This window comes from Centropristis striata, chromosome 11 (genome assembly GCF_030273125.1).
Source record: "Centropristis striata isolate RG_2023a ecotype Rhode Island chromosome 11, C.striata_1.0, whole genome shotgun sequence".
Taxonomy (NCBI): Eukaryota; Metazoa; Chordata; class Actinopteri; order Perciformes; family Serranidae; genus Centropristis; species Centropristis striata.
The window spans coordinates 24,923,009-25,067,187 of NC_081527.1; the positions used below are offsets into that span (position 1 = coordinate 24,923,009).

At 38.3% G+C, this 144,179-nt stretch overlaps 3 protein-coding genes across 4 annotated transcripts; all 3 read right to left on the reverse strand.

Moving 5' to 3' along the window:
- Window positions 1-7,915: 7,915 nt before the first annotated feature.
- Window positions 7,916-28,144, reverse strand: fam151a (family with sequence similarity 151 member A). Its single transcript, XM_059343934.1, has 12 exons — window positions 28,102-28,144; window positions 25,455-25,604; window positions 24,735-24,884; window positions 24,472-24,634; window positions 24,196-24,253; window positions 21,821-21,910; window positions 19,033-19,109; window positions 16,912-17,048; window positions 14,603-14,776; window positions 13,572-13,678; window positions 11,772-11,951; window positions 7,916-9,677 (listed from the first exon to the last, which is right to left on the reverse strand). Exons 1-12 carry the CDS (start codon window positions 28,109-28,111, stop codon window positions 9,372-9,374), a joined length of 1,602 nt encoding a protein of 533 aa, XP_059199917.1. The 5' UTR covers window positions 28,112-28,144; the 3' UTR covers window positions 7,916-9,371.
- An 8,632-nt stretch (window positions 28,145-36,776) lies between these two features.
- On the reverse strand, window positions 36,777-47,788 carry atg10 (ATG10 autophagy related 10 homolog (S. cerevisiae)). 2 transcript variants are annotated; one of them, XM_059343942.1, is made up of 7 exons: window positions 47,739-47,788; window positions 45,417-45,571; window positions 44,547-44,687; window positions 42,568-42,739; window positions 41,278-41,375; window positions 41,049-41,146; window positions 36,777-37,101 (listed from the first exon to the last, which is right to left on the reverse strand). In XM_059343942.1, exons 2-7 carry the CDS (start codon window positions 45,519-45,521, stop codon window positions 36,978-36,980), a joined length of 738 nt encoding a protein of 245 aa, XP_059199925.1. In that variant the 5' UTR covers window positions 45,522-45,571; window positions 47,739-47,788; the 3' UTR covers window positions 36,777-36,977. The 2 variants fall into 2 exon arrangements, with proteins under 2 accessions (XP_059199925.1, XP_059199923.1); XM_059343940.1 differs by lacking the exon at window positions 47,739-47,788 and adding an exon at window positions 47,617-47,722.
- Window positions 47,789-62,202: 14,414 nt separating this feature from the next.
- fam110b (family with sequence similarity 110 member B) lies at window positions 62,203-113,120 on the reverse strand. Its single transcript, XM_059343935.1, has 5 exons — window positions 113,065-113,120; window positions 80,393-80,505; window positions 71,246-71,899; window positions 69,106-69,518; window positions 62,203-67,107 (listed from the first exon to the last, which is right to left on the reverse strand). Exons 3-5 carry the CDS (start codon window positions 71,366-71,368, stop codon window positions 66,225-66,227), a joined length of 1,419 nt encoding a protein of 472 aa, XP_059199918.1. The 5' UTR covers window positions 71,369-71,899; window positions 80,393-80,505; window positions 113,065-113,120; the 3' UTR covers window positions 62,203-66,224.
- Between the last annotated feature and the right edge of the window lie 31,059 nt (window positions 113,121-144,179).

A 144,179-nucleotide genomic window follows, 5' to 3' on the forward strand; every position in this document is an offset into this window, starting at 1 on the left:
TGTTTCAGGTCGCTTGGATCGGGCTGTACAATGATGATGTGAACAGCTGGAGGTGGTCGCTGTCAGACACAAGTTTCTACAAACACAGAGAGGAGGAGTTCAGACGATGGGGTGATAAACAACCAAACAATTACCGCAATGCAGAACACTGCACAGTGATGAATAAGAAGGGAAAATGGCACGATGTCAGCTGCACAGACACCTTTCAGGCCGTCTGCTGTGATGTGAGAGGTGAGAATATTGAGCAGTGAAGGTAAAACAGACCAGTTGAGCTTGTTGACCTCTCCCCTTCTCTGCTGCTCTCTGCCTCTCTGTCTTCATTTACATGAAGGTCATTTAAAGCAGATGGACGTGAGTCCTGCCATCATTTCACTGTGAGAAGCTGCAGGTTTATATAAAGAGCTGCATCATTAACCGCTTTATCCCACGTCACTGTCTCAGTCAACAGGGCTGCAAGAAAAGGAGTTGATATGCACACAGCTCCACGGTGACTTCAGCTTCATGCTGACATTCATTAAGAAACATCAGACTGCTGAGAAAAATATTCAGACGGAGAGAAACTCAAATATAAAGTATGCATCAGTGTTGTGTGTTATGTTGCCTCTGCACAGCTCTTCTCTGTATCTATTTTCAGGGCTGAATGTGACATTTGTCCTCACTGACGACTCCATGACCTGGACTGAGGCCCAGAGCTACTGCAGAGAACACCACACAGACCTGGCCAGTGTGAGAAACCAGGCAGAGAACCAGAAGGTCCAGAAGCTGGTTCCAGCAGGAGGAGAAGGAGAAAAAAGAGTCTGGATCGGCCTTTTTAGAGACTCCTGGAAGTGGTCTGATGGAAGTACCTCCTCGCTCAAGAACTGGAAGTCAGGGGAACCTAATAACCGCGGGGGAAATGAGAATTGTGCAGCAGCAGATTTCAGCTCCTCTGGAGAATGGGTGGACGTGAACTGTAACCAGATGCATCCATTCATCTGCTCCAGTCCATCTCAGTGGTAACCCCTGATTCAGACAGTATTTATATTAGATTTAGGTTTACTTTAGCATCAAATGAGAAAATAAAAAAACATTTCTTGACAATAAATGTGAACACTAAGAATGCTGATGTTAGCGTGCAGTGTGACCAACTGCAGATAATCAGTTTGTGTTGACTTAAATGTGAGAATATCAACAGATGGAGGAAGTAACTGCTTCTAACTGACTGATAAACCCCGCCCCCTGGTGGTGGGCTGCAGTATAGCTCTAAACTGACCACAGGCAGGACAAAACTAACTGATGACACTTTTATATATTATATGTCATATATATCAACAGGATGCTGATTATTATCAGAGCAGAAATCTCTCAACTGATCATGTTTGACTGTTTTTTAAAGCTTCTTTGATGAAAATGAAGACAGTGAGGATGAGTGTGACTGTATCTGCTGTGATTGAGGGAATGCTGACACAGGTAAATCTTCTTTTTATTCTTTTTATTCAACTTTTATGCAAAACTGAGCAGCAAATGACTGTTAGAAGAAAATTCAAAATAAGATGAGACAAAATTTTTAAGAGATATTTAAAATAATAAATAGAACAAAATCATTCACATACTATACGTTATAAAATTTATAATGCTTTGGACAGTAACATGACATGAGAAGTAGAAACAGGGAAAGTCACAAACTATCATGGGAGGGAAAAAAAGTCTGAAAAGAGTTTCCAGAGGATGAAATGTAAAGAAGAAAGCAGAATGTAATCTCTCTGTGTGAGTAATAATGTTTGTCAGCTCCAACAGAAGCTGAAGGACCAGGGGCTGAATGACGACGTCACACTGAGCTGGAGGAAGCAGGCAGATGGAAAAGTCTTCCACAAGGAGAAGAAGAAGACAAGCTTTCATTGAGATTTGCTGTTAATCAGAGAAAAGTGTGTTTCTTTCCTCAGAGTCCTCGTGTGATGTGTGAGAATAGAGCTGCAACAATTAGCAGATTAATCGACTCGTTGCAGCTGTTTTTATAATCAAATCATCATTTAAGTCATTTTACAAGCTCAAATGTCAAATATCTGCTGGTTCCAGCCTCTCCATATTTAATGTTTTTATTGGTCACATATGCTTATACACTTATATTTACTCATATTTAAACATATACAGACTGTTGGTTTATTAAGTTTGAATTGATGTGTTTGGGCTGTGGGAAATTATAACAGGCAATGTTTTATTATTTTTCCCATTTTATAGGTAATATAATATAATATAATAATATTACATTATATTTGAGTGGAATAAACTCTAGTGAAAATCCACCTTTAAACTTTAATGTTTTGTGGAATCATTCAAATCTACTTTAATGATTAAAAACATCTTTCTTCATTCGAGTGTAATATATCGCATCAAAACATGCCAAACAGGTCTGGCTTTTCAAATATGAAAATGTAATGTTTTTTTTGTCATATATGGTCATAATCTTATATTTACTCAGATTTAAAGGTGTTGGTTTATTAAAACAAGACATTTGAATTCATGTGTTTGTACTGTGGGGATTTATAACAGAGGTTTTTCACTATTTTCTGACATTTCATTGATAAGATTAATAAGATTAGATTACACATATTCTTTATGATGAGATCAGATATTGGGTAACTTCATCTTCATATGTTTTTGTTTAGAAATTGAAGTGTCACTGGGAACAATGTCATTATGACATTGTTTATTTAAATATAGTTTATAATGAAATAAAATTATATCCAACAAAGTAATGTTGTGAAAATGTATGATGGAATAACATAATGTCTGCAATAAATTTAATAAATTTCTTTAAATATTTCCCAAATTATTGGTTGATTTATTTATTTAATTTATGATTTTAAGAATAAATGGCCTCTGTGATCTATAATCTTTTTATAAAGTTTCATCATCTCTGAGATGTTTTTTAGGCTTCATTAAGGGTTATAATACTTCACTGACTGTGCCTTCTGTTTATGAATGATTTTAGATACATTTTATCATCACTTAAGAAAATGCATGCTAGTTATAAAGCAAGAAAGATTTGTGTGGTGATGTCTCGCTTCCTGCTCTTTTCATTTATTCCCATTTATTTGAGTCTTACCTCCTTTATTTAAAAATATAAAATAATAAAAATTATCATTATAGACTGTATAAAATAGGTTGAACCTTCACACTAATGTGGCCGTTCACTTCTTCTCAGAGATAATTATAATTATTTTATTTTTTAATTATTAACACAAATTTACAGGTAAGTGAAAAGACAAAATTATAAAATAAGATTCAGGGGTTATTAAATAAAAACAATCATATTCAAATCATAAGGCATCTATGATGTCAAACAACAAAAAGAGAAAAAAACAAAACCTAAAGGAGCTCAGACTCAGATAAAGTGGAATAAATGAAAACAGCAGGAAGTGAGACATCTCCACACAAATCTTTCTTACTATATGACAAGAATGCATTATATTTAAGTGGTGAGAACATTTTAAAAAATGATTCATAAACAGAAGGCACAGTCATTAAACTATTATAACCCTGAATGAAGCCTAAAAAACATATCAGAGACAATGAAACTTTATAAAAAGGTTATAGATCAAAGGGCCAATTATTGTGATAAATCAGCAGTATTATGAAGAGTCTTCTCTGTTATCTCTATTATAAAATACCAAATAAATCATCACACAAGTCAATTGTGACAAATATAAATAAACCAACAATTTGTGAAATAGTTAAAGGAATGTATTAAATTTGTTGCACACATTATGTTATTTCATCATAGATTTTCACATTATTTTGTCTTATTATAAACTTGTTTATTTTTGAAAATGTCATAACAGTGACACTTTAATTTCTACACCAAAACATATGAAGATGAAGGAACCAAATATCTGATCTCATCATAAAGAATATGTGTAATCTAATCTTATTAATCTTATCAATGAAATGTCAGAAAATAGTGAAAAACCTCTGTTATAAATCCCCACAGCACAAACACATGAATTCAAATGTCTTATTTCAATAAACCAACACCTTTAAATATGAGTTAATATAAGATTATGACCATATATGACACAAAAAAGCATTAAATATTCATATTTGAATATTTTTGTTTGTTTGGCATGTTTTGATGTGATATATTACATTCGAATGAAAAAAGATGTTTTTAATCATTAAAGTAGATTTGAATGATTCCACACAACATTAAAGTTTGAAGGTGTATTTTCACTGGAGTTGATTCTAGTCAAATTTAATTTATATTATTATATATTAACTTACCTAAAAAAATTGAAAAATAATAAAACATTGCCTGTTATAATTTCCCACAGCCCAAACACATCAATTCAAACTTAATAAACCAACAGTCTGTATATGTTTAAATATAAGTAAATATAAGTGTATAAGCATATATGACCAATAAAAGCATTACATCTTTAAACTGGAGAAGCTGGAACCAGCAGATATTTGACATTTGAGCTTGTAAAATGACTAAAATGATTATTTGATTATAAAAACAGATTAATCTGCTAATTGTTGCAGCTCTATTCTCACACAACACACACGCTTTTAACTTTTTATCAAAGGGCGCGGCCGTGCCGGGGACTCACATTTCACTCTGTCGCCATAAAAGAGGAAGTAGTTTTAAACATGAGTGAACATTGTCCAATCTTGTCCAAACCTCTCACGTATGATCACAGACCCGGCCTGAAGACATCTTTGTGACAATAATGAGTTATAGTCACATAGTTCAAACTTTGTCAGATCAGCCTTAAGGAGTGTATGATGCTTCACTGTGACATTTATAACTTTTGACTGGGGGGCGTGGCCTTGGTGGCACAGCCAAATTCAATGTTAAGTATTTTAGATCCGATTCCCACTGCCTTTTTAAAAACAGTTTTGGGTATTTTAGAAGAACAGTTGTTCACAATTGTCAATTATTCTCTTCAGATGGGTACCTACTAGCCTAAAGACCGCCATAGTAAACCTCTGCTGAAGAGAAACAATCTAGACTCCTCAGTTATTACAGACCAGTATTGAACTTGCCATTTTTAAGCAAAATTTTTGAGAAACTTTTTTTAATCAGTTAAATTATTTTATTAACTCAAATCACATTTTGACATCACACTTTGAAAAGTTTCAATCTGGTTTTGGGGCCAATCACAGCACTGAGACAGCTCTAGTAAAGGTGGTAAATGATCTGAGATGCAATATGGACTTGAAAAAAACCAGCATCTTAGTGTTACTTGATTTAACTGCAGCTTTTGATACAGTTGATCATACAGTTGGACTGCTATTATTTTGAACACTACTGTATATGAAATATATATATGAATGTAATAAATAAATGTATAAATAAATGACATTGGATGTGCTTCACTTTTCAGGCAGCGCATCAAATTCATGTTCTACCACGCCTACAACTGTTACCTTGACAACGCAACACACACACCGAACACCTGTACTGGTACATGTTCTTCTGTGTATTTCCAAATCAAATTCAATGCAAATTTAATCTAATTCTAACAGCTATCAGGTGCAGTTTCTGTACACAGACAAACCTTTTGTGGACTGAAGTGTGACGGTGAGTCAGCGAGGTGAAGTGAGGACGGCTCAACACACTGAGCACACATTCATTTTGTCAAGAGATGAAATGTTTGTAAATGGGTTGAGAGAAAAGTGTAAAATTCACCAACAACAGTCAGTTTACATCTGGAAACACAAGTTGTGTTTGATTCCACTCATAATCATTTTAACAACAAGGCTGAAAGAAAATAGATTTTTTTATTCATCATCATATTGTGACGATATCGTGATACGTGAAAATGATCCAGCAGCGCTGTTCTCCTGTTCTGGAATTGCTTTCAGAAAGTGTAAACCCTTCTACTCCCCCCATGAGTTCACATTCATTCTGGTCAGTGTTTACATCACTGCAGGCCAACATGCTCCAGACCAGTGGCGGAATCAGACTGTTAGAAGGGCAGGTGCGAAAAAATAAAAAGGGCACATTCTGCACAACATGGGGCCCCACCAGCATGCAAAAAGCTATGATGCATCATGTATGATGAAATATTAGCATTAAGTTAAAAGGAGATCCACATCAAAGTAATTAATGATATGGTACTAACAATTAAAAGTATCGAACCAAACCATGTAGGGACATTATTCACAGTTGGGTGATACCGTATTATAGAATCACTAGAGGGCACATCATCATATTTTATTGTATAAAGGGGCACCCTAGAGGGCAATCAGTAAGTTTTTTCACCTCTAGAGGGCACTTTGGCGTGCTTTTTCAACCACAGAGGCACCAAACAGGAAAAAGGCCACTAGAAGGGCACTAGAAGGGCTCTCATTGAGGCACGTTATTGAATTTTCTTGCACTAGAGGGCACATCATAATTTCTTGTATGGAGGGGCACCCTACAGGGCACCAAAACATTTTTTGCACGTGTAAAGGGCAGCAAATAAGGCACTTCCTCTCGTTTTCACCACTCGAGAGGGCACTTGAGCGCCCTCATACTGCGACAACATACTCAATCAAAGCTGCCTTTTCGGCCTTGGCTTGAATGTGTGCAGATACTGCAGAGGAGGTCCGCGACAGCTGGAAGTGTGTCTTTACAGAACTCACTTTACACTTAACACGTTTGAAGCACTGTCTTCAGGGTGGATTTCCTCTGCGTCGCTTTGGGTCTTTTGGTTTGGAGTCTTTATTTGGCTGCACATATGGATGACCTCTCTAAGAGGTCTTTCACCCTTTCAGTGAAATCACAGAACTTGGAGTACTTACTGTGCCTTCTCGCTTCATCTTGTGGCAGAGGTAGCTTCATTAAAGATTCATGCATGGCATTTGCATCTTCATAACAATGAATACACTTGGCAAGCTCAGAATTGACTGAAATTACATTTTCATTTGATTCCATTGGCGCACTGAACTTTTTCACACACCTTTTAGTTTCTTTACAATTTACACTTTCCCGGCACTTTTGTGTATAGAAGCACAAGCCTTTAGAAGTGAATTTAAAGCTTCTTTTTGCTGACAGCGTTTCAACATCATCAAATGTTTCCATGTTTCTTCTAAACGGCTTGTTGTGCAGCAATCAGGATTCACGATCAGACAAAAATGCAGGTAAAAGTAAAAAAAGCAAGACTTGATTAGTGACACTGCAGTGGGGTTTTCCTTTTCTTTTTGTTAGCAATCGAAGTCTCCAACATAGGTGCATAAAATATTGCGCAATGATTTCATGCAGTGATTCAGCGCTAACTTCTCAAATTCATAAACTTGAATATGAAAAACTTACCTAAGTTAACTTGGTGATACACTCACACACAGACACTGTAAGTTAAAATGAAATCATGGAGACATTAGTTAGTTCCTCCACAACGCTGCGAGAGGCAAAATCAGAGCGAAATTTAAACTAGCCTTACGACCGTTAACATTAGCATCTTAGCTAACATTAAGGCTAACTAGCATTGGCAACCTCCAGGCGATAGTAAAAAGCATGCCAAGAAGGCCACAACAATTTGAAATATGATGAGGCGTATTTTAAATTTTGTATTTTTAGAGTTGAATTAAGAATTTCTAACAAACCAGACTGACCTGGAGGATATCTTGCTAATGTTAAGTAAAATGTTCAAGCTGAAACTAACTTAACTGGGATGTACAAAAAACCAACCATCCCTCATAAAAAACGTTGCCAAATTTACCAACTGCCGAATAATAATTTATTTCCACTGACATGAAACGCAATTTGAGACTGAGTTAACCCAACTGTTGACAAATGATAGTACCGTCATGGTTAAGCTGTTGTATCTGTAGTGTTCTTGAACTGACCGTTAGCCCGAGCATTCAGAGGATGTGGCCTTATAGCCAAAGTATAACTTGACAATAGTGGCACCTAGTAAAGGTTTTGCTCCAGTGTTGCTTAGGAAGGATTTTTGAGGAAACAGGTTAAGTTTGGTTCCTTAAATGGAAAGAAAAATGCTTTCTGCCAATCACAGCAAATCTCTAAATCCACAGTGAAGTACATGATGACATGTTAAAGGCACAGTGAGGAAGATGTGTATTTATTAAAACAATGTATAGATTCACACCAAAATAATAATCCCTTACCCTCTATTAATAATCCCTCTCAGTCATCACATGTGACCCATAGAAGAGTGTGGCCTGTGTTTTCTCTGTTATTTTCTTTTTCCAGTGTTCGGAACGTTTCTGGCCGTGGCTTGTTTGGCATGTATTGATGTTCAAATCACACTCGATAGAATCATGAGTGTCTTTACAATGGCAATCAACTCTGTAGGGGAGAGATATCACTTTGAAATAAAAATGTCAGCCTCCTGGTGGCACTTTAGGAAAAGGTGAAGCAATCATCAAAGTCATTAACATGTAACATGTCTAACAAGTTGTATGCCAATCATTGATCGTCAAGACATTATATTCTAGACCAGGGATTCCCAAAGTGTGGTGCGTGGACCCCCAGGGGTGCACAAGCTGCCTCTAGGGGGTGCACGAGATGAAAAATGTAATGGTGGTCTGATAATTACACAATTACATTTTTTCCCCCACACAATAAAGAAAATGTAAAAATGTAAAAATAGGAGAAAAATGTAAATAAAAATTTCCTTTGTAAAATCAAAAACTGTAATATTAATTAATAAATAAATGCAGGCTATTCAAAAAGCACTTCATCTTAAAATTAAGCGTAGAAGCAGTTATTTTTGTCCAGTGCAGCTCAAAATATTATAACATTTTCCCAACTTATGTGCTTTCTGCCTCTGATCCTGAGTCTGTCATCATCCTCTTTGCTCTTAAAAGTGGAAGCTTGCGCATAACTTTGTTGCATTATTTTGAAACTGAGCTCATTGTTGTGATGTTTTTTTTAAATTATATGTGTGTTCTGGTCATTTGAGCATGATTAAACTTGCTCCTTTAATATGGCTATAAAAAAGCTATTTGCATTAGGGTTTTTTTGAAGGTGTGGGGGATCGGGGGTGGGTCAACCCGGTTGGGACACAGAAGGGGGTGCGTGGCTAAAAAAGTTTGGGAACCGCTGCTCTAGACCAAAGTGCTGGACTGACCACCTGACTGAAACTGCCATACTTAAAGTCTGGCAACAAGCTTCAACAGTGCATAAACTTACATATTAAGCAAGGTAGTCTCTGATTTGCAATATGCATTGCATTATGTACAATATTTTTCCCACATACACCATTGTATACACTGATAGATCAGTATGAACCAGTAGCAGCTGATACATTAGCCCTCTAATTAATACAAAGGACAGGTTTGATGAACAATGTTGCAGTGTATGTCTATCACACTGAAGAGGCAAACATATGACACAAATATCATTTTTAGTGCAGTAATCGTGGGTTGGTCATATCTATCCTCAGTTAGGACTGATCAGATATCACATACAGATTTGTGTTTGCTCTCCCTCTACACTGGCTCTTAAGTCCTGTGAGGACTGTGGAATCTCCAGCACTGCTGTGTGTGTCCTCCTCCACTATAAGGTCATAGCTATCCATCATTCTCACTAGAGAGTTTAGCTCCTCTTGTCCTTTTGGCAGTGATGCTGTGTTCAGATGTAGAGCCACCCTCTGAGACAAGCCTGTCTCTGGGATCATTGGAGGCCACTTCTGCCGTCTCAGGACCAGAGTTACGTACGGGAACAGTCTCTCTACTGTGGATACAAACTCCTGAAAGAGAGAGGAGGAGGTTACAACAGAGGACTAACACACTAGACTACATATTACACTGTATGTATTGGAACAGAAATACATTCCATTAACCCTCTGGAGTCACCAAAAGCTCCAAATCATGACTTCTTCATGACATCCAGACTAGAAAACAAAGCAGCGTGGAGCCCTACTGTAAATTGACCTCTAAAGTTCTGGCTGTAAACTCCATGAGGCCAGTTTCAGTTTGATGATGATATACCAAGTAAAACTGGAGACAAGCTCAAATATATTTTGTATAAAATTATAGAACTGGATAGCCTGGCTAACACCAGACTAATCACAAATGAGATTAGTCTGGAAACCAGCCATTCATTTCTCCGTAGAGGAGGCGTGGTTTACGATCCTCCAGAGCCGTTTATTGGGCGCTAATAATGTCTATCAAAGCGTCTGTAGGTAGCTCTTAGCCAATCGTATCAGTTATACCAGATGACGTATGTTGATGTTTGTTGTGTGTGTGTCTGTGAGAGAGTGTTGCTTGTTGTTTTGATTCTCCAGTTCTCGCTTTCTGCAAGATTATTTATTTTCACGCTTTATTCCCCCTCATGTCATTCAGCCACACACATCCACTGATTTTATGGGCAATAAACAAGCTGCTGCGGGTCTCTCGGCGGCTCCGCTGTCCCCCGGCTCGTAGCCAGATCACCGGCGTTACGGTAGCGGGGTTAGTAGCGGGGTTAGTAGCGGGGCTAGCAGCGCCGCTAGTACAGCGCTAGTTGGTAGATTAGTAGATTAGACTTTTCCCAAATCCTGTCGGAAGCAAGGCTAAAACATCCTTTTTCGTGGTGAAACAGGAGTGTAAAGTCAAACGTTGTTCTTCTTTTAAAATCAACTTTCGCTCTAAACTATTTAAAACACCATCTAGAGCTAAAGAGAGTTTTGCGTCTGCTGCAGCCATGTTGGATCCGGAAGAAAACTACAAAACTACAAGCTTCCGTCATCGTCATCGTCTGGCTAAGAAACGGCCCTGATTGCCAGACTGCCTGGAGGTTCGAAATTAAATTTGAGCGCGCAAGGCAGCATGGGTATACCCAGGCTAAGAACTGGATGGAACCCTGTTAACCTTTGTTCATATTTGCAACATTTAAAATTCTTAATTGAGCATGATAGTGTTTTGAAAGTAAAAAAAAGATTCAAGATAAATTATTGAACACTTCTAAATTTAAAGATTCGGGCCAGTTCATCGCTGCTTTCAGCTTTAATTTATCTTGTTTTAAGAGTTAATTTCTTATTTTAAGCGTTCAACATGCTTATTTCTAGATTTAATAATCTTAATTTAAGAAATCTCATTAAGTGAAATTATCTGTCCATGCAGCAAGATCATTTCCCTCAGAGTGTTTTTATCTTGTTTTTAGACACACCTTTCTTACAGTGGACATAGTAAGCATGTTGACAGTGTTGGTGTAATTACTCTCACTGCCAGAAGGGGGAGACAAAAGATCTCATGCAGGTTTAAGATGCAGCTAAAACACATTATCATTATTTAATTTTTTTCTATCTTTTAATTTGTATTTTTTAAAATTGTATTATCTTTTTTATTTATTTACTTATTTATTTATTTTGTTTGTTTTACTTTATTTATTTTATCTTTTTCTTTCCTCTTCCCTCTCTTCTCGCGTTAGTACTCCTTGCTTTGTTTGCCTATTTATTTTCATTGTGTTATATATATATATATGTGAGCCAGGTTATATATATTTATATATATGTTATATCATCTGCCTCTCATCCACATACACACACTCATACACACACACGCACATACACCTGTGGTGCCTCTGTGCACATTGTTGTACATTTGTGTTTTTCTTTGTTGTTGTCTGCGCTGTATGTCTGCTGTCTCTACTTGTGGTCCACATGGTGTAGTGTATTTGTCCCTCATGTCACCTTGTTTGTTACGTCATTTCACCAATAAAATATAATCTAAAAAATGTTTTTTTAAACAAATAAAGAAAAAAAAAATCAATTTTGGGTATGCAGCGGTAGAAATTGAAGCACAGCTATTATGTTTTAGAAACCCATGTTGGTAGAAAACCTATCAGGCAGGAAGCTCCATACCTTGGTGCTGTCAGTGCTCTGTAAATCCTCCGTGCTGATCCAGACGGGCCTGTAGAGCTTCTCCCTGCTGTAGGCCGACTGCAGCAATTCAAGAGAAGCTTCCAGAAGCTGCTGAGTGTGGATCTGCAGGTAAACACCCCAGGGGAGGTCAGCTCTCTGCTCAAGCAGGTGCAGGAAGTCCTGTAAAAAAAACCCAACACACATTTTTAATCAACATGCATATTTATTCTGTTAAAGTCAGTCATTCAAATCAGTCGGCCCTTAACCCTCTGGAGTCCATCTATTTATTGAAAATACACGTTTTATTTACAGTAATGACTTTATTTATATATGATCTGTAGACAAGCTGAGAAAGCCAGTTAAAATTGCAATCATAGGGGCTTTCAATCAAATCAAAAATCAAAATTACTTTATTCATCCCCAAGGGGAAATTCAGTTAGTTTTTTAGACCGTTTTTAAAATATACATTTTCTTTCTACAATGAAAACTATTACTATTTTTAATTTATATGCAAATAGACTGTTTTGTAGTTTTATTATTTATTTTTTTCTGCTGTTTTTGTGTGTATAAAAGTTTTTTGTTTTTTTTAAATGGTACATTTCCATAGACACCTGTGTCTTTTGTTTGTATTTTGGGTTCCTGGCAGCTTTATACTTTGTTAATTAAAATAAAATGAAAAATCTGACTGATAGCCAAGTTTGTGTGGAGAAAAAGGAGCCATGCATGTGATGTTAGGACAGACTGAAAGATGCTAAACACAGACAGAATGCATAAGAAGTTGACAAATTTGAACCAAAATATTCTGGACTTCAGAGGTTTAATTATATAGCATTTTTCACACGTAAAATGTAAAATTATTTTGTGATGAATAAAAACTCAACAATAACAGTAATAAATACAAATAAAAACAGAAATAACAGAAACAGAGGAAACACTAAAAAGGTATAATACAATAAATAATTACTCAGACTAATAAAAAAAAGCTCAATTCAAAGCCATACTTTTTTGCTAGGTCTTTTTTTTTTTTTTTTTCTGCTGAAAAAAAGTTGAGAAGTTTTATAGGGTAAAAGCAAATTTGATAATACATCAGATCAACACCATTTAGAGCTTTAGAAACCAATTAAAGCCCCTTTAAATAAATGCTTCAACCTGATGGTCTTAGCTATGTTTTCATTTGATTTTTACTTGAAATTCTCTGCAAACCATAACTTAATATCTAAAATGAATAAAAAGGCATCTATAGGCCCTGAGACATCAGGAGTCGATAAATGTATGTCATAAGCATGTTTATGGACATGTATGTTGTGTCTCCTGATAATGTTTCCAAGTGGCAGCATGTAAAGGTTAAAACGTGCACTTTACAGCTCAGATAAACAATCTATTTATTAAACATGGAAACCATCTAGCATGAGTCACCAGCCTTTAATATCTCATGAAGACATTTTTCAACAGGAAGTTGTAGATATAGATCATTATTTTTATTAGCTTTGTGGCTCTTGTTTTGGATGGATTCAGAAACAGATTTAGGTAGACATTATTTAGAGCAAATCGGCATTTAGAGAGTAGCCACCATGGTTTTCTATGTTCTATATGTCTAAAGCGAAGACTTGTGAGAGCCGACAGTGGTGTTTGTAGAATAAACTGTAAGATGAGTTCATACTGTTGTCTGAGTGGATGCAGGAAATGTTATTCATTTATTGTACAGTCCAACTAAATTGTGTCAAGCTCAATTAAAAAAGAAAGAAAGAAAGAGAAAAGAGTTTCCTCTGCCACAAAAAAAAAGTTTTTTCAGTGATATACCTGCAGTGTGAAGGCCTCTGAGCTCTCTCCTGAAACCGCTACCAGAGGGACTCCAGGCTGGTTAGGGTCAGAGGTCACCTGGACCACCAGCATACCACCATCACCAGCTGCACACACACACACACACTCACACACACACACACACACACACACACACACACACACACACACACACACACACACACACACACACACACGGGGTATGTGAGATTTTTACACAGATCTTTACTATGATCCCAAAAGAGGACACTTTATGTTGGTAATTATTTTTATGTGCACAAATCTTTATTTATAATTAAGTTATTTATTTCTTTCTTTTCTGTTTTTTCTAAATAGTTGAAGAGAGACCACTACAAATGAGCAGTGTTTTGCACATTTATGGAGTTTTAAATGGTTCACTTTATAGTTTTAAATGGTTTTATGCTCACTGTTTTTACTACATTTGTTTGAATCGCTACATTTTAGTGATGAGGAATATTTGCAATAAATTTAGTCATGGATTGTTAACATTTAAAATAGCTTTTCTTTTCAAATGTTTCAATTTTGTATGTGTTTATCAGTTCCATAGTTTAATAAATCAGACACTGATGGCACAGCGCTCTGTTTTTAAGGCTTTTTTTTCCCCAACCAAAAATGCTTTGCCCTGGTTAGGGGGTACTTGGGTGAAAAAATATTTCACAGGGGGTACATCACTGAAGAACTTGAGAACCACTGATTTGGAGGAGAGTAAAAGGTGACCCGGATTAGTGCTCCATTACTGTCACAGTGACTTTATGATTCAAAATAAAGAAAGATGTGAAAGCTGTGATGACATTTTAACTGATGGTTTGTTTTATTTGAAAATATAAGGACATTTTAGACATCATGTCTAAAATGGACAACACATACCCCAATGCCCCCCCAATGCCTATTCAATTTTGGAAGTTACTTAACTAGCTTTTTAAAACCACAATGTATAGAATTATTTTGTTTCTGACTTCAAATGATGCTATTGTGATGGTAAGTGTTTGTGCATCAGTGCTTGTACCAACCTGAAAGCTGAGTCAACAGTGAGGTGTGGTCAGAGACTCTCAACCAATGGACTGCCAGGCTGTTGCCTTGTTTGTAGGCGGTGGATGGGGAATCCCTGTCTGACTTGTGAACTGGATAGAGGAAATCCATCAGGTCTCCTCCAGGATAAAATCTTCTCATAAGGCCCTGCTGCCCTATGAACACAAATTATACATCAACAGGTAAACTGAAACAGCCACAACAGTCATTTGTAACTTTTATCATCTTATGAAACAGTTTTTTTTGGACTCATGACTCATGTATCCAGAACCATGGCATGGGGTTCAGGGTCTCTTGGGACCTGTTGATTGCCTGAGATGGTGCTGTTTTTGTGTTTAATATATCTTTATATCCTTTTTTATAACTGACCCTAAATGCTTCTAAAATTAAATTCCTGTATCCATCAATGAAGCATCGCCGAGGAAAAAGCAGCGCTGTCTTTCACCATTTTTTTCGACATCTTATTGGCTGCTCCCGGCTGTTCCACGATCCTTTAATACAGGCTGCTTATATACTCTGCGATGGCGCACAATGCCGGCTTGTCTAGTCTGGGTTGAGTTAGCGCTGACTAGACACGGGTGAGCTGCGTTAGTGCAACGGCTTTAGCCTCAAGTGGAAGTTGGTGTTAATTCTAACCAGGCTTTTTCAATCAAGCCACGGTTTGTTTAGCCACGTTGATAGAACACCCCCAGGCTGCTGCAGGATAACAACACAGGCTTCAACACAAATCTGAGTAATCTGTTTGAACTCAATAAACAGCTGTTTTGTATGAAGGAGTCCTGTTACAGGGCTCATAGCCTTTTTTTTCCAACTCTCTTTTTACCAAAAGTAGCATCTCAGTCTTTATTGACAAAACATAGTGCAGAGCAAATTTTGTTGGATAGTATTTAAAAAAGTCTTTGTGGCCATGTATGAGGTGAGACACTGAGCATACACAAAATTCAGATAATTGCAGCATTTCTTCCATAAGAACTTGTGTGAAGGCCTTTGACTAGCTTCTAAGATTATTATTAGGGGCGGAGCACCAATGGTGCGAGGACCCTATTGAAATTGGTCCATCTATTATTATTATTATTATTATTATGTTGATGGTGATGATAATGATGATGATGATGAGTCTGATATTGATGATGATGATGTTGTTGATGTTGGGTACCTATGTGGTTGACACTTCACCTGGAATTGCCTTCTGTTGCACTATTGATTTTGTTTTGTTTTATATATGTATATACAGTACAGGCCAAAAGTTTGGACACACCCATCTCATTCAATGCGTTTTTCTTTATTTTCATGACTATTTACATTGTAGATTCTCACTGAAGGCATCAAAACTATGAATGAACACATATGGAATTATGTACATAACAAAAAAGTGTGAAATAACTGAAAACATGTCTTGTATTTTAGATTCCTCAAAGTAACCACCCTTTGCTTACTAGAATATAAGACATGTTTTCAGTTATTTCACACTTTTTTGTTAAGTACATAATTCCACATGTGTTCATTAATAGTTTTGATGAATTTACAATGTCAATAGTCATGAAAATAAAGGAAACGCATTGAATGAGAAGGTGTGTCCAAACTTTTGGCCTGTACTGTGTATATATATATATATATATATATATATATATATATATATATATATATATATATATATATACATATATATATATATATATGTATATATATATATATTGGTTGTATGTGTGTTGGAATGTATTGTTTTTATAATTTTTTGTCTTTTATACACCTAGACTGCAACCAAATTGCCCAAGTTGGGACAAATAAACCATACTTGACTTGACTTGACTTGACTTATTATTATGGGAAATGAATTGCTAATTTGGTAACTTTATCGTATTCCAAAATAAATATATACGTCAATCTCCGTGTTGTTTTCTTTAATTTGTGAACTTGAACTACCTGCTCTGGTCTGTGCAGCATTTTGCTTAACTTCTGTTGTTTTATATGTACTTTACATGAACATAAATTTGAAGTGCCCAGCAACAAACGTGTATAATAGATTTTTCACACGAATAGGCGAATCGTTCTGGAGATATGTAAAAGACACACTCACACATACACACAGATTCCTTACTTTATAGTTTGATTTTTCAAAGGTCGTCAGCTATGTCTTCTATTTTTTCTAGTAAAGTTTAGTTAAGGGTCAAATTTACGGTTTTTGCAACAGGTATTCAGCAAGACAGTGCTAAACTGTAAATTCTTTTCCACATTTTGTACCCAGACTCCACTTGTAAACATTGTTGATAAGAAACAGCTCCTTACTTACTTGCAGCCTCTTTGAATTCAGACAGCGTTGGTTCATAGATATCGTAGTAAACTCTGGAGGGGTAGCTGTTCTCACGAATAAACAGCAGGTCACTCATGTTTGGATGAACTGAACCCTGCCACAGTGTCAGACTGAACCTGAAAAACGAAATCAGATATCACAGCAATGTTAATGATATTTAATGTTCTTCATTCTGTGTTCTTTTGTTAAGGTCCAGCTGACACTCTTTTAAGAGAGCGCCAGCATCTTACAAAACAGAACTATCTGCAAGCCTGATCACTTTATTTGGAAAAGAAACATTAAATGTGAAAGCTTTCATGAACTGAGGGGTGTTCCATCAACGTGGATTAAGGAAAAGTCTGGCTTAATATGATAAGTCTCGCTCATTTAAGTGAGAGATGCGTTCCATTAAAGTGGCTTATGTGACTCCCCGCTCAGTAACCATGGTAACTTATACCGCTGAACTAGCCTGCTCCGGGGCAGGCTAACAGATGAGCTAACTTTAGCTGTGTGTCAATTTATTTCTGACGGGCGGAAACAAAATCCCAAAATACAGTTCCGTCCCGATTATTTTTGCGCAAGCGTCACTTTTGTCATGTCTGTGTGGAAAGTTTAGACTTTGTTTTTTATGTATACTGTCTGGTTTAGACGTTTTTTTCTCACGATGTGACGAGGCATGAATTTACACACTTATTTCAGTCAGCCCGTTTTTTAATCCATGCAACTTTTGTTTTGGAGTGAACCATTTATTTGACAGCTAAACATGTAATTGTGCAAACGTTTGACCAAACCAGGACCTTCTGCTGCTGCTGTGGTAAAATGTATACTTACATCATTCTCTAGTTTCTTTATCTCCAGTTTAATTTATTACATTTTTAACTTTTTGTCTCCATATGGAGTTTTTGGTTTTCAGTTTCTATAAGCATATGAAGCTTGCAGATCGAGCCGACATCCTGTGAAAGAAAATGTGTCAAAGAGTAGCTGATTATGTAGTTGCCAATTATTATTTAATTTCTCATATTCATCATTGCTTGCTGCTGTAGTTGTTCCAGCTGTGTCCTGCAGCAAGGTGCATGATTATACACAATCTGTAGAATGAAGATACAGCCCAAACATTATTATGTTTTCACTTGTCCAAGTCCTTTTGGCTGTTCAGATTCCTACTGTTGAGATGTAACAGAATAATTCATATAGGGCACGGTTACTTCACCCAGTTAGGCCAATCAACAGTAAATTCATTGTAGTTGTGAGTTCTCCAAAATTAGCCTACACCATAATTGTGAACATATAGATGTTATTATCCAGCCTGCTGATAATATAACCAGTCTTATTGTATCTAGTGATCTAATTGTTAATTTATTAAGTACAAATATCACAAACAGTAGGCTTTAATTACTCGTGCTTTGTATCAGTCTGCAGTGTTTCACCATGCCATCTCCCTGGCTCTGTTAATAGAGCAGTAATGTCTGTTTCTGTGACCGTCTCTTTATATTCTTCATAAAGCTCCTTCCGCGCTGCTTTTCACCACTTTTTGTGACATCTTATTGGCTGCTCCAGGCTGTTCCGTGATCGATTAATAACGACTACTTATATACTCCGTGGTGGCGTACAATGCCGGCTTGTCTAGCCTGGGTTGAGTTAACGTTGACTAGACAAGGCTAAGCTGCGTTAGTGGAACGGCTTTAGCCTCAAGTGAAAGTTGGTGTTGATTCTAACCAGGCTTTTTCAATGAAGCCGCGGCTTGTTTATCTGCATGATGGAGCACCCCTCTGGTCTGTTATAAGTAGTAACAACGAAGCTTCATGAACCATTTGCTTTATTTTTTGACCCCACTAGATGGTGGTTTTGACTTTAAAAAAGGCTCTATCAATGGTAATTGAGTGTGTTTTCAGCCCTTTGTTGAACAAAGAGCGCCATCTAGTGGACTCAGAAAATAAAGAAAAAGGTTCACGAAGCTTCACTTCACTAATTATAGCAAGCAGAGAGAGAAATTAATCTCTGTGTAAAAATTCTGTGTATAATTACTTGAATGCCTGTTCTGACAGACAGGATTGGGTCATTATCAATAAATGATTGCTTCTTCCTCATTAGAATAATACAGATGGAAACTGTCTGTGTTACCGTGGTGACTGGCTGAGGAGCCAGCTGATGTGCTGCCAGGCTCTGCGAACCAACAGGGCATGGACTGGGAATGTCACCTAAAGACACAAATGAATGATGATTGATTATTGATGTTTTACTGCACATTTTGAATCTCAAATTGACTTCCAGCTGCCACAGAGGTTAATGTCATCCATCAGAATATCACGTTGAAAGCCAAAGTAATACCTTTATTTGATGACTGACAACATATGAAACCATGGTGATTATGCTACTTGTCTTCCCCAATTTTTACATCTACAATTGAAGGAAGCACTCATCGAAGCTTTTTCCATGTCTGCATTGAAAAATACAGAATGTTACACAAAGAGATGTGTTGCTTGCTTACTAGAATTAATATTGACATCAGCGTGATTTCATTACTGTCAGCAGTAGCAGCTTAATGAATAGTGTTCAGATGTTACAGCAGACTTTTTATGTGGATATACTGTATTACTCCTATAGTCCCCCTGGATGGATGTCACTTTTTAGAGTGTACTTTCTTCATATAAAATTCATATCAATACATTCAAATGTTAAATATGTTTTAAATATGTAATATGTTATATCTTCTGTAAACCGCTTGGCTGGCACACACACACACACACACACACACACACATAAATATATGGTTAAATAAAGATTTTCTCATGCAGGTTGCTTTACAGGTGGAAGTCTCAACCCCCCCAATGTTCAACTCAAAGTTAGGCCCTTGCCCTTAATCTGTTCAGAGCCCAGAGGTGGGTTTGGTTTGTTCCCATCTTGCCTCTGGCTCTAGAGACGGACGAGTCCATTCAAACCCAGAGGAGAACACAATATGCAGTTTTACTGCGTTTTATATCACAACCTCAGATTCAAGCTTTTTACTAAAGTATCTGCTGAAGTCCATACTGTTTACAGAAAAAGTGTTTTATCTAGCTTAGTTTGTTTTCAATGCATACAAACAGCGTAAGATGGCTCTTTCTGTCTGATGTGCTAAAGGGCCCATTCTGCAAAACATGGGGCCCCACCAACGCGTAAAAAGCTCTGATACATCATGTATGATGAAATATTCCTCATCCTTGATTACGATTAGCAATAAGTTAAAAGGAGATCCAGATCAAAGCAATTATTGCTATGGTATTGACAATTAAAACCATCGAACCAAATCATCTAGGGGGGTTCGGGGGCATGCCACCCAGGGAGAAAATTTTTACATTTTTAAGTAAAATGCTAGCCTGGCTAACACCAGACCAAATCTCATTGGAGATTAGGTCTGGACACCTTCAATGCATTTCTCCGTAGAGGAGGTGTGGTTTACGATCCTCCGGAGCCGTTTATTGGACGCTTAGAATGTCTATCAAAGCGTCTGTAGGTAGCTCTTAGCCAATCAGATCAGTTATACCAGATGACGTAGTAGAGCAACAGAGATGGATGTTTGTTGTGTGTGTGTCTGTGAGAGAGTGTTGCTGCTGCTTTGCTTCTCCAGTTCTCGCTTTCTGCAAGATTATTTATTGTCACGCTTTATTCCCCCTCATGTCATTCAGCCACACACATCCACTGATTTTATGGGCAATAAACAAGCTGCTGCGGGTCTCTGGGGGCTCCGCTGTCCCCCGGCTCGGAGCCAGATCACCGGCGGTGACCGGCGGTCTCGCCGGCTCGGCGCAACGAGCCTCAGAAACCGCCCGTGCGGCGCTAATAGCCCCGCTACCGGTGATCTGGCTACCAGCCGGGGGACAGCGGAGCCCCCAGAGACCTTTCGCCTTTCAACTTTCGCTCTAAACTATTTAAAACACCGTCTACAGCTAAAGAGAGTTTCGCTTCTGCAGCAGCCATGTTGGATCCGGAAAGCTTCCAAGTGCCGAGTAGTACGCGTCATCGTCTCACCGTCCCTCCCCGCTCTGTGATTGGATCCCTAAAACAGGGCTAGCAAAATCGCCTAGTTTCCAGACTGGCTGGAGGTTCGAAATCAAATTCGAGCGCGCAAGGCAGTCTGGGTATACCCAGGCTAGTAAAATGCAATCTTGTGTACTTTGAGAGCTAAATGAGAACAAAAAGCTCACATGACATTTCTCACAGTTGGGTGATACTGTATTATAGAATCTTTATTGATTTCCTACTGTGACATTTTTGTATCACTGCAGATCATTTTCTTCACTGGGATTCTTTTTCTCTCCATTCAAAGGGCTCTTTATCCTGTTTCCTAACTTGGCATCTAATTGCGCTTTTCTACTACAGGTACAGGCAGACTATTAATCTGCTTTTTGCTTCGTTATCCATTGTGGATTTTAGTACCACTTGATGTAGCTGTTCATCATAGCGACGCCACATGAAAGCAACGCCTCTTTCACATTCCCTGTTCGTCGCTACCAAAGACAGGCACCATGGCACCAGAAGAACACTAGAAGGGAACTCATTAAGGCACATTATCAAGCTTTTTTGCACTAGAGGGCACATCATCATCATTTATTATATGAAGGGGCACCCTAGAGGGCACCCAATCATTTTTTTGCAGGTGTAAAGGGCCAATAAGGCACTTCCTCTCTCTTTCATTTGTATTGTCTGCAGTGTCTTGTAAGCCCATGCACGCTGGGCAACTTTTGGTGTAAGACACTGAAATAAATAAATAAATAAATACTACTACTTCCATAAAGTGGGTATGTATATAAAGGGGAGACTTGTGGGTACATATAGAACAGTCTATTTAGTTTCATATGTTATCATTATCTTTACTGTAGCCTTAAGGCTGAGCTTGCTACAGCCTCTGGAAGACACAGGTCAGGCTTACCTTTTGAGGAACATCTTTGATCATGTTATACATGTCCTCCACCATGGCCCTGCTGTAGGTTTCAATGAAAAGTGGAGGACCATAGGCTACCTGTCAGAAACAATCCAGTGTTAGCTGGGAGTCACAATTATTTTGAAAATTGAGCGACAATCTTCCTTTCCTTTGATAATATCACTAGTGGGGCTAAAGACTTAAAGACTAGCTCTGGGTGATAGAATCCTACATGGAAACAATGGTCCCCTGCATCAGTCGTTCAATAAACAGATATATCCTAAATTGTGTCTTTGAGCAATTGAAGAACTTTAGCGGCATTCATCAATATTTTCATTCTTCATGATTGTTCTTAGGTAAGATGAACCACACATTATGGGTGATTCTCATGAAGCCAGTCTAAGCTATGTCTGTGAAGATTATAAGGACATACTTATTAAACTAAATATATTTCACTTTTATATGAATGGACAATATAACCAAAATGAGGCACGAGTCATTGTTTTGTGTTAAAATAATATTTTCTATACTTTTAAACATATTTGTGATTCACAAATTCATTACCGTAATGCGTCCAGATAAAAATGTCATGGTTTCCCCCACACTTATATATAATAAATATTTAATAAGCTTTATAAAAATAAATATACATTTGTTTGAAATGTAAAATTTAACGGAATATAATCAAACATAATGGTTTTTGACAATGTATAAAGAACAAAATCTGAATGAAAATTGATGAGAAAAATGGTTAGATGTTACGGTAATGATAGAATTGTTTGCATTAAAAATGTGTATATTTTAATAAAATACTTTTTGGTGATACCAGCTAACCTTGAGCATATTTAAGGGCTTGCCAAGGGAAAAAAAAACTTTCGTTGTTTGTTTTTTTAAGAATGTGTTACGGTAATGAATTTAGCTCACAGTGTCTCTAAAATGTCAGAAAATACCTTAAAATTCTTTAAATATATTATAAATTCATATTAAACAGTGACTTTAGATTTTATACGTTATAAAGGGTCAAAGAAAATATGTATTCAATGCTCTTGGATTATTGCTATGAGCTGCACCATGTTCATGAGAATCACCCATATGCACAAAAGCCAACTCGCATTTTGTGCTGTGAAATATTAATAATATTGATGCAAAAGCAATTTTCTTTAAAGACAGAAGAACAATGCTAAAATTATTTAGGAACATTTCATATAGTTTAGTCAGACAACTTAAAAATGTAAATGTGTTTTGCAAAAGAAGAAGATGGTTACATTTCAACATCTAAACTCCAACCTTTGCACTCCTCACAGGCAATTTACATTAGGTGTTGAGGAGTGATGGATATGTGTATTCCCCCTGTCCAAGTGCAGATCTGCACTTGGACAGGGGGAATACACATATACATATACATATACATACACTGCTGCAGCAGCAGCACTCACTGGTAGAGGGAGAGCTGGGGGATTTTCACAGCTTAAATACATCATCAAATTAGGAGGGTGTGTTTTGTTAGAGGGTGTATGAGGAGTGAAGCACGACATGTATATGTGGCAGAGCAGTTGCCTGAGTTGCCTGTCTGAACTAACTCACAGGCGTCGATCCATTCATTTTAAATGTTTAAACTAGGGCCGGGACTCGATTAAGTAAATTAATCTAATTAATTAGAGGCTTTGTAATTAATTAATCGAAATTAATCGCATTTTAATCACATATAAATATTTAACCTGAGAACAGTGAGAAGTATTTTTTTTCACATGGATTTTTAGTATACCATTGAATAATGACTGAATACATAAGCTTAAGCAACAAAAATATTGTTTATTTTTGTTCAAGTCCAACAGACCAGTGCAATTTTAAGTGTAGCAATAGCATATTTAGAAATATAGTACATTTCAGAAATTCAGGTAGCCTATAGGTAGGTGGACCTTCTGTAAACTAGAATACTTTGGTTTTTTAAGTAAAACACAATCCATGCTAGCTATCACACTAGCCGCTAGCTGCTATATGTTTAGCATTGAGGTGATACTTGAGGCTGGATGTGCTGCGGTGATATGTGAATTCCTTGTTGCATAGCAACACAACCATGCTCTTATCGACGCTTCCATCCGTTGTTTTTTTGTAACAAAATGTCCCATCATCCACGGGGCCAACCAAAGCGTCTCATCAGCTTCTTCATTCATGTTCACTGTGGTTTGTTGTTGTCTGAACTCATGAAGCTACAGTATAATCGGTCCGCCTGAAACTCATCCAGTGAGAAATGTTCCGCGGTGCAAAAATAAGTGCAATTAAAATGTGTCAATTTTAATTTTTGTGTAATTAATTAATCTTAATTAACGCATTAAAGTCCCGGCCCTAGTTTAAACTTAATCAAGCTATGAAACATGTTATACCATCCATCCAGGAGACAAAGTTGCATCCGGAAACTTCTCCTCAATCAACTGCAGAAATCTGGTAAAGTAGAGAGGAAGAAATGAAGAGAGAAATATACTGCATTATATGATGGGGCAGTAACATAAAAAGATGAGATACTCAGTTTATGTTGTTTACCGTGTATATATACAATTCCCTAACATCCTGTCTCTTCATAATATTTTGTTGATACAATATAAGCTTGTGAATAGCAAAAAAGGAATGGACAAAATACATAAAAATCTGTCTTTTTTCACCTGGTTCCATTGACTGGAGGCAGGAAATCTGGTACGTTGGGACCTCGGAGGATGTCTGCATTAAGCCAGACAGGCCTGTTTATTGCTCTGCTGCTGTTCTTTTCACGAAGAAGGTCCAATGACAAACCCACTGATTTCAAAGACTTAAAATCCAACTTTATGCCTGCAGGAAGACACAGTGAACTAAAATGTGTTCTTTGATTCTGAAGAATATGGGATGGTCACAGTTCAGCAGAAGAAACACCTGTTGTGCTCTAGCATACCTTTTTTAGATGCCAGCACAGCATCCAGCCATTGGTCCAGAGTGTTGTCACTATAGATGTCAGGAGGGTGGGCCATGATAGGGATGGGCTTCTCACTGGGTGTTCCATAACCCTCCACCGTGATATCAGCCTCCAGGATCATTGCATCACCTGAGCAGATGTCAAATCAGCTATTTAATGGAATGTAATAATGGCACTATGCAGCAAGGTTATTATAATTAACGAAAACTAACGAAATAATGAAAACTAGAATTTAATTTTTTTTCTATGTGGTTATATGTTTTATGTGGTTGCAAAACTAACTAAAATCATAGTTAAATTGTCCTTCGTTTTCATCTTTGCCAACTTTTTTTATACGTAAACCTTTTTGGTTGATGTGAAATCTATTTCATCTATCTGGTTTTATGACTTAATAAACTTATTGGGGCTGAGATGGAAAAGACAAAGGAAATAAAGGAAACATTTATTGTGACTTTTTTGAATTTGGCACCCAACAAATACCCCATTACAAAAAAATAAAACTAACACTAAAACTAATAAAAACTAAACTAAAACTAAGAATTTTCCAAAAAATAAAAACTAATTAAAACTAGAAAACACACCCTCAAAATAATGAAAAAATCAAAACTGTGTGCAGTACAGCATATAAACCTCAGGGAGAAACAACACCATCAAAAGCGATTTAATGTTGTACGTGTGTGTAAATGTCAGAGGTTTTACTTGTGAGAGCTTTGTTCATTTCCTCCTTGCTGTTAGCTCTGTGAAACCAGGTAGCCAGCAGCCCGTCAGGTTTGCTGATATCACCCGACTGAACCAGAAAGTCCAGCATGTCTCCACCAGTAGAAAACGAGGGAAGAGGATCTGAGGAACCTGATTGGATATCAAGACAAACACATGCTACATATATGCAACTGTAGTACAAACATGTAAAAACATGGGACTGCATCACGGAAATATTGATGTATCATTAATTCAATTCAATTCAACTTTATTTATAGAGCGTATTTCATGCACAAGGCAGACTCAATGTGCTTCAGACTGGATATACATAATTACAGTTAAAAAACAAAACAAACAAAGAAAAACAAACAAACAATTTTAAAAAATCAATTACGAATTAACTGAAGAGTGCAGGTAGACAAGCTATGCCATATTCACCACATACACACTTACTTACTCACACATGCGCACCCACTCCCACAACCACACATGCACATACACATTCACACAGTTCAACCGAATTAATCTGTTTTTAAAAATGGCTACTGATGTGATCGTCTGTTATTAATATATAGTAATAGGGCTGCATGATTATGGCCAAAATAATAATCACGAATATTTTGATCAATATTGTAATCACGATTATTTTGATCAATATTGTAATCACGATTATTTTGATCAATATTGTAATCACGATTATTCATCACGATTATTCATCATGTTAGGGAAAACATCTGTATTTTTATAGCACTACTTTTAAACAAACAATAGGAACAGTTTTTAGTGTGTGCTTGTTGTAAACAAACAGAGATCGCTAAGTAAACACCTCCTGCTACAGAGCTAACTGTTATAACTGCCTATTAGCAATCAGCAGACTGGACGCTAAGGGGTTAACATCCCCTCCGGCTCTGCAGCTGGGAGAGACTGCTGCTGGAGGACTGTGCCGATTAGCAAGAACGTGTCTCCAAAAGTCTCCAGTAACACCAGTAAAAGTCGCTGGATTTGTTGCCAGTCGCTTTTTAAAAAAATAGTCACAAAGGGGTCTGAAAAGTCGCTAAATATAGCAACAAAGTTGCTAAGTTAACACCGCCTCGCTGGCTTTTACAAATGCCGCGTGTTGTTGTCGTGTAGAGTACTACGTCACATCCTGCTTAGCACTCTATCCAATCAGTAAACAGGCTTTTTCCAGGGGAGAAAAACAGCCCCGCCCCCTGGTGGTTGGTGGACTACTGGTGTAGAAAGTGCTTGATTAGATATGCAGGAGAGCCGCATTTTAAAATGGAAATATCGCTGACGATCAGGTTAATTTAATCGTGGCGGCCAAAATCGTGATCACGATTAAAATTTGATTAATTGTGCAGCCCTATAGAGTAATGTATTGATATTGTCAGTCAAGTTTGTAAAGTATCTTCTAACTCCTTCCGCATTTGTTATCATTGTGGTGGCTGTTCAGTTATTATTGTATGTTCTGTCATACTCTTTTTGGAAAAAACCCAACTCAACTAACTACAACGTTTTTGGTTAAAAAAAGAATGGCTTCAAAACTTGTTAAATGGGATTATTATTTAGTCATGTCCCAATTATTCTGGCTATTTCAGATTGCACATGGCTGTGCAAATTTGTAAAGCTTTATTTTATGTGTGAAAATGCAATAAAGGCAGATTTCACTGCTTTTACACAAGTAGACCACTTATAGACCAGGCCCAGATAGAAAACCACTGTACCTAAACTACTCAAATTTTGACTAGACCAGTGGTCGGCAACCTGAGGCTCCGGCTGCAGTAGCTCCCTGTGGCTGTGAGAAAATAATTATACAAAATTAATTACTGATTCCTTTACATTTTTGTTTTTATTTATCATTGGCATCGGCCCATTGGAATTTGTATTCTTCAATAGTAAAAGCTAATACATGGCATTAAAAAGTCAACTAAACTATGCATCGTAGCTTACAAAACTTACGAAAGTCTACAGCCCGGCGCCTTAACCTCAAAATTTTGCAAATAAAATCTGATTTTATATTGGGGTTTTTTTTGTTTCTTTTGGGCTCAAAATGTTGATCCAGTAAGTAAAAGTGAAAAAATAACTATCAGGTCAAGTTGAGGTTGTGCTGAAAAAATTATACCAACACCACAGCATGGTAAACATTTTTAAGTGGCAGAATTAAAAGTATTCAATAACCGACAAAATATCCCAAGACTCCAAAGGGTTAATAACAACAGACTGACGCGGTGCATCAATTCAGAGCAGTAGGCTTAGTGCGCCGGTCTGTTCTCCAGGAACAACTGGAGCTGAGAGAGTCAGAATGTGTTGCTAGCTGCTAACGTTAGCCCACAGAGACCTCATACTGGATCCTTGACATTGGGACACAGCTACTGTCTCGACCGTCTCGACCCTATGGTCTCGACCATAGATATCTATGGTCTCAACTGTCTCTGTTTACGCTCTAAAGCCACCATGTTTACCGTTGCTAAGAAACACCGTGCGCTGTTCCGGCTTGCCTCTCTCATTGGTTCCGCTCGGAACGCACGGACGTATCGCCCATAATTTAAATAGTAAATATCAAACATATTTGATAAATATCGAGGCAGCCCCAATAATGCTGTGAACAGTTCGTGGTTTGCATTAGCTGGTACTATCTGGTACTTACGGAGGGTCATGATGCAGGCTCAAGTATGGATGGATAAGCTACGTGCAACGCCTGTGTTGTGTTCGGCATGAAACACGCTCCATACAATAGTTCCGACTACTCTTTACTTTACGAACGTAAACTGGTCAAACTCACTTGAACCCTTTGTCAATAATAATATCAATTATTATTATTATTATTATTATTATTGAATAGTCCAAGTATTCTTTGAATATCTTTTTTATAACAACAGATCATTATATCCATTTTTCCTTTCATACTTTATGAAGAAAATTTGTTTTTGTATTATTACATTAATTTTACACACACGGCTCATATATTAAATATATTTACCATGTTTATCTATCATTTTGTCACACATACAGTGTATCTGGAAGGTATTCACAACGCTTCACTTTTTTTTGCCTTAAAATTAAACACACAATACCCCATAATGACATTTTTGACGCATGTTGTGCATTAGAAGCATAGTAATACAAAAATGTATCAAGTTGATTGAGAAAAACCTGGAATACTGAATGATGAAATTAATTTATAGCAAAGATATTAAAAATAAAAATTCAGTCAGGTCACTTGTAGACCCATGTTGTGGATCAAAGGGTTAATATAGGCTCACTGAATGTACAAGAGTGTCAGCTTTCCAGTGATAACCAGCGACACGGTGTTAGCATAGAGTGGGCATGTATGTGAAGCAGAGAGTCGTGATCACCCACTTTCATAAAAAAACACACCCACCCATTTTTATAAAATAGCTTGAGATTAGAGGTAAAGGGACCGCTATAAAACCAATATGAATAGTACAGATATTTGTCAATCGTCAATGGTCTCTCTCTCTCTCTCTCTCTCTCTCTCTCTCTCTCTCTCTCTCTCTCAGACTTGTTGGAATAAACATACAGAGCATTATCCCCTTAAAATTAACAATGTGTTATCAGAATAACTTTGACCGTCCTGATCAAACAATGCCATAAATAAAGGCATTATAAATGTCTTATTTGATACTGTGCACACAGCTGCTGTATTCGGTTCCTGTTTCACTGAGATCAGCGCTGATAAAGTGGCCAGAACAACAAGTGTGCCTCCACAGAGGAATACAGCTAAAACTCACTCCCAGAGCTTATGTCACTCCGTCTGACTCAAAAAGAGACACAAGCTGCTCTGACCTCTGACCTCTGAGCTGCTTTGATCTAGCCAACCTTGTAATTCAGTCTCCTCATACTACTTGTAATCTAGACACTGTTGTGTTTCCCAGCATTCGAATCCTTCTTGACAAAGGTGCCTAACCCTTCAACCATTCTATACACAAATCTCTGTTAGTCCTGTTGTGGGCTTGCTGGAGTTCAGTTCTGCACTGAACTGTGCAAACCTCAAGTTAAAATACTCAGTTTTAATTCTCCAATTTGGTTGAATGTTGATTGCAAGGCATATTTGTTTTTCAAAAGATACTTCATGACTTTTTAAATTTCCTTGGCAAGGTCACATACGCGACAATAATTACAGTTACTAATAGTACTTCAGTTTCAAATAATTAACAACATTCAGTCACACTTTACTTGGATACTCAGCAACATACAGTGGTGGAAAAATATTCAGATCCCTTACTTAAGTAAAAGTACTAATACCATACTTTGAAATTACTCCACAAGTAAAAATCCTGTGTTCAAAACTTACTTAGGTAAAAGTACAAAAGTATCAGCATCAAAATGTACTTAAAGTATCACAAGTAAAAACACTAAGGTTTAATTTAAAAAAAAGTTTTATATTTATGTTTTTCATGTTAAATATCAACCTGAAAATAACTAAAGCTGTCAGCTCAATGTAGTGGAGTAAAATTACAATATTTGCCTCAAAATTTGGAGAGTAGAAGTATAAAGTTACATAAAAAGGAACAAGTACTTGAATATTGTACTTAAGTGCAGTACTTGAACAAATGTACTTAGTTACATTCCACCACTGGCAACAGATAGTTCATAGAATATTTTCAACTTCTCAAAAGCTTATTACCTGAGATTTGAAAATAAGTTTATTGAACCATCTCATTTCATGAGTGGACTATTGGCTTGTAGTGAATTACTGCAACTCAGCGTTTAACCCAGAACTTCAACCACATATATGAAAACATTAAGTTGCTTATCACTAGCATAATCAATTAGTATGAGATAAGATCAGTCACTCATTCAATGTCATAAATGAAGATTAGTATTACCCTCAGTGGTAATATATATTAAGTGTGAGAGGACTGAGATGGTTTGGAGCCTCTTTTTACAAACTGTGATCTGGGTCAGATGAGACTGGAGTCCCTCAAACCGACAATATAGGGTGTTTGTACAGGCAGCAAAATATAATTCATATATATGTTAATTGATTGATGGCGATGGGGAGTTTAAAAGTTCGTCTCCCATGTGAAAACCATAGAGTGTATATGAATAATGGGCATAGTCACCGTGACATCACTCTTTGGTATGTGGACTGCCTGTTGGAAGCATCGAGTTCAACGTAACGGCTGTCGCCATCTTTGTTTTTTTGAAACCGAGAGAGAAAATATTTGGACTGGGGAGGCGCGAGGAAGAGTGTATCTAAAAATAAAACTGTTAACGCTAAAAAAAAGTACATTAAATACTTTAGGTGTGCTTATTGCTCAGACTGGGAGGTTGCCAACTGGTGAAGATGTTTTACTGTCTTTTATAACGCCTAACCAGGAAGTTGTTTTCCCTAAACCTAGCTCAGCGGTTTTGTAGCCTAAAATCAGCAAAACAAACCATGTGGGTATGTACAATGACTTGTGTGCTATTTTTAGAACGCTCCGCTCTGTTCCGCAAGATGCGAAATGATCATATGGGTCATTTTTACCAACGCTCATGTGTTGCTATGGGTGGTATTGACAAACTGCCTATTCTGTTGTTTAGGTTGGAGACAAGCGGCAACCTCTGGGTCTGAGCAAGAAGGCAAACCAGGAAGTGCCTTAAGCTGCATTCTACTGAAAATTCCAGCAGGGGGCGCTAAGTTTGGCTGCAAAAACAATCTGTTCATTAATTTCAGTGCAAAATGAGAAAACTTCTCACTTGACTTATTACCTCAGAATTTTTTTTTAGGACAACACTATGGTCTCAATCACTAGTAAAACATCTTCTTCAAGACAATTTGATGTTAAAATAATGGCCCATGTAGAAAAAAATAGAAGATAAAGAATCATATGATTTGGGGCGTGGCTACCTTTGATTGACAGGTCACTAACAAGGCGAGCCGTCATCAGGAGAGAAGCAGAACAATGCGTATCCACGGCAACTTGTCAATAAAGTTATATATATCGTTATATAGATATAAAAAAGGACGTTTAGCGGTTTGGTCTCATATCTTTGACCCTTTCACTGTATTTTCACTTAATGACAGTTTATTTGAACGTTTTGTTCATTAAATGTCTTGTTCAGTGTTTGGTTGGACTAACAGACACTCCAAGGAGTCGCTGCTCAGTTTTCTGAGGTCAGTAACGTACATTTTGTTTACATTTACAGTTACATTTTTTGCTAGCCAAAACTAACATCCCAGTTAATGCTCCAGTTAATGCTAACATGAATTAGCAGCAGCTTCTCTCAGTCAGGTTGAGGTGTAGAGAGGCTGTAGTCAGTGATCAGATCCCTCTCCTCCTCCACAGTCCAGATATGGTCTGCTCCCCGTATCAGAAACAAGATGGTGACAAGTGTAACGCTGAACTCGATGCTTCCAACGGGCCACAAACCAATGGGTGATGTCACAATCACTACATCCATTATTTATATACAGTCTATGGTTGGAGATCTTGTTGGTCAGACAGACCACATTATTGGTTGTTCTCAGTGTTACTATTATGTGTCAATTAACCACATTTAGCAAATATCTTGTATTTACCTGACTTTGTCAAGAGCACGGCTGGGACAGTTATGATAATCACCAGGAGAACAAGTCCAACAGCCACAGATATCATTATCAAGTGTTGTTTTGTCAAAAAGCCAAGATAAAGGTCTTCCTTTGGTCCTGAGTCCTGGCGGTAAGACGGCTGCCTCATCCTGGAGGAACAGAGCAAAAATAACAACTGATCATATCTTTGTAAGGGAAGGTAAATCATATGAAAAACATTCAGCATGTAAGACAAAATATGATGTGGTATCCTCAGCTGCATGAACAGCTTGATGAAAAACACAGCAATTATATGGAAGTATCTGCTCTGACCTGTCTTGCCTTTCTTCTGTGCCCTCTATCTGATTGTCTCCCATCCTCTCCTGCTTGGTCTCTGCTGTGATAGAATCCAAATATGCAGCTTTGCAAAGAGCTACAAAACACAGTGCAGATGGGCAATATATCTGTGCTATTTATATGAGCCTTATCTACAGAGCAGAGGTCAGTAATCACTGATAAGGTGTACAGGCTCTCCACTGTGTCCATTCTACTCAGTCAGCTCTAATCAGTCCTGACAGATCTTGGAACAACTCAAGAATGAAACACACGTGTGCCCTTTTGCCTCGAATGTCCCTTCAACAAAAACACTTATCTGATATCTCATTTCAGTTAGCTTGAAATTCAATCATAATATAAGGTTTTCCCTTCCCTTCAGGTTCACAGATGTTCACTTGAGACCGCCATGTAAAAAATATTTTTTGTATACCATGGTATACCTGCAAAAAAATAAAAAAAGAAGAAAAGAAAAAGGATAATATCTCTGAGAAGGAGATGAAAAGGGCTGGAAGCTCTTTCTCACTCATTGATAAATTCTGGATCTCGTGCTAGGCTGACTGGAAGACTGCTGCAGTAGTTTTGGCATCTTGTCAGTTTTCTCTGTTGTGCACTAGTTAGCTGTGGTTGTACAATGTAAAAAATATATGTAGATTTTACGGTGAAATACTGCTAAACCATGATAGTAAAACACCGTAAAATGATAAATGGATTAATTCAGTTTCAGTAACAATGAAACACTGTAAATGTATATATCAGCCAAAACTGTATTTTTTACCTTTGTTTTTTTTAATTGTATTTTTTTGAAATACATTACTCTACTGTAAATTACTCTGGCACTGTGTTTGTAATAACAATATAATGTAATATATATAGAAGCATCACTGTTATTTTTGAATTATTTGTAAAAATACTTTTTCTCACTGTTAAATGTACTAAATACCATATCTCTAACAACAATATACCATAAAAAACAATTATTTATATGGTAAATATGGAATAAAATGTCAATCTTAAACGTGAAATCAACGGTGCTAATATCATTTGACCGTAATATTAGAAAAAGTTGCACTGTATTTATTAGGGTAAAGTTCTGGCAACCACAGCTGCTGTTTTTTTTACCTTAAAAACAACAGTTAATTTTTTACAGTGTAGTTAGCATCTTTTAGCTTGTTTCTTATCTTATAGTGGCTGACAGTGTTCGTGGTTGTGAAACACACAAAAATATCAGCTCTGATTTTAAAAGTGTATGTATGTGTGGTGAAGTGAATTGCCTTCACATTGGTTCTCGAAGAAAAAGAAAAAAAAACTTGAAGAAAAGATATCAGGGACAAAATGAGAAGATGAGAAAAATGATGGAGATGATAGAGGAAGAGAAGCTACTGTCTACGGTGCCGAGGACACATGGTCCCTGTGTTATTCAACAAAAACTGTACTGATCCAATTCAAACAGTAGCACAGAGATATGTCTTTACAGTTGAACAAAACAAACACATTACACTGCATAAAGCCAGCTCTTAAAAACAAGAAAAAAGTACAAAAATTATTGTATTTTGTAGCCTGGGTATACCCATACTGCCTTGCACGCTCGAATTTCATTTCGAACCTCCATCCAGTCTGGCAACCAGAGAGGTTTCTTAGCCCTGTTTTAGGGATCCAATCACAGATCGGGGAGGGACCGCAAGACGATGACGCGTACTACTCGGCAGACGGAAGCTTGTAGTTTTCTTACTGATCCAACATGGCTGCTGCAGACGCAGGCTAATAGCAGTAGCGATACGCTACCGTTAAGGCGTTACGGTAGCGGGGTTATTAGCTATTAGCCCCGCTACTGTAACGCCAGTGATCTCGCTACGAGCCGGGGGACAGCGGAGCCGCCCAGAGACCCGCAGCAGCTTGTTTATTGCCCATAAAATCAGTGGATGTGTGTGGCTGAATGACATGAGGGGGAATAAAGCGTGAAAATAAATAATCTTGCAGAAAGCGAGAACTGGAGAAGCAAAGCAGCAAGCAACACTCTCTCACAGACACACACACACAACACACATCAATTTCTGTTGCTCTACTACGTCATCTGGTATAACCGATATGATTGGCTAAGAGCTACCTAACGCTTTTGATAGACATTCTAATCGCCCAATAAAAGGCTCCAGAGGATCGTAAACCACACCTCCTCTACGGAGAAATTAATGGCTGGTTTCTAATCTCATTTGTGATTAGTCTGGTGTTAGCCAGGCTATGTATTTTGCTTAAAAATAGCAAAATTATCTGCCAATGGAACAAGACAATTTGGCTTGTCAAGACTTTCCAAAACAAGTCAAAATATCTAATCTCAATGAACCCACAAATACCTTAGAATTAGTGTATTCTAACTAATAACAAGTGCATTTTTCTTGATTCTAATGAAATACAAGTGACCTATTTTCTCAATATGTTGAAAAATATTTTTGAAATAATAAGTAAATGCTAGAGCCATCATCTTGACATAATGATATGCATAGGCATTATATTTCTTGAAACCAGCAAAGTCAGAGTAAAAACTAGTGAACTTTTCTTGATACAGCTACAAAGATTTTTATCTGTACGTAGAATATTTTTCTTAAAATTATTGAAATAATGCAAAAGCAGTGGAATCTTTATATCATACAAGTGAAACAGTCTAAAATAAAATAAATAAAAATAAAATGCTTACTAAGAAGAACTATCTTATCAGACAAAAAATAAGCATTGGTCTAAGATATTTCATCTTACTTAGATTTCAATTTTTGCAGTGTACAGTGCAACCTTTATGGACCAAAAAAACAGCAGTGGACGGCTCCTCTCTCTCTGTTGCAGGACGGAGAGATTCAAAAGATCCTTTTCTCCTACAGCCATCAGACTGTCTCAGGCCGCGTTCACACGAGGACGCTCGCGGGTAAAAACGACAAAAAATTTTATCGGAAGTGCCTTTCGTTTAGACGGTGACGGCGTTTTGGGGGCTTAAAGATGCAAAAATCTGAAACCACCCTCCAAAGTGGAAAAGTTAAATACGCTCCGCCATAGCGTGTCCGTCTACACTGCCAAGACGCAAAACTCTGCTCAGATCTGCTCACGTCACGTACGTCTTTACGTCACATACATGCTCCAGTACAGGAAAATAAACAAACATGTGGGATTATTTCCATGCGTCGGACCTTCAAGCTGCTCTGACAGCTCTAATAAACTTACAGGAGTCTTTCCACCAAATGTACAGGATATGTACAGATAGTATTAGTGAACAGAGAAGGATCTGTAATTACCTCTATCACATTTTGGATGCAGCAATTCGTCGGAGGCGAGCCAGACGGCTGTGAACGAGACCTGGGAGATCTAGTGATGGTGGAGAACTTTGTGGAAGGAGTAGCTGATGAAAATGTGTGGCGTGAAAACTTCTGCATACCCAAAGATGCTCTTATCGCTTTAAGTGATGCCGCCTGGCATGCATACAATCGAATTTCACACACTTTTGCGTCGCACGCAGATTCCTCGCACGCACGCACGCACGCACGCACGCACGCACGCAGATTTCCTCCCGAAAATGCTCGTCTAAATGAGGAATAAGAAGTTAAGACGCGACGCCACTTTAGCGTCTTCTGTTCAGACGGTCCTCGTGTGAACGGGGCCTCATTCTAACAGAGATTCTACCAGACTAACTGAATTTACCCTCGGGGATATATATAATGTAACTTTTATTTTTTTTAATTTGATATACTATTTTATAAATATATAATCGCAAAACACACATTTTGCTTATATTTACGTTCTGTTTGAGACACATTTCTATAATTCAGATCTGACATGATGCAAACCAAAACACAAAGATAAAATAAAATGAATATATAACTTGTGACTTTAATGTCAGGAGATGTGAGAGAAGTAATGAACAAGCTGAAACATCTATGGCTTTCCTTAATTGAGGACTTAAATTAAACATTGTCAGCATTCATATTCAGATGTATCATGAGGTTTAGCCTCTTCTGCATTTACAGATTGTATTGTGGCTAATTCAGCACAATATTTACCCTGATTCTCATATAGAACTGCTTGAAAAAACCTTTACGTTTTGCCCACTGATATAATTTCAAGCCTTTATTATCCAATTTTAGACATCTTAAAAAACGCACAGAATCAAAAAAGTTTTCAGGTGAGTATGCTCTTAGTAAGCTCAGTTTTTGGTCATGGTGAAACACATTCTTAAATGCAGGGGGACTTTAAAAAAAGTTTCTGTGTGTTAAAAGACCAGCCCTTTTCCAAGAAGGACATACATGCTTTGACTTTCACTGAGCTGGGGAAGGGGCCAAGTTTGAATGTGTTGAATGTAAACAACAAATCCTGCACAGTATGCCTTTAAGAATATGCACCATATGCGCAGGTTACTGTGTATTAAAACCACAGATTAAAACTAGGTTGTTAAACAGGGGCCCTCTACAAAACACAGCCACAGGATCAACATAGCCCTTCAATGTCTGTTGTTTATGTGTTACAGTATATTGCCAAGAAATGCATTTAAATTAATACAAGGTAACTGCCACATGGACAATCTTGTCTCTTCAGTAGCTCTAAGGATCTGGGCTGTCCGGGTAGTTCCCCGGCTGATGATCCAGCCTCCGTACAGACACTCCAGAGTGATGCTGACAGATTCTGAAGCACCAGTGTCAGTCTGGCTTGGTCCTGCTGAGTGAGGAGTCTGGACAGAGCTGGGTGGAGTATTTCAGAGGGACGTCGAGACCCACAACAGGACCCACAACACTGAGCCACGACAGCACATAGTTCACTGGCCTGCCAAAATACACAGAGACATGCAATAGATAAGTAATATGTTATTTTCGGGGCGACTGTGGCTCAGTTGGTATATCGGTCACCAGCCTACATGTCGAAGTATCCTTGAGCAAGATACTGAACCCCAAATGTCTCCCGACGCTGTGTTCATCGGTGTGTGAATGAATTCCCAATGGTGGCAGATGGGACTGTTGCAGGGTAGCCTCTGCCAACAGTATGAATGTGTGTGTGAATGAGTGCAGTCTGTAGTGTAAAGTAGGGCTGCACAATTAATCAAATTTTAATCCTGATCACGATTTTGGCCGGATGTGACGTAGTACTTGCCGCCATAACAACACACGCCATTTGTAAAAGCCGGCGAAGCAGTGTTGCCAACTTAGCATCTTTGTTGCTAAATTTAGCGACTTTTAAGACGCCCTTTGTGACTATTTTTCAAAAAAGCGACTGGAGACAAATCCAGCGACTTTTTCTGGTGTTATTGGAGACTCGTTCTTATTCTTCTTATCGAGCCACTGGGGCTTGTTAAGAAGGAGTCGAAGCGGCTCGGGGATGTTAACCCCTTAGCGTCCAGTCTTCAAATTGCTAATAGGCTAACAGCTAGCTGTGTAGCAGTACAGTGTGTATGTGCTGCTGCTGCAGGAGGTGTTCACTTAGCGATCTCTGTTTGTTTACAACAAGCACCAGACACTCTGTGCACACACTAAAAACTGTTTCTATTGTTTGTTTAAAAGTAGTGCAATACAAATACAGATGTTTTCCCCAACATGATGAATAATCGTGATTAATAATCGTGATTACAATATTGATCAAAATAACCGTGATTATCATTTTGGCCATAATCATGCAGCCCTAGTGTAAATCGCTTTGGATAAAAATCACTATTCAAGTGCAGTACATTTACATATTTTCTGCCTCAAACTGGTCTCACAATCAATAACAAAACACAGAGTAATGCTGTCATGGCAGTAAGTCTTCCGCTTAGAATTCCTTCAGTTTTCATTGTTGGCAAGGTTTTTAACAGGAGCCAAGTTATCTGTAGGGTCACCTGAAAACAAATGAACCCAGTGATTTTTACAGTGAAAACACTGAATAAAGGCTGCTAGCTGCAGCTAACATTCACTCTGCTCAGCTTCAAACTGGATAAAAAGTCAATTTATGACACCTTCTGGTGGACAACCACACCACTGACTCATTCACAAAGGGGATATGACATCATTGACAGACAACAGACATGGGTGTGACTTAAATAAAATTTCAGATTTCTCCAGGTTGGAAAATTTTAAGAAACATTTTGGATAATGTAAGTACACAGATCTTGAATATATAAATATTTAACATATATGTCTATACTTTTGAGATATTTTAGTTTGTAAATTGATTTGACTCTTAAAGCCACACATTTTTATGTCAGCATATTGGTGCTGATACACACGTGGACAAAATTGTTGGTACCCCTCGGTTAATAAAAGAAAAACCCACAATGGTCCCAGAAATAACTTGATTCTGACAAAAGTAATAATAAATAAAAATTCTATGAAAATTAACCAATGAAAGTCAGACATTGCATTTCAATCATGCTTCAACAGAATTATAAAAAAAAATAAAATCATGAAACAGGCTTGGACAAAAATGATGGTACCCTTAACTTAATATTTTGTTGCACAACCTTTTGAGGCAATCACTGCAATCAAATGATTCCTGTAACTGTCAATGAGACTTCTGCACCTCTCGGCAGGTATTTTGGCCCATTCCTCATGAGCAAACTGCTCCAGTTGTCTCAGGTTTGAAGGGTGCCTTTTCCAGATGGCATGTTTCAGCTCCTTCCAAAGATGCTCAATAGGATTTAGGTCGGGGCTCATAGAAGGCCACTTTAGAATGGTCCAATGTTTTCCTCTTAGCCATTCTTGGGTGTTTTTAGCTGTGTTTTGGGTCATTATCCTGTTGCAAGACCAATGACCTGCGACTGAGACCAAGCTTTCTGACACTGGCCAGCACATTTCTCTCTAGAATCCCTTGATTGTCTTGAGATTTCATTGTACCCTGTGCAGATTCAAGACACCCTATGCCAGATGCAGCAAAGCAGCCCCAGAACATAACAGAGCCTCCTCCATGTTTCACAGTAGGGACAGTGTTCTTTTCTCAACATGCTTCATCTTTTCGTCTGTGAACATAGAGCTGATGTGCCTTGGCAAAAATTGCCATTTTTGTCTCATCTGTCCATAGAACATTCTCCCAGAAGCTTTGTGGCTTGTCAACAAATTCCAGTCTGGCTTTTTTATGATTTGTTTTCAACAATGGTGTCCTCCAAGGTCGTCTCTCATTAAGTCCACTTTGGCTCAAACAACGACGGATGGTGCGATCTAAAACTGATGTTCCTTGAGCTTGAAGTTCACCTTTAATCCCTTTATAAGTTGTTCTGGGCTCTTTTGTTACCATTCATATTAACCGTCTCTTTGATTTGTCATCAATTTTCCCCCTGCGGCCACGTCCAGGGAGGTTGGCTACAGTCCCATGGATCTTAAATTTCTGAATATTATGTGCAACTGTAGTCACATGATCATCAAGCTGCTTGGAGATGGTCTTATAGCCTTTACCTTTAACATGCTTATCTATATATTTTTTTTAATCTCCTGAGACAACTCTTTCCTTCGCTTCCTCTGGTCCATGTTGAGTGTGGTACACACCATGTCACCAAACAGCACAGTGACTACCTGTAGTCCTATATATAGGCCCACTGATTGATTACAATAATGTAGACACGTGTGATGCTAATTAGTGGACACACCTTGATTTAACATGTCCCTTTGGTCACATTATTTCCAGTCTTTTCTAGGGGTACCATCATTTTTGTCCAAGCCTGTTTCATGAGTTTAGTTTTTTAAATAATTCTGTTGAACCACGGTTCAAAATCAATGTCGGATTTTCATTTGTTCATTTTCATAGAATTTTTATTTATTATTACTTTTGTCAGATTCAAGTTATTTCTGTGAGCATTGTGGGTTTTTCTTTCAATAACCGAGGGGTACCAACAATTTTGTCCACGTGTGTATATTACAGCTGTTGCATGAACCTAGTGGTAAATCTAGCTTCAACTTAATGCTAATACTTAACCCATAAGAACCTATGGTGACACCCGTGTAACAAACACTTTAAATCTTCTAGAATCTCCCATATTCAGCTTTATGCTTCACATTAACTCATTAAATCCCTAAGTGACACATACTCAACACCCTGGTGTGGTGGTCATGTGATTGTGACAAGAAGTGACTTCTCCAAAATATGGGTGTGACTGGAAACAGAAATATGAAAAAGAAGTTAATTTCAAAAAGCGTATATTTTGTTACTCGGCTAAGTTAAAACCAATTTAACAATTCTAATCCGTTAATAGGGTGTCCTGTATTGCATTTAACTTGTTCTGACCATATTTTCCTGAACAAATTACACAATTTTGATACATGTTATGGAGATGCAAACAAAAAGGCAAATGGTTATTTGTTTTTATTTATTATTAATGTATTATTATTTTGTTACTTAAAAACAAATCTGAACAATAATTTCTTGTTAAACAGCACTATTAAAGTCACAGTTTTTATATATGTTGTGGAGATGCAAAGAAAAAGGCAAATTTGTGTTTCTGTAAGCAGAAAATATGTCTAGTTTATTCAGTTTAAAATAAGAAATACTATGAACATAAATACCATAAATGCCCATTGTAACGTATATGTCACATCACAGACCTTTGACATTTAGGGGTAGTATTTTTGAAAAAACATCAGAAATGTGGCCTATGTGGTCCACTTGTTCTGTTGTATATCCCCCATTTTTTTCCTTCGAGGATAACTGGGTCTGGGTTCTTATGGGTTAATGTTGCATGCAACTTCAGTGACTTTAAGGGCCTGATGCACAGCAAAGTACTTCCATCTGTTTTTGGATTGATGAGATTATACCTGTGCTGGTCCTGAGCCGCCTGCAGCACAGGTCTCATGAACTCTTCTGTCCTACAGGGGTGGAGCATGAAGAAGGGCTGACCCAGCAGGGGATGTTCCTGACACACACACACACACACACACACACACACACACACACACACACACACACGGAGCGGAAATCACATTGGAGCTTCATGGCAAAAGATGACGATAATAAAACTGATGAGTAGATCTTTCCTGGTTTTACCTGCAGAGTGATTGTATTCAAAGGACTGTTCTGAAGTCGCTGCCTGAAGTTTGGATGAACAGAGCTCCACACCTCCTCTAATGACAGGCTCCTCCCCTCTGACACGGTGACACATGAGGAAGAAGACATGAGGACATCCTTATTAATACACACACATGTGAACAGACTCTGTCCCACTGCAACAATGGATAGCTCACAATAAACCTCTTAAAAGTTTGGTCTGGTATTCTGCCCTACAAAGTCTAACAGCAGCAACTACGCAAAAGATAAAACTGAGAAAAAAAATCAAAAGCTGGACAGTGAAAGTGCGACTGAGTATGTGATTCGCGCAGAGACCGCGATCACAGCGCTGAGGAATGCTGGCGAGGCGCTAAGTGATGGACTACTGGCCGCTGTGGTTCTGAAGGGGCTGCCCGATTCCGTGTCCGTGTCCACTCTTGAGGGCAGCGAAATATGTTATACATAAGTTCATCTGTATAAATACTTAGGAGTTTTAATTGACGACTCACTCACCTTCAAGCCACATATAGAAAATCTTGTGAAGGAGCTGAGGCTAAAATTGGGTTTTTATTTTCAAAATAAGTTGTGTTTTTCTTTTAATGTAAAAAAGCTTCTTGTCACTGCAACATTTTTATCTGTGTTGGATTACGGAGGTCTTTTGTACATGAATGCTGCTGCTCAATGTCTTAGAATGATTGATAGTGTTTATCAGCTTTGAGCTTCATTACTAACGGTAAAATTGTGAATGATCCTCTGGGGTAGGATGGCCTGCTGTGGCCACTCCAAGGGCTAGTCATTAGTATACTTTACTTTATAAGGCAATATTGGGACTGCTGCCTTCATACATTTGCACCTTAATTACTGTGAGAAATGCTGGATCTTATTCTCTTTGTTCACAAGATCAGTTGTTGCTTTCTGTCCCTTCTGCTCTACAGAGTTGGGTCAAAGTTGTTTACTCTGCACCTTATGCTGGAATATACTACAGAAAGACTGGAAACTAACTGACTTCATTTCTTTGAGCACTTTTAAATCCAAACAGAGTTATTGAGGCCAATTCCACAATATGCACTTGTTTCTCATAACACGTTTAAGGTCTGTAGGTTATGTAAATATGGAACTGTATTTAGTGTTTGCTGCCTCTTGGCCAGGGCTCCCTTGAAAAAAAAGAGGTTCTTAATCTCAATGGGATATTTCCTGGTTAAATAAAGGTTAAATTAAAAAATAAAGTACCATATATACCACACAGTTAGAGGAGCGGTGTGTGTATGCTGTGTCTGACATGTAACTAACCCAGAGTGGAGGCTCTGAAATAGAGAACAGGAGTACTGTAGCTGCAGGAGTGCAGGATGTGGTACTCATAGTGAAGCAGCTGGCTGCTGCCTGGAGACACCACACAGACCCCGTCATCTTCATCTATGTCGCATCTGATGCTGTCAGTGTCACCTGAGGCAGCTAGAAGAGGCTGGAGGAAGAGAGAGAGAGTGGAGAAAGAGGTCAATGAACAGAGTTCACTATGTACAGCCTCTCGCTGCATTCAGTCTGTGTTTTGTGGCTGCTTCTAATCTGAAGCCTGGAATGATCCTTCATTTGGGAAATTAAACTCCTGAGTAATTCTAATATTTTATTTTTAATTTTACTGACAGTACTGACAAATTACTGACCAAGGTTATAATAGTTTTGGATTTTTCATTAGTTTTAGTTTTAATTTCTTTGTCAATTTTGGTTTTTTAAATTCAGTTAGTTTTAGTTAGTTTTTAGAGTGAGTTTGCTAGTTTTAATTAGTTGTTATTTTTTGGAAAATGCTTAGTTTTAGTTTAGTTTTTTATTAGTTTTAGTGTTAGTTTTAATTTTTTTGTAATGGGCTATGTGTTTGTTGTGAGGTTAAAAGAGGTCATAATAAATGTTTCCTTTATTTCCTTTGTCTGATCCATATCAGCCCCAATAAGTTAAGTCATAAAACCAGATAGATGAAATAGATTTCATATCAACCAAAAAGGTTTACGTATGAAAAAAGTTGACTAAGACGGAAAATAAAGACATTTTCACTATAATTTTAGTTAGTTTTAATTAGTTTTGTAACCACACCATACAGTTTCAGTTAGTTATCGTTTTTTGTTTTTATTTTTATTTCAGCTAACAAAAATGTGTTTTCAATTCTAATTTTTGTTATTTTGTTATTTTACGTTAACTATAATAACCTTGTTACTGACATTCAGAAACATTTAGATAGATGGAAAACAAAGCCTATGCTACAAGCTGAATGCTGGCATGTTTATGCTGTCGAAAATCTTAATAGACGACAAGCATTTCAATAGTATCAAAAAACAGATACAATACTCAAGATACACAAACAGGTCCTCGTTCCAAACAGCAACTGCACAGTTTTCAATTTCTGTTACGATATACCTAATGTTCGTGTGTGAGGTCTCATGATTTCCTGTTTTGTTCCAACTACTGCACTGAGATTTCCTAACTCAGAGCTGCTCTGATCTTAATCAAGCAAGAGTTTCCTGTAAAGAGACTGTCACTGTTGGTCAAAGTCTGTGTGTTTGTCAACTCATATTTACATATTACAATTATGTGTGTGATCTCGCACATCTTGTTATTGTGTAAGATGTTGTTCTATATCGCATCAAACTTTATTGTGTGGTGATGTCTCCCATCCCCCTGGGTTATTATATTATATATTGTTTATTTATTTATTTTTTGTATGTATGTATGTATGTGTGTATTATATAATAATAATTATAATTTTTTTATTTATTTATTTAATTAGTTATTTTATTTATTCTTGTTTATTTGTTTTCTCTCGTTAGCACTTCTTGCTTTGTTTGCCTATTTATTTTCACTGTGTTATACATATAAGTGAGCCATGTTATATATATTTATATATATGTCGTAGCATCTGCCCCTCATCCACACACACACACACACACACACACACACACACACACACACACACACACACACACACACACACGCACACGCACACAAACACCTGTGATGCGTCTGTGCAAATCGTTTATCATTTATGTTTTTCTTTGTTGTTGTCTGCGCTGTATGTCTACTGTCACTACTTGTGGTCCACATGGTGTAGTGTATTTGTCTCTCATGTCACCTTGTTTGTTACGTCATTTCACCAATAAAAAAAAAAAAAAGAAATAAAGAAAAACTCATATGTGATGCATTTTTGAACTGCTATATATGTGATATTTTAATACATCTTCAAATTAATTCACAACATTTAGTACAAAACTCAAAAGCTTCACCTGTTCCTTCTCCTGTCCCTGCTGATCAGGCCAGGAGAGACACGAAGGGTCTGAAGCGGATCCTTCCTGGTCCCACACTGGGTTAGAGTCAACTACAACTGACCTGAGAGCAGTCTTCCTCAGGTAGCCCTCCTCTGAACCCTGAGCCAGGCAGAAACCACCATTATTACAATTCATGGATCACAGCAGGCTTCTGTCTACAGTATTGACAGTGAGAGTACAGACTAGAGGTCGACAGATATATCAGCCGGCCGATATATCGGGCCGATATTTGCGTTTTTTGCTTGTATCGGCATTGGCCGATACGTGCGTGCGTTCACCGATCAATTAGCCCATTTCACTGAGCCAACAGCAGGCAAGGCTCGGTGCAACATCTGTCATTCTCTGGTGTTAATATGTTGTGCTTGTTTTGTTTGCTGTTGCGTGTGTTTTGTGGTCCTGTGTCTTTTATTTCTTTTACTATGTTTATCTATTTGATTGTATTGTTTTATTTATAGCATAATTTTAGATGTATACACTTATTATCTATTGCTGATTGTTATATGGAAATGTTTGTTTTATTGTTGATTCTATGTACAGCACTTTGGAGACGTTTTTGTTGTTTAACTGTGCTATACAAATAAAGTGGATTGGATTGGATTGTTCATAAATGTTTCTTTTTTTGTTTAAATTGAGACTTGTGTAACATTTGTTATCATTGTGTCATTTTTGTCATGTAAATGGAGGGAGAAAAGGCAATATTGGCTTCAAGAATCAGCCCAAATAAATTGGCAGCACATATCGGGGATCGGTTAAGACTGATGTCAAAATAATCGGTATCGGCCTTAAACAACCCGTATCGGTCGACCTCTAGTAGACAGACGTCCTCACCTGGACTGGCTCCCAGCTCCAGCCGTCTCTCAGCTGCTCTGACTGCTTCAGGAGGAGCTGACAGCAGCGCTGGAAGTCCTGCTCATCCAGCACATACGAGCTCATCTTTACAAGACAGCATGGTGGGGAAAGTGATGACTATCTCTCTGCACCACCTGCAGTTTGACAGGAGTGAAAGAAGTAGAACTGTTCAAATGTATTGCCCATAGATAAAAGTACGTCAAAATAGTATAACAATAAAAGAAACAGAGTTAGTATTACATATATTCAACTGACTTATTATTGGCGGTAAATTAAACATCAACAATTGTAGTGTTGGTTTCAGTAATTATGAAAAACTGTAAGAAAATGTTCAAAGGCGTCAACCTGAGAGTGTTTAGTCAGGCTTCAGTATGTCTGGGCATGAGCACTGGAGCAAGGTTATTATATTTAACGAAAACTAACGAAATAATGAAAACTTGAATTGAAAAAACATTTTGTTAACTGAAATAAAAATAAAAACAGAGTTTTTCAAAAACGATAACTAACTGAAACTGTATTTTGTGGTTACAAAACTAACTAAAATTATAATGAAAATGTCCTTTGTTTTCGTCTTTGTCAACTTTTTTCATACGCTAATCTTTTTGGTTGATATGTAATCTATTTCATCTATCTGGTTTTATGACTTAATAATAAAACTAATTAAAACTAGCAAACTCACTCTAAAAACTCATTTAAACTAACTGAATTTGAAAACAAAAATTGACAACGAAATTAAAACTAATGAAAAATCCAAAACTATTATAACCTTGCTCTGGACCTGGTAAGTTCCTGCTGGCTCCATGCAACCATGAATGAATGGAAATAATTAATTGATGTGACTCTTTTAGACATTATAACTTTTACTAGACCTAATGGATCAAAATCTAATAATACAATGTGTCATTTTGTGGTTTTTGTGATGCTCAGAAGAATTTTTTATAGATGGTCCTTTGCTTATGATTTTGACACATTAAAGTTTTTCTCAGTCTCTTTGGTGCATTTCTCACATCAATATTAACATTTGCACAACAGTTAATATATTTCTAACAAACAATTAATACAAACTGCAAAACCTAGTTGATAACCTGTAACAGCATGTCACTTGCTCTAAATGGATCATAGTTCATTCCTCAAAAGCAAGTATTCATGTCAATGAAAGTGACATCAAATTGAAAAGTCCTGACACCATGTTTATGAACGAGATAGTCAAATGTTTGTGTCATGTTTTCATTATGACAGTTTACTCTGGAAATGTTTTCAATGCTAAAAAGTCAGATCTTGGTGACGCTACCTGAAAATGCTCCAGACAGCAAAATACACTATTTACACAGCCATTTGAAAACTAATGAGGTAACTGAGTACAACACACTGAATCTGTATGTTTCACATTTTACTGCATATTCTCTTTGCAATTCTAATTTGTTTACAGCGTTGTGCAAAAGGAAAAAAAAAACACCCTTATTTACAACAAATGAGCTGCAACAATTATTTGATTAATCGAACAATAATTGATTATTAAATTAATCCTCAACTATTTTGATAATGGAATAATTGGTTTGAGCAGTTTTTTAAAGACAATAAGTCCACATTCTCTGATTTCAGCTTCTTCAATGTGAATATTTCTGGTTTCTTTGTTCCTATATGACAATAAACTGAATATCTCTTTGGTTTGTGGACAAAACAAGAGATTTGAGGACATCGTCTTGTGGTTTGGGAAACACTGATTGATATTTTTATACATTTTATTGACGAAAAAACTAATCGATTAATCGATAATGAAAATAATCGTTAGTTGCAGCCCTACAATAAACATGACGTCCCTTTGGGTCGAGCTGTGACAGTGTCACAGTGTTGTAGAAATGGTCCACTCTATGTCCTGCTTGGTTCATATATGCTGTAAAGTGTTTATGGTTTATGGATTCAGCTCTGAGTGATTGTAGAGAAGTGGCTTATCATTGGTTCAACTAATGCTTCACACAGCCCTTCTCACCAGTGAACGCTGAGGTTCACCTGAGAGAAATTATTCAATTCCGGAGACATTTTCAGTAAAAAAAAAAAAAAAAAGATTTAAAAAAACGTCTAAAATTAACTCGACAGATTTTCAGGTGCTTTCATTTTCAGGTTAAGTCCGGCATTAAATTGTACAACAGTGAGAATGAACTAAAGTATGACTGCTCACAACATCAGCACTTCATCTGCCTTAGCGACGGTAAAGTAAACACTCCGAAACCAAGCTCTCTAAACACACAGAGCAGAGAGAAAACACGGAGCACATTATATAATATATTGAGTTTGACTTACTGCGGAGGGCTCGTAGTGAAGGACCAGCTCTACCTACCGAGCTTCCTCTTCCGGGTCCTAAGACCACGTGACTACTACCGCCTTTTAAAGTTATATTTATGTCGAACGACAAATTCATACAGAGAGACTTTAAATGTCTCAACTGCTCAAACGAGAATAAAACTTGCGTATAATAAAGATTCCTTCAAATATCATTTGTGTCCTTTAGTCTTTGAAGCGGCTGATGTGTGTAGTTTGTCTCCAGAGCTGCCAGGAGGCAGAGACCAGAGAGGACAGAGACCAGGGAGACAGAGACCAGAGAGAGAGAGAGACCAGAGAGACAGAAACTAGAGTGGACAGAGACCAGGGAGACAGAGACCAGAGAGAGAGAGACCAGAGAGAGAAAGAGAGACACTAGAGAGGACAGAGACCAGAGAGAGAGAGAGACTAGAGAGGACAGAGACTAGAGAGACAGGGACTAGAGAGACAGAGACTAGAGAGGACAGAGACCAGAGAGACAGAGACTAGAGAGGACAGAGACCAGAGAGGACAGAGACCAGAGAGACAGAGACCAAAGAGACAGAGACCAGAGAGACAGCTAGAGAGACAGAGACCAGAGAGACAGAGACCAGAGAGACAGAGACTAGAGAGACAGAGACCAGAGAGACAGAGACTAGAGAGGACAGAGACCAGAGAGACAGAGACTAGAGAGACAGAGACCAGAGAGACAGAGACCAAAGAGGACAGAGACCAAAGAGACAGCTAGAGAGACAGAGACCAGAGAGACAGAGACTAGGGAGACAGAGACCAGAGAGACAGAGACTAGAGAGGACAGAGACCAGAGAGACAGAGACTAGAGAGGACAGAGACCAGAGAGACAGAGACCAGAGAGACAGAGACTAGAGAGGACAGAGACCAGAGAGACAGAGACCAAAGAGGACAGAGACCAAAGAGACAGAGACTAGAGAGGACAGAGACCAGAGAGACAGAGACTAGAGAGACAGAGACCAGGGAGACAGATACCAGAGAGACAGAGACCAGAGAGACAGAGACCAGAGAGACAGAGACTAGAGAGGACAGAGACCAGAGAGACAGATACCAGAGAGACAGAGACTAGAGAAGACAGAGACCAGAGAGACAGAGACTAGAGAGACAGAGACCAGAGAGACAGAGACTAGAGAGGACAGAGACCAGAGAGACAGAGACTAGAGAGACAGAGACTAGAGAGGACAGAGACCATAGAGACAGAGACCAGAGAGACAGAGACCACAGAGGACAGAGACCAGAGAGACAGAGACTAGAGAGACAGAGACCAGAGAGACAGAGACTAGAGAGGACAGAGACCAGAGAGACAGAGACCAAAGAGGACAGAGACCAAAGAGACAGAGACTAGAAAGGACAGAGACCAGAGAGACAGAGACTAGAGAGACAGAGACCAGAGAGACAGATACCAGAGAGACAGAGACCAGAGAGACAGAGACTAGAGAGGACAGAGACCAGAGAGACAGAGTCCAGAGAGACAGATACTAGAGAGGACAGAGACCAGAGAGACAGAGACCAGAGAGACAGAGACTAGAGAGGACAGAGACCAGAGAGACAGAGACTAGAGAGACAGAGACCAGAGAGACAGAGACTAGAGAGGACAGAGACCAGAGAGACAGAGACTAGAGGGACAGAGACCAGAGAGACAGAGACTAGAGAGGACAGAGACCAGAGAGACAGAGACCAAAGAGGACAGAGACCAAAGAGACAGAGACTAGAGAGGACAGAGACTCGAGAGACAGAGACTAGAGAGACAGAGACCAGAGAGACAGATACCAGAGAGACAGAGACCAGAGAGACAGAGACTAGAGAGGACAGAGACCAGGGAGACAGAGACCAGAGAGAGAGAGACCAGAGAGAGAAAGAGAGACACTAGAGAGGACAGAGACCAGAGAGAGAGAGAGACTAGAGAGGACAGAGACTAGAGAGACAGGGACTAGAGAGACAGAGACCAGAGAGACAGAGACTAGAGAGGACAGAGACCAGAGAGACAGATACCAGAGAGACAGAGACTAGAGAGGACAGAGACCAGAGAGACAGATACCAGAGAGACAGAGACTAGAGAGACAGAGACCAGAGAGACAGAGACCAGAGAGACAGAGACTAGAGAGGACAGAGACCAGAGAGACAGATACCAGAGAGACAGAGACTAGAGAAGACAGAGACCAGAGAGACAGAGACTAGAGAGGACAGAGACCAGAGAGACAGAGACTAGAGAGACAGAGACCAGAGAGACAGAGACCAGAGAGACAGAGACTAGAGAGGACAGAGACCAGAGAGACAGAGACTAGAGAGGACAGAGACCAGAGAGACAGAGACCAGAGAGACAGAGACTAGAGAGGACAGAGACCAGAGAGACAGAGACCAAAGAGGACAGAGACCAAAGAGACAGAGACTAGAGAGGACAGAGACCAGAGAGACAGAGACTAGAGAGACAGAGACCAGGGAGACAGATACCAGAGAGACAGAGACCAGAGAGACAGAGACCAGAGAGACAGAGACTAGAGAGGACAGAGACCAGAGAGACAGATACCAGAGAGACAGAGACTAGAGAAGACAGAGACCAGAGAGACAGAGACTAGAGAGACAGAGACCAGAGAGACAGAGACTAGAGAGGACAGAGACCAGAGAGACAGAGACTAGAGAGACAGAGACTAGAGAGGACAGAGACCATAGAGACAGAGACCAGAGAGACAGAGACCACAGAGGACAGAGACCAGAGAGACAGAGACTAGAGAGACAGAGACCAGAGAGACAGAGACTAGAGAGGACAGAGACCAGAGAGACAGAGACCAAAGAGGACAGAGACCAAAGAGACAGAGACTAGAAAGGACAGAGACCAGAGAGACAGAGACTAGAGAGACAGAGACCAGAGAGACAGATACCAGAGAGACAGAGACCAGAGAGACAGAGACTAGAGAGGACAGAGACCAGAGAGACAGAGTCCAGAGAGACAGATACTAGAGAGGACAGAGACCAGAGAGACAGAGACCAGAGAGACAGAGACTAGAGAGGACAGAGACCAGAGAGACAGAGACTAGAGAGACAGAGACCAGAGAGACAGAGACTAGAGAGGACAGAGACCAGAGAGACAGAGACTAGAGGGACAGAGACCAGAGAGACAGAGACTAGAGAGGACAGAGACCAGAGAGACAGAGACCAAAGAGGACAGAGACCAAAGAGACAGAGACTAGAGAGGACAGAGACTCGAGAGACAGAGACTAGAGAGACAGAGACCAGAGAGACAGATACCAGAGAGACAGAGACCAGAGAGACAGAGACTAGAGAGGACAGAGACCAGGGAGACAGAGACCAGAGAGAGAGAGACCAGAGAGAGAAAGAGAGACACTAGAGAGGACAGAGACCAGAGAGAGAGAGAGACTAGAGAGGACAGAGACTAGAGAGACAGGGACTAGAGAGACAGAGACCAGAGAGACAGAGACTAGAGAGGACAGAGACCAGAGAGACAGATACCAGAGAGACAGAGACTAGAGAGGACAGAGACCAGAGAGACAGATACCAGAGAGACAGAGACTAGAGAGACAGAGACCAGAGAGACAGAGACCAGAGAGACAGAGACTAGAGAGGACAGAGACCAGAGAGACAGATACCAGAGAGACAGAGACTAGAGAAGACAGAGACCAGAGAGACAGAGACTAGAGAGGACAGAGACCAGAGAGACAGAGACTAGAGAGACAGAGACCAGAGAGACAGAGACTAGAGAGGACAGAGACCAGAGAGACAGAGACCAGAGAGACAGATACCAGAGAGACAGAGACCAGAGAGACAGAGACCAGAGAGACAGAGACTAGAGAGGACAGAGACCAGAGAGACAGAGACCAGAGAGACAGATACCAGAGAGACAGAGACCAGAGAGACAGAGACTAGAGAGGACAGAGACCAGAGAGACAGAGACCAGAGAGACAGATACCAGAGAGACAGAGACCAGAGAGACAGAGACCAGAGCAGACACCATAGAAAACACAGGGTGGCTTAACAAGTCCTTACCAATCACATGCCAGCAAGTCTTATAAACTCTGCAGTAGGTCTTCTGTCCCCAGAGTGCCTCGCCTCTCCAGCTCCTCAGCAAAGAACTGGACCTCCAGCTTTGCATTTGCCTCCACAGTGACCTTGGACAGGCTCTTGTAGTGAAATTACACCACTTTTGGTAACTTTTGAAACTCTTCTTTCAAAAGCTTTTCACAGAAAGCAGCTGCACAATTTTGAATTCCTCCAGAATCTTGTAGCAGTTGCCCCGTGTCCAGCCACAGGGAATGGATGAGGCTCCCCTGCTGCTTCTCATGTTCAGGGCTGAACAGAAAGCGAGAGGGCACATCCATGACTGACTTTTTACACACATTTAATATGGCCTTTCTCCTCTGAAGTCTTATACATTTGTAATTTCACTGATTCTATTTCCAGAGTGCTCATACATTGGAATGCTGCATAGCTGGCTGAGGTGTGTTTACTTCCCATGGGAATGTTCAATGTATGTGAGTAGGGGTTCTTGTTATTTTAGTTTTGCAGGAGGTCACCAAACCCAATTCCCATCAACTATGTTCAATTTGCAATAAAGTATTGAACCTTGATTAACATGCAAATCCCTTGGGATGCTGAATATTTTATTTTTAGTAAAAAATAAATAAAATTTGAACTTCATTGTACTTTACAATTTTTGAGACACTGTAACAGATACAATCCTCATATTTCAACTCTCATAACAACAAGCGAGAGGTTTGCTGAAACTTTCTTGCTCACAGTGGCCCTGACTATTACCATAGGAAATTAGAAGTAAAGTCTTGGTTTTGGAAAACCCACACTTCTGTTAAGGGACCTGTCATTTGGACAAAGTTTTGAATGAGTGACTCCCTTTTGATGGAAAAATGCAATGTTGTGATGGTCAGTGAACATAATGTGGTAATTGCTGTGTTTTGTGGTGTTTCAGTATTGCAAAAGTGTTTTATTAAAGGGGGTTAAGTAATTGTGAAAAACTGTAAGAAAACTTTCAAAGGTGTCACCCAACCCACTGCTTGGTGTACTTGGTAATGCCCATACTGAATATACACAGGCGGAATAATTACTTTCATTTTTAGGGTAAGGCTGGTTTTTCCATTACAGTGTGAGGATCCTCAGTCGAGGTGTAATGTATGGTGTTAAGAATCTTATGTAGGAAATATAAGGAATAAAATATTTAACTGCACACTCTGACCATAGGGAAATAACATATCCATATTTTATGGTTTTATTGTCTAACCCCTGCCTCTTCTCTGTGTCTCCCTTCATGCAGGGCATTTGTGTGGCAGGAGGGCCACATTTAGCATTTATGCTCAACTCTTTTTCCAAGGGATAGAGGTCTAATTTCAGTAAAGTGAGAATACAATCAGGAAGCTGATGAATGGGTGCTTTTAATAATATGCTTTAATGCAAAATCTGATAAACACTACACCAGCAACCTGCAGAGGAAAAGTTTACATAGAAAAAAAGAAAAGTAAAATATGTGTTGCAAAGGACACACTTAATTTTCCATTTCAGTTTCATATACCGACCTATCCATCCAACAGTATTAACTCCTTTCAATATAGTCTGTTAGTAAATGTTATACTGCTTTACACAGTTCCTCCTGAAATGCAGGCTAATGTTTTATGTCAAAGTCGATCACAATCAGTCGGTTTCTGAAGTGTTGTAATCTTACAATTTCTGCTTTAGTAATAACAATATACAAAAAAAATGTTTGGGGTCATGCGCCATCAAATTTTTACGTTAGCGAATATTGTCTGTGAATCCTAATAACCAACTATTTCTGAACCATGCTGAAATGTGATATTTTTACATTCCACAGACATTATTGTAATTACACACAGTTCAACAGTTTAAATCGTGGCTGATCGTGGCCCAATTGTTAACTTGGCATTATGGTAAGTTAAGTCATCATACCATTGCATAGTGAACCATACTAACATGGTAATGCTTTATTTTACAAACACAGACATAGTTTGATTCCAAGTATTATCACAACAAATTATAATACTTCTGTATTACTTATGACTTCAATCACCATACCGGTTTAATAATTGCATCTTTCATACGCTCCCATTAGCATTGAAGGCAGCATTAGCTGGCTTATAAAGTGTCATGAATGAGGCAGGATCCAAATGCAGGTCTTTTTTATTGTTCCACACACGGCAGGCAACACAGGAAATAATAAACACGAACACAGTCTTGCAACTAGAGTCTCTGAATGACACAGAAAAACCAAAGTGGCGTGCTGCACCAGAGCCCATGAAGGAAAAGCCAATAGGAGAGGGTGAAGCAGAACCAGGTGAAGAACATGGACCAGCGGGCTTGGTGAGAGTTCAGTCTTTTGGCTGTGCGAAGGTACTGGAAATTCTTGTGGTCAGTCCAGACCAGGCACCTTAGCCCCCTCCAAGCAATGTCTCCACTCCTCCAAAGCTAACTATACTGCCAGCAGTTCTCTGTTGCCGATGTCATTGTTCCTTTCGGCTGAGGACAGACGTCGGGAGAGGAAGGCACATGGATGTACCTTCTGGTCAGGGGCAAACCATTGTGAGAGCACCGCCCCCACCCCCACAGTGGAAGCATCCACCTCAACCACAAACTAGTTGTTGGGATCCGGCAGCTGGAGAATGGGCGCTGAGGTGAATGTGAGTTTGAGGGTTTTGAAGGCGGCCTCGGCTGCAGGGTTCCAGCGGAACGGGACCTCGGAGCTAGTGAGAGCCGTGAGGGGATTGGCCACGGAGCTGTTTCAGATGAAGCGGCAGTAGAAGTTGGCAAAGCCCAGGAAATGTTGGAGCTGTTTACGGGAGTCAAGAACAGGCCAGGAGGTGACTGCAGAGACCTTCGGCGGGTCCATCTGGAGACTGCCCTTGGCCACGACGTACCCCAGGAACCAGACTGTGGATGTGTGGAACTCACACTTCTCTGCCTTCACAAACAGGGAGTTCTCAAGGAGACGTTGGAGCACAGACTGGACATGGCTGATGTGCTCCTCTCGGGACTTGGAGAAAATCAGGATGGCATCTAGGTAGACAAACACAAATTGGTTGAGCATGTCTCGGAGTACGTTGTTGACCAGAGCTTGGAAGATGGCAGGAGCGTTGGTGAGGCCGAAGGGCATTATGAGGTACTCTTAATGACCAGAAGGGGTGTTGAACGCCGTCTTGCACTCATCCCCCTCCCTGATGCGTACCAGGTGGTAGGTGTTACGAAGGTCAAGCTTGGTGAAAATGGTGGCCCCCTGGAGCAGCTCGAAGACATCACAGATAGTGATGTCATTGAGTCCATGGTAATCAATGCAGGGCCTTAAAGTCTTGAACCCGGCCCCCGCAGGCGAAGAAGGACGGATGATGCCAGCTGCCAGGGAGTCGTTGATGTAGGTCTCCATCTCCTTCCTCTCCGGAGCCGACAGCGAGTACAGGCGTCCCTTGGGTCTGGATGTGCCAGGCTGAAGGTCGATGGAGCAGTCATATGGCCGGTGAGGAGGAAGAGACAAAGCCTTGGCCTTAGGTGGTGGACAGGAAGGGGATGGCTGGAGCGGAGACGAGGTTTGCTTCAGGCAGGTGCGATGACAAGAGGTTCCCCACTCACGGATTACTCCCTGCTCCCAGTCAGGGAGTTTGCCCTTGTCGGCCACCATACAAGACAGGCAGCTCTTACAGATAATATAATGCGTTTTTTAATAAAGAGAAGAAAAAGTTAGTTAGTAGAATTGATGTGGTCGAAAACCAATAGTAAGTTGCTTGCATGCTTTAAGTAAGGCACGAACACTGGCGCTGGCTGTTGGTCTTTCAGTGGATTTCAATGCGAGTCCATTATGGTGCTATTGTTACTGTTCTTGACTTGGCCAAAATACTTTACATTACAATAATCATTTCTCACACTATATGACACATCATATAGGCTATCAAAAAAAGATGACAGCACCAAAGACATTCTAAGTAAATAACATGGGTTCCTTTGAAGCTTTGCTTAAATGTGCAGTGGATTTCTGTGGAAAATGTTCCTGAACAGTATAACCATGTACAGCTGGCCTATTTTATTGCCATCCCACAGGCCACATCCCGCCTGGAAGCAACCTCTGGGAGACCCAGCATACATAACAACAAAGTGTGTCAACAACAGATAGTGGATGGAAGTAACAAGTGGACCATCTTGCTTCCCTCTCATGTTTGTTGAGAGTTGCACACGTGCAGTACCAATCGGGCAGGATGTGGGCTACGGATCGGGTGGTGATCATGGATGTATTGTCTAAACTGGACACAAAGATGGTTCGATTCAGTTTATATTGTCTTTACTTCCATGCTATGCCGTCCACTTAACATGATCAGTAGTTTTTCTCTAACTAACCATTTTTCTGGGCTCAAGGAAAGTTTTACAAATATAAAACCTTTATGGATCAAAATTATAAACAGTCATAATTGACAATGTTTGCAGTTTGAGGTGATCCGTTAATAGTTTTACAGAGGCTCTTTTACAGTGGTCGTCTATGGGGAAGGTCTATGCTGTAAATGCAAATGAACAGAGCCCGATCCCTCCATGACGCAGTACCCAGAACTCAAATGTGAAACAATGGTTCAACAGTCATAACCAATAGCTGAAAAATGTAAATATGCTTCTGAAAATATTGTTGAATTTATAATTTAATTGTCCTGCCATACAGGGAAAGCAATAAAAAATGTTCTTTAAGAACTTCTTGTTGACAGTCAATGTGTGACAGTGCAGTTTGAGGTCACCTTCCCTTAAATTGTCTCAAAAACAATTGAAAAAAAGGACAGTACACATGGTCATTCAGGTCCACATTAAAATGTATGCAAGCCTGGAGGATTTTCTTGAATGGCAAATATGAGGGAATTAGGAATGTGTTCCAATGCATTATGTGATGATTTTTGTACAGTGAAACTACTTACAGTCAAGAAACATCTTTTATCAATTTTGAACATATTGGTTACATATAAAATAAGACTTACAGGATACATGATATACAGTGTGTTGTGTTTTATAGCTGTGAGAAAGGATTGCTGGAATGCAATACTTTTTCTTTGTTTATCATCAAAATCCAAATGGTGGCTGGCTTGACTGCACTAAAATTGCCATTGGGCAGAGGGACAGCTTTGCTAGTGCCAAAGCATGTATAAAACTGACTAAAGCGTGGAAGTACTTCAGTTAAGAAAAAGTTGATGTTTCTCTCTGGACTCAACTTTCCTCAAGAGAATCTTTGGTATTAATGGAAATTCAATGTACCAGTGTCCGGTATGGTCACAGTGGCCACTTGCAGTCCCAAACTGCTCGTCAGCATAAGCTGAGTCTCATTTTAACCCATTTAGGCCAAAAACGTCTGGAAAAAATGCCTGTAAAACCTCTGGGCGATTTTAAAATAACTCCCTAAAACCTGAAGTTTTTCTGGAAATTCAACAGAAGTGTCAACGCTTCCTACTAAATAATAGATTTTCAGCCTCTGTAGCAGATAGAAATGAAATTCAAAAAGTATTTGAGAGCTTATAGCTTTTATATCTGAGCTCCCTCCGCTATAGTCCTCCTCCGCCATGATTTCAGTTCTGGAAAAGTCCCATGATGCATTGCAACACTCCCACATGTATTCTGATGCATTTCATTGGCCAAGAGACCGAAAATAGGTGGAAAAAAATATAAATACTACAAAACGACATATTCGCTTTCCTGGCTTTAATGGTAGAATAACGCAACAGCGCCCCCAGTTTTAATGGTAGAAATGTGGTAATGCTTTCCTGCCTTTAATGGGTTAAGGGAATAACACTTCAAAAAACATCAGTGAGAGAGATGGCAAAAAAAATGGCCATTTATTGAAATAATCAAAAGAAACTAAACATGAACACTTTTTTTTTTTCAATCAAGCAAAATGTAACAGTTTCCACGTCGAAAAACACGGTCAACACTACGTCTCTGAAACACTCCTGCCCAGCTTGATAAGGCAGTTCAGTACCGAGGGGCAAATGGCAAAACAGCAGTTTTTTGTTCAGGATCTTTTGTAACACATAAACCTTCAGACAGAGAAAAACTGAAACCCAATACATGACTTTAAAATCAAATATATACATTTGTTCTTACAGCATTTACACATAGAAGAAAAAAAATGAAACAAAGCAAGTACCACAGATGAACTCTATCTGTCAATCTCCAAGGATAGAAAAAACAACAAAACAAACAGAAAAAACACCATGTAGAAAAAAAGTGAAACTGCAGCATGATAATGCTGCCGGAACAGTACAATACTGTTTTATTAAAGCTGACAGTGAGAAGCAACAGGGTGTCCTGGGTTCCAGAGGAATGGGAAGACACATGGGAATGACTGATCAGGGCTTTGGACAGGAACATGCTTGAACAAGGCTCAGAGCGAGGTCTTTCTCCTAGCTGGGTTCACTTCAGTTTCACTTTAGTGTATTTAGTATGAAGGGATGCATCAAAAAACAGCACTTCCTTCAAGTCTCACAATGTCGTTTTGCTCAAACATGTTAGATTTTCTCTCATTTTAACTAACCCGTGATCACTGCATATTCAAGACATTTTAAGTCTTGATTCAATGCTGAACCCTTTTTCAGGGGTGAATTTATGACTAAACATGGATTCATTCTGCATTACATTAGGGGTTGTGTTTCAAAGGACCTGTTTGGATATTTTGTGAATAAAAACTGACATGCCTTTGTGTATGTTGAAAGATGTTAGTGTCACTGTAAATATTCCCCCTTTGGGTACACTGTAAGAGACAAAATCCACAGTCTCCGTGGATTTAAAGTTCAGCAGAGGCTAATATGAGGCTTCGTCATCATCTCACTCAGCCATAGCAAACAAACCTACACACCACTTCCAAGGCAATGATTACCATGGTGATGATTTGGTTAATAAAGACGAAAGTCGAAACATCACACTGAAGTTTTGGGTGCAAGTTAACATGGACTGTGGGTTTTGTCTCCCAGTAGATCACAGTAGTAAAGTGTTACTTAAGGGGCCAAAATGAGCAGGGGTCAGGATTACAGTTACAGGTCACAGAAGTCAGACCACCAATCACTGTATGGATAAGGTTTGACTTTTGGATTGCCTGTTTGTTAATGTTAAAAAAGACCAAAATATCCAATGAGGACTTTGAAGCATAAGGGTTAAACTCTACAAACATATCCTTCAATCTCAGGGGTTTTAGGCTTGCATGATCAAACTGCACTGTCCAAGAGTTTAATCACTTTTGGTTTCAAATGTGAATTGATTGATATGATTTCAGACATTCTCCGTGTGTTTTCAGAGTTCTTTTGTGTAATACCACTTTAGTTCCTCTGAACAATACTGGACTTGAAAATAGTCAGAAATCTAGCTGTAAACCCCTTACACATACAGTAAGTGAAAGCGATGTGAGACAGAGTCACTGTTGACATGATGAACAGTTTGTGTAGTCGGTGAATGAGCCTGTAATAGAACCAGCAACATGGTAAGTACAAGCATACTTGTGCTTTAAACGTATGTTCCAACAATAAGGAGACATTTCGCTCAGGGGTAAAGTGGCCTAAAAGCCTTGAGTGAAGCTTAGCTAGTTGGAAGTTGGGTAACACTTTATGTTAGTGAGCACATATTCAATATTAATTAGTTGCATATTAGCATTCAAATAAGTAACATATTGGCTCTTAATTAGTCATTATTAAGTAGTTATTAATGCCTTATTCTGCATGGCCTTATTATACAACCAGAAAGACATTAACTAAAAGTTTTCCCTCAATAACCTCAGAATTATTGCTTATTAGTAATAAGTAAGTAATTTGTTGTATATGAGTTATGATCTTAACTAAGCCACCAGTCACGTCAAAGGTGTGGAGAAGGTGGCTATTTGCCGTTTCATTCACCAATATGTCCTATTTGTTTCATTCACCGATATGTAGAGACTTATAAAGTCCATACAAAGTAAAGCATATTAAGATCATAACTCGTATACAACAACTTCCTTACTTACTACTAATAAGCAATAATTCTGAGGTTATTGAGGGAAAACTCTTAGTTAATGACTTACTGGTTGTATAATAAGGCCATGCAGAATAAAGCATTAATAACTACTTAATAATGACTATTTAAGAGCCAATATGTTACTTATTTGCATGCTAATAAGCAACTAAATAATGTTGAATATGTGTTCCCTAATCTAAAGTGTTACCGAAAGTGGATAAGTGAATAGTTGGTTTCTTTAATGGGTCTTTCTGAAAAGCTGAGACATGATAAGTGTGTTCATATTCTCAGCTAAATATGCATTTATTACTGTAGTGTATAGTACAGTTTGAGCACCTCATCATGTTATCGACAATAAAACAATCATGTTTATAGACCTTTGAGACCATATTTACAATACTCTTTTGAAATCACTCATACCTATATACCATTAACAAGTGTGTGCCAAAGAATATAGACCAGGGGTTGGCAACCTTTACCAACTAAAGAGCCATTGTTGGCCAAAATAAGAGAAACATTGTCGCAATCGAGCCGCAAACCTTATTTTGAATAAAAATAAAATCGTCTCATGAGTCTAAATTAGTCCAGCAACATGACTAATTGGTCAAAATGAGCATTTATTGATATGATTTTGGAGTTTGGAATCGAAAGCTAGACCTCAAAACTAGACAAAAAATTGGCACAATTTCTAGGTTAAAGCTTTTTAAGATTTTTGATGCACATTTTAGTTGACTAATTTAAAAATGCTTTATTGCTGTATATAAGCTTCACATTTTTACAATTGAAGAATACAAATTGCTTTGGGCCTACACCAATGATAAATGAAAATCAAAATGTACATTTTTTTGTTTTGTTTTTTTGTCACAGCCACATGGAGCCACTGCAGATGGCCTGAAGAGCCACATGTGGCTCCAGAGCCGCAGGTTGCCGACCCCTGATATAGACTATTGTTGCTCAGATGTTGATGCTTCTGTTCCACCGATGCCACTATAGTGTGATCTGTTGAACCTGGTCTCACAGGAATCCCTGAAATAGCCACGGATTCACTTTTAACTCAAAATCCGTGGAATAGCCAGAGAATAACTCAAATTTCCGTGAAACTGACACGGATTTCGCTACAATGCAAGTTAATGACGGTCATATCCCGTGGCTATTCCATGGATATTTTTTCCTATTGGTTTGTGTCCAAGTCACGTGACTTTCAAGGTTCCGGCGGTCAGAACAAAAAACATGGCGGACAGTTCTCTCATTTTTAGTGAAAAAATCAATATTTTGACTTAGTTTCTGCATAAAAATGGATTTTGATCAAATTTCTAGCGAGAAATATGTTTTATTTTCTAAATATTCACTCAGTGAATGTACATGTTCACTTCATATGTTGGAATAGCCACGGGATATGACGGTCATTAACTTTCATTGTATCGAAATCCATGTCAGTTTCACAGAAATTTGAGTGATTCCGTGGCTATTCCACGGATTTTGAGTTAAGCAAATCCGTAGCTCTTTCACGGATTCCTGTGAGACCATGTTGGATCTGTCAGGTAGGTGTAATGTGCAGTGAAGTGAAGTAAACCCAGCAGGGTGGTTGTAGCTGACACACTGAAGCAATCCAGCTCCACAGGTTTCAAGTGAGGCGAAGGGGGTTAAGAGGGGCAAACATACACACACACACACACACACACACACACACACACACACACACACACACAGACAGTTAGTTGACGCTGACTGAGGCACTGCATTCACACCATTATGGCTTCAGACCTTGAGACATGTCAGCAACATGCAGAAATGCAGACAGATGACAAAGGTGAGGTTAGAGGTGAACTTGGTTCTTTATAAGGGAATGTAGAACCTGATAATGTAATAAATTCCCGATAATGTAATAACCCCGATAATGTAATAAAAATCTGCACTTGAGTCCATTGAAAATGTAATAAAACCTGATAATGTAATAACTTCCCGATAATGTAATAAAGTGCATTTCCCAATAATGTAATACACTTTTTACCAATAATGTGATAAAGTATAACACCAAGCACCTTTAGATTTCAAGAAGCTCTTGACTTGTGTCATGGATACCTCGTTTGTGAAAAACGGATGAACGGGTCAAAAGTGAATAAACATTCAACTTTGACCTGTTGGTGGCGCTAGAGCTCTTGAGCTAGTGTTGCCTACACAGTATCACCACTTGAACCCAAGTAATGGGTGGTCTGCTGTTAAATTACAATATTGGGGAATTATTACATTATCAGGACTTGCGAAATGAAGGCTAACCCGATAATGTAATAACCTCCCATTAATGTTATACTTTATTACATTATTGGTAAAAAAGTGTATTACATTATTGGGAAATGCACTTTATTACATTATCGGGAAGTTATTACATTATCAGGTTTTATTACATTTTCAATGGACTCAAGTGCATATTTTTAATACATTATCAGGGTTATTACATTATCGGGAATTTATTACATTATCAGGTTCTACAGGGAAAACAGCAAGTAAAGCAACAGGTTCTTCCTCTGGCTGGCTTTGAGGACTCAGGTGGAGAGACAGAGCAGAGGTAATGACATGGACTGGTGCATTAACCCTTTGATGCACAACATGGTCTAAAGTGACCCGACTAAGTTTTTATATTATTTATCTTTGCAATAAATTAATTTCATCATTCAGTATTCCAGGTTTTCCTCAAATAACTTGTTTTTGATCTTCATACATCCTAATTTTTGGTTTTCATTTCTTACCTTTTGAATAAAAACCCTTTTTTTATCACTACACTTCTAATGCACAAGGTCATTTTTGAGCCATGTTGTGCATTAGAAGGTGTTTATATGTTGTCACCAATTTAAAACCTGACAAAGAAGACTCAAATATTAACTATCTCATTTTGTTAAATTGGTGTTCTTCCAATTGGAAATTATTATTTGGTGGCTCTAAAGTCTCAAATGTTAAAATATGTGATTTTCCAATGTAATCTGGTGGCTCTAACAACTGCTTTAAAGTTAAACCTTGAAAATAAGACAAACATAGTGACACATATACTCAAATTGTTAATTTAGTGTATCACTTTTTGTATCACTATGCTTCTAATGCACAAGGTCATTTTAGACCCATGTGTGTAAACTTGATGTAACAATACAAAAAATATTTTTCTTCATAAAATATGAGGAAGGAAGGAAGGAATAATGGATATAATGATCTGTTGTAATAAAAAAAGAGAGATTCAAACACACAGCCAGCATGAAATAACATGGGAAATTAACGTGGGTCATTTTTGACCCATGTTGTGCATCAAAGGGTTAAGTGTTCTTCGACTTAATGCGCAAGCACTGCAAGAGTTCCTTCTCTGTGTGAGATTGCAGAATGTGATCTACAGTAGAAGCAACTACAAACATCCTACATCTGAAGTGTCTTTTAGAGAGAACCTTGACATATAAAATGACCAACATGTATGCTATACTGTACTGTACGGTAATCATCAATGGACAGCTTTCTTAATATTGCTTTTAGTTTAGGTATAGTGCCTGGTGGTCTACATAATGACACGTCTGTACTAACATTGTTTTGAAAGGAGAGTTTTGGTGTCCCGTAATATTCCTGCTGGGAAATACTTGATCTCTTGTTCCTTTAATCCCAGATGAAGGCAACACCTCCGATGGAAAAACTTGTGACTCATGTGATGCACTCAGGGATTTTCTGCTTCTTTAACTTTTTAATTTTCTGGCTGATTTGCGTTTGGATGTATGTCAGATATTTCACTGAGGAGCAAGTAAAGAAGTGATGGCACTAGAGCTGCAACAATTATTCGATTAATCGAACAATAATCGATTATTAAATTATTACTATTACTATTTTGATAGTCGAATAATTGGTTTGAGCAGTTTTTTAAAGACAATAAGTCCATCTTCTCTGATTTCAGCTTCTTCAATGTGAATATTTCTGGTTTCTTTGTTCCTTTATGACAATAAACTGAATCTTATCTATTATATTCTTTGGTTTGTGGACAAAACAAGAGATTTGAGGACGTCATCTTGTGGTTTGGGAAACACTGATTGATATTTTTCAACATTTTATTGACAACAACTAATCGATTAATCGCTTAAATAATCAACAGATTAATCGATAATGAAAATAATCGTTAGATGGCACACAAAAAGTTTGATTGTTTAGGTCACTTTACCATCTCAAGTTTTTGTTTGGATATAACCAAAGACATAAGATAATTCATATCTGTGGTCTATTTCTTTTCTCTTCTATTACATGATATGACTCAGAGGAGTTTGACCTGATCTGACTCAAACTTACTGATGAGACAGATAACTGATGCTAGCAGCGCTGCTTGTTACAGCTACAAGAGTAGCTCAAAATTGTGGTCGCAACATTAGCTGACATTTCATAGCGGCGTTACAATAGTGCCAATTCAGCACATTGCAGAAGTTAGCAGAAGTAAGGCTTAAAAGTTATTACAATGTAAAATTATAAGTTAGTACAACTTACAGTTGAGTTGACATAAATCTGAATTCAGAGTTGAGCAAACTCAAAAACAAAACTTAAAATATTTAGTTTAATTGTCCAACTTAAAATTTTATCGAAGTTTGTTGCCTTGAAATTTTGAGTTCACCCAACTTTTCTGTTTTTGCAGTGCAGTGATAGGGTTCATTTAAACGGAACCGGAAAGGTTTGGCGTAAATGCCCCTGTGATCCCTGTTAGGAATTTATTATGCCTTATACTGCTTTATTTAGTAAATGTAACCATACCTCACCATTTTAATGGCAAAAAAAATGTCTGGACTAAATGTAATTTTGAAATAATAAATATCAATGTTCCTGTTAGTGTGGAGAAGCCTCTGAATAACCATCACAGAACACTAAAACTCTCCAATCTGAAATGTTTTGTTGGTTGGACTTGAACAGGTTAATGACAGATTTGTTAATAATTCATGAGCACAATGATATGGTGGTGTAACCTTTATGTAGTGTGTTTGAGAGATTAAAGTTTTTATTGTGTGTGTATGTCAGTGTTGTCTGTTTCCTTCATCACTCAGGCATCACACATTTCAGCCTTCATACCGATTACAATCTCCAGCTCAACTCACACGTAGCTTACCATCATTTGTGTTTAATGAGTTTCTGAACATTTTGCAATGTTATAGTTCCTTCAACAGTCAACTATAACAAATATCAGCTTAACTGAGCTGGTTCATTATGGTCAAACGGTGTGCCAGCATCGCTGACTTTTCAACGTGATTTTGACAGATAGAGTTCAGTATCTGTTTCGCAAAGTTGTCAGGACACTATTCAAAGTTTGTTTTAACGGACATGTCAACAGTGTGACGTAGGCCTTTCTCAAAGTGGACACTTGACATTGTTGTAAATGCAGCAGTGGAACAGAGCTAGCATAAAGTCTGTTGTCACTTTTTCATCTTAAATACAACAGAAAAAAGTCCCCCGCACTGTCTGTTCTTCATCAGGAAGGTAGGCAAAATTGATTGATCTGCGATGAATTCTATTTACTGTCTATAGATGGAACACAAAAACAAACGATTGACAATTTGTTAACTGCACTGAACTGTAAGTCATCTATCAGTAAACTAGGCTGTTTTTGTTGTCCTAGCTAATGCAACATTAAGGAGAACTAGTGAGCTATGCTTAATAGATTATAATGATATATGTATACATTTTGGATTTGACTTCATAGATGTAAAAACTGATGATAAAGTAGAGCTGTTTGCTGACTGCCTTATGGTAACATTTCCTCAACAAATCTGAGATGGAGGCAGAATCATATAAATTCTACAACAAAAAGTCGAACAAATTTTGGTATTCCAAATAGAAGTTGTTTGTATAGAAGTGTTCTGCCCAATTTAGGGAATACACACTTCCATTTTATCAGTCAAATCAGATTAGTAAATAGTGTCTATGGTAGTTTGTTGCTCAGGAGCTGCTGAGAGGACAGAGAGATGCTTTACATTGGTCAAGCCAAATGTTCTCTGTGAGAAAGGCCTAGAACCATGTGTAGTGAGGTGACCACTTCATGGGTCCTTGAAGGATCGCAGTGCATTTTGCTTTTGTTGCTCAAGCAAATTGACAGACTTTGTCTGTCAGATTATACAGCGTCCATAGAGAAACAGTTCATTAACTAGTTCCTTTTCAGACAAGTCCCATGTTTGTTTGTCTCTCCAGACCCAGCATTTTGTCCATGTATTATTTGTTTCTGTTCATAGTGTTGTCTTGTTCTTTTAAACCTAAGTAGATTACAGTCCTTTATTCATCTCTTTTTTTCTAAAGAAAATGTTAAGTCAGTTTTCTTACCAAGAGGCTTCTCTTCCATCGATTCATTCATCCATCAATACATTTTCACATATTTTCAGCTCAGCACCAAGACAGCAGTCTCTAAGCCTGTGAGAAGCCTGTTCTGGTCCAGCTATGAAACAAGGGGCAGTTTGTCTGTGGTTTCAGTCCATCCGATCCACTGTAGCGCTTGTCCTAAACATGTGAGACTTTTTGTGTCTCTCTTGCCTGTTTGATGCTGTACAACCACTTAATGACTCTTGCATTTCTCTCTACAGCTGAGATGCCATAGGGAACACGCTCCCCGGCCTCCTCGTCCTCATCCTCGTCCGCGTCTGACAGCCCGTCGTTGGAAGATCGCCGCGATCGGTCGCAGTCGGAGGAGATCATAGAAGCTGATCTGAAGTTCAGGCTGACAATGTCTGAGTTGGCCCGCGCAAAGTTCTCTGGACCGACTGCCTCCAGCTCCTCCGGGTCCAGGCCGCAGTAGTTAAAAAAGCGTTCCACGTCGGCTCCAGCCCTAGCATATCGGTCTGACAAGTCTGATTTAGATCTGTGTAGCGAGGAGCGGCGGGCCACTGATGAACCCAGCTCCAGCTCCAGGTTGGCATCGCTTGAAGTGTTAGAAGGATCTCCGAATTCACAAGGTAGCGACTTAGGGGTGGTGTTGTCACAGAGGGAGAGGGATGGAGTTGGATGAGGGGGAAGCAGAGACAAGGAGAGTGCGGGAGGAGGCAGGGAGGCAGGATTGGGTTTCGGAGGGAGGGGAGGAGCTGAGGAGCTGCTGGATCGGGCCGTGCGAAGAGGCTTGCCGTTACACAGTCGGAGGAGGTCGGAGGAGGAGTGGGAGGTGAGGAGAGGCGGTAGTGGGGAGCGAGAACGATCTATGACTCCTTCTCCTCGTCTGCTCAGGTTGAGGTTTCCCCCCTGTAGTGGACTGCGGCGTCCCGTGCTGTTGATGGGAGGGACCTTCAGGGAGTGGGAGAAGGAGCGGAGGGAGTGTGAGGTACTTGGACTGGGAGCTGAGTCAGCTGGTTGCTCGTTAAGTGTCATTGTAGACCGGTACGTTAGTGGCATCCTAGGAGCAGAAAACAGGAAGACAAGTACATGTCATGTAGTAGAAGAGGGTAGAAAGCAAGGTTATTATAGTAAACTAAAACTAACGACATAACAAAAACTAGAATTGAAAAAATATTTTTGTACACTCTTGTTTTGAGTTTTTTTTAAAAAACGATAACTAACTGAAACTGTATTTTGTGGTTACAAAACTAACTAAAACTAACTAAAATTATAGTGAAAATGTCCTTCGTTTTCATCTTTGTCAACTTTTTTCATACGTAAACCTTTTTGGTTGATATGAAATCTATTTCATCTATCTGGTTTTGTGACTTAATAAACTTATTGGGGCTGAAAAGGATCAGACAAAGGAAATAAAAGAACATTTATTGTGACTTTTTTTAATCTCGCACCCAACAAATACTTTACATTACAAAAAAACTAAAAATAATAAAAACTAAACTAAAACTAAGTATTTTCCAAAAAATAAAAACTAATTAAAACTAGCAAACTCACTCTAAAAACGAATTAAAACTAACTGAATTTGAAAACAAAATATCACAACGAAATCATAAACTAATGAAAAATCCAAAACTATTATAACCTTGGTCAACAGGTGGTGACAAAAGGAGACGACCTGTATTGCTTACTAGTGTAGTGTACTGTACTGTGTTATAGTTTAATGTAAAATTATTATACATTTTTAATTTTCTCTCTTTGTTTTGAAACTTTAGAGCGGAGAGGCTGAATGGCTGAATTTAAACAGAGCTTCAACTATCCTGTTGTTGTGGTGTTTTTAACTCTAATTGTGATAATACCATATGACTTTGGCTAACATTGTGTCTATGTTGTTCAACTAGTTATCTACAGTAGCTTGCCAAACTTTGCAAACCATAAGTTATTTAGAAGAAAAGTTGGTAACACTTTCGATTAGGGAACACATATTCAACATTAATTAGTTGCTCATTAGCATGCAAATAAGTAACATATTGACTCTTAATTAGTCATTATTAAGTAGTTATTAATGCTTTATTCTGCATGGCCTTATTATACAACCAGTAAGACACATTTAAGAGTTTTCCCTCAATAACCTCAGAATTATTGCTTATTAGTAGTAAGTAAGGAAGTTGTTGTATACGAGTTATGATCTTAATATGTTTTACGTTGTATGGACTTTATAAGTCTCTACATAGCGGTGAATGAAACCATGGAAACGGCAAATAGCCACCTCCTTTTGGATGATTGGATGAGGATTGGTAGATTTTAATGTCAATCATTACTCTACAAAGTGGCCACAAAGTGACCCACTTTTTGGCAATGTTAGTCTACCAGTGACCTACTGGTTCATTTTGTGTCTTTTTTAGTAATTTTGTGTCTTTTTTGGTCATTTTGTGTCTTTTGCTGTGTCTTTTTTTGTTATTTTGTGTATTTTTTTGGTCATTTTGTGTATTTTTTTTAGTCATTTTGTGTTTTTTTGGCCATTTTGTGTCTTTTTTTGTCATTTTGTCTCTTTTGTTGTGTCTTTTTTTAGTAATTTTGTGTCTTTTTTAGTCCAACATAAAATGTGATTTTGAATATTTTTTTTAACTTATCATCCAAAAGGAGCCACCAGTCACATCAAAGGTCTGGAGAAGGTGGCTATTTGCCGTTTCTATGGTTTCATTCACCGCTATGTAGAGACTTATAGTCCATACAAAGTAAAGCATATTAAGATCGTGACTCATATACAACAACTTCCTTACTTACTACTAATAAGCAATAAATCTGAGGTTATTGAGGGAAAACTCTTAGTTAATGTCTTACTGGTTGTATAATAAGGCCATGCAGAATAAAGCATTAATAACTACTTAATAATGACTCATTAAGAGCCAATATGTTACTTATTTTACTGTTGCTTACTAAGAGCTTTTGCATCTATCATCAGATAATATGACAAGGCATTTGATACATCATGAGTACACAATTGCTTCTTTTATGCAGTTAACACAAAAATAGCTTAAATGTTAAAGCAGTAATTTACCCTGATGGCGTCCAACTCCTGGCCATCCCTCCTGATGACCTCATCAACACAGCACTCTTAGCTCCACCTCCGAGTCCTTCAGATCCTGCTCCTGAAGAGGACGATGAGTTCAGCAGATTTTTAAGGATCTCCAGGTTTAAATTCTCCCGCTTGCTGCTGCCGCTGCTTGTTGCGCACGTGTCTGACTTGGCGTTGTTATTGGATGCTTTAAAAGGTATCCCACCTCCATTTCCCCCTCCACCAATCCCAGAGCCTCTCTTGGACAGGAGAGTGTGACCAACAGGAGGCTTCGCCAGCACAGGTGGTTTGATTGGCTCCTGCTTGGCGTTGATAACTTCCTGGCTCTTGACATATTTAGCCTTATCAGCTTCTAGTCTCTCAACAGCACTGAGACGCTTTGGGTTTGGTTCCACCTGAGACACAGATTAAAAATATGTTAATGAACACAAACCTTAAGCATTTTCTATACATGCCCACCCTAGTATCCACTTATTCCTGCATACCTAGGTTTCAACCAATCCAGCAACAAGAGAGAGAAAAGGAGGACCCAGAACAGCTTGCAAACCTAGAAGAGCTCCAACTTGTACACAGGTCGACCATTGACGACAATTTGACAACACCTTTATGCATATTGTCTTCTGTTGTCATGTGGAAAACTTGGAGTGCATGGAGTGAGCAATTGCTCCTTAGTGTATGTGGAGTACCTAAGCATTACTATCCTGAAGTTTGCAATTTGTTTTCCCAGCATCTCAACTTTTTTAAAATTGGGACAGTAGTTAGCTATTGCATATGTATTGTTGCCTGATTTGCTTGCTACAAATTTCATTGAAAAACTCAGATTTTTTTTTACTAATCAGAAGACTTATTATTATTTTATTTTATTTTATTTATTATTATTATTCGGGCCATGGGGCAAAGCCCCGAGCACTATTGTTATACTGTCAATTTTTTATTCTTCCTCTTCCGGACACAATTTCGTCCCACTAATTATATATCAAAACGTGCGGTTTGATCGGGATCAGTGTGCTATTACTTTTCTCTACTTACGTCGCGAAAAACTGCCCAAAATTTTGCATTGAAGTGAATGGGACGGCCGAAAAAAAATGAGCGAAAAAGAACAATAATTGGAGATTTTTAAACATCTACTTCTCTGGCATAATTTCACCTAGAGACTCCATTTAAACTTTAAACAGTAGGCACAAGTCTTGTGTATCGGTGTATTAATCCACGTTTCGATAGGTCATATAATTTTTTATCAATCCCTGTTCAATGACCATGATCATTTTTGGAGAAATTCTGAGATTATAATGGGTGTGTATTGCACGGAATGTTCATGTCACAGTGTGTGACATCATCGCCAGAGTGTAGAGGGGAGAGAAAAAATCGTCAAAAAATAAATTTGAAAACTGCGCTCCAGGCAAAACGTAGGAAAATAAGTCTTCTTCCTCACAATCCTCTGGTAAAGCTGTCAGAGTTATAGTTTGGGCGTAGGACGCACAGATGATCCACCAACACGCACTAACAACCTCATTGGCTCCCATAGTAAAAACACAGGAAGATTTCTGTAGAAAAGCATATTTGACAGTTTTTCAGATCGCTCTTACAAAGCTATTTCTTTATGTGTATATATATATATATATATATATATAACTGTCACGCTGGTCTTCATGTCACGTATTTGAGTTCACCTGTCACCTAGGCGTATGCGCAACAACGCATTTGCAGTGTCTGCGTGATGCCTACGTGGTGCTCGTCTGTCCATTGAAAGTGAATGGAATTTACATGCGCACGCTAGAGGTGGCATAGGCGCTATACATGCGTTTAAGTATAGTTCGCTGACATAAAATGCCCCTCACACACACACATACACACACACACACACACACACACACACACACACAATGTAGGGTGAATTTGGGTAATGTGGGACACTTTTTGCAATTTTGACTTTGTTATATTTTTCTAAATTTAAAAATATTTTATGTCATTTCAGTCACATGACTCCCATGGTAGACCAATAGTAAAGGTTTTGATGACTATATTTATTTTAAGCAGGAAATAAACCAGCCAAACCTTAAGTGTACCACATTACAAAGTGTCCCCCATTACCTGAATCCACCCTAGTGTAATGTATCAGTACCTGTCTCCTGAAGTAGTCAGGGCCCTTATTGAGGATGCGAAGGGGGACAGTGGAACTGAAGGCCGTGGCGGGGCCAGCAGCCTTGCTATCTGGCAGGGCTGGAGCCAGTGTCTCTGTCGGCATGGCAACGAGGCGACTGGGGTGGCCGGCCGTGGTGGCAGCGGGTACGGGGGGGTCGACAGAGGGCGGGGGCACCGGAGGACCCCCAAAACATGAAGACACAATGTGGAGAAGAGAAAGTCTAGAAAGAGATGAACCCCCTGGCTCTCCTCATCGCCTGCAGGACTCGTTGGTTCGGAGCCAGACTCTGGGCTGGGGGCTGGTGAAGTCCTGTATTCAACTATACTACTGCATTGCCTGAGAAGGATGAGTGGGACAGCTGATTTGACTGGATTGACTGGGAGGTATCTAGTGGTTTGCGGTGCTGAGGTTCTGCTGACTTGTTCCAAGATGGACAGATAGATGAATAGAAAGAGAGAGAACGAGGACAGTGACAGAATGGAAAGGAGGACAAAGAGTGATGAGTGTGTTTCAGTGAAGTGGTGTGGATGAGTGCTTCCACGGGGCCGAAGCAAAAGCAAAGTGTGGTGGAAGAGGAAAGCCTTGCTGCTTCTCCACACTGGCTTCAACCCTCCCTTCAGCTGGCCACACGATCTGAAAGGCAGAAAACAGGAGAAAGAAACAGCCAATGACGTTAGGGTTAGACTGTGACATCATGCACCTAGCAACAATAGCAGGAATAGCTGACACACGCACGCACACGCACACACACACACACACACACACACACACACACACACACACAGTGTCTACTTTTTGTGTAATGCATGCTACCACTGTGTAAAGAAAGCTGACTGTGTCAAGTATCTGATGTGATACTAACGAGTGGTCGACCGATACGGGTTTTTTAAGGCCGATTACCGATTATTTTGACATCAGTCTTAACTGATCCCCAGATATGTGCTGCCCATTTTTTTGGGCCGATTCTTGAAGTCGATATTGCCTTTTCTCCCTCCATTTACATGATAAAAATGACAATGATAACAAATGTTACACAAGTCTCAATTTAAACAAAAAAAGAAACATTTGAACAGTTGGATATCAAACAATGTGTATGTTGTTCTAGGCCTCGCGGTGGTGGCGCTCACCAGAGAATGGCAGATGTTGCACCGAGCCTTGCCTGCTGTTGGCTCAGTGAAATGGGCTGATTGATCGGCGAACGCACGCACGTATTGGCCGATGCCGATACAAGCAAAAAACACAAATATCAGCCCGATATATCAGTCGATCTCTAGTACTAACCTATATGGGGCCTTACTCCTGTCTCTGGTCAAAGACATTTGCTCAATGACTCTTGGCATCTTACATTTGATGCTTTTATTAGATAGACTGGCTTATGTGTGTGTTTTTTTCTTTTTTCTACACAATATGTTTATTATGTCATATTAGCCTTCACACAAACACAGGTATGGAGGAAGTAAACCTTACCACCCTCTGTCTGTTCATGGCCATGACATGGTCACTTTCAAAGGGGACACTTGACCTCTGACATCAACATATCTGAATGAAAAAGGGATCTATGGGTACCCACAAGTCTTCTCTTTACAGACATGCCTTTATACAAATACATTGCTTTGTCCCCTTATGCAGTAAAATGTGTTCTTTTTGCCTGCTGTAGTCGGCTTAGCTATTTCATTGCAGTAAGAGCTTTTCTTAATAAAGGGGGGTTCTCAGCAGTGTCAAGAAAATAAGTGCTCTCCATCCAAGGTCTTGGTGTCTTGATGTGATATTTTAGAGGTTTTCATTTTCTTAAGTTAAAAAAAAGTGCAATTTAGCCCACAATCTGTGTAAAAAATGGTATCTATTGCTGCAATAACTTATGAGACATCACTGAGCATGGAAATTGACTTTTACATTTACGTACAGTACAGGCCAAAAGTTTGGACACACCTTCTCATTCAATGCGTTTCCTTTATTTTCATGACTATTTACATTGTAGATTCATCAAAACTATGAATGAACGCATGTGAAATTATGTACTTAACAAAAAAGTATTATATTCTAGTAAGCAAAGGGTGGTTACTTTGAGGAATCTAAAATACAAGTCATGTTTTCAGTTATTTCACACTTTTTTTGTTAAGTACATAATTCCATATGTGTTCATTCATAGTTTTGATGCCTTCAGTGAGAATCTACAATGTAAATAGTCATGAAAATAAAGAAAACGGATTGAATGAGAAGGTGTGTGTCCAAACTTTTGGCCTGTACTGTACATACATTTATGTCATCATTTTCTTAACCCTAGCATACTTTATTAATTTAATAATTGATTAATTAATTATTTATTAATGATCTTATTCAAGATTTATGACTAAAACAACTTGACACACAGTGCTGAGCTGCATCTCCAATTAATCTTCCGCTTCCATGTGTTATCACTGTCTGATCTGATCTCCAATATTATTTAATCAATGCTATTAAACCAGACACACAGTAGTTCCCCATCCTATTGTAACAGCATGCAATGATACACACACACACACACACACACACACACACACACAATATACAGCTGGATCAGAAGATTTTGTTTCTCGTTTCCCATTGACACACACAGCAAAGATAAACACTGAAGGACTGATTTCATTTGGATTAGGAATATGTCCTGTTCATTTCCTGCAGAACGCAGAACCAGACAGGAAAACAAGCCAAATGCAGAGAAAAGGTGGATAAACAGTAAATCCTTTGTTTACTTGCAATATCCTACAGACCTGTACCTTTACATACTGAATTTAACTCGAATTATGATCTAGCAGAAGGGGAAAACTCTCTCTCTGTCTCTCTCTCTCTCTCTCTCTCTCTCTCTGTCTCTCTCTCTATCTAAGCATATGATAGTCATGAGAGAGGGAGTATGGGTTCCAGCCCTGGATGCCTGCAGGTCTATTCTTTCCAAGAGAACACTTGGCTGTTGTTTCTGGCTTTATGAATTTCAATGTCTTTTTTATTGAGTTCACCAGGGATCAAATATGTGCTGCAGCATAGCTGAGATGGGCACCTTTGGTCCTTAAAACCTCATGTAGCATGTGCTGTTGATATCGGGCGGCAATCTCTGTGTCTGAGCATAGAGGCAAACCAGGAAGTGCCTTAAGCTGCATTCTACCCAAAATTCCAGCAGGGGGCGCTAAATTTTGCTGCAAAAAAAATCTGCCCATTCATTTCAGTGCAAAATTTGAAAACTTCTGACTTGACTTATTAGCTGAGAAATGTTTTTAAGGACAACACTATGGTCTCAATCGCTAGTAAAAAATCTTCTTCAAGACAATTTAATGTTAATAGTTCTAATAATGGCCCCATTTAGAAGAAAATAGAAGATAAAGAATCGTATCATTTGGGGCGTGGCTACCGTTGATTGACAGGTCACTAACAAGGTGAGCTGTCATCAGGAGCAGAGCAATGCGTATCCACGGCAATGTGTCAATAAAGTTATATATAACGTTATATATATTTAAAAAGGGACGTTTAGTGGTCTCATATCTTTGACCCTTTCACTGTATTTTCACTTAATGACAGTTTATTTGAACGTTTTGTTCAGTTAAAATGTCTTGTTCAGCGTTTGGTTGGACTAACAGACACTCCAAGGAGTCGCTGCTCAGTTTTCTGAGGTCAGTAACAAACATTTTGTTTTTGTTTTTTGCCAAAACTAACATCCCAATTAATGCTCCAGTTAATGCTAACATGAATTAGCAACAGCTTCTCTCAGTCAGGTTGAGGTGTAGAGAGGCTGTAGTCAGTGATCAGATCCCTCTCCTCCTCCACAGTCCAGATATGGTCTGCTCCCCGTAGAGGAAACAAGATGACGACACAAGATGGTGACGAGTGTAACGCTGAACTCAATACTTTCAACGGGCCACAAACCAATAGGTGACGTCACAGTGACTACGTCCATTATTTATATACAGTCTATGTTGATATAAAGATGAGCCAATCTCAAAACTAATGCAGTGTAATGCTGTTGGTCTATTAATTGCAGCGCTCCCGGGTCAGATCCTCTGGGAGAGAGTGCCCAGGGCAAACCTCTAACCAGCCTTCATTCTATTGCACATTAGAAGGTGTAAGGTAATGTCCAATCACTGTTGTGCCTCCACTCACACTGTCACACTGTTGTAATTGAAGCCTGGTTCAAAGTGCAGCCATAGTCTACTTATTACTAGCTGCTTTGGGCTCATTTTAAAACGTTGCTTGTAAATATTGGCAGTTGCGAGTTGCGTTTTTTTGGGCTTCTTCCAAAAGTGCAGTTGCTGCTTTGGGCTTGTTCTGCTCCCAAACCCAGGAGAGACCCGAAGAACGATCTGACCAACAATACCAAGTCAGTGCTGTTAAGAGAGAGCAACTAAAATGTGTATCATTCATTCATTTGATTTGTTTAACTGCAATGTCATTAATACAGGCTAGCAGGCTACAACAGCAACAACCACAGACTACATCTCTCTTTACAAATGTTGCTCCTGGCTTTGTGAGCCTACATTGGCATCCAAACACGACATGTACAACACATGTGTGCTGCTCACCTTGATGCTATGGACGGCGATTACATTCTTATTAACACTGAACGTAAGATGTTAATGTTGGACTTTATTGTAAGCTAACGCTAGCCCGCTAGTGCTGCACATTGCAGTTAAACAAATCAAATAGATGAATGATACACATTTCAGTTGGTCTCTTACGACGGCCGAGTTGGTCTTGTTGGTCAGATAGCCCCGCCCCCAGCCACTGATGTAGCGGTTCGCCGTTCAAAACCAGCAAAGAGTTGGTGCTGCTGTGGAACCAGATTTCCAGGATGGGAGCTGGCTCTTAAGTGGTGGAAAACCAAAGAACTGTTTCCAAATGGGCACCAGCCGGGAACAGGCTCCGGTCGAAAAAGGGAATTATACATCTGTGATATGTATAGCCTAATAGCCTATATCAGGGAAGGGCAACTTAAATGCTGGAGGGGGCCACAATTTTTCATGGACACTACCACAGGGCCACATATAGGACCGTGCACTTAACCAGATATGATGAAACTTCAATTTTAAATATGTTTAGAGTGCAGTTACTTAACACAGTTAATGCTCAAATGCATATATAACAGTATAAATAGGAATACAAAAGGTTTGAAGCAAATAAAAAATAACCACTTACTGTAATTTCTTTTTTTTCAGTGCAAGAACAGCAGACCAACATTAATTGCAAGAAGTAATTTTGTGCATTTTTACACTGCACTTTTAAGATTTCATGCTCAAATGCATGTAGTTTTATTTTTTTTGATTTATCCATGAGTTAGCATTTAGAAGTGTGCACGATATAATTTGAGTGTTTCTCTCCTCCACTCTCCACCTCCTCTCTTGCTCTTGTTTTAGGTCTCTCTCCCATGTATCACCTCTGGGCATACAGCCAAGAATCAACACACACACACACACACACACACACACACACACACACACACACACACACACACACACACACACACACACACACAATAATCTCTAGCTCTTTCTATTTCCTGTGTTAGCAGCATGTTGAGCAGAGGCAGCAGGGACTGCTGGGAAACCAAGCGGGCTCTCAGCAGCAGCAGGAGCCAGAGCTCTCCACATTCCTGCCAGTCTTCATCACAGTTCAGTGTTCCCTTTTAAACGTTGAGCTTTCCACTTATAATGACCTGGTTTTTGAAAAAATACTGTTTTACAAGCCTAAACAAGATGCTGTTATACTATCACAAAGACATGTACTGTCTATTAAAGTGCAAATCAAATTGACTAACGGCTAAAGTGGTAAGCTGCTTTACATATGACGAGTTATAGCTATGGACCTATATGATAGGCATAATTAGGACTGTCAATTGGTTCAGGTATTTACAGTCTATGGATTTATCGCATGATTGTCCACAGTTAATCACAAATTAAAACATTTTGAAATGCATCTTAAAGGAATATTTTATTAAGTATTTCATATTCTTACTAAACTGAGAGTGGGCAGAGTTTTTTTAAAAACGATAACTAACTGAAACTGTATTGTGTGGTTACAACACAAACTAAAATTATAGTGAAAATGTCCTTTGTCTTCGTCTTTGTCAAATTTTTTCATACATAATCCAGTGTTTCTATTTCTCCGCCGGTGACTGTGTGTATTCCTGCTTTGTGGGCTTCCGGGAGAAGCATGACTGAAATTACCTTAAATACCGTAAATAGCGCAAACCGTTTAGTTATTATAGTAAAAGTGTCACCGGCGTAACACTCTGTAAACTTTGGACATTGTGCTTTCACTGTGTGCAAGTGGAAGTCTTCAATTCAACCATGATATTACAAATCTCATAATCCTTTCTGGATGACATGAAAAGTATTTATTTAGCTCCAACTAAATAGCTGCTGGTTAGTGAACATACAGGAACACATGGTAAATATGTTTACTGAGACTGGGATGTCTACACTCCAACCACAATTCAAAACACCCAGAACTGTAAGAGTTAATAACCTTATTGGGGCTGAGATGGATAAACCAAAGGAAATAAAGGCAAAATTCATTATGACCTCTTTGAATCTCGCACCCAACACATAGCCCATTAAAACAAAACTAAAACTAACACTAAAACTAATAAAAACTCAACTAAAACTCACAAACTTACTTTAAAAACTCATTAAAACTAAGTGAATTTGAAAACAAAAATGTACAACGAAATTAAAACTAAAACTAAAGAAAAATCCAAAACTATTATAACCTTGGTGGGCACATATGCTTGCTTTATGCAAATGAAAGTTTTTTATTGGAAATCAGTTTACAACACAGCAGCTGAGCTACACATCTATTGATAGAATGGAGTTACAGTAACTAGATTTCCCCCGGCTGGTTATCACGTTGAATAATGGCCACAAAAGTGTTTTCGAGAGCACTATGAAGGACATACTGAAGTTATCCTTTGACCGTTTGGATATAAAATGTCATAACTTAATTTTATCCTAATGGATATTTGTGTGAAATTCTGTCAAAATTAACTTGTGAATTCATGAGCTATGGCCAAAAACTTGTTTTGTGAGAGTAGTCACCACCCTCCTGAAACATATTCATATTCATATTTTGGAGCCTCATTCAAGTGGTCTACTATTGCTGCTGATTGATGCAATGCATGCTGGACATATTCTGCATTCCAGTGTCCAGATACGATGTGTTGACAACAAGAGCAGTGATTGGTTGGCGTGGGCGGCTTTTTTGTCAAATATTTTCCAGTGTGAGTGAAGATTATTGAGGCTCAGTTATCTGTTCCTTTTCACTTACACACATCTGGCATAAACATCTCTAGTGCAGACCTTCTGCTCCACCCGTGCACCGCTCTATGTACTGTACTGAACAACAGAAACACAGCGAGGGCACAGCAATAGATGGGGAACAGAATTAAAGCTCCTGTTATGATTCTCCAAATCCATGTTTTGATTTGACTTTAGATTTTAAGATTTTTCCAACTGCTGATGGCCATGACATTGTTAGACTATCAACTCTTGTTTTTCAACCTGTTTTTAAATCTTGTTGTACTTTGTAGAATCTTGGGATTGCTTTTAACAAAAAAATATTATTATTAGTATTATTATTACTATAATTATTAGAGGTCGACGGATATATCGGCCGGCCGATATTTCGGGCCAATATTTGATTCCAAAGAGAGATTCCAAGAGTCATTGAGCAAATTTCTTTGACCAGAGACGGAGGAGTAGGGCTGAACAATTAATTCAAATGTAATTTTCCAAGCTGCAATTTAAAAAAAAAATGTTGTCTTTTTTCATGCAACACAATAACCAACCAGAGGCTCAGAAACACCTGGCCCCATATAGGTTAGTACTAGAGGTCGACCGATATATCGTCAGGCCGATATATCGGGCCGATATTTGCGTTTTTTACTTGTATCGGCATCGGCCGATACGTGCGTGCGTTCGCCGATCAACTATCCCATTTCACTGAGCCAACAGCAGGCAAGGCTCGGTGCAACATCTGCCATTCTCTGGTGAGCTGCTGCTGATACCAGAAAAAAGAAAAACACATCAAATATGTGGATCATCTGAGGCGCCACCACCTCCAGGCCTAGAACAACATACACATTGTTTGATATCCAACTGTTAATATGTTTTGTTAATAAATGTTTCTTTTTTTGTTTAAATTGAGACTTGTGTAACATTTGTTATCATTGTCATTTTTATCATGTAAATGGAGGAAGAAAAGGCAATACCGGCTTCAAGAATCGGCCAAAAAAATGGGCAGCACATATCGGGGATCGGTTAAGACTGATGTCAAAATAATCGGTATCGGCCTTAAAAAACCTTTATCGGTCGACCACTAATCATTATTGTAACTCTTCATTGGCAATTTTCAACAGATCATTGATTTATGACCTGACATCTGTCATATACATGGTATAAAGGGGCCATATGATATATTAACAATATAATAACAATAACTTATTTCACCATACTGGGGTGGGGATTCTCAATTTTGGTAGTCCAAACTTTGATCTATTTTTGATTTAGAAATGAAATGGATTCAACATTTTGACAGCCATATATTTTATTATATATCTATTTAGTGTCATCATCTACAGGGGTTCTGCTGTTAACCCTATGCATCAAGTATGAATCCATTTTAAGCTGTATTGATAACAGTAGCATGGGTCTGGCATCTGTGTATGTGACTAATTACAACACATTAAACACAATTTATTTTGGTCTACAGGACAAGACTAGCACTAAAGAATGGGCTGTGCATTGAACACAATGACCTGGGACCAGGATCAACTGTTAACAGAGATTTAGTGGTGATTTAGTAACTGGAGCCCCAAAGTTCCTGGGAAGTGTTTGGTTTTAATTTAAAAAAAAAGAGCTCATTAGAGCTAATTTATTACTAAACTGATTCCTTTGCTGAGGTACTACCATTGTTAGGAAGCTAAAACTCAATGGAAAACATATTTTAATCAATTCTCCTTTTAGAAGAAAGCAAATAGAATGTCTGTTTCTTTCATTGGGTCTAGATTACATTATTTCTGATTTTCCTGCTGTTCTTTAGTCAGTGTTTATTAATACACAGAAACATGAAAAGCATATTCAGTTTGTCATATAATAAAGTTTTTACCAGTTTGGAGCAGATCAGCTTCTTCTATGTTGGGAGCTTTTGCTATTGGCTGTTGGAACTGTTCGCCTCCCCCTCCTCCTCCAGGTGCTGCAGGTTGTCAGTGGGTGTCACAGCTGTCAATAAAAGAAACACAAATGACAAAATATTGTGAGTGAATCATCCAAAGTCTGTCTTCATCTCGAATTAAGAGTCAAATAGTACACTACAACAGAGCCAAAAGCAGTTTGTGCATAACTAGTGCTGAATTGACTCAAGATATGACAGTGTCCTGACAGGTGAAGTCATTCTATAAAGTAGTTATATTCCCAAACTAACAAGAAAAGAAAAAACAAAAGAAGTAAATGTAAGGTTAAGGAGAGTGAAAGCCATTTAAATGTATGGCAGCAAGACAGACAGAAAGTAAATAGAGAGTTCATCACAGATATTCGTAGCCTGTTTTTATTAAATGTCTCAGAGTAGAAAACCTGTCCTCAATGGCACAAAATGTCCCAGGATGACACAACCGCTCCTGCTTCACGGCAACATATAATAACAATATAATAATGCATTCAAATTAATGAATTAGTTTTATCTCGCATATGGAAATGTAAAAGGTACAATTACAGCAAAATGTAATGCACCATTCACCATAAAGAACAGTCCTCACTGTACTCTCACTTTTTCAGTCAAAATCTGTCTGTAAACTCATGCTGTAAATCGTGAAAAGTTGCATCCTTAACCCTGTATCGGAAACCTCAGCTGGACAGGTATCAGTGTTGGCAAGAGGAGAGTTTACAAAGTGGTGAGCTGATTTTCCTATTCTGATGAGTGACTCGTGATCCTGTCTGTTTCAGGATTTAGCAGCAGTTGGCCTGCTTTCATGACTTGTGTGAGTCTGTTTGCCATGCAGATCCACACCACAATCAAGCTCCATATCCACTGCTATGCATGGAGCAATAACATCACACTGCCCTTTCATAGTGCAGTCTGGCGTCGCGGAACGAGGTGAGAGGAAACGATAGTGACATTTGACAGAGCAGCAGCAGCGCTGCACAGTAGCACAGTGCTAATAGGCTACACAGTTAGCTCTGTAGCAGTACAGTGTGTATGTGCTAATAGGCTACACAGTTAGCTCTGTAGCAGTACAGTGTGTATGTGCTAATAGGCTACACAGTTAGCTCTGTAGCAGTACAGTGTGTATGTGCTAATAGGCTACACAGTTAGCTCTGTAGCAGTACAGTGTGTATGTGCTTATAGGCTACACAGTTAGCTCTGTAGCAGTACAGTGTGTATGTGCTGCAGCAGGATGTGTTCAGTTAGCGACAGCGGTTTGTTTACGATAAGCAGCGGACACAACATGTACAGTTAGCATGCAGCGTTGTTTACAATAACAGCAGCCACAGTGAACAGTGATTGGATGACTGTCGGACCAAGTAGGAGGTGTGTGTTAGACCTCACGCGCCTCTGGAGGCGGAATATTGGTGGGATCACTTGATCGAGGCATCCCACTTCGGGCGCGTTCATAGTGGAGGCGAGACGTTACAGAGCCGTCAATGTCCCGGCATGAAACGGCTCTATAAAAGGGGCTACTATCACTTGGCCGTGCACTGATTGGTTCTACATTAATGACTCACTGTAGTGCCTGTGTTTGCAATAGATCAATGATCCAGATGGTCACTCAGTGGGAGCTGGAGACCCATCAAATAACCTGCTAGCATCTAGCTGCTACACCCACACAGCAGAAAAATACACACAGCTTCATAACAGTAATCACCAGGTCATTGTGATGATGTACATTTTAAACAAAATTAAATATAATTTATGAGTGGAACAGAAAGCTTAAAGGATATTCACAATAAAGTATTTTAATGATAGTCCATTGTTTCATTCAGAGACAGATTACTGATAGATATAATGGCCAAACCAACAAAATAAATCCTTGGTTGTAACAAACTATAACAATCCTTTTAAGCAAACCAAAACATTTAACCAAATTCAACACAAGTCAAGTCATACAATTCAAGTCATTATAATGGAGTCAGCTACCCTGGGTACCCAACCAGAGGCAGCACTCTGATTTTAATCACCTTTCTTCCTAATTCTGATGCTCGCTTTCAACTTCAGCAGCTGGTCTTCACCATGTCTGCATGTCTAAATGCATTGAGCTGCTGCAATGTGAGTGGATCATTGATGTTTGCATTAAAGAGGAGTTGGTCAGGTCTCAATCTCAATCAATCTTAACATTGCATTAGTGTTCATATTATTGTAATTGTGCACTGTGGAATATTTGGACAAACTTAACTTTCAGTCTTTGGCAACATTGCTTTCAATACTTTGATGCCAATAAAGCATTTTGAATTGCATTAAATTGACCTTTAAATAAGTCCCGCTCCTTGAACACAGACTGGCCAATCATGAGCCAGCACCAAAATATGTAAACATAAAGCCCAGGTTTAAAAATATTGGAGTTCCCCTTTTTCATTGACTTTTGTCGTGAAGTAAATGAAGGTGATGTAGTGGTTCACCTTTACATTGTGATGATCTGGACTTGTAAGGTTATCTTTATCTTTTTATTAATTATTCACCGTCGAGCATTACTACTATGTCAGCAAGATGGTGACAAAGGACAGTCTTAAACATTCTAATTTTTACATTACAATTAGTATTTTGCTGCCTGTACTAACGCCTTAAATTGACGTTTTTGAGGGAGGACCAGTCTGATTTATCCACAAACACATGCTGGACCCTTCTGTCTGCTTGTCCCTGACTTAAAAAAACAACAACACAATATGTCTTCAGGGAGTGCAGTTGTTGATGGTGATGTTGGAAATGATTAGGGCTGCAACTAACGATTATTTGCATTATCGATTAATCTGTCGATTATTTAAACGATTAATTGATTAGTTGTTTGTTCAATAAAATGTTGAAAAATATCAATCAGTGTTTCCCAAACCACAAGATGACGTCCTCAAATCTCTTGTTTTGTCCACAAACCAAAGAGATATCCATTGTCATAAAGGAACAAAGAAACCAGAAATATTCACATTGAAGAAGCTGATTATTGTCTTTAAAAAACTGCTCAAACCAATTATTCGATTATCAAAATAGTTGACGATTAATTTAATAATCGATTATTGTTCGATTAATCGAATAATTGTTGCAGCTCTAGAAATGATTCCCACTTCTGTCAAGGGACCAAAATAAAAACCTCACATTTGCTTTACAGATATGAATGGTGCTGTTTATATTTGCTCCTTATCAGAGTGTAAGATAATCACTGTCACTAAAACAGGCAAATGCAGCAGATGTCAGAACTGTCATCGTGTGTGTGTGTGTGTGTGTGTGTGTGTGTGTGTGTGTGTGTGACAAGGGGTTTTCTAGCTCAGTGATAATGGAAGTCTAGTTCCTCCAGCCTGACTCAGCAGTATTAAGCACACATTACATCACTGGTGTGTAGCTAGTTCCATGGAACACAGTGTTCTGGACTAGCTTGTGGCTGCTGTTATTCAACCACTTTTTCTGTTTGGGCTTCATTCACTCAGAGCTTTCTGACTTCTCTTCCTATCCCTTATTTCACTGTCATTAAACAACATCTTTTGAGATAGCCTTAAAGATTTTGTTCAAACCCCCAAAATCCTTCCAAAAAGAGACATGAGAAGAACAGATATAATAGAGTTAACCATATCAAGAGGAAAGCTGGGTTATTTGTCTGTTTGAGGAAATTCATGATCATGTCTACCAATAGCTAACACAGCATTTTGTATTATCATAATGCTTAAATGGTAAATGGATTGCACTTATACAGTTGTGAGAAAAAGTATGTGACCCCTTTGAAATTACCTATTTTTCTGCATTCATTTGTCATAAAATGTGATCTGATCTGCATCTATGTTGCAAGTATAGACAGACACAATGTGCTTAGCCTAATACCACAAAAACAATTATAATTTTCATGTTTTTATTGAACACATCCATTAAACATTCATAGAGATGGTGGAAAATGTAAGTGGACCATTGGTTTAATAACTGGTCGAGCCTCCTTTGGCAGCAATAACCTCAACGAAGTGCTTCTGATAGCTGCTGATCAGACCTGAACAACGTTCGTTTCCATTAGGAGCTAATTCAAACGCCCCTAATTTGAATATGAGCCGTCCAGAGTGGTTTTTTGACGGAACTTCTTTTTTGTCCCTGTAGAAGAGCAGGGCCGTGTCTCTCCCCTGAAAAAAAGCCTGGTTGCTGATTGGATTGAACGCTAAGCAGGATGTGACGTAGTACTCGACGCCACACCACACACAACACGCGCCATTTGTAGAAGTCGGCAAAGCCAACTTATCGACTTTCTTGCTATATTTAGCGACTTTTTCTGGTGTTACGAGTTGAAGCGGCACAGTACTCCTGCAGCAGTCTCTCCCAGCTGCAGCTGGAGGGGATGTTAACCCCTTAGCGTCCAGTCTGAAAATTGCTAACAGGCCAACAGTTAGCTCTGTAGCAGTACAGTGTGTATGTGCTGCTGCTGCACGCAGTGTTTACTTAGCGATCTCTGTTTGTTTACAACAAGCACCGGACACTCTGTGCACAGTTAGCGATGCCGGTTAAATCACAATCATTTTGTTTATGATCAGTGGAGACGCTGTGCATAATTAGCCATGCTGCTTTGTTTATGATTAGCTGCTGACGTTGTGCACAGTTAGCGAGGGCGGTATCCCGTGTTTAATCCATCGCATATGCGAAGCTGTCGCTAATCGCGGCGATTGAAAACCATACGTCACCTCCAGAGTCTCTAAATCCCTCTGGGGGCCTTTTTGTAATGGAGACACGCAGAGTGAGCGGACATTTGAGAGGGCGTGACCTGAGACTTTCCCGGTGGCCACTCTTCCTCCTAAAGGAAACACGGCTAATGATTAGGGATGGGTACCTTTCACATTTGAATCGATACGGTACCGATACCCGGTACCTGGGAATCGGTACCGGTACTCAACGGTACCAATTTTCGGTACTTTTGCGTAACATATTTATTTCTCAAAATATAAACTTTAAAAAATATATCAAAACAATATAAAATCCAGGATGAGCAGTGCTTTATTGTTGAGTGAACGTACATTTTGTAACATGAAGGTTGCAGTGTTATCAAAGAATGCAGAGGAGCTCTCAGGTGGCACGGAGGAGAAAAAAAAAAAGTTGCAAGTGCACGTGTGATTTGTTGTGATGACGTCGTAGCTGTGCGGCGCAGCACCGGTCAGACAGTATTGTGGGCATAGCATGATGGAATAAACAAAGTTGAGTCGGGCTGCTCTGTGCACATATCGAGGATGACGCAGGAGTCCGAGGGATTTAATTTCAGCGAGGCAGTTTGGAGTTAAGTGGCAAGTAATATTCCTGAGTTGAAGAGCGGAGTATTAGCGGAGGACCAGAGATGCAGCAGCTAGCTTCTAGCTGCTAATGAAAGGTCTACGGATGAATGGAGAGAGCAAACGGAGTAAGGAAGGTCTAATCTGGAGGCCGACGAAGGCCAAGCCCGGGTAGAGACATTGGAGAGATAGTAGCTGGCGGCTAGAAGACCTAGAGCCGGCTGTTGATCTCTGTTCCGCGGTGGAAGAGGGCAGCAGTTAGCGGCCGCAGTGAGCAGACAGGACCAGACGAGGAGGTAAATACATTTTAAAAAATAGTGCGATCGTCAGCACGCTTGTTAATCAAAGACGTCAAATGAAAACGGGTTGAAATCAATGATCAGTTTAAAGTTAACGCCGTTTAGGTACCGAAACATGGTACCGTTTGATTTTACATGACTCGGTACTCGGTAGTACCGACGGAATTCGGTCGGTACCTATAAAAGTACCGAATTCGGTACCCATCCCTACTAATGATAGCAAGTGGTCCAGGCCCTGAGACAGCAAAGCAGCCCCAAATCATGATGGTTCCTCCATTGTACTTCACTGTTAGGATGATTTTGTAACTCAAAAAAGTATCGATACTAAAATGTTGTATCCGGATACGATACTCATTTTCAAAAGTATCGATACCTAGCCAAGGAATGAACACTTCAGTTAAGTTATTGTTATTTTTTGATCAAGCTTGCCTTGTTATTGTTTATTGTATTTATTTATTTTTTGCACTACCTCAAACCTGAAGCTTGTTATCTGTTTTTTATTATAAATATTTAACCTGTGGTTCTGTTCATTTTTACATGTTGCATTTTTCTTGTTAATAAAAATATTTCTGTTAAATTTTGGGGTCTTTATTTTTTATCCTTGTGGTATCGAAAATGGTATCGAGTATCGAATATTTTCCTATCGGTATCGAGTTGAAAATTTTTGTATCGTGACAACCCTAGCATATTGTATATTGTTAAATGTCTTCTTCTATTAGATTGTTTATTTTTTATCTTTATCTAAGGGGAAATCATTTTGTGTGCAATTTTGTGGTAGGCTGTAACAAAGAAATTTCCCGGCTGTGGGACTAATAAAGTCGAATCTGAATCTGAATCTGAATCTGAATCTGAATTTGAATACTAGGGAGGCAGCAACATTCTGCATTAGCTACAGCTTTAAAAGTTGGGCTGTGCCGCCTCCCTGTTGTGGAGCAATGGACAGACCTACTGCTGCTATGTTTGCAGAGAATATTTGTCATCCAGGGTTAAATTCATGTTCTGTGCTGTCTGAGCTGGCACCACCACAGTATTGTCTCAACGCAGAAGAAGACATTGCACAATGCTTGCTATCAATTCAATTCTTAATGGTGATTAATCTTTAACACCTCTTATACACACACACACACACACACACACACACACACACACACACGTACAAGAGCTGAATTCTTAATGCTGACCTCTGTGAAGCCACTGTTTTCCCTCCTCCTCCTTTCTATCCCTTCTTAACCTCCCATCAACTCACCTTCATCTGTTCCTCTGCTAATCTGTCCCCCTCTGCTTCTCCTCCCACACATTCTCAACAGGCACTGAAGTGGACAAGCTGCTCCAGAGCAGGAGCCTCCAGCAAAGCCACCACCGACCGGGTTCAGCTCATGTGATGGATAATAATCCTGCTATTTCTCCAAAAATATTCTAATAGAGCTGAGCATGCATCATCATGAGGTCCCTTTAACAATAGAATGGCATTCTATAGACAATCAGTACAACCAATGTTGTATTCATCAATTCTACAACTATATATCAAACAAAGATCCACATTTGCTGCATCCAAGGTTATTATAGTTAACGAAAACTAACGAAATAAACACATTTTCGTTAACTGAAATAAATATCAAAGAGAGTTTTTAAAAAAAAACGATAACTAACTGAAACTGTATTTTGTGGTTACAAAACTAACTAAAATTATAGTGAAAATGTCCTTCGTTTTTGTCTTTGTCAACTTTTTTCATACGTAAACCTTTTTGGTTGATATGAAATCTATTTCATCTATCTGGTTTTATGACTTAATAAACTTATTGGGGCTGAGATGGATCAGACAAAGGAAATAAAGGAAAAATTTATTGTGACCTCATTGAATCTGGCACCCAAAAAATACCCCATTACAAAAAAACTGAAACTAACACTAAAACTAATAAAAACTAAACCAAAACTAAGCATTTAAAAAAAAAAAAAAAAAAAACCTAATTAAAACTAGCAAACTCACTCTAAAAAATGATTAAAACTAAATGAATTTGAAAACAAAAAATCACAACGAAATTAAAACTAAAACTAATGAAAAATCTATAGCTATTATAACCTTGGCTGCATCCTAAGTGAATAACTAAAGCCATTGACATTAACATTTTTCCAACAATCCACCTGCATTACACAAGGACGCACATTCCATTGACTGACAGTCAGCGTGCGTGTGTGTGTGTGTGTGTGTGTGTGATGCCATGGCCAGCTGCTGTAGCAAAGTTAAGGTGAGAGTTACTAAGTATAAACTGAAGAGAACAAACATGCAAAGATTGTTTGCAGTCACTTGCAGATTCTCGTCCTTTAAATTATTATATTTTATTATGGGCAATATAGCCAAAAATGTTTGCATAGAGGAGAAAAAAGAGGACAAAGATAAAATAAAAAGGATGTTGTTGGGTGAGAGGTATGCCATTTAATGTAGGCGGCATGGCGGCTGGGTCCCAAACCCTCTAATTTAATAGGTTAACAGTACATAATGACTAACAGACTCTTGATTCATATTTGATCAGCACTGCCTAGATTTACTGTTTCACTGCAGTTCATGAGCAGTCACTGAAATGATTGAGAGCTGCGTCAGAGACTACTCAGCTCTGATTGGCTGTTTTCTTTCAGGCACAGTAGATCCCACAGGCAACCAGTACCTCCACTTATATTCATTTGCCAATGGTGCAGCATGAGGAGCAATTTCATGTTGAGAATCTTGCAGACATCCTTAAAAAAACTAATATTGCAAAACTGGAAGAATAAGGAAGCAACGTCAATAGAGAATTGGAAGGCTTTGATGAAGAAATACCTGTGTATTGAAAGATCAATGTTAGAGGACAAAAACAAAAAGAAACAATTTGATAGCCAACAGAGCCACATTTATAATGTCCTCTAGAACATGTCCTTAGAACCCCCCTTTCTTTTTGTCCTTTTGTCTTTTTTTTTTGTCGTGTGTGTGTGCATTGAGATAAAGTAGTCTTGTGCACTAGGTGCTTTCAGCTCTATCCGGTGCAGGGTGTGTGGGTTAATGGGTGTGGGGTGGGATAGGTGGGGGTTATGGAAGGGTAGGTTGGGTGGAGGGGAGGCGGGTTGGTGGGGTGGGTCTGTATAACCAATTATTAGTATTGGGGGAAGCATTGAACGTAATAAAACAGATGAAATTCTGAAGTAACTTTGATTTTGATGATTCTGAAATTGCAATTTTTTTAATTTTTTGTTGTTTTGATGTACTTCCTGGAACCTAACTATGACGACCCACAGAAATTAATAAAATAAATTAAAAAAAAAAAAAAGAGAGAATCTTGCAGACTGCCATTGCCAGAGATCAAACCTGTCCCCACAAATAACAACACCTCCAAATGCTGTCCTTTCTTTTAATGTAAAAAAGGATAGGTACATTCAGAAAACAGTTACAACGACCAATCCATTTACAAAACAGATGATTAACATTAATAAGAAATATAAGTGCAATTTCAACAATATGTCCAGATTGACAAAATTTTGCATGAAAAGCCCAATTTTTTCCCCGCACATTCTAATGCTAATATTTCATCATATATACAAATGCCTACCTGATTTTAAACATGTAGGTAACTACTGTAAAGGAGAATAAGGGTTCTTGTGTTTTATTTAAACCACACCAATGCCTGACTGATCACAACTTTTTAAAAAAATAAAATAATTACTGTGAGGTTTACCCTATGAAGACACTATCATGCCATGGATGTGTTGTTTTTCAGAAACATAAATTCACTCTTATTCAATAAAAACAAACAAGGTTATTATGTATAAAATAAACCTATGTTGAATACACAACAACTTTGTGAGGTATGTGTTGCGTTGTGTGTTCTGGTGACTTATTCTGGCTTGTCAAAAAATACTACCTTATGTATTTCCGTTTCCAACAATTCTTTTCTGTCAGTATGACATCTTTTTTTTTTTTTTTTTTAAAGATAGGTAAGTGGACTGTAAGAATATGGGGAGCATATGTTGATAATCTACTATAAAATCCTTCTATAAGATTTCAGGGTAGCTTATTTTGAGACAAATATCCAATAATACTCCCACTGACATGCAGAAATGCTGTTTGTTTTGTCCTGGTGTTACCATGGAGCATTGTCACTATAATTTCCTTTCCTTTTAACACTTTGAGTCAGAGCAGAGGAGGCTACATTGTAACACTGCACAAAAACAAAATATTTATTTACTTAATTTTTTTACGATTGGACAAGAAAAAAATACTTTTGAAACTAAATTCAATACTTAAGGCCAAAATGAAGGCCTGAGAAGTACTGAATTTAATTTTCAAAAATTACATTTTATACCTTTTGACTACTTTTAAGACTCCTGGAGGTACGGATGATAGATTTTGGCTAGCCTCCAAACCCTGCCATGACCTGAGTTGACCTGAGTTGAATTTACGTCAAACAAACTGTTCAATCTGTAGGCTACCAGGTTTAAAGAAGCTGCATAGTGTATAATCCAGCCAACAGCAGCCCTGGTGTCTACTGTATGCTCCACTTGTGAATGGAAAACAGAAGACCTCTCACCTCCCCATTCCTTTTTCTCTTTCCCAGTTTGTTCTCCCATTTTCTAATCTAATTACAGGTTTTCTGCTTGTCTAGGTAAGTAAAAGGGCTGTGTGTGTATGTGTGGTATCAGCATTATACATTTTCTTATGAAACTGATGGCTCAAATCAAGCAATCTGATTCGTTGTTAGCCGTGGTATAAATCCTGTATACCACGGCTATGACCTCCAATTCCTTGTCACAATTCTATAGCACTCCGCTTTCATGTTTATATATGAGGTTGTTGGGCCGTTACTAAGCAACCAAAACAGCTTTAATCTCCCATTATTATCAAACTGGTTTTCTAGCGTACAAAATGGAAACATTTATGGTCAAGTTCGACCTCTATGGACTAAATAAATGGAGAGAGACCCTCCGAAAATCTATAAACTTTCAGTCTTTGTTTGTGTATCCGTCATGTTCTTAATAGAGAGAGAATTCTCCTGTCAGTGTCTCGGCCGTCACCCAATCAGCACAGGACATCGCCGAGCAGCGCCGATTTAACATCATACCTTATATGATCACATTACAAATTGTAGTTGACACTGGACATAATTCCCCATACTATGTTACTTACTCAGCTATATATGCTGAGTCTCTGATGCTATGTTAAAGGGACGCTGTCTCTTTAAGTTAGCACCTTCATTGCTTATATTCCAGGTGTTCGCACGTGTTTGGAAGTTAATAAATCGGAATCTCTGAAACTTAATTTATCGCAATTTCCACGCTGGTGACATTTTTATACTGGACGCATTCCAGAGACAGGTTTCACGCTGTGGGAAATTAGCGCGGATACCATCAAGTACTACATTACTGATTGACTGATAACACAGTCAATCAGGTTATGAGGTTGGATTGACTGCGGGGATAAGGCTAACCGCTAGGCTACGTTAGGATAAGATAACAGGGCAGCAACAAGAAAGTACGTTCCATAGCAACCGCCGGCCAGGAGGGCCTATTTCTTTGTAAATAACAATGTTTTATGGATGATTTTTGTTAATAGACACTGTTTAAATTGGAGCATGTCCATCACTATAATATTACCATAGTTGGTAACCATTTAAAACAAAAAGCAATAGCTCACGACAGGCCGTGGTATGTTGGGATTATACCACGGCTAAGGGGCGCTGTTTGGCAAAGTGGAGCAAGTTGTTTTTTTAATAACAGAGAATTAAGGGAAACATACTGCAGCAAATGGCTGACCCCAAAAAATCATATAATAACTTATATTACATATATGTTTATATATTAATTTACTGATATGCATATGACTGGGATCTCACCTGATATCACCTTTATGATGTAGTTTCATTGCCTGCAAATGTACCAATAAACTAGCGACCGATAGTGGATTTTTTTTGTGTGTGTGTTCCCATAATAAAAATTGTCCAATAAATTGACATCGTTGAAGTTTTCACTGTTGAAGAGAGGGATAACGCCATTGCAATTTGCAAAACACGTGGGTCAAGGATTCCAAAAGTAGGGTAAACATCTAGATGTTTTTAATGAATAGTAAACGGCGATAGCTGAAGTTGCCACCAAAGTGTCCTTGTGCCCATTCAACAGGCGTTTGAAAGATGCAATAAGTTAAAAAATAAATATGCATTTGTTTAAAAATGTATAATTTAACAGAATATAATCAAACATAATGGTTTTTAATTTATATTTAAAGAACAAAATCTGACTGAAAATTGATGTGAAAAAATGGTTAAATGTTACGGTAATGATAGAATTGTTTGCATTAAAAATGTGTATATTTTAATAAAATACATTTTGGTGATACCAGCTAACCTTGAGCATATTTAAGTGCTTGCCAAAGAAAAAAAAACTAACTTTTGTTGTTTTTTTATTTAAAAATGTGTTACGGTAATGAATTTTTCTTACTGTGTCTCTAAAACCCTTAAAATTCTTTAAATAGATTATAAATTCATATTAACCAGTGACTTTAGATTGTATATGTGATAAAGGTTCAAAGAAAATATGTATTCAATGCTCTTGGATTTTTGCTATGAGCTGCACCATTTTCATGAGAATCACCCATTACATCTTTGCCTTTCTTACCCTAAGGTGTCTATATACTGCAAGTTAGGAAGTCCTTTACAAAACATAAAAATGTGCATATTACTGTTATCTTATCAGTTATTATTACTTGCATGAGAGGCAAGTAATATTGGTTAGCAGATCGACTTTAAAAAAATCTATATCATGCATCTGTAGTATTTTGCTGCCAGTTAAGGGGCGCACAGGGATCACAACGTGCTTATATTATATGATATTGTTGATAAGTGTGGGGGGTTTCATAAGTAAAGTCTGGTGAATATGAAACTTCTACACACTACACTCAAACAGGTGGACTTACCACAAGAGCAGTTTCTTGAGTTCCACACAGTTATCAAGCATTTGATAACTTGGCGAATGGCGAAGCACAAAATCACAGTACACATTGTTGCAAGACATGGTAACAATAGGTCCAACTTGCCTTACAATAGGCAAAAAGTTACTCCACTGTATCAGCACAACATTTATATTCAAGCATGGAGGGCTTTACAAGTGGAAGTCAAGAAACTGATCGAAGAAAAGCTGTAATCTGAGAATATTCTTAAGAAATCCAAGATGAACATTAAAGAAACTTGAGAAAGCAGCACTGACGCCATGGTTAAGGTTAGAAGCACAAGAGCGAAGCTGACGTCTGACCGAGGTAATGAGTTTATCCCAGAGCTGCAGATCACTTCTTACAGACAGATTTAAGCTCCTGCCTTAATCACTAGGAAACACATTTTATTTAGCAGCTCACCTTGAGGAGCTCACTCAAATAAAATAACCCTATAGGGATAAAAAAAAAGTCTCAGTGAAGATCTTTGAAACAATTTGAGAGGTTTTCTAATAAATATTGTCTATATGTTTGGGATTAGTTTCTGATTTTACATTAGCACTGCTTCCTCTTTCTTACTGGGAAATAGGCTGACATCTCCAGAAAACAAGGATGAGGAAGGGAGGGGATTGGCTGGTAGAAGCTGCTTGGTATTCAGACTTTTGGTGTTCCTCAGGGCTGCATGATGCCAGCTGGAATACCAGACTAAGCAGTGCCAAGATCAGTTCAGAGACTAATCCCTACAAACAAGGAACCAGGAAAGAGATAATATTGTTAAATGATTATTTATTTCCAGGATTATACACAAATAAGAAAGCAGGTCTCTGCAGGGAACTGCTCATGTGTAGGGTAACACACAGTTGATGACAGCATCATGCCTTTGTGATGAGGAAAACACTTGTTATAGATTGATGGTCAGGTGCAAATTATTAAGATCATATGTTATGACACCTGAAAATACAGATCAAAAAGCCCTCAGCATATATACTCAGCACCATACTAGACCATGGCGATCATTTTATCTCCTCACTGCAAAAAAGTGTTGTCTTTTTTCTTAATAATATTTCTTTGAAATACAAAATCCTACATGAAGATGTGTGTCCTGCACACAGAGACACATTTTTCAAAACAGCAACAAATTAGCATATATATATATAAAATAATGAAGTAATAAAAAAATAATAATATTGTGCTACTCATGAACGCTAGTTGGTGCTCCAGTATAATTGGTCTGCCTGAAACTCATCCAGTGAGAAACGTTCTGCGGTGCAAAAATAAGTATTTTTTTAACGTGTTAATTTTTGTGTAATTAATAAATCTTAATTAACGCGTAAAAGTCCCGGCCCTAATATATATTTATATATTTGTGTCAATAGCATATTTAGAAATAACAAGACTGTGTTTTCTCCATGTGACGTAAATTATATGAGACTGTTTTGTTTTCCGCGTGTGACGTAAATTACCGGTGACTGTTTTTCTGCTCTCATCATGAATGAAGCTGGCAGCATGACTTCTACGGTCTGGAATTTTTTCAGTTTCCGAAAAAGATGTAAAACTCGCTGTTTGCAAGACATGCGACGCCGAAATTCCAAGAAGTGGTAACCAACAACGACAATTTAATACAACTAACCTTATCCGACATTTGAGAACGCGCCACACAACAGAATATGAGAAACAAGCCCGGGCAAAACAAATCCCAAAGACACCCGTCACTCAGCTAACCGTAAGTGAAACATTTAGACGCCAGGAGCCTTACAGCAGGGACAGTAAAAGGTGGAGGGATATAACAACAATGCTTATGGAATTCATTGGACTTAACGAGCAGCCACTTTCTGTGGTGGAAGACACGGGGTTCTGGATTCGTAAATTAACTAAATCTTATTTATTTTGATTTTATCTAATCTATTGCAGAACAACTATGGTTTTTCACACTTAAGGTGGTGCACAAGGCTAGATTGTAAATACAGGACAATGAAGATTATTATTAATCTCCCATCGATTCTGTGATCAGCATCGGCAGATTTATGATTCCTGTGATCATTGATCGGATCGGCCCCCAAAAATGCTGATCGGAGCATCCCTAACACAAAACATGGAAAATATGTGTGATGGTGAGTGCCCATAAAAAAAGCATGGTGGGGAAGGTCTGTTGAACACCTCACTCCAAACTTACACTGCAGCCACTGCTGACTTGACCACACTGTTAAGATGCTCTGTCTTTATTAGTTCTGAATTTTGTTTTTCACTGCATGAGAAAATGGACGTTTGTTGTGCAGACATATTTCTGTTTTTTTTGTTCCTTTATGACAATAAACTGAATCTTCTCTATTATATTCTTTGGTTTGTGGACAAAACAAGAGATTTGAGGACGTCATCTTGTGGTTTGGGAAACTATTTTTCAACATTTTATTGACCAAACAACTAATCGATTAATCGTTTAAATAATTGACAGATTAATCGATAATGAAAATAATCTCTAGTTGAAGCCCTACTTTAAATTGATGTAGACTGCATTTCAGTTTGGTGTGTTTTGTTTTGAATGAGGACATTTCGGTCGGTCCTCACTTCTTTAAAAGCTGAGATTTGAGATTTCAGTTTGTGTTAAGGGTTAAAGGTTACATGATAATGATAATTAACTGAAACTGTATTGTGTGGTTACAAAACTAACTAAAACTATAGAGAAAATGTCTTTCGTTTTCTTCTTTGTCAACTTTTTTCATACATAATGATAGGCCTGGGCCGATAATCAATAAATCAATTAATCGCATGATAAATTAAATGAACTCAATAATTTTGCCGGCCTCGATATATCGCCATGCGCATGCGTGTTTGTTTTCCTCGTCTGTTGCCTCCAAGCAGGCTGGATGACAAGAGGGTTCACTCTGTGCTCGATCTCAGCACCTGGGCGCTTTTGTTCCATAGCAGAATGAGCGGAGTGAACCCTCCTGTCAGTCATCCAGTCTCTTTGTCTCTGTGGGGAAGGCTGGGCCGCTAGCATTGGCTACACACAGAGTGCAGCAGGTGAGCCTCGTGCGGAGCAACGCGAGGAAAAAAGATGATTGCAAAGCCAAATACCACAGCCCCGGTGTGGGAATATGTCGGTTTCAAACCGAATGAAAAAGGTGAGCCCATCAACACACGGACGAGCCTGTACGCCGAATTTGTTCAAAAGTGGTGGCAACAAAAAAAGCCACCACAACAAACTTGCATGCCCATCTAAAGCAGAACCACCCGACCCAGTTTTCCCAGCTGGGGAAAAAAACTGCACCTGGAGATGCAGAGCCTTTGTCCCGACAGTCAACACTGGTCGACAAAGTAAATATAAACGGTGTGCGCTCACAGAAAGTGGAGTTTGCTACATCGCAAAATAAATGCTGCCCTTTTAAAAAAAAAAAAAAAAAAAAAAAATGTGTTTTATTTATTTAGGATATTTAAACGTTCTTAAAATTACAATTACAATGGTAAAAAACACTGAGAAATAAAAGTGTATTGTATTTGAAAGGGTGTGCATTATTATGATATATTATCATTTTGACAATAATATCGTTTATCGGCAATAATTTGTGGGACAATATATCGTCCAGCAAAATTTGTTATCGTCCCAGGCCTACATAATGAAGATGGATCAGACAAAGGAAATAAAGGCAAAATTTACTGTGACCTCTTTTAATCTCCCACCCAACAAATACCCCATTACAAAAAACTAAAACTAACACTCAAACTAATAAAAACTAAACTAAAACTAAAGCATTTCAACAACAAAAAATACTAAACTAAAACTAGCAAACTCACTCTAAAAACTCATTAAAACTAACTGAATTTGAAAACAAAAATTCACAACCCAATTAAAACTAAAACTAATGAAAAATTAATAACTATTATAACCTTGCAAGGGAATTCACTATTACAATGAGGGCCCTCACAAAGATAGAAGTACAAGAATGTGTGTGTGTGTGTGTGTGTGTGTGTGTGTGTGTGTGTGTGTAACATTTATATTAGTTGCTAATAAAACCCACTTGTACAGACTGGCATTTGTGCAATGAATTCGTTCTTACACATATTTTAATTTTGTATCCTATTATTTTTGCTTGTTCACTGTTTTTGATGATGTTCTGTTATTTTTGTTTTAACTGTTGTATTGCCTCCATGATAATGTACTTTGTAAAGCACCTTGTAACCCTGGATTTGAAAGGTGCTATAGAAATATAGTAATAAATAAAATAAATAAATAATATATCACACAAAATTGACTACTAAATGGTGGATGAGAAAATAAATATTCCTGTTTTCTTGTGTTTTGGACATGTTTCGGTGGTGAGGTTTCTTCGGGGTCAGTGGTAGTACGAGCTGCTCTCTGACAGAAATACTGCTAACCAGAGCAGAGGACACACAAAGGTTAATCCAGGTTGGTTTTGAGAGCCACAGATAAGACAGTGAGCCCGCTGAACTCTGTGGATTTGGTCTCAATCCAGTTACCACACATACAGACACACCCCACACACACTTGTAAGGATTTTCTATTGACTGGACAAATTCCCAAACTCCCCTACAATCAATGATTTCTGACTCGAATCAACTGCAACTATACGGAAGGGAAGAATAAATTCATGAATGCCAGTTTGTTCTGTTTGTGATTTAAATAGGTTCTCATTTAATCTTCATAAATGTTTATGTACACTGTAATAAATTATTCTGTAGTCATTTCATTTTACTTAATATATTTGATAAAATGTAGTAAATATAAATGCGTCCTTGATTTTGAGACAGTTGTTTAAGTAACTTTAACATAAAAATGTTTGAGATAGAATCTACTTATTTTGATCACATTAAATATAATCTTTATGTGTATGTAATTTTAAATCAAGAGAATTTTGAATGAATCCAACACAATAGAATTAGCCTGTTTTTAATTGACAGGCACTTCCTGTTAAGTTGTCATTAACTCAACTTGTAATGTAGTTAGATTTAATTAATAATATTGCGTGCACTCTGTTGCCTCAATTTTGAGTAGCTATTGTTTATCTTTTTTTTTACAGTGTAGGTTTCCAGTAAATATGTAATTAATTTAACTGGATGTGGATAAAATGAAGAAGGCAGGGTGGAGGTGATTTAGCCATTAATCCAACTAAAACATGTATCATGAATACTGTACCACCAGAGACATGCAGGACAGATTGAATACAAGTCTTAGCATTAGAAAAGCATTGTAGTTGTAGTTTATTTGGATGAAATTATGAATGTGTCACATACAGACCCATACGTAGGACTGACCTCTGGCGGCCAGTGCAAAATAGAATACATTTCTGTATGGTACATGTAATTTCATTTTAAATCAATGTATACATATTAAAAATAAATAGATAAACACCAAAAATGCAGCAATTGAAATATTTAAAAAACAAAACATATTTTCATCACATTGATGCAAAAACTCCAGTAGTTATAAAGAAGGATTTTGTCAAAGAGATAAATATTACGTTATGAATGATATGGTATAATATGGTAGAATTACTAATAGTGTAAATATATATATTGTATTAGCTAGTCGCTATAATTTTTCAATATTAATGTCATGTTTTCATAACTGCTATTTATGCGATAGCTGATGAAAAAAAAATGTTTTTACAGATGTCATCATAACTATAGCTTGGTGGGATAAAATGAACTTTAATATAATTGGATTTTACATTTTGCACTCTCTCTAAAGAATATAAAAACCTATAATAATACCTTTTTTAAGGAAACAGTTGATTTCAGGTGAGTAATATTCGTAGAATTTTGTTTTTCACTGCACTTTTTCATCTGTTTTCTTAAAAAAAACAATTTTATTTTGCCCTGCCTTCATGTATATACTGTAGGTAAGTTATTTAGCCCGATTTGTAAATTTGTAAATAAAGAATTGTGCTTATAAAGATTAATAAGGCCTTAATACAGAACCTTTGAAAGAGCAGGGCCTGGCCCAACAGTCTTCTCTCCAAAAATCAGCTGCATAGTCTTCACATCTATAGCTCCCTGCAATCCACACACAACTGCATGGAGTTTAAAGCAAAACCTGAAAATATCATGGACTGACTGTGCAGCTGGTTACTAACATATTGTAGATGCTGCAGTCTGATTGTAAAGAGTAAGTGTATTCTGCAGCCTCAGTACCCTCACTGTACAGCAGATGTCACTATAAAAATTGCTATTATGTAACGTTATTAACTCACCACATGAATGGCACTAACATGCTCTGATGAACTAATATATCTGAGTGATCCCTGTCTTGTGGGTGATCCAGCAGCATCTGTCTCTACTGAGGAGAGGGTTTTTACAGCCATGTTGTGGTGGATCACAGAGCTGCAACCACATTCCCATGTATCCAAGCAGAAAGGACTTCTCTGAGCTTTATTTCAGGCTTCGAAAGCTGTTACATGTATATACATTTGTTGAGAAGCACATACAGTTTGTCCCTAATGTGGCATACACTAACCTCACTAACAGTAACCTGGGGTTTGTAGTAATGACACACGCACTCTGGATTTTTAAATAACTGCAATAATGTTGTAAAGTATCTAGTTTAACTGATTAGTGTTATGCAATACATCACATTTTGAAAACAACTTTCCCATCTGTTAAAAAAAAAATCATCATATAAACAAAATCTTCATTGGATAGTGAATCCACTGAACTACAGAACAAACAAACTTAAGTTCAGTTCAATTCATTTCAGTCAAAAACTGCTGAGTCAGACTGTCAAGTTTAGTTCTACCTATCAAAAGCTGCTACATAGGTGAGCTAAACTCGCAGTTTTTACACTAGTAAAGCTGTTTCAAGTCTTCTCTCTCATGCACTATGTGGCCTTATTGTAAAGCCTTACTTAATCCTGACAGAGATGTGTTCATATTACATAAATATGAAACATATCATGGGGATTTCTGCACAGCAGCACATTAGTTTTGAGTGTTTTTACTGGACATAAATGGCTCGGCTTGCATAAAAGAGGAGGATTTGGTGTGTTTTTGGTCAGTGTGCTCTTGTCATTTTCAAACTAAGTATTGGTGCACGGGAAAAAACCTGCTTTCAGACTTGCACCAGTCAAATCAATAGAATAGAGATGTGGTACATAGACATTGTGAAGTCAGAGACTTGGGACAAGACTTGGACTTGCTTTTCAAAGACTTGCGTCTTGACCTTTTTCTTTCATGATGAAATCATAATGCCTCAATCACCACATGAACAGGGCTGCTGATGACCTGATGTAATATAGGCCAGTGGCCTTGACGAGGGGGGATCTTTTCTTACCCTCTTACCCTCAAACAATCACTACATGCAGCATTTGTTCATTAATTAATCTCAAGGAAGGAGAATTACTATAACCATTTGGTGCCCCACTTCAGTGCCTAGTGTGTAGAACAGAATGGCAAGAACACTCGCCTTTGTTTTCAGGGGTGGCAAAGTAGAAAGGTTTTAACATCTCTAATCTGATTGGGGCAGCCATCTGGAAGAACCTCCCCCTCTCCACACACACTAACACATAAACACCAGATCCCTGGACTGTCCCACTCTCTGCAGCCAGCAACAGCAAACAGAAATCAACAGAGAGAAAACAAACCTGTAAAAGCCGATGTAACAGATGATGAGCTCTGTTGTAAATAGCATATTTGAATGCAAAGCTGACATGTCATCAGACTGTTTTTTGGAGATTGTTATAGCAATGACAATACAGATATTCAAAGTTAATATGTAAAGTATAAGCTGATACTGCGGAAGCTGAAGGGCAAGCTAGCGTTAGCTAACTTCTCTAACATGAAGCTCCCGAAACGACAATGACGGATAAGTAGGGCTGGGCGATATATTGTTATAAAAGATATATCGATATATTTTTAAATGTGTTATGGAATTAGACCATATCGCATATCGATATACCGTATTTCCTCAATTTAAAGCCAGGCCCCTATTAATGACTGGCCTCATTTAGTAACCGGGTGTAAAAACAATTTGTAGTAAATAAAAGCCGGCCTCTTTTATAAGCTGGGTGTCTTACCGGTGTTATGTCAAAGTCTGTTCCCCCGTCGATATGTATCCCCCTTGCCTTAACCTGCACCAACCTGACCCCTGACCCCAACCAGTCCTCCTTTAAGTTGTTAACATGACCCCAAGTTTACCTTAACCCCAAACAGTTCTCTCTACAAGGCCTAGCCTTAAACTTAAATCCTAACTCCAACCGCGGAGGTGATGCTACGGAGAACACCATTCAGGAAACATCATTTGACGGACCCGCAACAGATTTCAACACAACACCTGTATTTAGAAGTTTGGCCACACGAGTTAGTACTGTAGGTAAATATGGTTGTTTGTCCCGCTGTCCTAGTCATTCTCTGTAAAGTCGAGCTGTTTACGCACGTTCTTCTGGGCTTTTTAGTAGTTTAGACATTTTAAATCCTGCTTAAAATGAACATTCAGCGTGCTGTTCATTGTTTGTTTACATCCGAGTACTTCCAATATGGCTGACATCCGGGTAACTGGCTACAATGCGCTGTGTAAAACACTCTAAAAAGTGCCGGTCAGAGCTGCTCTGATTTTCTTTTTTTAATAAAAGCCTCCTTCCAATAATAGCCTGCCCCTATTATTAGCCGGATCCCAAACTGATTTTTTATTAATAGAAGCCCCGGCTACTATTTGAGGAAATACGGTAGTTCAATTTCTTTGTTCTTTCTTTACACATAAATGCTGCTCTTACTAGGGTTTGTTATATTTAGTTATTTTGTAATGTTCATTATTCTTTTCTTATATAAATATATTTATTTCGGAAAAAGATTGGCCTGTTTTATTTCATGGGTTATGTTTATACATGTGACATGTGATATTTGCCCTCACTTTGCAATAAAAATATCGGATATATATCGTATATAGATATTCATCCTAAATATATCAGGACATGACTTTTGGTCCATATCGCCCAGCTCTACGGACAAGCTAAAAGCACTGAAAACCAGCATCACACCAGCTATTGCTGTCACTACATTTTAGATGTTGCAAACTGTTTGTTGTAGTAGTCAAGTTAACAGGAATGCAGTTACTATTAGGAGTATATTTGAGACTGACAGATATGTGGGTTGAGTGTTATGATGGGCTGATACTGGCCAATCAGAGGCCTGTCTCTATCAGTGTACATGCTGTCATTAAAGCCTTTTGTACACAATATATAATGCAGCAAAAAGGTCACCTAGCGTTTCAAATAGTCAGCAATTGGCTGATGATGTTTATTTATTTATTATTTTCTCAGTTATCATTTATAGAATTGGCTGACAATGTAATACATTGTTTGTATAATGTATAACAATTTTAAATATAATTTATTAAAATGTTATGTCTCAGAAAGTAGCCCTCTGTGAAAAATTGGTGCACAATCCACATAAAAGGTCTATTTTCATTGCATTACATGCTAAAGTAATGCTAACTGCTGCTAACTTTAGCTGCGGTCAGCTGGCCCAGTAGCCCTTCTCCTTCTGTAAAAATATCAATAAAGAAGCCAGTGTGGGGAGAGTCACTCACACACACACAAACACACACACACACACACACACACACTGTTGGTGATGTGGCAAAGTGTGTGTGCTCATCTCCCTCAGTTCTGTTTATGTGGAAGAAGTGTGTAATATAAAGAACACAATTACAAGGAGACGTCATACAAGGTAATTTCTAATAAATATGGATGGACTTCTGGCTGCAGATGGTGATTGGGCTATGGAGCTCCGTGGTGCAATGGGTAGATGCTAAAGGAAGCAAGCAGCACTTCCCAGAAGCCAGAAACAATGTGTAAAGACGCTAAAACATTATTAATTTGTAGTCTCCAAGCAGAGATAAGATGACCTGATGCCATCCTCAGGTAAACGTGATTTCATATGTCAAATTGGTGGACTACATCAATCCATGTATCATTCGTTCTTTCCATTTTCAATTGGCAATCAAAAATCAAATAATGAAAAATTTACTGGTTATTTTGTTATTTGTTTTTTATAATAACACAAAAAAACGAAAAAAATGCTTGTTTTTTCATATTTCAATATTAGGCTCAGATAAAAAATACGAAAATGGAAAAACGGGCACCAGGATTGAATTTTATTTTAATATTTAATTGGTCGGGTTTACGTGACCCGGAAGTTTGACTGCTGTCAAGTGAGCCGTCATTCTCTTCTCCGTAGTCAAACCAGTCGTCTGTGTCTACAATAGGTAGACAGAGAGCCTAGTTTAGTTTTTATTCATTATTTATGATTATTTCAAATGAAACATTACATTGCAAACAACCCATATACAGCCTCTAACTCTCACTAGGGCCCTGATATTTAACCTGGAACAAACTGCAAACTTTGGAACCTTATCAAAATGTACAATTACTTCAAGACTTCAAGAAAATGGTTGGGTTGATCTACATTAAAATTAACTCTACACAAAATTCACTAAGAGATGAGATTCCTCACAGCAGTGAGGAATCTCCCTAACCCTAACCAGTTAAACAGCCATTAGCCTCTGTCAGCAGCTAGCCACTGCTCCACAGTCTAGGTCTTCATGATAGATGGAAGGAGGGATAAAGAAGGAGGAGGAAGACTAGTGGGAGGAAGGCTTACACAGCTAAATCTGACTCAGTTTATTACATGTCGTGGGCAGCCTTCTTTCTTCCTGATGCAGCTCGCAACTTGCAGGTCGAAGTTTTTTTTACAATATGTATCCATAAGGTTTACTGGAAATGGAACACAAGTAAATAAGTTGTGCTTTCATCCGAGTGAACACAGTTAGTGATATAACTGAATAATGTTTTTATAGACTCTGAGGTCTCAATCTGCACCTAGTGTGAGGCAGAGGGACTGAGGCGCAGAATAGAGTTTCTAAAAAGGCAGAATGAATACAATTTGTCCGTTGGGGTTTGTAACATATCAATGAACGTTGCTAGTACAATTTTTGTGTTTATATGATGCGCTTGTTTAAATGTTCCTATGCAATAAGAATAAGAATTGCTGACTGTTATTCATTTTAAGTTTTAATTTGATTTTAATTGACAGTCTGCATGCAAGCTGTGTAGCATTTTTTTTTTTTTGCCTGGGAATAGGGGCAAAATTACATCCATTAAACTTGATCATCTTGCCAGTCCTGTTTTGCCTAACAGAAACATTAAACTCATTCTTATCGTCTGGAGGATACAAAGCATAGATGACCTTTTCTAAATCTGCAGGCTTCACTCCTGCAACACAAACCTTTGAACACATTTAAATGCTGCAAAGCTTTTTTTTTTTTTGCATGTCTCTTCATTCTGTTTAAGCCCAGTATCTCTGCATTAGGGATGGGCAAAACCTGCCAACTCCATTATCTGTAACGTTAACGGTCAATTATCGATTAATTGCTGCAGCATACGTGCGCAATATGTATGTTTTGAAAATGGATGCTTTTATTTTGAATGGACGAAAAGCGACTTGACAGTCATAAAACTTGTCAGTCGCAAGACTAAATCAACTGAGATTAAACTGTAAAGATGACGTCAAGGAGTTGAATGTTTTATGTTCTAGCCCCCCAAGAGGCATGAGGTTAGTTTTCACAGTAATCTTCATATTTAAATGTGTTTTATGTTTACATAAGTTTTGGATCAAATTAAACCTAGTAATTCATGCTAGCAAGGTTTGATACAGTAAGCTAGTTTTGCTCCTCTTTTTGCAAACTGTAGCTTTATCCAACTTAATTCTCAGCTCATTGGCTTATTGACGTACAGCCGCAGAACTGAACGCTCGGCCATGTTTCAGTCCAGTGATACTGATACGTCATAGATAAAATTAAAATAAAGAAATACACAGATTGATTAAAAATTCCACGTGATCGACCAAAATCTTAATGATCATTAATCGATCATAGGGCTGGGCGATATGGACCAAAAGTCATATCCCCGTATATTTAGGCTGATTATCGATATACGATATATATCCTGATATTTTTATCGTATTATTCATAGTGAGAGCAAACGTTCAGTCAAAGTCAAATATGTCAAGTCACAAGTAGTTTTACTGAAACCGTTTATTTAAGCGAACATAAATACTGTATAACAAAGAAAAATCTAAGCTCCATAAAGTGCACACTTAAATAAGAAAAATCTTAAATAAAAATAGCCTATGAAATGAAATAGGCCGATATTTTTCTCAAATAAATATATTTATATGGGAAAACAATAACGAACATTACAAAAGAACTAAAAACTAAAAAAAAACCTAGTAAGGGCAGCATTTATATAAAGAAAGGGAAAAAAAATTGAATTATATATGCAATATGGTCTAATTCCATATCACATTTAAAAATATATCGATATATCTTTTATATCGCTATATCGCCCAGCCCTAATCGAACATTGATTCATTATTCCCATCCCTTCTCTGCATAGTTGCAGAACTGCAGCTAGGAGAGTTTGCTGGGAGGAAAGTGGACTTGGTTCAGAGATGGACATTGATTTACCTTCAGTAACAACTTTAATTCAGCCAGTGCAAACCACAGGGCCAGGGGTCTGATCCTGGACCGCCCCGGCTCCATGCCAGATCAGCAAACTTTCACTTGCTGCTGTTACACAGGGTGGGCTCAGCACCGCCACCAGCCACAGCCCACTGTGACCCCCAGCTGAAGTTTGTGCTGACTGAAATCCAGTTGCAACATCGGCTAACTGAATCCATCTCCAGAGCGGCCATCTGCTCTCCTCCAGACCTAGTCCAAGTCTCGCAGCAGCGGGGAGTGAGGCAGATTGACCGCGGGGTATGCTAGCTAGTTAATCTCATTGGTAGTCTGATAAACAGAGATAGAGAGTGAGAGTGGGACAAGGAGGGCTGTGCACCGAGCTCTTACATTCACTAAGATTTAACAGCAAAACTTGTTTTTAAATCAAATGGCAGTCAGTGTTGATATTGTGGAGGGCCACCACAAACCAAGATTTCTCAATGTGGAGATTTGTTTGTGGTGATCATGCGGCAACTTCCTGGTTTGAGCAGTGAAGCAAGCCTTAAGCCTACAATCTTTCCAAAAAATCCAACAGGGGGCGCCAAAGAACTCCAGTCCTATCTAACTCAATACAAAAACTCACTTGATTTACTACTTCAGAAAAAATATATTATTTGGAAAAAATAATAGTCTCTTTTGGATGATAAAACAGGCAGTGATTTGGGGTGTGGCTACCTTTGATTGACAGGTCGCTAACACGGCAAGCTGTCAATCAGAATAGAAGCGAAGAAAAACTGCATATTACAGTTAGGGATGTGCATTTCAGGCAAAACTACTATTCGATAATCGTGGGGTACTAATCGATTAATTTTCGAATATTCGGTAATAACCCCCCCACCCCCCACCAGCGAAGCAGTGTTCGAAACTTTGTTGCTAAATTTAGCAACTTTTCAGACCCCCTATTTTTCAAGAAAGACAAATCCATCGACTCATTCTTACTCTTCCGAGCCGGAGGCCGGCTTGTTAAGAAAAGCCGCCGTTAGCGGCAGTTAGCTCTGTAGCAGTACAGTGTGTATGTGCTGCTGCAGGAGGTGTTCACTTAATGATCTCTGTTTGTTTACAACAAGCACCAGACACCCGGTTAATTCACAATCACAATGTTTATGATCAGCGGAGACTCATAATTAGCCATGCTGCTTTCAGCTGCTGACGTTGTGTACAGTTAGCGACGGCGAAAACCATACGTCACCTCCAGAGTCTCTAAACCCCTCTGGGGGTAACTTGTCTCGCCGTGGAAAACACCCTCTCCTCTGTTTGTTTCTTCTTCTACAGTTTGGCATCTAGCCCGCCACACTGTATCATCAAATGCTAGGCTACCCCCATGTGGAAGGCACCAGTAATACAACTTTTTTTTTTCCAGATTTGATGAACTATTTGATTATTTATAATTTAATGACGATTCGAATATTCGAAAATCGATGCCCATCCCTAATTACAGTATAGTATATTACATCTAAATTGCTGTGGATGTGTTTGCTGTGTTTTTGACTCAGAACTTTGACCCTTTTTCAGTCCATGAAAGTTTATTCGAACATTTTGTAAATGTAAAAATGACTTGTTCAGTGTCCGGTTGTAATAAAAGACACTCAAAGGAGTGGGCTGTTCAATTTCTCTGGGAAGAAACATACATTTTGTTTTAGTGTGAACAGTTTATTGTTAGATGCGCCTGTCCAAATATGATCTCTCCTGGTTTAAAAAAACAAAGATGGCGACAATGTAAAGCAAGATGACGACAGCTGTAACGTTGAACCCTATGCTTCAAACAGGCACACAAACCAATGAGTGATGTCATGGTGACTATGCCCATTATTTATATACACTGTAAAAAATGTTTGTTTAAATTACAGTAAAACAATGTCAAACTGCATGAAAAATAGGGCATAAAATTAAAAATTCCATATCACCATAGTAGACACTTTTAATTACCGTAAAACAAGGAATAGTACAACACTTTAGAAAAAATGTAGAAAACAAACAAAACAAGTTTTACTGTAAAAATATACAATTTTCATGTAAAATGGATGGAGAAATTCCATATTGCCACAAGGACACAATTAATCTAAAAATAAAGGGACTTTTCAGTTTTTTTAATAATATTTACATTTAAATTTACAGTAGAAATCCCACTAACTGTAATTTTTACAGTGAAGCAACCACAGCTGCCGGGATTTTACCGTAAATTAAACAGATTTTTTTTTACAGTGTACAGTCTATGGTGAATGACTATGACTGCACAAAATTTATGTTGTTCTAATAGGACATAATTTGGCAGGGGAAGAATCTGCTTCAGTGGATCAACCAAACAAAGTCTACACATGGGGAAATGCATATTACAGTCAAGTGTAAAAAAATTCATACATCGCAAAAAAATGATCAAATCCCTTTCAAGTCTTCTTTAAAACTGCAGCCCTAGACAGCACTAAGGCTCCAGTCAGAGCCAGGAAAAAGCCTGACTGTTAGTGTTTGCAAAGACTAAATTATCCAGCATTACTCATCAAGACTGCAGACAGAAGTGGAGCACTGTCAGCAAGGTTCTCACAGTGACCCTGATGAAAAATTCCAACGACTTTTTCTTGACTACAATAACTAGGTCGAAGGGCCTCAATAACCAAAACACTACAGATCAGACTGGATGCAAGGTCATGTCACTCCCGTCTACATATACAACATGGAAAACACAAAAATCTAACTGCACAGGCAGATTTAGAATAAATTCACTTAGTTCAAGTGTTTTTACAAACTCTTGAATGTGAAGAGAGGCAGCATGGGGACTGAGCAATGTAAACCAACCCCTGCAACCTTTTCTGAACACAGTAGATAAAAAAATCTGCTTATTCTTTCACACTTTTATTGTTTATATCGTTTGTAGCCCTAACTGGAAAAAAAGCAATATAAGGAATGCTGGATTTGGTTCAAGTTTCTTGTCCAGGCACCATGGCAGGATTACTGACTGGGCAAAGTGGATAACTGCCCTGGGGCCCCAAAACTCCAGTGCCTCCAAAAGCTCCAGGCTTACTGTCTGTCAGCTGGTTTGTGCTGATTTCATTGAACATTTGTTCGGAAGTATGCAGCACTACAGCACAATAAACTGATAAGGTGGATAAGGACTCTATTATATGCTGCCTTTTATGGTAATTATCAGTTATAATCAGTGTGTGTATCAAAATCTATTTTTGAGACATTCATTTAAATTGTGTGTGTATATGTTGTATATTCCTGAATGTATGTTTTTATAAATATGTTGCTACAGCAAATCTGGGGACAGGTAGTTTTTTAGGGAAGGAGTTAGGTTAATAGGGCCCCAGCAGCTCATTGTCCCTAGGACCCTTTAGCACAGGGATACTCTACTTGCTTTTACTGGGGGCAACTCTTGCAAAATGATAGGAGACAAGGGGCCAGTTAGTGTGGAATTTTTCTGAATTCCTCTTCAGGGATCAACCAAAATGTTCATTGTCAGGATTTTTTTTCCAGCAACCCAAAATCAAAGCATGAAGTAATTTTCCTCAGAATTTAGTAGGACTTATAAGGGACACAGGTAATGTTTTTGAATTAAATATATTCCAATTAATCTAAATTCTGTGGGCTGGTTAACACTGTTGCCTTGCAGCAAGAGGGTCCGCGGTTTGAATCTGGCCTGTGGCTCTTCTGTGTGGAGTTTACATGTTCTCCCCATTTCAGAGTGGGAATGAGGCCCCGTTTACACGAAGGGAAAACGCAGATATTTCCATGCAGTTTGGCCTCTCATTTACACCAAAACCCAGTTTTTATCACAGAAAACGATTATTTCTCAAACCTCCGGGCAAAGTGGAGAATTTGGAAAACTCCGGTTATGTGTTGTCATGTCAACTGGGAGAAACGGGGTTTTAGGTTCTCACGCTCATTCTATCTAGTTGTTTTGAAAGGAAGAGGAAAATCGCTCATGTTATTCGTTGTTGATTCTGAGGATTCTGATTGGCTTGCATGGCTTTATCCTTCTCCCTACACTGCCGCCCATAGGTCTGGCATAGTTATAATTGTGCTCGACGGCGTATTTATGAGGATTGATGTAAAAGACAACTTTTTTGAAAATGGAGGGGGGGGGGGGGGGGGGGGGGGGGGGGGGATATTCATTTTTCTAAATACCCTGCTATAAATGTGGCCTCACAATGAGAGTGTGAATGGTTGTCTGTCTCTATGTGTCAGCCCTGTGATAGTCTGGAGACCTGTCCAGGTGTACCCCGCCTCTCGCCTGATGTCAACAGGGATTGGCTCCCACGCAACCAGAGTTCAGCTAAATGGTTTAGGATAATTAACCCATTTAGGCCTAAAACACCTGGAAAAAATGCCCGTAAAACCTCTGGGCGATTTTAAAATAACCCCCTAAAACCTGAAGTTTTTCTGGAAATTGAACAGAAGTGTCAACGCTTCCTACTAAATAATAGATTTTTCAGCCTCTGTAGCAGATAGAAATGAAATTCAAAAAGTATTTGAGAGCTTATAGCTGTTATCTCTGAGCTCCCTCCGCTATAGTCGTCCTCTTCTATGATTTCAGTTCTGGAAAAGTCCCATGATGCATTGCGACACTCCCACATGTATTCTGATGCATTTCATTGGCCAAGAGACTGAAAATGGGTGGAAAAAACTACAAATACTACAAAACTTTAATGGTAGAACGCAACAGCGCTCCTGGTTTTAATGGTAGAAATGTGATAATGCTTTCCCGGCTGAAATGGGTTAATAAATGAATAATCTCATTCCCACACATGTATTTTGTATGTGCTCTGTGTTAACATGTGTTTACGGTTATGTGTATCCTAGGTGGTTTTATTGCATTTACAGCTCAGAACAAAGGGAGGCACTTCAAACTAAAGTGGAAGCTGCTGTCTGGTGTGGCTGACTGCAGTAAGCTAGCCCTCACTGGGATCTCTTTGGTCAAACCACCTGCCACTAAAGTTGGACACAACACAGGCATAGGCCTGTTACCATAATTACAATATTGACTTGTCCAACTCAATAACAGTTATGAAGGTCATGTCTGTTTATTGTACAATATCGCCCATTAAATGTTGCAAACCAACATGATGCCATAAAAACAGCTGGTTTTTAAGACTTGGGGGCAGCTCACAGCTCCTTTGCTGGATAAACAGAGAAAAAAAAAATACTCAGACACATTTTACTATGATTCCTTGCACCGCTTCTGTCCACTTGTTTGCTCTCTGTGTTGTGTGAGTTTGAAATTGTGTAGCTCTTTGAAGCAGTGAACTTTGAATTTGAATTTTGCTATTATATTATCATTATAACATGGCATTAAATGGTCTTAAAATAATTATTTCTGGGACAATATATCGTCCAACAAAATGTGGATATTGAGACAGGTCTACACAGGCAGAGCAAAGTCTAGGCAATTGAATCTGTAACATTATTGAAATATTTATTTATTTACTTTTTACTTTTTCAAGCACTGGACTGACGGATTTACTGGAAACTGGCCCTGGTGCGAGTAGAGGAGCTGACCCGCCCTCAGTGAAACACTAACAGAGCAAGCTGGGGACGGAAGCAGTGTGCCTGTAAATATAACCCCAAACACAGCAGTAGAGTTTTGTTATGTCCATTCGGCATAGACACTGTGAAACTCCTGGAAAAGGGAAACTCTTGATGGTAAATTTCATTCACATTACACTAAATTCCACTATATTCCATGTTTTACAGTGGATTCAATTGTATTAGTAAATCCTACAATTCTGTCTGTTTTCTGAATCACAGAAATCATAGGGCACTAATATTGTAAAACATCATCCATATAGAGAACCGGAGCTGGAAAATCCTTCAAGGACATTTAGAGCCGCTGTTTTGGAACATTGTGGTTTCCAAGAAAGTTACTGTAACACTAAACATAGTGCCAACAAATTGGGTTTATCCCTGGAAAACATAATATGTTCATTTGTAATGGCAACACTTGAATGTGTCTATTATAAAGCATTGATTATATTACTTTATGTGTGCTTTAGAAGTCTATTCTCACTGCAGTAAGCAAGTCATCTGGTTTATATTTTGCTCTGTATGAATGATCACAAGCTGCAGTCATCCAGGAATTATCCACGCACCTACTGTCATCATCTATGTATGGACCTCCAGGGCTCCACTGAGTTATTGAACTGTTAGTACGCAAACATAAAGTATGAAGACAAACTCATGAACTGAAAGCAAGAAGCTTAAATTTCGCTGCTGGCTCTAATGGTCAATTTAAGGCAAACATGTGTATGCTACATTTGTCTTTTTGGACAATTATTTTATGAAATTGAGTCATTATTACTGAAGACTCAATTATTACACATTGACAATTATGTTTCTATCTTATTTTTAAATGATCTAAAAGCCACCACTTTCCCGGCTGTAGTCAAACCTACCAAGCACTGACCCCAAAACCAAAGTATGAATCTACTTGCGGATTAGAGGTCGACCGATATATATCAGCCGGCCGATATATCGGACCGATATTTGCGTATTTTATTTGTATCGGAATCGGTCGATACGTGTGTGCGTTCGCCGATCATTTAGCCCATTTCACTGAGCCACCATCAGGCAAGGCTCGGTGCTACATCTGCCATTCTCTGGTGAGCTGCTGCTGATACCGGAAAAAGGAAAAACACATCAAATATGTGGACTCATCTGAGGCGCCACCACCTCGAGGCCCAGAACAACATACACATTGTTTGATATCCAATTGTTAATATGTTTTGTTAATAAATGTTTCTTTTTTTGTTTAAATTGAGACTTGTGTAACATTTGTTATCATTGTGTAATTTGTATCATGTAAATGGAGGGAGAAAAGGCAATATCAGCTTCAAGAATCAGCCCAAAAAAATCAGCAGCACATATCGGGGATCGGTTAAGACTGATGACAAAATAATCGGTATCGGCCTTAAAAAACACTATCGGTCGACCTCTACTGTGGATGTGATCCTTCATTCACATACAGAGTGCGTAATACAAAGTATGCAAAGACTGAAACATATCACTAACAGAAAGTGGGATGGACACAGGGTTGCATAAGACTGGAGACAAACATTGAAGTGTCCAGCACAAGAAGAGAAATGCTCCATCCTATGACAGTATCAGCTGATAGGTGCAGGGTGCACGTGTCAGGATCTGCACATTAGCAGCTGACACAAACACCATCTACACCTGCTTGCATGCGTGCGTGCGGGCGTGCGCGCGCTGGTGGTGATGCAATGCAATGCCAAACCCCCACCGATAGATACAGCAGCAGCACCATGGATGTATTAAGCACCAAACGTCTGTGTGTGGCTTGACCTGGAAGCTAACTGTGTAACACCACACCAAAGCTCACATAGCTAACACATTAACACACACACACCACACTTACATTATCTCCATAGCTACACTGACAAATGCTGCGTTACATTAAAATGTCTTAGCTGCTGCCTGTATGACAGCATGCCGAACAATAGCCATATTTTCGACATGACTGGGAATGAAGAGAGAGAAAAAAACGGCCCTGCGTATCGTCAGAGGCTTCAGTAACGTTTAGTCATTCTGGTCCTGACAGACAGCCAAGTTAGCATTAGAACCAAGCTAGTTAGCCGGCCTTACCTGGATATCCAGCTCCAGAAAACAAAGGATGCTCTGCGGTTTCTGTCCGTTAGGTTGATGCGTCTCTTCGGCCTGACAGCATCCTGTTCCAGCCAGCAGCACCCTGTCAGCTGCAAACAGCCGCTTCCGGTTACACCTTTCACAGTAAAAGGACTTTTTGTGTTTTGCCTGACATTGTCATTTACTATGTTTAAAAAGGGAAAAGATTTTAACCAAATATAATTTGCCTTATTGAGCCACTTGAAACATATTGACCAAGAGAGAGAGAGATAGATAGATAGATAGATAGATAGATAGATAGATAGATAGATAGATAGATAGATAGATAGATGGATAGATGGATAGATTGATAGGTATCTATGCCTTTAAATAAACTTCATGAGTTCATAATAAATGCATCAAAACCATCATATCGTTTTATTTGCTAAATGATGCTCAATTTTCCAACGTTCATCATAAACCTTGTTTTTTTTTTAACATAAACAACATTGCAAATGATAAAATGACTGAACATAAAAATAACCTACAGAATTATTTATTGAGGAAGTTTTACTATCATTCATGAATGAAGGTGCACCATGGTTTAGACCTTTTAACATAGACTTTACAGTGTCCCACATTAGGCAAATGACTGTTCCACATTAGGAAGCTGCACATTTTCTCAGAAAGTTTGGCACTAAGAGCAATGATATCTATATAATTTCTTTTATGAATGTGTTATCTGCATTTTTTCTTTTGATTTGATGAGGACACCCCCGAGGGTTTCAAAAAGGTATTGGATGTGGATTTAATGTGTTGCCTTCACATCGTAATATTCTACAGAAGTCTGAAAAGCAAAAAATGTCCCACATTAGGGCAATCCACCCTAGATAGATAGATAGATAGATAGATAGATAGATAGATAGATAGATAGATAGATAGATAGATAGATAGATAGAATATTATGTATGGATAAAATATTAAAGAATATAGAAACATCTGATTGGCTATTTTTTCACAGTAGCATTTGCCTCCCAAGTATTTAATCCTGCCCATGCTTTGTTTTGAAGGTTTAAATCTGTTATTTCCGGTTATAAATCCCACTAAGGCTGGCTAGCTTGACAACACTGCCAGCAGCTCAGTCTCCGCAATGAGAGCGATAGATGAGCTGAACGGGACCGGAGAGAGGGCCTTACTGCCCTGTAATACCTTTTACATCCACTCTAAACATTTACACTCTGATAGATACATTTTCAGTGTGATTTCCTTTATTGTATCCCAACAACTGTTTGTATTTTTATTATATTTCAGTAGTTCTAATTATGGGTCAGTCAGTTCTCCCCTTTTATTCTGAATGGAGCGGTCCAGTCATTAAAGGGCCAGTGCGTGTGAGCCCATGGTCGACAGACCACATTGACTGCTTCCCATTTATTATAGCAAGCGAGGCTAAATCTTTCCATTATGTACTATAATTTCTGAGACGGCCCTAATACACAAATCTATAGTTTTTCTTTAAACATTTTTAACCAAGGGGCAAACAGGGGCAGGCCTGATGAGTGGAGCAGTGCAGAAGTGCCTCAAACCTGCATTCTACCTGGTTGTAATGCAGAACCAGCAGGATGACAGGATGAAAAACAGCTTCTTTCCCTGGGCTGTCACAACTCTCAACACTCATACAGGACATATTAATTAAAATGTGCAATAAAACGGACACGTTCAATTCAATTGATATTTGCAAAACATACAATCTACCTCATCTATAAATTATAGCATTTTCAGTAGTCATTTATTTATTTTTATACTTACTTATTCCATCACATGTCCTTCTTGTTCTTGTTTTGTCCTTAGCTCGGTATTTTTATGTGTTTTTTTTAATGTTTTTATATTTTTACTCATGTTGTTTTGAGTTATGATTGTCATAACTATGCACTGCAGTGGCACTTTTCATTGTATAGTGAATTATATAATGACAATAAAGGCTACTTGATTTAGATTGATTTTGATTTGAAAAATGTTTGCCTAATCCCTCTCTATCACTAGTCTTCAACTCTTGAATACATTATGGTGTTCATTTGGTAAATCGTGGTCTTATTTAGAGTTAAACAGCAATAAAGCAAGCTAAGCTTTACTGCAGTATAACTTCCACAGTGCACACATGCTATTTCCTTCTTAAAACTTTGACCCTTTCATAGTGTGTTTTCATTTCATCAAAGTTAATTTTAACAATTTGAAAAAAACAAACAATATGGAGACACCCAGAAACCAAAATGGAGATGGTAAAATGCAGGATTGAGGCCAATTTATACAGTCTATGTTTAAAACCAGAGGCCACAAGCCAATGGGTGACGTCACAGTGACTACTTTTACTGTTTTCTATTCACTCTATGTTTTTAACCAAGAACATAACTTTTTGATCTTCGTCTTTTCATGTCATGATTTGGCCGTGATGAGAACAACAAAGAAACATGTTATAATAAATTCATTACTAAACATAGTCATAGTTTATGTGCTCTGGGGTGGTTTGATGATTTGAGCAAGGTGCTAATGCTCTAATTAAAAGGCATTCCAGGTGTATAACATTGCACTTCCACAAAATTGGTGCAAAAGACAGGTCAAAATGGTGCTCATTCACTCAGAAAAGGACCAAACTATCACAATCTCGTGTCACCATCAGTTTGTAATGCAGACCTTCTACCACATACATTCAGATAAAGTAAAAATGACAAAATGCTGGAAATTCAGCAGCATTAAAATAAAAACTTTTAGTTTTCAAAAGTGCTGTTCAGTTGTTTATTAAATTCACATAATTAGAGCCTTTCTTTGCTTCCATAACATCAAACAAAGTCCTTGGACACTGAAGATGACACGGATGTGCGACTGTTTAACATCTCGTCTCAAATCCTGAAGGTACAGTAGAAAGTTAAAGACATGCCTAGTTCAGCATAAAGACAAGAAGCTTAGGAAAACAGCTAACCCAGTTCTGTCCAAAATGTAAAAATACCTGTTTTGTTCAGTACTGTGTTCACAGTGTAACTACACCCCCTTGTGGAGGTTTAAGAAAAGCAGTTAATTAGTGAGATGGATATGAAAAACATTGACAAACACAAGTTAATACTTCATCTGGTTCATGGCCACTCAAAAAAAAACATTAAAATACCCACCAACACCTTGATCTTGAGCCCTGACTGGCTTTTTAAGCTGATCATCTTAATACTTCACCTCGAGGCCTAGAACAACATACACATTGTTTGATATCCAACTGTTAATACGTTTTGTTGTTTTGTTAATGAATGTTTCTTTTTTTGTTTAAATTGAGACTTGTGTAACATTTGTTGTCATTGTGTCATTTTTATCATGTAAATGGAGGGAGAAAAGGCAATATCGGCTTCAAGAATTGGCCCAAAAAAATCAGCAGCACATATCGATGATCGGTTGAGACTGATGTCAAAATAATCGGTATCGGCCTTTAAAAACCTGTATCAGTCGACCACTAGTGAGAGGTGTTCACGATGGATTTCAGCTTGGCTAACATCCTCCCCGTCTCCTCGATGGTGTCCAGGGGACAGTCCAGGACAGAGCCAGCTCTCCTCACCACTTAGTTGAGCCTCTTTTTGTCCCTCTCCGTGCCTGCACAGCCCCAGCAGACCACTGCATAGAGGACATAGACTGTATATAAATAATGTACGTAGTCACCGTCACACATTGGTTTGTGGCCTGTTGGAAGCCTCGAGTTCAGTGTTACACTTGTCGCCATCTTGCGTCGCCGTAATGGGGCCATTATTAGAACTATTGACATCAGATTGTCTTGAAGATGATTGAAGATGATTTACTAGTGATTGAGACCAAAGTGTTGTCCTTAAAAAATTGTCTGAGGTAATAAATCAAGTGAGAAGTTTTCAAATTTTGCACTGAAATGAGGATGATGATGATTCATGTGGCTGTCCAATCAAACACACAAACTCATTATCTCAAGACGGTTGAGTGTCTGTCTGCTGCATGCATGAGTAGCACCTGCAAACACATGGCCAAAAATAGACTTAAAGCTTATTTTTAGATAGCCTCTTAACTAAAAGGCTTATGGACCACTCTGTACAAAATGTCTGTAGATTTTACGGTGAAAAACTGCTAAACCATGACAGTAAAAGACCATAAAATGATAAATGGGTTAATTCAGTTTCAGTAACAATGAAACACCGTCATTGTGTATGTCATATATTACTCCCCTGTAAAATACACTGTGATATTTATTTAATATAATATATATACAAGCCACCACTGTCATTTGTGCATTTATCTTTTGTAAAAAATACTTTTTCTCACTGTTAAATGTACTAAACACCATATCTCTCACAAAAATATACTGTAATATTTAATGGTAAAATCTTTAATTTATGCGTTTTCATTTATAAAGTATTTTCTTGTCAATTATATGGCAAAACAACTTTTGATGAAAAAACCTTTTATTTATTTAGTAATAAATGGAATAAAATAGAAATCTTGAATGGGAAATCAACAGTGCCAATATCTTTTTACCGTAATATTAAAAAAAGTTCTACCGTATTTATTATGGTAAAGTTCTAGCAACCATAGCTGCCGTTTTTTTACCAAAAAAAACAACAGGTTTTCTTTTTACAGTGCAGGGCTGTACTTTTTTTTTTCTCTGTGTGGAACCTGGAATGAAAAGTATACACCCCTGCTCTAGAGCAAACTAGATTTGAGTTATAACTAACAACTCTCCTTGACTCTGTGTTTTGCTCTGGTTTGTCAGAGGACAATCATTTTAGTTTGCAGTCTTGAAACACATGGACACCCAAGAGAAACAATTTGGCTTCAATATATCTGTCGAAGCCCATTTAGTTCCATTTTTTCTACAAGAAGAAAGCACCTCAAAAACCTTAAAAGTCTTATACTTATACTGGCCAGGGTGCTTCCCACTGATAGAGAGGAGAGGAGGAAAGAAGAGGAAACGTGTCAAGAGTCAGTAAGTGTGTTCCTGCTTCATTCAAAGACAGTGCTGTTTCTCTGCCATGACACACACACGCGCACACACACACACACACACACACACACACACACACACACACGTACACATGCGCACACACACCCTGAGGATCTGTGCTGTCAACTGGGCAAACCCCCACACTGTGACCTAGCAACGGTGGAAAAAGGCTACAGAACCGTCACAGGCTCTCACACAGGATCAGGGTGTATGGGTGTTTTTATCAAAACAAAGTGTAAAAACTATGTGAGGCTGAGGTGGATGTAACTCCAGACTGACACTATCGCTACTACTACCCCATCACATGCACACATTTTCCATCATGCAGATAAAAGACAGAGCTGGTCCAAGCCTGTTTTGGCCCAGAGCAGAATAGGATTAGCCCCTCCTCTAATAGTCTTTTTTAGCTAACTGTCTGAGCGCTTGCCTTCCAGAAAGAGCTGCAAAGCCTCTGGACCTAAAGCCATATGTTATTCCCATAACGTAAACAACTGCAGCTCCCAAACATGGCCCTATATTCAAGAGGGAAAAAAAGCAACAGTACGACTCATAGAGCAATAGAGTAAGGATTACTACTATTCATCTCTACACTTCATATATGGTGCTGATACTAGTTCTGCATTTGTGCACACTTGATGGTATATATTCATTTAACTCAGGATGTGCAAATGGAATCATATGGATGACTGAAACTGGTCCTTGGTCAATGAACCAATGAAAGACAGTGCTGTTTCTCTGCCATGACACACACACACACACACACACACACACACACATCCCTAACCTAAACCTTATTATAACCTTAACTGCAAAAGTCTTGAAAATGCACCTGTAAAAGTCTTGAAATGCACCTGCAAATATATTGAAAATGCACCTGTAAAAGTCTTCAAAATGCACCTGCAAAAGTCTTCAAAAGTGCTTGACCTTGACTATGTTAAAGTCACATCAGATTACTGAATGTAAAATTAAGGAGACTTTCTGTTTTCTTCCAGTAATAATTTGACACCACGTCCTAACCCTCAAACAGGCAAAAATAAGTTAGGACAGGCCAAAATGTCCCCGCTTTCCAAACATGTCCTCACTCTGTTGGTTAAAAACGTACAAAAAATTGTACATTATGTAGGATGTACACACGCGCGCGCACACACACACACACACACACACACGCACAAACACACACATTTCCACAAAAAGCTGTCCAGGACCATTTTATATTAGGTTGAAGACCTAAAAAGGTATTAAAAAGGGATACGCCAGCATCCCCTCATGTTCAGGGGTTCATCTGGACAACTACTGCTTTATTAAAGCTGCATACATTGACTGAGGGACAGTGGAACATACTGCAAACACACTATTGGACATGCTACCTCCTTATGAAGTGAAAATGACTGAAATATCTGCTATCATCTTCAGTTGTGGTGAATCAGTTTGATAGAGCCACATTCACTCTCTTCTAGCTTTGGTTTGGTTTCTGCTAAATGCTCTATGTTCACCAGCTACTCTCTACCCGTGTTTGTCTGTTGTTTGTTGCTGAACAGGTATGGTATATTGGGGTTATTAGAGCTTTTTTAGTTAACTGCTGTTCAGTTAATGTCAGCAAAGGGAGCAAACAACAACAACAATCACAACACACAACAAAATAAGCTACAAGAGGAAAAGCATGCAGGGAACAAAATAAGTTGCTATTAATTCGGGACCGAGCACTGAAAGTGCGAGGACCCTATTGTAATTGGTCCGTCTATTATTATTTTTCCGGGTAACGAATCGCCTTTTGGGGGGCTTTTTCATATTCCAAAACTCACCATATTTGGAATATAAGTCAATCTCTGGTGAAATTTACGTATTCTAGTGGTCCCAGGAATGGGCGTGGCAAAATGACTCACCAGCGCCCCCTTTGTCACAAGATAAAACAGACATCAAGGAGTTCATTTTTAGTTATAACACAATTTCAACCAAAAATGTAGTTACTGCAGTTAGACTTTGTTGGGCAGAATAGTTCGGTCGTGACAGAGATGACATCACATAAGAAGTGAGTCTATAAAATGGGTCTTTAAAAGGGATTTGAAAGAATTCACTGATTTTGCAAGTTTGATCTCTTCAGGTAGCTGAGGGGTCCTGATGGCGAGGGCACGGTCACCTTTAGATTTGAGATTGAGGATCTAAATCTGCGACATGGCTCAACATTTTCACTACATAGCTTGGAGCCAGACCCAGACGAGCTTTATCCAATATTATCTTTTTCTAAATGTTGGCATGGAGAGCTTAATTGTCACCTCTTTCATTTGTTTCTTAAGATTTGTATGCTCTTTGGAGTGCTTTTAATCTTTGTGTGGTGTTCGGGTCTGTGGGACCCTTTTTCAATGCTCACCAAAAGAAAAATTATGTGATGTATTATTATTTTAACCTCAGACTCCTTGGCTTTGGCTCATTTTCTGTGAAGAACATATAAAATAACAAGTTCTCAATGACTTCACGCTGTACAGCCCCCCTACTTATCAGTTTCAGTTTCAAGTTTATTATAGCCATTTCAACAATATAATAAAATACAGTTGATAGTAATGTGCTTTGGTATGCTCACATATCTCACATGGCTGTCTGACTGTGCTGCCCCCTCCCTGTGGCATGTCATAAGTCTGTTCATGTTGTGAAGTGTATTATGCCTATGTTTCTGAGGTTTTTTTAAATTGTTTTTTCCTCCTTTCCTCTCCTCTGCTGTATTTCTCTCTCTTCATACTCTGTCTTCCTGTCCTGTTTACCTCTGTCATACTGTTTGTGGGTGTTTTATACGTTTGGACGGGTTGATGGCTTATCTTTTTGTACTTGTACTTGTTACTCTGTGCAATGAAAATAAAGGCTATTCTATTCTATTCTATTCTATTCTATTCTATTCTATTCTATTCTATTCTATATCACAATGACAACACAAAATACACAAGACAAGAAGGCACATAAATAACAGGGATAACAACACTAATATACATCGAAAAGTGCATGGTAACAGAGAGTAGCAGCAGGTTCAGTAGTACAAAAAGGTCAAAGAGAGCCAGGCCATGGTTATGAGGTAGACCATAAAGTGCTCTGTGCATGTTCAGGTGATGAATAGCTTGTGGATAGGTACTTTCCTTAAAGCGTGATGTTTTACATGTGATGCTCCTATACCTCTTCCCTGATGGTAACAGAGTGAATAGATGGTGTGCTGGATGGGAGGGGTCAGAGGTCATGTTACTAGCTTTCTATATTACACATCGTTAGCCTCATAGCATATTTGCCTAAGTCATATTTGAGCGTTTCGGAAAACAAGAAAAAAACGATACATACATCACACTGGTCTTTTTTTGGAACGAACACAGAGTACTTCTGCTCACTGAACGCTACTCTGAAAATATGAACAGGTTCACTGCAAAAACTCAAAATCTAACCAAGAATACTTATCTTATATCTTGTCAAAATGTCTTATTTCTAGTCAAAACAAATCTCTTCACATTTACAATAAAAAGCGTTTTGCTAGCGTTTACATCACTTCATCATACCTTGTCGCAGAAATGTGATTAAAAGTAAAAACACACTTTTCCTAATCCCTTTGGTTGACTGAAAGTACATTTATTGTCTAGAAAGTTGAAGAAACATGAACTACCTTACCAGATGAATCAAAGAGAAGACTTATTACTTCACTTGTGGTCAGCAGAGCCTTCTTTGTCATGAGGTTGGCCATGTTTGTATGTAGTGGCAAAAATGCCACACAATGTCAAAGAGATGACTAAGGTAGAAAGTGATTTTGGGCTCTAACATGTGTTCTGATAGGCTGAGAACAGACAGATGCAGCAGTAGTAGGAGAGTAAAGTTAGGCAGATATCACAATTTGGCCAAAAAATGACTTAGGCAATTATGCTTTGAGGCTAACTCCACTGGACCCAAGGCTAATAACAGTGTGGAGGTGCTGTGGCCCTTCACTCTGTTCTCCTCCTACATGCTCTGCTGTAAGTCTGTGAATGCATAAATGTGTGAGTTTTTTTTGTTACTACTATTCACCTCACCCACATTGTTACATTTCAAGCTCCAAAACCTGTCTTCTCCCACACTCCTGCACATTTTACCCTCTTACTAGCATGATTCCAAGGCTGACAGTCAAGGCTGTTTACATGCACACTAATAAACCCATTATTATCTGATTTATGGAGTTACCAGATAACTCAAGTCCTCATGTATTATGCTGCAGTAAATAATACATTACAGCATAATATTGGTTTAAGCTGTATTGTTTTATTGTACATAATATTGACCAATGGCAGCTTGCTTTATAAATGCTTCTCGCCATTTTCTGCTCATCTGCACATGGAGACGAAGGAGAGCATTCTGCATGTTCTGACAATTCAAAAACATGTTTATGTCATTTAAAACATCCAACTAATTTGACTAAATCATGTAAACCTGGATTTTTCAATTATCTAAATGCTAAAGTGCATGTAAACACATGAAAATCTGATTATTATAGAAAATATGAAATATATGAATAATAAAATAAAATAAAATAAAATGAAATGAAATGAAATAAAATAAAATAAAAAATACAAGGGGGGCATTCCGCACTCTGGTACATGCCTTTAGTTATGCATTAGCCGCATCTACAGAATATTTGGAATATCTATATTATCTAGGAAAGGTGTCATGTTTGAGTTATTATGTGGGGCTGTAGATGTAGTTCTGAATAGAATTAAGTATTAAAGTATTTAATATCAAGTTGATCTTTAAGTTTTAAGTTTCTCCCATAGAGTAGAAGTAGATGGAGATAACATGGAGTCTGACTTGTGAAATAACAAAAAAACAGGAAGTGCTGAGTTAAGCTCAATTCTACCAAAAATTCCAGCAGGGGATGCTGACGAAGGTTGCAGAAGCATTTGGGTCCATCCATTTCAATACAAAATGAGAAAACTTTTCACTTAATTTATTATCTCAGAAAATTATTTCAGGACAACACTATAGTCTCCATCGCGAATAAAAAAATCTTCTTCAAGACTATTTAATGTTAATAGTTCAAATAATGGCCCCATTTACAAGAAAATAGAAGATAAAGAATCGTATGATTTGGGGCGTGGCTACCTTTGATTGACAGGTCACTAACAAGGCGTCATCAGGAGAGAAAAGTAATGTGTATCCACAGCAACATGTCAATAAAGTTTTTTTTATTTAAAAAAAGGATGTGTATGTTCACTTTATGACGGTTTATTTGAACGTTTTGTTCAGTAAAAATGTCTTGTTCAGCGTTTGGTTGGACTAACAGACACTCCAAGGAGTCGCTGCTCAGTTTTCTGAGATCAGTAAGGTACATTTTGTTTTTGTTTTTTGCTAGCCAAAACTAACATCGCAGTTAATGCTCCAGTTAATGCTAACATGAATTAGCAGCAGCTTCTCTCAGTCAGGTTGAGGTGTAGAGAGGCTGTAGTCAGTGATCAGATCCCTCTCCTCCTCCACAGTCCAGATATGGTCTGCTACCCGTACAGGAAACAAGATGGAGACACAAGATGGAGACGAGTGTAACGCTATACTTGATGCTTCCAACGGGCCACAAACCAATGGGTGACATCACGTGGCTACGTCTATTATTTATATACAGTCTATGCCTTAGATATTAGTTTGAAACAGTGATGGGCTGTATTTAATCTCCAGGCACTGTGCTGTGTCGGGTTTTAAAAGAATCAAAGATCAAAAGACACTGGTGCATGATCTGACTTAACAATGACACTATACTCTGCTTTCTTCACAGCAGGAAGAAGTGTTTCATCAATAAAGAAAAAAATCTATCCTACCATATGTATGGTGAATGTGAGAAAAAATAGGACAATAACTTTTTACGTGGATAGAAGGAGAGAAGGATTCCGTTGTAGTCAGGTGTTGTTGAAAAGCCACTGTCCACTGTCTCTTTTAGGGCATTCACTGAAGTCTGCATCCCAAGAGATTCCAGAGTGAGTGTAGAAATGTATTCTTTTAGACTCGCAAGTTGTTTAGACAGTTCTTCCACCAGTTATGTCATGGTTATTCTGCCATCTTTGGAAGAGCGGTTGCTAGTACGAGAAGCAATGACTGTCAGAGTTTCCAGCAACTTTTGGAAAGACTCCTGGAAAACTATCAGCTCACACCTGCTCACATCTAAAGACAAGAGTTTAGAAGTTTTTAGTCCCAGCCTAGTCTCACACTGAGATTCTACAAAGACTGTCAATCTTTCAGGGTCACTATTTACAAGACTACAACTAGATTCTTTTAGCAGTTTGTTTTTCCTACCATGCAATTTTTTTCCTTATCATGCTCTTAGTAAATACTTACTACTTTACACAAAGCTGAAATGTGATATGATCCAAACCCAAGACTAGAAAAAGACTGATATGAAACAGAGCAGATTACTACCTTAAACTTAATGATGGAGATGACGGGAGCGCCATGACTCCAGTAAAACTCCTAGATTTACTAAAGACTTTCAGTTTTTAGTCTGGGACTGGGAAAATCGTTAGGTGTAAGCCCAGCATTAGTTTTATTCAGTTAATTTTGTTTTCATGCCATATCATTAAGGCCTCGTTCAGACTGCCAGCCAAAATCCGATTTTTAGCCCATCCAGATTGGAACTGGATGGCTCTTTTGAAGTCTGAACAGTCACAAATCACATGAAATCCGATTTTTGCAGACCGGATCGAAACCACCTTCAGGAGGTAGTTTCAAATCGCATTTGGACAGATGTGTCTCAATCTGAACCTCCAAACACTCAGATCGGTTTTGACTGTCCGTGACGTCACTCTACGCGGAGACGAGGAGTCCACCGGCAGCCGCGTCCGACTCATGCGGGCCCGACGGGGGCGTCCATCCGCCCGGTTTCTCCCCTGGTGCGTCTGAGATGTTGTGCACCTCTACTGGACAGTGATAAGGCCAATATACTGAGGTGACCTGCCTCCATCACGTTTGTTGTTGTTGTTCTTGTCGCCGTCGCAATTATATGACGTCAGACGCTCTGACGCCGTTACTACAGCAACCTGTCAGATCAGTCAATAATGTGGCCCAGTCTGAACAGAGCCATATACGATTTGGACACTTGCTAAAAACAGTGTGTACAGTCAGCCCTAAAAATCGGATTTGAGTAGGAATCTGATTTGAATCAGATTCGCCTGCAGTCTGAACGCGGCCTAACTCCCCTGTCATTTCAGATCCTGCCACTCCCACTTGCCAGGCAATCAGTTCATTCCCTTCACCTGGGTTTCCCTGCTCAGCTTTTGGGTTCTACTCTGCCAGTACTGGTGATCTTTACAATGACTGATTTTGTCTTTCACTTGACAAGATTTCTTGAATTAAGGTTATTAAATCTAAATATAAGCATGTTGAATGCTTAAAATAAGAAAATGAACCCTTAAAACAAAATAAATTATCCAACACTTCTAAATTTAAAGTTTCTTTTTTATCTTGGTAAGAAACAAATAATTGTCAGGTCACTCTGCTCGGGCCAGTTCATCACTTCTTGCAGCTTTAATTTATCTTGTTTTAAGAGTTATTTTCTTATTTTAAGCGTTCAACATGCTTATTTCTAGATTTAAAAGTCTTAATTTAAGAAATCTTGTCAAGTGAAATTATCTGTCCATGCAGCAAGATCATTTCCCTCAGATTTAGTGTTTTTATCTTGTTTTTAGACACACCTTTTTTTGCAGTGCAGGTAAGTCTTTTTATATAAATTGTTGTAAATGGCTGTATTGATATAAAAACCCAATAATGCAGTGGGTCCACCAGACCAACAAACATTGGCTGAGTAACAAAACATGAACCTCACACATGGGTTGAGTCCTCATACACACACACACACACACACACACACACACACACACACACACACACACACACACACACACACACACACACAAAAGAGTCACATATCACTCATCATTCAACTTAAGACAGTGGGAGTTAAGAAATGGCAAGTTAATTAAAAATGTAATAAAATTGAATTAAAAATTAAAAGTTAAAAGTTCTTACAGGTCCAGACTATACTTAGGTATTGATGTGAACTGAAATACGAATAGCAAAAAAGAAGAAAGAAGAATAAAAACAAAATAAAACAGCAAAATAAAATAAAACTTGTTTAGGGTGTAAAATCATATAGATAAAGGTTAAAATGTATACATAGAAATAGTAAATACATACATAAAAGCAACAATAAATAAACACCTGTGCAAAGCATAGCTATGACTTGTTCCTCAGTGTAATGGCTGCAGGGACAAAACTGTTTTTGTGTCTTTTTGTTCTACACCTAGGGATTGCCGTTTTAAGATTCTCATGTGCATACACCATATCACATCACTATGTGATCTGCACATGATAATCAGCAGCCTTAGAGAGTGACGAAGGCTTTTATGTAAGTTTAGGAAGGCATGTTCCCAGGCCTCCCCACCCTCCCTCACACATTTCACTAACACATCATGTTATTCTTTTGTTGTGGAGCAGATGTCTGATGTTGAATTTGGACTAGAGCAATGTTTAGTCAAAGTGAGGTTTCATAACATCCTGACTGCCTTGGGTTACTATTGGATCATCCAAAACAACAGGGTATTTGTTCTTTATTCTTCCTCTGGATATCTGCAGAGTTACCAGTCAGGAAGAAGAAAGCTACATCTAATGTATTCTCTGTTGGATGTCTTCATTCAGGATAAATCAAAATGTTGACATGTATACAGATTGAAAGAGTGGAACCCTTATACTTAGCTACAAAAAACAGAAGTTAACCTCTATATAGACATACACAGAGGTGCATAATGTGGTAATTTGCTAAAATCCATTATTCCATTTGGAATGCATTTCATGATTCATTTTATTTAATCCAGTGGTTCCCAACCTGAGGGTGACAATAAATCTGACAGGCCACAAAACTATTAAAGGGCGGGTCCATGTTCTGGTATCATGCTACCCAATGCCACTCAACTCTTGACACAAGCTGTCGTCATCTCAAAACTTGACTACTGCAACGCCCTCCAGACTGCACAGTAAAACCGCTTCAGATGATCCAGAACGCGGCGGTGCTCCTGGTCTACAACCAGCCAAAAAGGTCACATGTCACACCGCTGCTCATCAAGCTCCACTGGCTACCTGTTGCAGCCTGCATCAAATTCAAATCTCTAATGCCCACATACAAAGTTGTCTCCGGTACTGCTCCTACCTACCTGAACGCCCCGATACAGACATATGCTACCTCACGACCGTTGCGCTCTTCCAATGAACGGCGCCTGGCTCTGCCCCCCGTTGGTCCAAGGTAGGGGTCTGCAACCATTAAGAGCAAAAGAGCCATTGTTGAGAGAGTAAAAATGTCAGAATGGAGCCACAAACCCTATTTCTAGTCTTACAATGAAGATAAAATGGCATACTTATTCCAAATCACCCTACCGACATTACTAATAAGTCATAATGAGCATTTATTAATATGATTTTGTCAGAATGCAATGAGGACCCACGTGCAAATTTGTAATTGAAAGCTAGCCTAGCTAGGCAAAACTCAAAAATTGACTTGAGGTAGGTAGAATTTAGAGTTTAAGGCACCAGGGTGTGAGCTTTTGCAAGCAATGATGCATATTTTAGTTGATTAATAATGCCGTATATAAACTACACATTTTTACAGTTGAAGAATTGAGCCTACAACAATGATAAATGACAACTAGAAAATTTCCTCTGGGGAAATTTTGAAAGGGCCACGGGGGCTACTGCCGGTGTGTGGCAAAACCATAATACCTATCATTGATCCGACTTCACTTTGAGTGTCCTGAGTTCTTCCTGAACGTCTACATGTGATTTTTTTTAAGAAAAATGAAAAAATAGCTTTGTTAGAGCGATCTAAAAAAACTGTTCCATCTTCCCTTTTTCCGAAATCTCCCTGCGTTTTTAATATGGGAGCCAATGAGGCTGTTGGTGGTTTTGGTGGCGAATCTGTGCGTCGTACGCCCAAACTATAACTCTGACAGCTTTACCAGAGGATTGTGAGTGAGAAGACAAATTTTCCTACGTTTCTATGTATAAATTATTTCTGTAGAGTGGAATTTGCGGCCTGGAGCGCAGTTTTCAAATTAATTTTCAATTTTTTCTCTCCCTCTACACTCTGGCGATGATGTCACACACTGTGACATGAACATTCCGTGCAATACACATCCATTATAATCTCAGAATTTCTCCAAAAATGATCATGGTCATTGAACAGGGATTGATAAAAAACTATATGACCTATCGAAACGCAAATTAATACACCAATACACAAGACTTGTGTCTACTGTTTAAAGTTTAAATGGAGTCTCTAGGTGAAATTATGCCGGAGAAGTAGACGTTTAAAAATCTCCAATTATTGTTCTTTTTCGCTCATTTTTTGTCGCCCGTCCCATTCATTTCAATGCAAAATTTTGGGCAGTTTTTCGTCGCGAAAAATTCTTATTCTGTAGAGAAAAGTAATAGCACACCGATCCCGATCAAACCGCACGTTTTGATAGATAATTTGTCCTGCAACTCTTCAAGTTGTAGGACTAGTAGTGGGACGAAATTGCGTCCGGAAGAGGAATAAGAAAAAGCGAGCACTGGTCCCTACAGCTATTGCTGTATGGGACCAGTGCTCGGTGCGATTGCCCTGAGGCCCTAATTAACGCACTATCACTTCCAACCAGAGCAGGGGCGTCCCTCTCTACCTTTAAAAACCTCCTGAAGACCCAGCTCTTCAGAGAGCATCTTCTCTCCTAGCACCACACGATAATTCTACTCCTTAAAGAATTGTCACTAGCACTTATTGATGCACTAATAGCTCTTACTGCACTATACCTTGATTGTTTGCTTTTATTCTTCCTGTAAGTCGCTTTGGACTTCCTGCTAAATGACTAAATGTAAATATCGTCCTGTATGTTTGCAGTGCTGTTCCTTATGTATTTTGTATTGTATTTTCCTTATCCTTTCTGAAAACATTTTCCCACATGATCTGATGTAGGTTTCTAAACGATAATGTTGCTATACATATATCCTTATCAATGGCCAGTGATCAGTACATTCTGTTTCTGGAGAAGTAGAGTAACTGCATGAAAGCCAAGCAATGTACTACCGAGGACAGGTTACTTCAGATCCAAGACTAAATCACACAATAACACAGACAATAAGTAACAGTTTGAGGCATTGGTGGACCAATAACTGCTGTGTTCTGTGAGGCAAAGCTATTGTTTTTGTCAAAAGCTGTTCTATGTTACCGCCAGCTTGTTCTGTTTGTTTGTTTGTTTGTGTTATTGTGTGACTGTTGGATCCAAACTAACCTGTCCACAGCAGTTTATTCTGTGCCCTGATTTCCAGACAACGATACTGCTCAAAAAAAACTGCTGGAAAAATAAACTGCTGGTGTTAGCCTTATAAAAGAAAGATATATATTCTTTAGGAAATTGTTGTGCACTTGGACAGCCCATTAAGGTCTCTGAAAAACCTTTAAAAAATCTGAGAAGAAAAAAGGCAGCTTGCTTGAACTGCATACAAACCAAGTTAAACTAAATAGTAAATGCTTTTTAATAAAATAAAATAAAATAAAATAATGTAATTGACATTATTGTTGTAGCTTGAGAACAAAAAAAATGTTTGGCTAGTTTATCTAAAGCTGTAGCTCGAAAATAGTTGTAGGTTTTTCAAAATGATAAGCTACTGTGGAACCGGAGTTTTGTGAACTATGTCTGGGAATCAACAGCAGCAACCTAGGCTAGATGAGATTTGATGTCCTGATATATCATCAGATCAAAGACAATCAAGGAGCCAATTACATATATAGAAAATATTGCTAATATTTCATAAAGTGTCTAAGCCCAGGGTATAAAAGAGCAGCTCTTGCTTACGCCTTTTTCACTGCAATCACAAACGGAAACTATTCTTTTTAGTTTTACTAATATTTATAGTACAGTCTGACAACTTTTGTTTGGTGTTTGATAATATGTATTTTAATGACAATCTCAATGTTAAAAGAAATGTTGAAATTATTCACTTGTGTGAAGATTGGTGGCTCCGACCTGAAGTAGGAAGCATCGGGTTAGTCCAGGGATGGGCAACTTAAATGCTGGAGGGGGCCACAATTTTTCATGGACACTAGCACAGGGCCACATATAGGACCGTGCACTTAACCAGATATGATGAAACTGCAATTTTAAATATGTTTACAGTACAGTAACTTAACATATTTCATGCTCAAATGCATGTTTAACAGTATAAATAGGAATACAAAAGTTTTTGAAGCAAATAAAAAATAACCACTTACTGTGATTTCTTCATTTCAGTGCAAGAACAGCATACCAACATTAGTTATTTTGTGCATTTTTATACTGCACTTTAAAGATTTCATGCTCAAATGCATGTAGTTGTACTGAGGGCCACTTCAAGTGAGGGTGAAGGCCGTATGCGGCCCCCGGGCCTCCAGTTGCCCATCCCTGGGTTAGACATTCAGTTTTTACCATTTGGCAGTGGTCTGATTCTGCAGTAAAGTCTTTGGTCATTTTCTCGACTGATTCCTGCACACAGCAAGGAAACTCTTCCATTAGAAATAGCTCCAAATGGTCCTTGTCCCTGCCTGATCTGGATGGGAAACCCCATTTGTTCTACTTTCTGTCACCACTGGTTTTTACGAAGTAAATACTTGGCTTTCTTTTACTTTTTTTTTTTTACCCTTTTATTTTTCTTTTCTATCTCTGGCTCTGTTTTTGGATTGAGTTTTATTGTTATTTTATTGTTTTTAGTATTTTATTGTTTTTATTTATATCTATTTGTGTATGATTGTATTCTATTTCAATAAGTGTACAGCACTTTGGTCAACTGAGGTTGTTTTTAAATGTGCTCTATAAATACACTTTGACTTGACTTGGCTTGACTAAATTAGTTCAAATCAAAATATGTTTCTTTTGATGACCTTTTTCACAGTTTTCATAATGGATGACCATAAAATAGTGGATAATGGATATCTCACAGCTCCACAAAGTGGTGTCTTTCTGTCAGAGTATACTGTGGGTTTGGCAAGTTCAGGCTTGACTAAGGTTATGCTTCTCTGATACAATCATGATGTTTTTTCATTACTGGGCGTGTGTGTGTGTGTGTGCGTGTGTGAGAGTGTGAGTCAGAGTCATTTTTTACAAGGGGGGCAAAAGATTAAGATTAAGATTAGACTACAGACTAGAGTAGAACATGGAGTTTGTGATCTCATCCAAAGAAAGCTTCTATTCCTGATCGTTCAGCTGAGCATGAGGTGTACCAGGCAGCAAGGAAAAGGATCCAGATGCAGAAGATCATGCAGACAGATTTTTGAACTTTGAAACAGACTTTTGTTTTCACTTCGAAGCAAGTTGGACTAACTACCTGTATTATTGTCTGACTATTGTCAACATTATACATTCAGATGAATTCAAGCACAACCTTTTTAACCCTTACTTGCAAATTCAGGCAGGCCTCCACACTGTCCGCTTTTAAAAGGAATCTTAAAACCCATTTTTATTCACTGGCTTTTAACTCAACATGAGCCTTTGCTCTGTTTTATTTTTTGTTTTTATTTGTTCTTTGTGGTTTTTTAAAATTAAGATTAATTTTAAAATTGAGATTCATTTTAAAACCCACTTTTATTTACTGTTTTTTGTTTTACCCAGCATGAGACTCGCTTTGTTTTAGTTGTTTTTGCTTGTTCTTTCTTTTTATTGTTTTTATTGTCTGTCCTGCCATGTACAGCACTTTGTATCAGCTAGAAAGGGCTATATAAATAAAGTTGATTTGATTTGATTTGAAATTCCAAATTTCCACCCTAGAGAATATTGGAGGATATTACATACTGCCACAATGTGTAATAAAAACATACGGACCCGGGGGAGGGAGGTAATATTTTGAGAAAAAAAGTTTACGAGATTAAGGTGGCAAATCTACAAAAAAAAAATGTGCAGATTTATGAGATTTAAAGTGGTGAATCTGCGAGAAAAAAGTTTTTTTCTTCCCCACTTTTGTCTCGTAAATCTGCGACTTTTTTCAAGCAGATTTGCCACTTTAAATCACTTAAATCTGCACATTTCTCTCGTAGATTTGACACTTTAATCTAGTAAATTTGCAACTCCCCCACTGAAGTTACCAAATATAGTTCTTCGCCCGATAAAGGGTTAATAATACTTATTATATTAATATGATTATTAAATATTATTGAGACCTCTTTGATAGTAGCTACTAAAATGCCATGCATAATTAACCTATTCAAATATGTGTATTGTCATATGCATAATAGACATCGATTTACACCTTACAATAGAATTGTTACTTTGCCATTCTCCCTCCAAATAACAGTAACAAACAGCACAAAATAACCGGCACCAAAAAATAAATAATAAACAGCACCAAAATAAGTTAAAGAAACTGAACAACAACACTTTAAAAGCCTTAGGCCCGTTTACACGAGGACGCTTGCGGGTAAAAACTACAAAATATTTTATCGGAAGTGCCTTTCGTTGAGACGGTGACGTCGTTTTTTGGGGCTTAAAAAATGCAAAAATCTGAAACCACCTTCCAGAGTGGAAAAGTTGAATCCGCTCCGCCGTAGCGTGTCCGTCTACACTGCCAAGACACAAAACTCTGCTCAGATCTGCTCACGTCACGTACGCGTTTACGTCACATACATGCTCCAGTACAGGGAAATAAAGAAACATGTGGGATTATTTCCAATGCGTCGGACCTTCAAGCTGCTCTGACAGCTCTAATAAACTTACAGGAGTCTTTTCACCAAATGTACAGGATATGTACAGATAGTATTACTGAACAGAGAAGGATCTGGAATTACCTCCATCACATTTAGGATGCACCAATTGGTTGGAGGCGAGCCAGACGGCTTTGGACGAGACCTGGGAGATCTAGTGGATGGTGGAGAACTTTGTGGAAGGAGTAGCTGATGAAAATGTGTGGCGTGAAAACTTCCACATGCCCAAAGTGCTTTAAGTGATGCCGCCTGGCATGCATACCCAATCCAATTCCCACACTTTAGCGTCACCGTATGCAGCAGATTTCCTACCGAAAACACTCGTCTAAACGCGGAATAAACAGTGAAGACGTGACACCACTTTTGCGTCTTCTGTTCACACCGTCATCATGTAAACGCAGCCTTGGTATACAAACATTTAAGTAAAAACCAGAGTTAAGAAGAACAAAGTGCACTGTGCCTTGTGAGTGTAGAGTGAGGGAGTGTTCAGAAGTCTGATGAACTGTGGGTGGAAGCTTTTTGTGACTCTTAATGACCTTGATTTCACTCTCCTATGGTACCTCCCTGGTGACAGAAGTGTGAAGAGACTGTTTTGTGGGTGTGTATTGTCCTAAATACAACCCTGGTGTACATGCCTTGGAGGGATGGAAAGGCTGCTCCAGAGATGAACTTTGCAGCATTTATCACATGCCTTCCTGTCCTGAAATTGTAAAACATTTGGAGCTTAACTTAGGCAAGGCAAGGCAAGTTTATTTGTATAACACAATTCAACACAAGGTAATTCAATTTAATTGCTTTACATAAACATTAAAAACAGCAAGACACAATTGAAAACAGTAAAAACAGTCAATTAAAACAGGGAAATAGAAATAAAAATATAAATAAGATACAGCAGGATAAGAAAAGAGATTAAAAAAATTAAACGCACAAGTCAAACATTGTGTAGTTAAAAAGTAAGGGCAGTAGAGTAGAGCAGATAGGTGTTAAAGTTAAGAGTACGCTGCAGTAAACAATAGTGTTTTTAGTCCTGATTTAAAGGAGCTGACCTCAGATCTACAGGTAGTTTGTTCCACAGGTGAGGAGCAGAATAACTGAAAGCTGCCTCACCCCGCTTAGTTCTTGTTTTTGGGACACGCAACAAGCCAGTTCCAGATGACCTAAGGGGTCTGTGATGCTTCATAGAGAGGTAGCAGATCAAGCATGTCATTTGGTCCGAGACCATTCAGTGCTTTGTAGACCAGCAGTATGATTTTAAAATCTATCCTCTGACTCACAGGAGGCCAGTGTAGTGATTTAAGGACCGGTGTAATATGGTCCAGTTTCCTCGTGTTTTTGAGGTAAAACATTACTTCAAATTCCATCAGTGGATTTATACAATGTCTGTTTACTAAAGAGAGAAACAGGTCAGCTACACTGTAAAAAAAAAGTGCAACGTTTTGTAATATTACGGTAAATTATATTAGCACTGTTGATTTCACGTTTAAGATTGTCATTTTATTCCATATTTTACCATAAAAAATAAAAAAGTTTTTAATGCCAATAATAAAAGCCATATAATGGACAAGAAAATACTTTATAAATGCCACATAAATTAAAGATTTTACCATTAAATATTATAGTATATTTTTGTTAGAGATATGGTGTTTACATTTAACAGTGACAAAAAGTATTTTTTTTAAACTTTACTGTAATAACTACGGTGCAACTTTTTGTAATATTACGGTAAAATTATATTATTTTATATATTATTTTACCATAAAAAATAAAAAAAATTCCATCAAAAGAAATACTGTTCTGCCATATAATTGACAAGAAAACATTTTATAAGTTTAGTACATTTAACAGTGAGAAAAAGTAGATTTTACAAAAAATAAATGCAAAAGCGATGGCTTGTATATATATTACAGTATATTTTTGCTACAAACACGGTGCCAGTGTATTTTACAGTGGAGTAATGTATTTATTAATTTTTTTATTTCAAATGTAAAAAATACTGTTTTGGCTGATATATATATTTACAGTGTTTCATTGTTACTGAAACTGAATTAACCCATTCATCATTTTACGGTCTTTTGCTGTTTAGCAGTTTTTCACTGTAAAATCTACAGACATTTTTTTTACAGTGTAGGATGTAGATGTTCCAGCTGCTGCTGACAGCTATCTATGACTACAGGATTACATCATCCAAAGCCCATGGAGCAGTAACTGGGAAGTCAATGTACGTAGGTAATGGATTTCTGATGACAAACTAAAGCTGAGACATACAACACATGCAGTTACTCAGTTGCATGCAGTGTTTGAGTCAGAAAGCACGAGTGATTCATTACACTCTTCAAACGTGAATCACTAGTGGAGTTTTCCACACTTCACGCTGTTCATGAAAAGTCTGAGTTTCTCCATGTTGCTGCCTTGTTTCTTGGAATCTGCCCTCCCTAATGTAACATGCCAGACTGAGTTGCTGCTTAATTCCCACGAGAACACTCAGTTGAGCAGAGCAGAGCACAGAACAGAACAGATTTAGTTGTGTACTGCTGTACATGATACTTGTAAATGTAACTTTTGAAGCTCAGTAAAAAGTGAAAATCTGAGTTTTTAGACAAAGTCTATCTGTGTGACTACAACAAAAATAAGTAGATATGTATTTAGAGCTCAGTGCACGGCCTGGGGTGATAAGGGTCAAAGGTTGAAAACATTTCTCAGGCCAGTCGATTGCATTTTACTAAACATGTTTAACCCTTAATAGAGCACTCATTGAAATACTTGCAAATTCCAAATTTCAACCCTTGAGAATATTGGAGGATATTACATACAGCCAGAATGTGTAAAAAAAAACATACGGACCCGGGGGAGCGGGGTAATATTTTGAGAAATAAGTGTACGAGATTAAAGTGGCAAATCTACGAGAAAAAATGTGCATATTTATGAGATTTAAAGTGGTGAATCTGCGAAAAGTTGCTTTCCCCCACCTTTTTCTTGTAAATCTGTGACTTTTTTCGTGCAGATTTGCCACTTTAAATCTCTTAAATCTGTGACTTTTTTCTTGTAGATTTGCCACTTTCATCTAGTAAATTTGCCACTTTTTTCTCGAAATATTTTTATTTTTTATTTTGGATATCCGCTGAAGTTACCAAATACGGTTCTTCGCCTGATAAAGGGTTAAAGTGTAAGCACCTTCTAGTCTGGTAACTCACTGCATACCTTGTATAAGAAATGAAATGCCTGCGGTACATTTATCCACAGAGGATGAGTCAGTGGGCTGGAAGAGCTGGCTGTTGCTATTGTTTGCAAAAATCTTCTAGAACAATGGTTGTTGGACTAAGAGTACACAATGGTGTGTTCATTTTGTGTGTATTGTCTCATTGATCAAAAACAGCTGCCTGTGATTTCAGCTTCTCTCTCTCCTTTTTTTCTCCTTCAAAATAATTAGTGTCAGGGATGCTTAGACCTAGCCTGGGTATACCCATACTGCCTTGCGCGCTCGAATTTCATTTCGAACCTCCATCCAGTCTGGCAACCAGGGCCGTTTCTTAGCCCTGTTTTAGGGATCCAATCACAGAACGGGGAGGGACGGCAAGACGATGACGCGTACTACTCGGCAGACGGAAGCTTTTAGTTTTGTAGTTTTCTTACGGATCCAACATGGCTGCAGCAGACTCCTGTTTCACCACGAAAAAGGATGTTTTAGCCGCTACTAGCGCCGCTACTAGCCCCGCTACTAGCCCCGCTACCGTAACGTCGAGAGACCTGCAGCAGCTTGTTTATTGCCCATAAAATCAGTGGATGTGTGTGGCTGAATGTGAACATGCTGCAGAAAAATGTTGCAGAAGCAGAATTGAGCATTTTAGCCTCAAAGTAGAGATGGGCAAGTCTGGCTATGTAAACCATAGATGTAAGCATCAATTTCTGTCGCTCTACATACGTCATCTGGTATAACTGATACGATTGGCTAAGAGCTACATACAGACGCTTATGATAGACATTCGTATTGCCCAATAAATGGCTCTGGAGGATCGTAAACCACACCTCCTCTACGGAGAAATGAACGGCTGGTGTTAACCAGGCTAGCTTAGACCAGTAGTTCTCAACCTTTTTGAGTGGCGACCCCCAATTTAACATGCATGTTGTCCGCGACCCCCACCCCCTCTTGTCTCTTCAGTTTTACTGGTTTCAAGCTTTTGTTTGCCAGCACTTTAGAGCAAATGACACACATGGACATTCTGTTGTTTTTTGTCATGCACGAAAAGCCATACTTCAACAAGTTTCGTTGTTGAAGTATTCAACCCGTTTCTCGGGTGGTGGTCCCGTTAGTCTTTCTGCTGGTAGACATAGGGACCCTGCTGCTGCTGCTGCTGACCCAGTCTGCAGCTTTTCTTTGCAGCCATCGCTCCATTTTTCCAGCATCAGTTATAGCTAGCTGCTAGCAAACTGCAGCTGCAGTAAAGCAACAACGCGCCAGTTTTTTTTCTTTTTGTTTGTTTATTTTTTTCGCCGTGCTCACTGAACAGAATCTCACGCGTACAGTTCAGATCATACAAACTCAGTTGATACGATGAATTTTGGACAAATAATGAAGCAGACAACAAGTAAAATATCTCCCTGTCTGAAATTATGTCATTTAATATTAATTTTGTGCATTTATATTTTTTCCAAAATTATTTGGCGACCCCAAGAAATGATTTCACGACCCCAATTGGGGTTGGGACCCCAAGGTTGAGAATGGCTGGCTTAGACAATGTGAATGTTTATGAAAATTCAGCTTGCCCATTTGACTCCATATTAATATGAGGTAATATGAAGGTATGTGTTCGACATATGGCATAATAAATGCACAAAGGTTTGGGTCATCCCACCGCTGAATGATCGTGCTTCTGCAGCAGCTCAGTGTCAGATAAAGCTAACTGTATTTCTCTGTTTTTAGCCGTGCTAGCAGCGAGGCACTTATATCAGTCAGCTTGTCAACTGGTATGTCAGTTCCCCACTTTGAGAGATTCAAGGCTTTTGACTTTTTCGATCTCCTGACTTCTTCCAGAGTAACACTGTAAAGTTGACTTTTGAAAGGTAGAACGTTTTAGACCATCTGGATGGATTGTGATAACTTTGGTGCCTTATCCAGGCAGCAGTGTAATGTGTTCAGTTGTTTGGTTTGGGGCCCAATATCTGCAAAACACATAAATCCTCTGGAGTCTGTGAAAGCATGGGCGCATTACTTTTTCATGACGTCACGACATGAAAAACATGGCAACGCCAACACCTCCTCTTTAAAGGGCCGGTTTGAAACTTCAGGTTTTGTTTAATGACGATAACCCAAGTAAAAAAGAGATAAGGTCAAATATATTTAGTATAGAATATAGAACTTATATGTTATATTTGCAACCTGTAAACACATTTGCAACTTTTAAAACTCATTGAGCGTTATTGTTTCAAAAGGGGGAAAAAAACCCCATCATTTTCAAAATCAGATTTTAATGTTTGTTGTTCTTTGGTTTCTTTTTTGGGGGTTCAAAATGTTAATCCAGTAAGTCAAAGTGAAAAAATAATTATCAGGTTACATAAATGAGATTGTGCAAAAAAATCAAAGTATGATAGCGATTTTTAAGATGTTAAATATGCATGTTACACTTTTTTTTCCAAGTGGCAGAATGTATTTTAAAAAATGGACAAAATAGGCCAAGATTCCAAGTATTGTTGAGTGCAAATAATTTTTTTTTGCTTATGTTAACTACGCTACTATGCTACTATGCTAAACTGAAATTATCTGCCAAACATCAGCATGTTAACGATGTTGTTCTCTACAAGTCAGCAGGCTGCCGTCCTCTTCTAGCTGAAACCAGCGTGGTGTGTAAGTTGGACCGTCTCACAGAGCTGCAGCATGTCTCTGAACAATAATTGCTGCACACTGGTGTCAGTGCACAATGCAGAAAGTGTGTGTGGTGCTTTTGATGAATTAAAAAACAAAACAAATCGTACTTTTCAAGTTTTTTAATTATTTTACTCTTTTTTCGTTGGGTTGCTGGGGTAAAAACCACAACGTTTTTTTTCAATGCAATAAAATGTGTTTTTTTAGCCTTTTGTTTCTGAATATTTCTGCATACTGGGTTCCCTAAACCATCTTTAAATTACAATTAATTTGGATATCAATGGAAAGCTGAGACTCTTTTCATGAGCCCAATTTTATAAAGTAAAAAACATTATTTCCCAAATTGTTCTTTTACATTTATTTATTTATTTGTTTGTTTGTTTGTTTGTTTGTTTATTTATTGTTCTAGTAAGTTATAGTGAGGTGAGGTATTGCTGAAAAGAATGATACCAACATGGTTAACATTTTTAAGAAGCAAAATGAATGAAAAACATACAAAATAGTTCAATGGTTTAATTATTGATCAAACGGTAGCAACCCAAAGTTGCTGCAACAACGTATGTAACAGAACTGAGCATGGGAATGGACTTCAGAAAGCCATTTGCCCTTTATATACCACATAATATTTACTATATCCATGTTTGGTAATTGGTATTTTCTCAGCACAACTTCAACATGATCTGACAATTATTTTTTCACTTTAACCCATTTTATTAACACATTGAGCCCAAAAATACATTAAAAAAATCATGAAATCTGAAATAAAATTTTACTATGTATGACAATAAAAATCACAAATATGCTCAATATATTGTTTAAGACCTGAAAAATGTAAAACATAGGTTACAAATATGAACATATAAAGGTAAAATTCAAATATAATAAAACCATACATAAAAATTTACCATAAAACATGTTTATTTATAGGAACAGTGTTAGATGATTAGAGCCCTTTTTTTCCATTTTTACAGAATGCCACGCCTGTCTCGTCCCATCCTACTTTTACACTTGAATAAATATTATTGTAATAACAAATTAAAACGATCATATCTTGTTGCGGGGCTTTGAAAAAAGCCAAACACCAGCATGATCATAGACTCCAGAGGGTTAAATGACCCTTCAGGCTCCAGATGGTGCTCAGGGGTCAGCTGCAGATGGTTATTATAGGGATCATTGTAATGGCAGCAACAACAGTGTCAGTAGAAAACCTGAATTCAACTTAAAATGATCTAATGCCATTGACTGAGTTTGTCAGCAACCTGGTCTCACAGGAATCCGTGAAATAACCACGGATTTGCTTAACTCAAAATCCGTGGAATAGCCACAGAATCACTCAAATTTCCGTGAAACTGACATGGATTTCGCTACAATGCAAGTTAATGACAGCCATATCCCGTGGCTATTCCAACATACAAAGTGATTATGTACATTCACTGAGTGAATATTTAGAAAATAAAACATATATTTCTCACTAGAAATGTGATCAAAATCCATTTTTATGCAGAAACTAAGTCAAAATATTGATTTTTTCACTAAAAATGAGAGAACTGTCCGCCATGTTTTTTGTTCTGACCGCCGGAACCTTGAAAGTCACGTGACTTGGAACAAACCAATAGGAAAAAATATCCATGGAATAGCCACGGGATATGACTGTCATTAACTAACGAAATCCGTGTCAGTTTCACGGAAATTTGAGTTATTCCGTGGCTATTCCACGGATTTTGAGTGAAGCAAATCCGTGGCTATTCCACGGATTTTGACTTAAGCGAATCCGTGGCTATTTCACGGATTCCTGTGAGACCAGGTTCTTGTCAGGGTGAGCTGCTGTATACACATGTAAAACTCTGGAGGTCCCAGACTACAGTAAGTTTGAGGAAAACTTTCCACAGGAGAGGTTGCTCCAGGTGCCCCAGGCTAACCTTGCAAAGAAAGTATTACATTAGCATTTGACCCCCCTGATAGTCTAGGTAATGTACTGCACAACTGTAATCTGCACACAGATCAAGCCCATATTTTGCCATACTGTGCCAGCATTTGCTTTGCTGTTGATCTGTTCTCGCTCTTCCACAGTGTTCCTTTAAATTCACTCCAGATGTTTGACTTTACGAAAGACTTTACAATCGGAAATAAAACAAATTCCTCACTGATGTGAGGCAGATATCACTGTGTTTCATTTACAGTACTGGAATGATTTAATTAGCTTTACTCCATAGAAAAACATATTTATATTAAATTTCTGTTTACCTAAATGTAATTATTAAGAGTGGGAGTGTCTATGATACAGTTCAGACCATCCAGGGATGCTACTGCTCTCTCACTGAACTAGTTTCAGATGAGCAGCTCCATCAAGCAGGTTTAACATGGCTGAATAAAGTCCAGATGGTGTGGAATTTTACACAATTCTGCCCCTCCTCTCAGCTCTCCCACAGAAACTACAAAATCTCTACTTAGAAAACCCATTAAGTGCATGTGTCAACAAGTCATCCAAACCATATGTCATTCGTTCCTTCCCCTTAAATAAACCCAGAGGAGTGGTTTTATCTCCACCAACTGGTTGCAAGAGATCAACCCGTCCTTATACATAAATGTAAAAATCCTCATTGTGAAAAGCTGCACTTTCATTACTTTTAGGCTTTTAAAAGAGTTTAAAATGTACAAAAAAAAAATGCACGTAAATGCCGGCAATTAAGTAGTTACAAGGATGACGTAGCTACCGGAAACCACATAGTTACCTTAGTTGCGTAAAAACATGATGCATTCATTTTAAGTGACGTTACTTGTTACTTATTTTCTCATGCTTGCTGGTCTCCTGTGTGAAAATCCTGTGTTTGTTTGACCTATCCAACTCCCATCCGGCCCGCCATTGAGGCAACTTTGCATGCTTTACGCTCAATTCCCTTGCTTTCCCTTTCGATTTTGTGCTTCTTAATTCACTTCCACCATAGCCCATAGAGTATGCAGCTAACTACAAACATCAATATGGGTCCTAAGGTCCTATCAAAGGGTTGTACAGACAAAAAAATTTGATTTTCCCTCAGGGATGGAAAAAGTATGTCCACATACATGGTCCACCATATTGGCAGTACAAATGACTAGCCCTAGCATGGTAGATAGCAGGAATGATTCATGGCTGTCATGATAACTGCTGTCCATCACCAAGATATAATTTTATGTAAGAGGTATTAGGCTTTTGAAACTCAACCAGACAGTACATAACTGACAAGTTAGCACACCAATTACCAACATGGTCTCACAGAAATCCATGAAATAGCCATGGATTCGCTTAACTCAAAATCTGTGGAATATCCACGGAATCACTCAAATTTCCATGAAACTGACACGGATTTCGCTACAATGCAAGTTAATGACAGTCATATCCCGTGGCTATTCCAACATACAAAGTGATTATGTACATTCACTGAGTGAATATTTAGAAAATAAAACATATTTCTCGCTAGAAATGTGATCAAAATCCATTTTTATGCAGAAACTAAGTCAAAATATAGATTTTTTCACTAAAAATGAGAGAACTGTCCGCCATGTTTTTTGTTCTGACCGCCGGAATCTTGAAAGTCACGTGACTTGGAACAAACCAATAGCCACGGGATATGACTGTCATTAACTTCCATTGTAGCGAAATCCGTGTCAGTTTCACGGAAATTTGAATTATTCCGTGGCTATTCCACGGATTTTGGGTTAAGCGAATCCGTGGCTATTTCACAGATTCCTGTGAGACCAGGTTCCCAATTACACAACGTTTACTGAAGCGACACACCGTTCCAATGACGAAAGAGCAAACGTTTTAGGTAAGACTCTAAAGCTGAATATTGATCACAAATCCAGATTTCTTCCATTTATAGCCCCCCAAGCTTCTGAAGGTTTCAGGTACTCTCCAGAATAGTATGAGGGAAAGTTGATCAGGTTATTGAACTGTCTGGATTGTGCAGGTGGGAGACATTATGTGTTTCAGCTGTTCAATCACTGTTGTTTAATCTTGTTTTTATGAATCCCTCTCCTTTTTTCTTGCAAGAGCTGCACTGCGTGGCTGAAGCTTTAGGACATGCACGGTGTCAATGGTCACAAGAGGTACTTATTTGTCTAGGTCTCACCTCAAGGTAAGTGTTCCCTGTGTTAACACTGACCTTATTATCCTGGTCCTATTTCAATACATCATCACAGAAGTTTTCACAAGAAGTCTGATAATTCAATCCCTGAACTGAATGTATTCATAAAAATGTTAATGGTGGTTTTGTTAATCATCAGTTTCAAAGTGCAGGTCTGGTAGTAATAGATTACTGAGTGTGTTACAGATGATTGATATTTAAAAAATATATAATCCTGGCAGCATTGTTTATTACTGTGTGTGTGCGTGTGTGTGTGTGAGGCGAGGTCGAGCTTTTTAGTCACTGCTTTGTCTCCCACTCAGATACAGCATCTTCAATACAGATTTCCATGTTCTGAGTTCTGAGTGCTGCAGGAACCTCCAAACTAGACTTGAGTTTGACAAAATTTAGAGGTTAAGGCGTTGGGCCGCAGACTTTTTAAGCATTCTTTTTTTAATGCATATATAACCTGCAAATTTTTCCAATTGAAGAATTGTTTTGTCGCAGCCACAGGGAGCCACTGCAGATCGCCTGAAGAGCCACATGTGGCTCCAGGGCCACAGGTTTCCTACCCCTGCTCTAGTCATACATCTGTAATATTAATGTATTGATCAAATCATCAATTAAATAAAATTATCGATGTGTAGAAGGGTTTAGAACATTATGGTATGGCTTTCTGAAGTCCATTCCCATGCTCAGTTCTGTTACATACGTTGTTGCAGCAACTTTGGGTTGCTACCGTTTGATCAATAATTAAACTATTGAACTATTTTGTATGTTTTTGATTCATTTTGCTTCTTAAAAAGAAAGTACTAGAACAATAAATAAATAAACTTAAAAGAACAATTTGGGAAATAATGTTTTTTACTTCATAAAATTGGGCTGATTAAATCGACAAGAGTCTCAGCTTTCGATTGATATCCAAATTCATTGTAATTCAAAGACAGTTTAGGGAACCCAGTATGCAGAAATATTCAGAAACAAAAGGCTAAAATAACAAATGTTATTGCATTAAAAAAAACAATGTGGTTTTTACCCCAGCAATAAATAAATGAATAAATGAATAAATACATGAATAAATAAATAAATAAATAAATAAATAAATAAATAAACAAATAAATAAATGAATGAATAAATAAATAAATAAATAAATAAATAAATAAACAAAGAAACAAAGAAATAAATAAAATACACATAAAAGAAGAATTTAGGAAATAATATTTTTTACTTTAAAAAATTGGGCTCATTAAATCGACAAGAGTCTCAGCTTTCATCATTTATTACTGTGTGTGTGTGTGTGTGTGTGTGTGTGTGTGTGTGTGTGTGTGTGTGTGAGGCGAGGTCCAGCTTCAGCTTGAACAGTCACATGGTTTCTAATTGCTACCAGGAGGTTTCTCCCAGATGACAAACACTGCTGCAGACATGTTCCCACACAGTTGCTCAACA

Excerpts from the sequence above, each read along its gene's own strand:
- atg10 (XM_059343942.1), bottom strand. The coding sequence starts at position 45,521 with ATGAGCTCGTATGTGCTGGATGAGCAGGACTTCCAGCGCTGCTGTCAG. Across the intron at positions 44,688-45,416 it reads GGAGCTGGGAGCCAGTCCAG|GGTTCAGAGGAGGGCTACCT; the intron begins GTGAGGACGTCT and ends TGCCTGGCTCAG. Across the intron at positions 41,376-42,567 it reads TTTCAGAGCCTCCACTCTGG|AGGGGAGGAGCCTGTCATTA; the intron begins GTTAGTTACATG and ends TCACCGTGTCAG.
- fam110b (XM_059343935.1), bottom strand. The coding sequence starts at position 71,368 with ATGCCGACAGAGACACTGGCTCCAGCCCTGCCAGATAGCAAGGCTGCT. Across the intron at positions 69,519-71,245 it reads CTGACTACTTCAGGAGACAG|GTGGAACCAAACCCAAAGCG; the intron begins GTACTGATACAT and ends TCTGTGTCTCAG. Across the intron at positions 67,108-69,105 it reads AGGAGTTGGACGCCATCAGG|GATGCCACTAACGTACCGGT; the intron begins GTAAATTACTGC and ends TTCTGCTCCTAG.
- fam151a (XM_059343934.1), bottom strand. Across the intron at positions 24,635-24,734 it reads TGTGCTGGCATCTAAAAAAG|GCATAAAGTTGGATTTTAAG; the intron begins GTATGCTAGAGC and ends GTCTTCCTGCAG. Across the intron at positions 14,777-16,911 it reads TGAATTCAAAGAGGCTGCAA|GGCAGCAGGGCCTTATGAGA; the intron begins GTAAGTAAGGAG and ends TTGTGTTCATAG.